The following is a 144,179-nucleotide window of genomic DNA, read 5'->3' on the forward strand; positions in this document are numbered from 1 at the left end:
GCCACTTTAATCCTTGCTATACCACTTAAAGACTCATATATTCAGATAGAAATGTACAGTAAAGACAGATCCCAATGGAATAAACCTCTAAATGGTTTGCAATGTGTTTAACAGTATACATAGGCTTGGGAGAAAAAAAGAAAAAGCCCTTAAGCAAAGAAATAGAACAATAAAAGTCATGTAAAGACAGAAAATACACAGAGAATCTAGATGCTGCATGTTATTTTGTTGCCTTTGAAGTGTTTCTCTGCTGAGGAAGGAGCAACAGCTGCTAAAAGATTTTGATTATAAATGCTGCTGGATTAAACCAACCTATATATTTTAAAAATACCTTGACTTCAAAATTAAAGTCAAAATATATGTTACTTTGGGGGAGAGGTTTTACTGTTGTTTCCACAGAAAATGAGAGGCTGTGGATTAATTCTAGGTTAAGAAAAACCAAGTTTGATTGAGAAGGACCCCCCTGAAAAATCTCTGATCGGAGTGAATGGCATAGATAATCCAACAACACAGAGCACCTCTGTTATAATTTCTTCTGAGTTCTACAACCAGGACAGCTTCAAGGTGACTGGTTGAGAAGATCTGATCTCACTCAGTATTTGACCATAATCCTAAATTTTCTCAGGGTCCCTCCCAAAGATCACAAACACCCCCAATTATCAGGAAGTAGTCTAGAAAATGAAAACTATGCCCATGTCCCCAAAATATGGATTATGGATGTCTGTCTTTGTTAAAGTGTTGGTTATAAGTTTTTTATGGATAATGGTCAAGAAAAAAAAAACTAAACAAAGGAAATTGGATTTCAGGTTCTGGTTTTGAAAAATGGGGGAAATGCTTTGAGATAATGCTCTTGCACTCTGTAAAAATTTGTTACTTGTATTAATTTTATGAAATACTAATTGTCCAGTAGCTATACAGGAAATATAGGTGGAGTAACCAGGCTAGGAGAATTCTGGGAAGAGGAAGGGCAGAGATGGAGTTACAAGCCAGACACTGACGAAACAAGATTAGAATGACTTACTGAGAAAAGGTACTAAGCCACTTGGCTAAATATAGATAAGAATTATGGGTTAATTTAAGATATAAGAGCTGGTTAGTAATAAATATGAGCAATAGACCAAATAGTTTATAATTAATATAAACCTCTGTGTGCTTATTTGGAACTCAATGGCTATGGGACTAGGCCGGCCAAAAACTTCCATCAATAGGTATCAGGGTGACTGTGGATTCATAGTGCTTTGGACTTCCTCTTAGAACACCTTCATTGTGTCCCATGTGTTTAGGTATATTGTACATTCATTTTCATTGAATTCTAGAAAATATTTAATTTCTTTCTATATTTTTCTTGACACAGTAGTCATTCAGTAGAGAGTTGCTTAGTTTCCATCATTTTGTAGGCTTCCTGTTGCTCCTGTTTTTGTTGTAATACAATTTTAATCATTGTAATCTGATAGGGTGCAGGGAGTTATTTCAATTTTCTTGTATTTGTGGAGACTTTCTTTGTCACTGAGCATGTGGTCAATTTTGAAGAATGTTTCATGAGGTGCTGGGAAGGCAATGCATTCCTGCTTGGGTGAAATGTTCTGTTGGATCAATTTGGTCTTTAACTTCTGTTAGCTCCTGTATTTCTCTGCTTAGTTTTTACCTGGATGATCTATCTATTGATTATATTGGGTATTGAAGTCTCTCACTATTTGTGAGTGAGGGTCAATGTGTGATTTAATCTTTAGTGGTGTTTGGGGGGCATAGGAGTTGAGAATGGAGAATTCATCATGATAGATTTTTCTTTTGGTGAGTATGAAGTATCCGTATCCATCCCTTTTGATTAACTTTGGTTGCAAGTCTATTTTGTTAAATATTAGAATGGCCACACCAGCTTGCTTCTTGGGGCCATTTGCTGGAAAGTATTTTTCCAATTCTTTACTCTGAGATAATATCTATCTTTGATATTGAGGTTTGTTTCTTATATGCAACAGAAGCATGGATCTTGGTTTTGAACACATTATTTTAGTCTGCATCTTACTATTGGTGAACTGAGTCCAATGATCAAGGATTTTTAATTCCTCTTACTTTGTTGTAGCTTGTGGTAGTGGTAATGTGTTTGTATGTGTGTGGGTTTTCCTTCTTTGGATTATGCTGTTATGAGGTTATATACTGTCTGTGCTTTGTGGGTATAATTAATGTCCTTGGGTTGGAGTTTTCCTTCAAGTACTTTCTGTAGGGCTGGACTTGTAGATAAATACTGTTTAACTTTGATTTTATCATAGAATATGTTGTTTTCTCCATCTATGGTGACTGAAAAATTTTCTGGTATAGTAATCTGGGTTGGCACCTATGGTCCCTTTGACTCTGCAGCACATCTGTCCATGCCTTTCTAGCTTTTAGAATCTCCATTGAAAAGTTGGGTGTAATTGTCATAAGTCTAGCTTTATATGTCACTTAGGCATTTCTCTTGCAGCTTTTAATAGTCTTTCTTTGTTCTCTGTGATTAGTGCTTTATTATGTGATGAGGCATCTTTCTTTTCTAAATACTATTTTGGCTTAAATTATATCTATACCTAGGAGTAATACAGCTATCTCTATGGTATTTTCATTTTATATATTTTTTGAGAATTTACATATTGATTTCCAAAGTCCAAAAACAAATCAGACTAAATTTCCTGGGCTGTCTTATGTAGCAGGGAAAGGCTACTTTTTCATCCCAGCTGCCCAGCTGGCTTACACTCAAAATAACCACACAGAAATTGTATTCATTAAAACACTTCTTGGCCCATTAGCTCTACTTTCTTATTGGCTAACTTTTACATCTGAATTTAACCCATTTCTATGAATCTGTATATCACCACAGGGCAGTGGCTTACCAGGTAAGATTCTAACTGGCGTCCATCTCAGGTGGAGGATCCAGTGCTTCTCCCCCTCTGTTTTCTTTTTCCTAGAATTTAGTTCTGTCTTACCTGCTTACCTAAGTTCTGCCCCTATCAGGCCAGGGTAGTTTCTTTATTCATTAACCAATACAAGCAACACATAGAAAGAAAAACCTCCTACAACAGTTTTATTCTGATACCTATGGATATTCTACCTATTTGTCAAAGATGATTATTTCTTAAATCTAACTTTAGAAACAAATAACTTTAACATTTACTTGAAATCTCATACTATTTTTCATTAAAATATAAGACAAATTTACCAAACCGCTCTTGAAGAAATTCCTGAGTTTATGTTGTAGTCTTTACAATAATAAATAAATAAATAAATAAATAAATAAATAAATAAATGAATAAATAAATTTGAGAGCCAAACAGGCATGGGTTTATATTCCAGCACTGTCTCAAACTAGAACGTTATTTGACTGTTACCTAGCATTCTTGGTGAAATCAATACTTATCCTCAAACTAATATATTTCTGAGAATTTATATAAGGAATAAATTAAATAATATTATTTTAATGATAAGTATTATATCTTGATAATCATGGCATAAATTCTATTTTCTTGTTTTGTTTTTTATTTAAAAAAATCAGTTTTACATCCTAGCTCTTCCTTTCCTTTCTCCCACTCCCACTTTTCCCCATTCTATCTCCCATCCACTCCTCAGTAGAGGTAAGGTCTCCCTTGGGTAGTTAAAAATGTTTGGTATGCCAAGTTGAGGCAGGACCAAGCCCCTTCCCTCACCACTGTATCAAGGCTGAGCAAAATATACCAACATAGCAAATAGGCTCCAAAAAATGTTAGTTCATGTACCCAGGATAAGTCCTGGTCACACTGCCAGGGGAAGTAAACCATCCCTGCATCTCTGGGATGAAAGCCAACTTGATCATGATGTATGATTTTTTTTGATGTGCCCTTGGATTCTGTTTGCCAGGATTTTATTACTTTTGTGTAAATGTTTATAAGGGAGATTTGTTTGTAATTCTCTTTCTTATTTATGTCTTTGTGTGGTTCAGGTATCAAGGTAACTGTAGCCTCGAGAAAAAAGTTTGGCAATGCTTCTTCTGATTTTTTACTGTGCATAACAATTTGAGGAATAATAGTACTAGATCTTTTTTGAAATTCTGCTAAAATTTCACACTGAAACCATCTTGCCCTAGGCTTTTTTTCTGGTTGGGAGACTTTTGAAGATTATTTCTGTTTCCTTAGGGGCTATGGATCTATTTAAATTGTTTATCTAATCTTGATTAAATTTTAGTATGTGGTACCTATCCATAAAATTGTCCATTACTTTTAGATTTTCCAATTTTGTAAAGTACAGGCTTTTGAAGTATGATCTGATGACTCTCTGGATTTCCTCGGTGTCTGTTGTTAAGCCCCCCTTTTCATTTCTCATGTTGTTAATTTGGAAATTCTCTCTCTGCCTTTCGATTAGTTTGGATAAGGGTTTGTCTATCTCATTGAATTTTTCAAAGAACCAACTCTTTGTCTTATTGATTCTTTGTATTGCTCTCTTTGTTTTTGTTTTATAGATTTCAGCCTTCAGCTGGCATCTACTCCTGCGTGAGTTTGTTTATTTTTGTTCTAGAGCTTTCAGGTGTATTGTTAAGTCACTAGTGTGAACTTTCTCCACATTCTTTATGCAGGCACTTAGTGCTATGAACTTACCTCTTAGCACTGTTTTCATATTATCCAATGAGTTTGGGTATAATGTGCTTTCATTTTCATTGAATACTAGGAGATCTTTCATTTATTTCTTCCTTGATTTAGTGATGATTCATTTCAGCATTGTTTAATTTTCATGAGTTTTTAGACTTTCTGTAATTAGTATTGTTGTTGAATTCTAACTTTAAGCCGTGGTGATCTGTAAGATACTGGGGGTTATTATAATTTTTTGTATTTGTTCAGGTTTGCTTTGTTACCAGGAATGTGGTCAGTTTTAGAAAAGATTCTATGAGGTGCTGAGAAAAAGATATATTCTTTTGTGTTCGGGTGGAATGTTCTATAGATACCTGTTAAGTCCGTTTGTGTCATATCATCTGTTAGTTCTCTTATTTTTCTGTTACGTTTCTGTCAGGCTTACCTTCATTAATGAGAGTGGGATGGTGAAGTTTTCTACTATTAGTATGTGGGGTTTGATGTGTGATTTAAACTTTAGTAATGTTTCTTCTACAAATGTAGGTGCCTTTATATTTGGTGCATACATGTTCAGAATTAAGTCTTCATCTTGATGGATTTTTCCTGTGATGAATATGTAATGTCCCTCTCCATCTCCTTTGATTAATTTTATTTTGAAGATTTTTTGTTAGATATTAATATATCTATACCAGCTTGCTTCTTAGATTCATTGGATTGGAAATCTTTCCCCAATCCTTTACTCTGAGGTAATGTATGTCTTTGAGATTGAGGTGTGTTTCTTGAATGCAGCAGAATGCTTGGCCAGCAAGGAGACCTGATTGTCTACCAGAGGATCCATCATTCATTGGGGTGAGTGAGTGCCTGAACCGCGGCAGCCACCTGGAGAGGGACCACAGACATTCCCCAACCACCCCCTACACTTCCTGGTCTTCCTGCAGGGGCTATTCTCCCCGGATACTGCTTCTCTCTTCCTATCCCTTCCCACCTTGCACCCAGAAACCCGCCCTTCATCCTCCTGTCTTCGGGGACATAAAATCTCACAGCTCAGCCTGTTTGGGTGCTGGGACCGGGAATTGGGTGCACCCAGGTGGGTGGGAGGTCCTCTGTTTCAATAGCCTGCCTGTAGCAATGTAGGCCTTTTGCCTGCGAGCTGCCTGGCCAGCAAGGAGAACTGAACTTCTAAAAGAAGACCCATAGTGGGTTATTCAGAGGAAGAAATGGGCAGGCGCCAATGCAAGAATTCCTCCAACAATTTGAAAAACAACATGAAAGCACCAGAACCCAGCGAACTTACAACAGGAGGACTTGAATGCAGCAGAATGTTTCTTGTTTTCATACCTCATTAGCCTGTGTTTTTTCAGAGGTGTATTGATTCCATTAATATTAAGAGAGATTAATGACCACTTATTGTTAATTTCTGTTATTTTTGGTTTTGTTGGTAGTGGTAGTAATGTTCATGTATTTCCTTTCCTTGGGGTTTGTTGATGTGAGGTTATCTATTTCCTGTGTTTTTATGGGTGCAGCTAACTTCCTTGTGTTGGAATTTTCCATCTAGTACTTTCTATATAGCTGGATTTATAGATAAATTTGGTTAAATCTAGTTTCGCCATGGAATATCTTGTTATCTCTGTCTTTTAATGTCTGTATAACATCTGTCCAGGACCTTCTGGCTTTCAGAATCTCCATTGAGAAGTCAAGTGTTATTGGGAAGGGTTGCCTTTATATATTACTTGGCCTTTTTCCTTTACAGCTCTTAATATTCTTTCTTTATTCTGTATGTTTAGTGTTTTAATTATTATGTGTTGAGAAGACTTTTGTTTCTAGTCCAGTTTATTGGGTGTTCTATAAGCTTCTTTACCTTCTTATTTTGGGAAGTTTTCTTCTATGATTTTATTAAATATATTTTCTGTGACTTGAAGATGAAATTTTTCTATCCCTATTATTCTTAGGGATAGTCTTTTTACAGTGCCCAGATTACCTGGATGTTTGTGTATTTAACAGTTTCTTTGATTGATTAATCTATTTCCTCCATCATACTTTCAGCACCTGAGATTCTCTCTTCCATTTCTTAATTCTGTTGGTTATGCTTGTATCTGTAGTTTCTGTTCATTTACTCAGATTTTCCATTCCAGAATTCCCTTGTTTTGTGTTTTCCTTATTGCCTCTACTTGAGTTTTCAAGTCTTGGACTGTTTTCTTCACTCATTGCTAGTTTTTTCTTGGTTTTCTTGGCTTTTTAAGGGATTCATTGCTTTCTTTCAATTTTCTGTTTGTTTTTCTTTCATTTTTTTAAGGGATTTTTTTTATTTCTTCTTTAAGGACCTCTATAATCTTCATAAAGTTGTTTTTAAGTTCATTTTATTCTGTGTGATCTGCATTGGGGTGTTCAGTTCTTCTTGTTTTGGAACCACTAGTTTCTGGTGCTACTATATTGTTCTATATGTTGTTGAATGTATTCTTACACTGCTGTCTACTCATTTCTTCCCCCAATCATTGCAGGTGGGGCCTGTGGCTCTGGTAGTCACTCTTGTTCCAGGTGTACATGAAGCCTGTGTCTCTGGTGGTAGGTGATGCAGCAGGGGATGATGGGGTTGAGCAGGAAGGGTGTTGCTGCCTGGTTACTTGGGGGTACAGTAGGTGGGGTGGGGCACAGGATGTACCCCTGATGGGCTAAGGCAGAAAGAACAAGGCTTTCCAGCTGGTAGCTCAGACACTCACATCTTCCTCCAGGTGTAGGCAGGGCTGTATACTATATTTTAAAAAAACAGATTATCCTCAACTCCCTAATCTTTCTGGCCATTCTGCAGGGTTTTCTCTCCCTGGCTACTGCCTCTCTTTCCCTACCCCACCCCAGCTTTGGCCCAGGCACTGCTTCCCTTCCTCAGGAACATAAGACCCCCAGCTCAGCCTGTATTGGGGCTGGGACTGGGTGGTGAGTGCAACCAGGTGGGAGTTCCTTTGTCTCACTAAGCTTCCAAGCACCAAGTTAGAGCTTTTGTCTGCGAGGTACCTGGCTAGCAAGGGGCCCTAATCTTGTACCAGAAGAGCCTTTGGAGAGCATTTGAAAGAAGAAACAGGCAGGTGCCAAAGCAAGAATTCCTCCAACAATCTGAAAAACAACATGATAACACCGGAACCCAGTGAACTTACAACAGGAGGACTTGAACACATTAATCAAGAAGAAGTGGAAAAAATTGACATTATGAAAGCAATAGAATCCCTTAAACAGGATGTGAAAACTCCCTTAAAGAAATGGATGAGAAGAATAACAAAAAGTTTGAAGAAATAAGTAAATCCATAAAAGATATCCTAGAAAACCAAGAAAAAAAAGTCAAACAGATCATGGAAAGAGTTCAAGACTTGAAAACTGAAATGGAGACAATGAAGAAAACAAACCAAGGGCCAGCTGGATATGGAAAAACTAGGTAAACAAACAGAGATGACAGAGACAAACATAAACAACAGAATACAAGAGATAGAAGAAAGAATCTCAGATTCTGAAGACGCTGTAGAGAAAATAAATGCACTGATCAAGGAAAACAGCAAATCCAACAAATTATCATCACAAAATATCCAGGAAATCTAGGACACAATAAAAAGACCAAACCTAAGAATAATAGGGGTAGAAGAAGGAGAAGAAGTACAGCTTAACGGCCCAGGAAATATATTCAACAAAATTATAGAAGAACAATTTACCAACCTAAAGAAGGATATTCCTATGAAGGTTCAAGAAGCATACAGAACACCAAATAGACTGGATCAAAAAAGAACATCCCCTCGCCATATAATAATCAAAACACAAAACATACAGAATAAAGAAAGAATATTAAGTGCTGCAAAGGAAAAAGGTCAAATAACTTATAAAGGTAAACTGATCAGACTTACATCTGACTTCTGGATGGAAACCCTGAAAGCCACAAGGTCTTGGATAGATGTACTGTAGAAATCAAGAGACCATGGATGCAAGCCCGGACTACTATACCCAGCTAAGCTATCATTCACTCTCAATGGAGAAAACCAAATATTCCAGGATAAAAACAAATTTAAACAATACGTAGCCACAAATCCAGCCTTATAGAAAGTAATAGAAGGAAAATCACAATCCAAGGAATCCAACAATGCCCACAATAACTCAGACATCTTGTGACCCTTCAGCAGCACAACTCAAAGGGAAACACACAAACCAATAATAATAATAATAATAATAATAATAATAATAATAACCAGAGTTAACAACCACTGGCCATTAATATCACTTAATATCAATGGACTCAATTCACCTATATAAAGGCACAGGCTAAGAGATTGGATATGAAAACAGGATCCAACATTCTGCTGTTTACAAGAAACACACCTCAACCACAAAGACAAATATCTACTTAGAGTAAAGGGTTGGGAAAAGGTTTTTCAAGCAAATGGACCTAAGAAACAAGCAGATGTGGTCATACTAATTTCTAACAAAATTGACTTCAAACTAAAATCAATCAGAAGCTATGGACACTTTTTACTCATAACAGGAACAATCCATGATGATGAAGTCTCAATCCTGAATATCTATACCCCTAATATAAAAGTACACACTTATGTAAAAGAAACATTATTAGACTTGACCCTGTCCTGCCCCCACATCTGCCCTGTGTCTGAGGTGGCCTTGGAATACCAGGTATCCTTGTTTCAGTGCTGAGGAGTTTCATCCAGATGGGGGAGTGTGTGCTATACTGGGGCAGGCTGTCCCGGAAGAGAGCACAACCTCCCTACCCCAGCTCCTGCTGCAGGGTTTCTGTGTTCCACTTGACACTGCCCTGCCGCCACATCCACCCTTGTGTCTGAGCTGGCCTTGGAATACCAGGTATCCCTGATTCAGTGTTGAGGAGTTTCATCCAGACAGGTATCCCTGTTTCAGTTCTGAGGAGTTTCATCCAGATGGTGCTGAGGAGTTTCATCCAGACAGACAGAAACAGTTCCTGCTCCTGCACTGAGGAGATCCACCCAGAGAGTCAGTCACAGCAGACTGGACCAAGACATCAAGACTCTCCTGGCTCCATTTGAAGGAAGAGATGGGCAGGTGCCAATGCAAGAATTTTTCCAACAACCTAAAAGGCAACATGACATCACCAGAAACCAAGGATCACGAAACAAGAAGAATTGAACACCCTGCTCCAGAAGAAATAGAAGAAATCGACTTTAAACAGAACATTATGAAAATATTAGAGGACCTTAAACAGGAAGTGAAAAACTGCCATAAAGAAATAGAGATGACAAACAAAAAGGTTGAGGAAATAGATAAATCTGTCAAAGATACCCAAGAAAAACAAGAAAAATCAATCAAACAGGTAAGGGAAACAATTCAAGACTTGAAAAATTATAGTGATGAGCTGCGGGCAGGCCTGCTTTTTATCCCACCCGGCTCCCACCCGCCTGGCTAGCTTATGCCCCAAAATAATTACTCGGAAACTGTATTCATTTAAATACTGCCTGGCCCATTAGTTCTAGCCTCTCATTGACCAATTCTCACATCTTGCTTTAACCCATATTTAGTAATCTGTATAGCACCATGAGGAGTGGCTTACCAGGAGAGATCTTAACTTGCATCTGTCTCAGAGAGGAGAGGCATGGAAATTCCCTGAAGCATCTGCTTCACTCTGCTTTCTCTCTCTCACAATTCTGTTCTGTTTACTCTGCCTACCTAACTTTCTGTCCTATTAAAGGCCAAGGCAGTTTCTTTATTAACCAATGAAAGTAACACATACACAGATGACCATCATCCATCATTTCCCCTTTTTCTGTTTAAACAAAAGGGAAGGCTTTAACTTTAACATAAGATTACATATAACGAAACAGTTATCTAGCAAGAATTATAATTACAATATTGAAATCTATTTTATCTTTTACCATAACAAAGGAAAACTATAACTATAATTAACCAATCTTCAACTCCATCAAAGACTCCAGAAGGATATAATATTACCTAAGTAAACAAGAAGTAAACAACTTCCAAAACTCTAGAAATGACAGAGTCATCTTGTTGCCTGGACAGTCACCCAAAGTTCCTTTGTATCGTTGGGGCTTCCATCTTTGGCCTACAGGCCCATAGTTTTCAGCAGACATTTCCATGTAGCAGGAAATTTTAAAGACAGTTTAGTTACTTTTTCTGTGTCCTGTAGAATGTCTCGTAGACTCTTTAATGAATCAGGAAACCCGAAAGACCATCTCATCTTTAGCTAAGTTTAGAAGCCCTCTCTCTGTGGGTTCTCTGTGTCTAGTTTGTGTAACAGTCCAGGCAAGAGCAGTTTCTTGTCCAAATGGTTAACCAACTCCATAAGGAGCCTTTTCAATGCCCATCTTCCTCTTGAAGTAGATTGGTGCTGCAAGGAGCAGACGTGTCTCATTGTCATGAAAAACCCTAAGTTATTAAAACATTTAAAATGCCATATTCTGTAGCCTTTGAAAGATATGAAGAATGCCTATCTAACTGAAATATATCTCTATATATCTAGAAAATCTAATTAACATAACTACAAGCCTTATTATTATTGATGATTATCCAGTAACAACCTATATCTTTTAATTATACATTACAGTTTTTAAAGTGAACTACATAATCAAAATACCTTAATCAATATCAGAAATACATATACATATAACAAAATTGACGTTAAAATCCATACCAATGCAAATTATTTATATCTATATCATATCCCCCTTTAAATGTAAAAGAACAGTTATAAACAATATTTGGGAATATGGACGCAGTTATTTTTCTCCAAACTGCTTCTTGCTGTATGGGGGTGCTCTTAATCAGATCTTTTATGGTGTAACCTGTGTGCCAGGGTCATCTCAGTCAGCAGTTGAGTGAAGTAATTTTTTGAGGGTGTTCACAGCAATCTTTTAGGAGGGTGTGGTTTATCATACCATATTGGGATAGAAGCAATCCATAGAGTTTCATCCTCTGTAAAAACAAAAGAAGAAACTCTTTTCTAAAACATCATGTTTTTAGGACCAAATTCTGAAGTCATACCATGAAGATGTCCATTCTGGTCTAGCCTGGCAGCCCATATAATGAAATGTCTCTCTGTATTTAGTTTCTTTATAGTCAAAAATTTTAAAGAAAACATAATAAAATACATAATCCAGACTCTCTGAATTTTTTATTTTTATGTGGCTTATTTTCATTCTATCATTTTACTTTATTTTGTCTCTTTAAAGACTTTACCCTTTTTTAAATGCATTAACTTTATTCTTTCTATTTTTTCTCTCTCTTAAGCCTACATACATTCATCCAACATTGTGACCTATTTAAAGGTCTTTAATGTCTGAATCTGTCCTATTGTGAATCTGTAATTTTTTTAATTGTCAAGGAACATGTTTGATTTGTGTTTTTATATCGCTAAGCACATAAGACTCTAAGTTGTGGCATTCCTAGGTCAAAAACAGGTAGTGTGTGCTTATCCATGCCCAGACCAACATGGTGGAGCCACTTGTGCCTCTGAGCCTTGCACATTGCACCATTAGCATGGCGGAGCTGTTTGTGCTTCTGAGCTACGACATGCAATGTCCCCCTTTTAGGCACACAGCAAGTCCACATTGGAGCTGCACTCAGCAGTTTAATTCTGAGACTAAGTGTGCAGCACAGAAACTCTTTTCATCCAAGTTACAACCAAATCTGACGCGCACAGTACTGCACAGCCTGGGAACATCTCTATGGTGGCAGAAATCTGCCATGCTCTCCCTCTTGCCTAAGTTTGATTCTGCCATCTGCCCAAGTGCAGGCGGGGAGCGTTGAGCCATTGGCATGATCTCAGAGTACTTTCTTCCAAATCCCAGTGGGCACATAAACCTCCAGTCCCATAAAAGCCACGGAAATGACTTAAAGCCAGAGTTCACACTGGCAACACAACACCAGGAAGCCATGTTTTAAAATGACAATGGCTTTTTTTTCTGCCGCTATTGCTGAAACAGGAAATCTATCTACAGCAAGTTCGAGCAAACAGCAAAAAGCTGTGTTAAACTATCTCTCTCTTTTTTAAGCCCTCTAAGGTTTTTAAGTGGATTTAGTCCATCATTTTGGGTGCCAGTCTGTAGATGGAATGGCAGGGCTGCATCCTACCACAAAGCTAGCTTTACACCAGAAATAATTACACAGAAACTGTATTCATTTAAACACTGCTTGGCCCATTAGTTTCAGCCTCATATTGGCTAATTCTCACATCTTGCCTAACCCATATTTAGTAATCTGTGTAGCACCACGAGGTGGTGACTTACCAGGAGAGATCTTAACCTGTGTCTGACTCAGAGAGGAGAAGCATGTCAACTGCCTATCGCGACTGCCTGAAGCATCTGCATTCTTTCTCCCACAATTCTGTTCTGTCTACTCTGCCTACCTAATTTTCTGTCCTATTAAAGGGCCAAGGCAGTTTCTTTATTAACCAATAAAAGTAACTTATAGACAGATGACCCTCCTCCATCAAAAAAATAAATAAATAAAATTGAGGTAATGAAGAAAACACAAACCAAGGGAAGGTTTTCCTTGAATTCAATGAAAACAAAAACACAACATACCCAAACATATGGGACACAATGAAAGCAGTGCTAAGAGGAAAGTTCATGGCACTAATTGCCCACATAAAGAAAACAGAGAAAGCAAATATTAGAGACTTAACAGCACACCTAAAAGCTCTAGAAAAACAAAAGAAGCAGATTCACCCAGGAGGATTAGAAGACTGGAAATAATCAAACTGAGGGCTGAAATCAACAAAATAGAAGCAGAAAACAATCCAAAGAATCAATGAAACAAAAAGCTGGTTCCTGGAGAAAATCAACAAGATTGACAAACCCCTGTCCAAATAAATCAAATGGCAGAGAGAGAGAGAACATGCAAATTAATAAGATCAGAAATGAAATGGGGGATATAACCACAGACACAGATGAAATTCAGAGAATCATTAGATCTTACTCCAAAAGTCTCTGTGCCACACAATTGGAAAATGTGAAAGAAATGGACCCTTTTTAAGATAAGTACCATATACCAAAATTAAATCAAGAAAAGGTGAACAATTTAAATAGACCTGTAAGTTGCAAGGAATTAGAAGCAGTCATTAGAAACCTCCCTACAAAAAAGAAGCCCAGGACTGGATGGTTTCAATGCAGAATTCTCCAAGAACTTCCAAGGGGAGCTAATACCTATACTCCTTAATGTGTTTCACAAAGTAGAAACAGAAGAGTCATTGCCAAACTCCTTTTATGAAGCTACAGTCACCCTGATACCAAAACCACACAAAGACTCAACCAAGAAAGAGAATTACAGACCAATCTCACTAATGAATATCGATGCAAAAATCCTCAATAAAATACTGGCAAACCGAATCCAAGAACACATCCAAAAAATCATACATTATGATCAAGTAGGCTTCATCCCAGAGAGGCAGAGCTGTTTCACCATATGAAAATCTATCAATATAACCTATCATATAAATAAACTGAAGGAAAAAACCATATGATCATTTCGTTAGATGCTGAAAAAAACATTTGACAAAATTCAACATCCCTTTATGATAAAGGTCTTGGAGAGATTGGGGATACAAGGGTCATTCCAAAATATAATATAAGCAATATACAACAAGCCAATAGCTAACATCATATTAAATGGAGAGAAACTCAAAGCCATCCCACTAAAATCAGAAACAAGACAAGGCTGTCCACTCTCTCCATACCCCTTCAATATAATGCTTGAAGTTCCAGAAATAGCAATAAGACAGCATAAGGAGATCAAGGGGATTCGAATTGCAAAGGAAGAAGTCAAACTTTCGTTATTTGCAGATGACATGATGGTGTACATAAGCGACACCAAAAACTCTACCAAAGAACTCCTACAGCTGATAAACCCCTTTAGCAATGTGGCAGGATACAAGATCAACTCCAAAAAATAAGTTGCCCTCTTATACAAAAAGGATAAAGAAGCAGAGAGAGAAATCAGAGAAGCATCACCTTTCACAATAGCCACAAATGGTATAAAGTATCTTGGGGTAACTCTAACCAAGAAAGTGAAAGATCTATTTGACAAGAACTTTAAGTCTTTGAAGAAAGAATTTGAAAAGGATACCAGAAAATGGAAGGATCTCCCTTGCTCTTGGATTGGGAGGATCAACATAGTAAAAATAGCAATTCTAACAAAGGCAATCTATAGATTCAGTGCAATCCCCTTAAAGGTCCCAACAAATTTCTTCACAGATCTTGAGAGGACAATAATCAACTTTATATGGAAAAACAAAAAAACCCAGGACAGCCAAAAAAATCCTATACAATAAAAGTACTTCCAGAGGCATTACTATCCCTGACTTCAAACACTATTACAGAGCTACAGTAGTTAAAACAGGAATTTGGCAATGACTCTTCTGTTTCTATATTGTGAAATACATTAAGGTGATGTGGGAGAGTCTTCTGTTTGAGTTGATTTCATTGGCTAATAAAGAAACTGCCTGGCCCATTTGATAGACCGCCCCTTAGGTGGGTGGAGTAGACAGAACAGGAAGAGGAAGTGAGGTAGAAGGATCAGTAAGATGCCACGCCTCTCCTAAGTTAGGCAGACTGCCGTGCCTCTCCTCAGAGAGAGAGGCCAGACGCGATGAAGCTCCAGCCCAAGATGGACGTAAACTAGAATCTACCTGGTAAGGCACCACTTTGTGGTGCTACACAGATTATTAGATATGGGTTAGTCAAGATGTGAGTAAGAGGCTGAAAATAATGGGCCAGGCAGTCTTTAAAAGAATACAATTTGTGTGTTGTTATTTCGGGGCATAAGCTAGCAGGCAGCCAGGAGCAGGGCAGGGCGAAAAGCAGGCTTGCCCAAAGCCCTTACTACAGAATGGCACCCAACGTGGATAACTGAATCCACAGAAAGCCTGAGAAAGCTTGGGAAAGAATAGAGTAAAGCATGATTTCTCGGTAGCACCAATTTCTCAGGTTTGGCTTTGCTTGCTAGAGCAAGCACTCTCATCTAAGAGAGGCTTCCTGACCCAGCTTCAGCTGCAAAACATTGCAGCTCTTTTAAGAGGTTCGGCTACGAAACACTTGATGAAAATTAACTGCATGCTTTTCGGTTTTCAGCCATAGCAGGAAAAAAACTGTGCTATTTTAAAATGCCAGCTTTCTGGGCCGTCCTGCCAGGGCAAACTCTTACTCTTTCAAGCAGGAGGTCCTGACTCTGGAGCTTTTGATTGTTGTTTAACACTGTTGCAGCTTGCTTGCTGGCAGGGACCTTGAACCGCCACAGAGTTGTGGTGATAAACATGGCTCTGGTCGGTACCTCAGCCACAAGGCTGGAATCGCATGAAAGCTAAGGAATAGGCTGGATCCAGCCACCAAAGTCACGGCTTTAGTCCTACTGATATTGTTTCGTAAATTAAAGTCTCATGTGGTCACAAAAGAGAGATATACAGTAAAAGAAAGATTCAAAGTCGAAGAAAATGTCTAAATGGTTTACTATGTGTTAAAAATACATGCAAGCTAAAGGTTAAAGTTCTTAAAAGTAAAAAAGAAAAAGAAAAAAAGGAAGTAGTTTGTTGTGGTGGTACACACCTTTAATCCCAACACGTGGGAGGCAGAGGTGGATTGACCTCTGTGACTTCAAGGTGTGGTAGCACACACCTTTAATCCAAATGCCTGGGAGGCAGAGACAGACAGATCTTTGTGAGTTCAAGGTGTTGTAGCACACACCTTTAATCCCAGCACTTGAGAAGCAGAGACTATGGATCTCTGTGAGTTCAAGGACAGCCTGGTCTAAGGAGTTATTCCAGGACAAAGATATACAGAGAACCTGTCTCAAAAAATAAAAGTAAAAATAAACGAAATAGAGGTTAAAATAAAGTCATATAAGATGGAAAATAGACAGAGAATCTTGATACTGTATGCTATTATGCTCTCTTTGAATTGTTTGAATGCTGAGGAAGGAGCAACAGCTGCTAAAAGATATTTGTTTATAAATGCTGCTGAACTAATCCAAGATAGATATTTTGAAAATACCTTGACTTCAGAATTTGGATCTAAGGATATGATACTTTGGAAAAGAGATTCTTCTTTTATTTTTACAGAAAATGAGACCCTATGATTGCTTCTATCCCAATATGGTATGATAGACCACGCCCTCCTGAAAGGTTGCTGTGAACACCCTCAAAAAATTACTTCACCCAACTGATGACTGAGATGAACCTGGCACACAGGTTACACCATGAAAGATCTAATTAACAGCGCCCCCATTCAGCATGAAGCAGTTTGGAGAGAAATAACTGTGCCCATATTCCCAAATATTGTTTATAAGTGTTCTTTTACATTTAAAGGGGGATATGATATAGATATGAATAATTTACATTGATATGGACTTTGCTTTAGTGATTTAAATTTAAGGTCAATTTTGTTTTATGTATATGTATTTCTGATACTGATTAAGGTATTGTGATTGTGTAGTTCATTTTAAAAATGTAATGTATATAGGTTGTTAATGGATAGTCAATAATAGTAAAGCTTATAGTCATGTTAGTTAGATTTTCTAGATATATAGAGATATATTTAAGTTACATAGGAATTCTTCATATCTTCCAAAGACTACAGAATATAGCATTTAAATGTTTTAATAACTTAGGGCTTTTCATGACAATGAGACTTGTCTGCTCCTGGCAGCACCATCTATTTCAAGAAGATGATGGGCATCAAAGAGGCTCCTTATGGAGTTTGATAGCCATTGGGCAAGAAACTGCTCTTGCTTGGACTGTTGCATAAAGTGGACACAGAGAACCCACAGAGAGGACTGCTGAACTTGCCTAAATGTGAGATGATTCTTTGGGGTTCCTGACTCATGAAAGAGTCTGTGAGACATTCTGCAGGACACAGTAGATACTGACTGAACTGCCTTTGAAATTTCCTGCTTCATGGAAATGTCTCTGGATACTATGGGCCTGAAGGCTGAAGATGGATGCCCCAACAGTACAAAGGAACTTTGGGTGACTGTCCAGGCAGCGAGATGTCTCTGTCATTTCCAGAGTTTTGTAAGTTGCTTAGTTCTTATTTACTTAGGTAATATTATATCCTTCTGGAGTCTTTGATGGAGTTGAAGAATGGATAGATAGTTAAAGTTTTCCTTTGTTATGATAAAAGATAAAATGGATATAATATTGTAACTAATTCTTACTTGATAACTATTTTGTTATATGTAATTTTACTATGTTAAGTTAAAGCCTTTCTTTTATTGTTTAAACAGAAAAAGGGGAAATGATGTGGGAGAGTCTTCTGTTTGAGTTGATTTCATTGGCTAATAAAGAAACTGCCTGGCCCATTTGATAGACCACCCCTTAGGTGGGTGGAGTAGACAGAACAGGAAGAGGAAGTGAGGTAGAAGGATCAGTAAGATGCCACGCCTCTCCTAAGTTAGGCAGACTGCCGTGCCTCTCCTCAGAGAGAGAGGCCAGACGCGATGAAGCTCCAGCCCAAGATGGACGTATGCTAGAATCTACCTGGAAAGGCACCACTTTGTGGTGCTACACAGATTATTAGATATGGGTTAGTCAAGATGTGAGTAAGAGGCTGAAAATAATGGGCCAGGCAGTATTTAAAAGAATACAGTTTCCATGTAATTATTTTGGGGTAAAGCTAGCCGGGTGACCAGGAGCCGAGTGGCTGGACATTAAGGACATTACTACATTAAGGAGTATAGGTATTAGCTCTTCTTGGAAGTTCTGGTAGAATTCTGCATTGAAACCATCTGGTCCTGGGCTGTTTTTGGTAGGGAGGTTTTTGATAACAGCTTCTAATTCTTCGTGACTAACAGGACTATTTAGATTGTTCACCTGGTCTTGGTTCAGCATTGGTATATGGTACTTATCGAAAAAAAATGTCCGTTTCTTTTACATTTTCCTATTTTGTGGCACAGAGACTTTTGGAGTAAGATCTAATGATTCTCTGAATTTCATCTGTGTCTGTGGTTATGTCCCCCATTTCATTTCTGATCTTATTAATTTGCATGGTCTCTCTCTGCTGTTTCATTAGTTTGGATAGGGGTTGGTCAATCTTGTTGATTTTCTCCAGGAACCAGCTTTTTGTTTCATTGATTCTTTGGATTGTTTTCTGCTTCTATTTTGTTGATTTCAGCCCTCAGTTTGATTATTTCCAGTCTTCTACTCCTCCTGGGTGAATCTAGAGCTTTCAGGTGTGCTATTAAGTGTCTAATGTATGTTTTCTCCGTTTTCCTTATGTGGGCACTTAGTGCTATGAACTTTCCTCTTAGCACTGCTTTCATTGTGTCTCATAGGTTTGGGTATGTTGTGTTTTTGTTTTCATTGAATTCAAGTAAAACTTTAATTTCTTTCTTTATTTCTTCCTTGACCCAGGTGTGGTTCAGTAGTTGACTGTTCAGTTTCTATGAGTTTGTAGGCTTCCTGGGGGTAACATTGTTGTTGAATTCTAGCTTTAATCCATGGTGATCTGACAAGACACAGGTGGTTACTACAATTTCTTTGTATATATGGAAGTTTTCTTTGTTACCGAGTATATGGTCAATTTTGGAGAAGGTTCCATAAGCTACAGAGAAGAAGGTATATTCTTTCCTATTTGGGTGCAGTGTTCTATAGATGTCTGTTAAGTCCATTTGATTCATTACCTCCATTAATTCTCTTATTTCTCTGTTAGTTTTCTGTCTGATTGACCTTTCCATTGGTGAGAGAGGTGTGTTGAAGTCTCTTACTATTAGTGTGTGTGTGGTTTGTTGACTGCCTTTAGTTCTAGAAGTGTTTCTTTTACATAAGTGGGCTCTTTTATATTAGGGGCATAGATATTCAGGATTGAGACTTTATCCTGATGAATTACTCCTGTTATGAGTATAAAATGTCCCTTTCTATCTCTTCTGATTGATTTTAGTTTGAAGTCAATTTTGTTAGAAATGAGTATGGCCACACCTGCTTGTTTCTTAGGTCCATTTGCTTGAAAAACCTTTTCCAAACCCTTTACTCTGAGTAGATGTCTGTCTTTGTGGTTGAGGTGTGTTTCTTGTAAACAGCAGAATGTTGGATCCTGTTTTCGTATCCAATCTCTTAGCCTGTGCCCTTTTATAGATGAATTGAGTACATTGATATTAAGTGATATTAATTACCAGTGGTTGTTGACTCTGGCTATTTTTTTTTTTTTTACTTTTTGGGCGGGCATGGTAGAGTTTGTGTGTGTCCCTTCTTTGAGTTGTGCTTGTGAAGGGTCACTAGATGTCAGAATTATTGTAGGCAGTGTTGGCAATCTTGGATTCCTTGGGTTGTGATTTTTCTTCTATTACTTTCTGTAAGGCTGGATTTGTGGCTACATATTGTTTAAATTTGTTTTTATCCTGGAATATTTGGTTTTCTCCATTGATAGTGAATGATAGCTTGGCTGGGTATAGTAGTCTGGGCTTGCATCCGTGGTCTCTTAGTTTCTGCAGCACATCTATCCAGGACCTTCTGGCTTTTATAGTTTCCATAGAGAAGTCCGGTGTAAATCTGAGAAGTTTACCTTTATAAGTTACTTGACTTTTTCCTTTGCAGCACTTAATATTCTTTCTTTATTCTGTATGCTTTGTGTTTTGATTATTATATGGTGAGGGGATTTTTTTTGATCCAGTCTATTTGGTGTTCTGTATCCTTCTTGAACCTTCATAGGAATATCTTTCTTTAGGTTGGGAAAGTTTTCTTCTATAATTTTGTTGAATATATTTTCTGGGCCTTTGAGTTGTACTTCTCCTTCTTCCTCCCGTATTATTCTTAGGTTTGGTCTTTTTATTGTGTCCCAGATTTCCTGGATATTTTGTGATGAGAATTTGTTGGATTTGCTGTTTTCTTTGAATAGTGCATTTATTTTCTCTATGGTGTCTTCAGAATCTGAGATTCTTCCTTCTATCTCTTGTATTCTTTTGGTTATACTTGTTTCTGTAGTCTCTGTTCATTTACCTAGATTTTCCATACCCAGCCGGCCCTCGGTTTGTGTTTTCTTCATTGTCTCCATTTCAGTTTTCAAGTCTTGAACTGTTTCCATTACCTCTTTGGTTGTTTTTTCTTGGTTTCCCAGGGTATCATTTACGGATTTACTCATTTCTTCTAACTTTTTGTTATACTTCTCATCCATTTCTTTAGGGGAGTTTTTCATATCCTATTTAAGGAACTCTATCACTTTCATAATGTCAATTTTTTCCACTTCTTCTGGATTAGGGTGTTCAAGTCCTTCTGTTATAAGATCGCTGGGTTCTGGTGTTTTCATGTTGTTTTTCAGATTGTTGGAGGAATTCTTGCCTTGGTGCCTGCCCAATCCTTCCTTCAAATGCTCTCCAGTAGTTCTTCTGGTACAGTATCAGGGTCCCTTGTTGGCCAGGGATCCCTCTGATGGGTCTTCTGTTATAGGATATGGGCTCTTTGCTGGTCAGATACCTTGCAGACAAAAGGCCTAATTGCCTCCAGCAAGCTGAGTGAAACAAAGGAACTCCCATGAAAGGGAACCTCAGCCAATCACCTTGTTTGTGTGGTGTGTTCCTCTGATGCTAAGATTTACTTATAAAACTTGCGGGTGTGCTTCCCGTTTCCTATTTGTTTTCCTTCGCTCCTCACTGGAACCTTGGCTTTTGTAAGTTCCCTTTTCTTTCCTTTATTAAAGCTGAATATTAGATATTAAATCTAGTCTGGTTAATCATAACTGTCAATCAACCATGCCCCTTCATGTGGCACCCAACGTGGTAGCTAAGTCCACTTAAAAACCTGAGAGGTTTTTAAAAAGGGTTTTTAAAAAGAGGTTTTTAAAAAGGGAGAGAGCATTAAACAAAGATTTTTGCTGTTTGTTGCTGGCATGCAGCAGAGAAATTTCCCTGACTCAGCAGATGTAGCAGGAAAAAAAACATGCCTGGTTTTAAAACGCAGCTTCCCACGCTATGCTGCCAGCTCGAACTCTGTCTGTAAAGCATTTCAATGGCTTTTATGGTACTGGGTTTTTGTGTGCCCGCTCGGGATCGGGAAGAAAGTACACTGAGACCATGCCAATGGCTCAGTGTTCCCCGCCTGCACCTGCACCTGGACAGACAGCCGGATCAGGTTTACTAGGCGGGCATGCACAAGCTGGAGAGCATGGCGGACTCCTGCCACATACACAGAGATGTTTCCAGGCTGTGCAGTGGTCTTCCTGGCAGATTAGGTTGTAATTGAGATAAAAAGCTCATTCTCAAGAGTTAAAGTGCTGAGTGTGGCTCCTACCTGGCAGCCCCAGAGCTAGTAGGAAATAGTAAGTCCTCCATTTTGAAACTGGAGAGAGGTTGAGCCAACATCCAGAACAGCCTACTACTCTACAGCCCAGAGCCGCAACTGATTCATTCACAAGTGGCTCAGCTCCACCATGTTGAACTGTGCTGACCTCAGGTGGGAACTATCGTAATTATCATAATAACAGCATAGTTAAGGTTTAGACTGGGCAGGAAACAGGTGGTACCAGTACATATTACCTCTACATGGCGCAACTTAAATTTTTAAGAAGTGCTTAGTATTTTAAGAAATGATCCTGGATAGTAAAGAATTACAAATTCACAATAGGACAGATTCAGACATAAAAGACCTTTAATGGGTCACATTGTTGGATGAGTGTACATAGGCTTGAGAGAGAGAAAAAATATAAAGAATAAAGTTAATGTCTTAAAAAAGAGTAAAGTCTTTAAAGAGACAGAGTAAACAAAAATAAGCCACATAAAAATGAAAATTCACAGAGTGTCTGGATTCTTTGTATTATTATGTTTTCTTTAAATTTTTTGACTGTAAAGGAGTTAAGTACAGAGAGACATATCATTACATAAGCTGCCAGCTAGACCAGAATGGATATCATAAGGGTATGACTTCAGAATTTGGATCTAAAAACATGATGCTTTGGAAAGGAGGTTCTTCTTTTGTTTTCACAGAGGATGAGACCTTGTGGATTGCTTCTATCCCAATGTGGTATGATAGACCACGCCTTCCTGAAAGGTTGCTGTGAACACCCTCAAAAAATTACTTCACTGAGGTGAATCTAGCACACAGGTTATGCTATGAAAGACCTAATTAACAGTGCCCCTATACAGTAGAAAGAAGTTTTGAGGGAAATAACTACATCCATATTCCCAAATATTGTTTATAACTGTTTTTACATTTAAAGGGGGATATGATATAGATATGAATAATTTGCATTGGTATAGATTTTGCTTTATTGATAGAGATTTAAGGTCAATTTTCTGATTAATTAAGGTATCGTGATTGTATAGTTCATTTAAAAATGTAATATATAACTAGGAAACATAGGTTGTTAATGGATAATCATCAATAATAGTCAAACTTATAGTCATGTTACTTAGATTTTCTAGATATATAGAGGTATATTTCAGTTAGATAGGCATTCTTCATATCTTTCAAAGACTACAGAATATGGCATTTAATGTTTTAATAACTTAGGGCTTTTCATGACAATGAGACACATCTGCTCCTGGCAGCACCAATCTACTTCAAGAGGATGATGGGCATCGAAGAGGCTCCTTATGGAGTTTGATAGCCATTTGGACAAGAAACTGCTCTTGCCTGGACTGTTGCATAAACTGAACACAAAGAACCTGCAGAAAGAGGACTGCTGAACTTGCCTAAAGGTAAGATGGTCTTTCGGGTTCCTGCAAGAGTCTGTGAGACATTCTGCAGGACACAGCAGATAGTGACTGAACTGTCTTTGAAATTTTCTGCTTCATGGAAAAATTTACTGGATAGTATGGGCCTGTAGGCCAAAGATGGATGCCCCAATGGTACAGAGGAACTTTGGGTGACTGTCCAGGTAGCAAGATGTCTCTGTCATTTCTAGAGTTTTCGAAGTTGCTTACTTCTTGTTTACTTAGGTAATATTATATTCTTCTGGAGTCTTTGATGGAGTTGAAAAATGGTTAGTTATATAGTGTTCCTTTGTTATGATAAAAGATAAAGTAGATCTAAATATTATAACTGTCATTCTTGCTTAATAACTGTTTTGTTATATTAATTTTACTATGTTAAAGTGAAAACTTTTCTTTTTTGTTTAAACAGATAAAGGGCAAGTGATGTGGGAGTGTTTTCTATCTATCTGCTGCTTTCATTGGTTAATTAATAAAGAAAGCTGCTTGGCCTGATAGGTCAGAACATAGGTAGGTGGAGTAGACAGAACAGAATTGTGGGAGAAAGAAAGCAGAATCAGGCAGACACTTCAGGCAGTCACCATAGGCAGTCTCCATGCCTCTCCTCTCTGAGTAGGACAGAGGTTAAGATATTTCCTGGTAAGCCACCACCTCGTGGTACTACACAGATTACTAAAAATGGGTTAATCAAGATGTGAGAATTAGTCATTAAGTGGCTGAAGCTAATGGGCCAAGCAGTGTTTAAATGAATACAGTTTCCGTGTAATTATTTCGGGTGTAAAACTAGCTGGATAGCGGGATGCAGCCCCACCACTCCATCTACACTCCTGCCACTCACCACTGGGTCCCAGACCCAGTACGGGTTGAGCTGGGGGGTCTTGTGTCCCCGAAGGAGGGGAGGGGTGCCTTAGGGAAGCTGGGATGGGATAGGAAGAGAAGGGCAGTGACTGTGGGAAGAAGCTGCTTCAGAATGTCCAGAAAGATTAGAGGGTTGAGGAATGTCTGTGCTCTGTGACCAGGGATTCTGCAGCCCGCCGGTCAGAAACACACTCACCCATCTGATGGATCTTTTGTTACTAACCTGATGTTTTTAAATGAAGAATTTTATCAGAACTTCCAAGAAGAGCTGATGCCTATACTCCTTAATGTGTTTCACATAATAGAACCAGAAGAGTCATTGCCAAACTCTTGTTATGAAGCTACAGTTACGCTGATTCAAAAACCACAAAAAGACCCAACCAAGAAAGAGAATTACAGACCAATCTCACTCATGAACATCGATGCAAAAATTCTCAATAAAATTCTGGCAAACAGAATCCAAGAACACATTAAAAAAATTATCCATTATGATCAAGTAGGCTTCATCCCGGAGATGCAGGGATGGTTCAACAGACAAAAATCTATCAATGTAATCCATCACATAAATAAACTGAATGGAAAAAAAACATATGATCATTTCATTAGATGCAGAAAAAGCATTTGACAAAATTCAACACCCCTGTATGATAAAAGTTTTGGAGAGGTTAGGGATAGAAGGATCATACCTAAATGAAATAAAAGCAATATATAGTAAGCCAACAGCTAATATCAAATTAAATGGAGAGAAACTCAAAGCCATTCCACTAAAATCAGGAACAAGACAAGGCTGTCCACTCTCACCATATCTCTTCAACATAGTTCTTGAAGTACTAACAGGATAAGAAGATCAAGGGGATTCAAATTGGAAAGGAAGAAATCAAACTTTTTCATTACCTCCATTAATTCGTTATTTACAGATGATATTATACTGTACATTAGTGACCCCAAAAACTCTACCAAAGAACTCCTACAGCTGATAAATACCTTCAGTGAAGTAACAGATTATAAGATAAATTAAAAAAAAATCAGTAGCCCTCCTATACACAAAGGATAGTAAAGCAGAGAGAGAATTCAGAGAAACTTCACCTTTTATGATAGCCACAAATAGCATGAAGTATCTTGGAGTAACTCTAACCAAGGAAGTGAAAGATCTATTTGACAAGAACTTTAAGGCATTGAAGAGAGAAATTGAAGAGGACACCAGAAAATGGAAGGATCTCCCATGCTCTTGGATTGGGGGGATCAATATAGTAAAAATGGAAATTCTACCAAAGGCAATCTATAAATTCAATGCAATCCCCATCAAAATCCCAACAAAATTCTTCACAGACCTTGAGAGAACAATAATCAACTTTATATAGAAAAACAAAAAAACCCAGAATAGCCAAAACAATCTTATATAATAAAGGAACTTCTGGAGGCATTACCATCCCTGACTTCAAATACTATTACAGAGCTACAGTATTGAAAACAGCTTGGTATTGGCATAAAAACAGAGAAGTCAACCAATGGAACTGAATAGAAGATCTGGATATTAACCCATAAACCTGTGAACACATGATTTTTGACAAAGGAACTAAAAGTATACAATGGAAGAACAAAAGCATTTTCGACAAATGGCGCTGGCAGAACTGGATGTTAACCTGTAGAAGAATGAAAATAGATCCATATCTATCACCATGCACAAAACTCAAGTCCAAATGGATTAAAGACCTCAATATTAATCTGAACACACTGAACCTGATAGGAGAGAAAGTGGGAAGTAGTCTACAACACATGGGCACAGGAGACCACTTCCTATGTATAACCCCAGTAGCACAGGCATTAAGGGCAACATTGAATAAATAAGACCTCCTGAAACTGAGAAGCTTCTGTAAAGCAAAGGATACTGTCATTAAGACAAAAAGGCTATCTACTGATTGGGAGAAGATCTTCACCAACCCTGCAACAGACAAAGGTCTGATCTCCAAAATATATAAAGAACTCAAGAAACTTGACTATAAAATGCTAATTAACCCAATTAAAAAATCGGGCACCGAACTGAACAAAGAATTCTCAACAGAAGAAGTTCAAGTGACCAAAAGACACTTAAGGACATGTTCAACCACCTTAGTGATCAGGGAAATGCAAATCAAAACAACATTAAGATACCATCTTATACCTGACAGAATGGCTAAAATCCAAAACACCAATGATAGCCTTTGCTGGAGAGAATGTGGAGTAAGGGGAACACTCATCTATTGCTGCTGGGAATGCAAACTTGTGAAACCACTTTGGAAAGCAGTGTGGCGGGTTCTCAGAAAATTTGGGATCAACCTACCCCAGGATCCAGCAATACCACTCTTGGGAATATACCCAAGAGATGCCCTATCATACTACAAGAGCATTTGTTCAACTATGTTCATAGCAGCATTATTTGTAATAGCCAGATCCTCGAAACAACCTAGATACCCCTCAATGGAAGGATGGATAAAGAAAGTGTGAAATATATACACATTAGATTACTACTCAGTGGTAAAAAACAATGACATCTTGAATTTTGCATGCAAATGGATGGAAATAGAAAACACTATCTTGAATGAGGTAACCCAGACCCAAAAAGATGAATATGGTATGTACTCACTCATAAGTGGTTTCTAGCCATAAAGGACATTGAGCTTATAATTCGTGATCCTAGAGAATCTAAATAAGAAGGTGAACCCAAAGAAAGCATGTAGTTATCTTCCTGGATATTGGAAGTAGACAAGATTTCCAGGCAAAATTTGGGAGCTTGGGGTGGGGGTGGGTTGGGGATAAGGGTAGATGGGGAGAGAAAAGTGAGAAAGGGAGGATGGGGAGAGCTTGTGAGAACGGGTTGGTTGGGATGGAGGAAGGATGGATATGGGAACAGGGAAGTATATATCTTAAGTAACTGAGCCATTTTAGGGTTGGCAAGAGACTTGTCTCTAGAAGTGTTCCCAGGTGTCCATGGAGATATCCCCAGTTAGTTCCTTGGACAGCTGAGGAGAGGAAGCCTGAAATGGCCCTTTCCTATAGCCATACTGATGAATATCTTGCATATTACCATAGAACCTTCATCTTTTGATGGATGGAGATAGAGACAGAGACCCACATTGGAGACCTGGACTGAGCTACCAAGGTCCAAATAAGGAACAGAAGGAGGGAGAACATGAGCAAGGAAGTCAGGACCACGAGGGATGTGCCCACCCACTGAGACAGTGGAACTGATCTAATGGGAATTCACCAAGGCCAGCTGGACGGGGACTGATGGAGCATGTAATCAAACCAGACTCTCTGAACAGGGCAGACAATGAGGGCTGAATGAGAAGCCAAGGATAATGGCACTGGGTTTTGATCTTTCTGCATGTACTGGCTTTGTGGGAGCCTAGTCTGTTAGGATGCTTACCTTCCTAGACCTGGATGGAAGGGGGAGGACCTTGGACTTCCCACAGGGCAGGGAACCCTGACTGCTCTTTGTACTAAAGAGAGATGGAGAGGGAGGGGATATAAGAGAGGGGGAGGGAAATGGGATGAGGTGGAAATTTTTAATAAAAAAATTCAAACAAAAAAAACAGAACAAATAAAAAATGGTATTAAACATAAAATAATCAAATTATTATTTAATCAACTTGCCATCATCCTTACTTTTAAGACAAAATGAAACAGGTTAAATACATAATTTCTAAATAGGTTTGGGCTACTGATCCAGCTTTAAGTCATTTTCACAATACCATGATTATAATAAACATAATTCCACTCTTCAACCATGTTAATCAAGATTTGCTTGTCAACATCCTCTTTTTTCAGTTTTTGCTTTAATATATTATAAGTAGAATTAAGTATGTTTTTATACTAGAAATGCACACAAGTATATTTGAAACTCCTGATCATTTTATGTTATAATGAACAATCTCTCTAAAGTTATGGTATTCTGTAAGTGTTCACTAACAATTTATATAAGTATCATATCAAACCTTTAAATATTTCAAAATTTTCACCTTCTTAGAAACACATTGAAATCTATTTTGTTGCAGTCACCTCATATAACTATCTTTTTTCCTATAAAATATTATTATAAGAATTGTTACCTTAGAAAAATTATAATTGAAATCTAATAAAAATATTATCCATGTTATACAATGCCCTACTTGCATGTTCTTTTTAAAAAATTTAAGTCAATCAAATTGGATGGTTTTTTTTGCTTTGAAATGTCAGAGACTGACTTACTACTATTGTCAATTTTCAAAGAAGACACTAGTTCTGTTAGTGCCAAATAAGAGATTTAAAAAATTATTAAAGAGACGCACCATTGATATACTAAAACTAGTAACAAGATAATCACATAACCATTTTATTTTTTCTAATTGCTGTCTACCCAATTTTTACAATATGTTCTGATATAATTTTTTAACTTTCAAATTTCCCTTCATTATTATTAGTTGATAATTTTATACAGTTATTTTTTACCATATTCACTCCCTCAGCTTCTTCTAAATCCACTCCACCTTCCTTATTCACCCTACATTGTATCCTTTTCTTCTGTCACCCATCAAGTCAAATTTGTGCTGACCCTGTGGTCATGGATTTATTACTTATTGACTGGAGCATATTGACCTACTTGTGACAACACTCTTTAAGAATACTGACTCTCCCTCTCCTGGCAGCTATCAATTAACAGTAGCTGCCAGGCTATGGCTAGGAGTTCATGTTCACTTTTCCTCTCCATGCTCAGATTTGGTTTTATTTGAGCTTGTATGGTGTTTGTGCATGCTGTAATGACAACAAAACTTTATATGTACAGTTGTCATGCTGTGACTTGAGGACACTCCTTTCTTGTATTCATTCAGCTCTTCCCATTCTTAGTCTTTTAACCCACTATTCCATTATAATTCCCAAGCACTGGGAGTTGAGAGTGCAGTGTTCCATTTATAACTGAGAATTCTGCATGCACGTATTCTCTATGAACCAGTTTCTGATTGCTTTGTTAATCACTATCTACTGCAGATAGAAGTTTCTCTGTAATGGTTGAAAAAATACATTTACACATGAGAATAACAATAAATCCTTAGACGTCAGTTTAATATAATGTCCATTTAGCTGAATGATTGTTGCAGGTTCTCCCTTAAAACCCATTAACTGTCTAGTTACTGGTTCTTGGCACCATTGTTAGGCTTTTTGTTGTTAATATTTTATGTGTAGGAGTGCTTTGCCTAAATGTGTATATGTGCACTGTGTGCTTGATAGATATCCAGGTAAGTCAGAATAGGGCATTGTATTCCCTGGAACTGGAATTACAGACAATTGTGAGGTGTAGTATGGGTGCTAGGCACTGAAACCAGGTCCTCTAGAAGAACAATAGGTGCTCTTCACCACAGAGCCGTTGTTCCAGCCCCAAAAGTTCAGTAGAGCTCAAATCCAATCATAAAGTAATTGGTTACTACCATGATGTTTGTTCAACTATTACACCAGTGAGTACATCTTACCAGGCAAGTTATTATAGCTCAAAGAGTTTCGGGCTGCATGAGACTGATGATTTCTTGTCTCTTCTGGCAGTGTGCATAGCAACTTCCATCACTATGAAAGCTTGAGAACAGGGCTTTCAGAGTCAAACCAGCTTAATAAAAGAAAATTTGATGGCTCACATAAGAGGAACCAGTAACATTGCCAATAGTCTGAATGCAGTGTTTAAAAGTCTATGGGATGTCTCAGTGGGTGAGACAGTGTGCCTGATCTAATGGGAGCACAATGCCAGCTGGACTGAGAATGAACGAGCATGGGATCAAACTGGACCCTCTGAATGTGGCTGACAACGGGGACAGACTGAAAAGCCAATGATAATGGCACTGGGATTTGTCTCTACTGCATGTACTGGCTTTTGGGGATCCTAGTCTATTTGGATGCATACCTTCCTAAGCCTGGATGGAGGGGGGCGGGTACCCACAGGGAAGGGTACCCTGCCCTCTCTTAGAACTGGAGGGGAAGAGGAGAGGGTGAGTGAGGGAGAGTTGGAAAACAGGAGGAGGGGAGGAAGTGGAAATTTTGAATGGTATTATTTATAAAGCAATAAAAAATAAATTAAAAATGAAATAAAATAAATAAAATAAAATAAGAAACAAACAAAAAGTCTATGGGATGTCACTGATCAACAACTTCAAAAGTGTCTTTTCACTGGGATTTTTATTTGATAACCTGTTGTATCTAGTACAGGCATTGTTGACCTGTTACAGGGTAGCTGCTTATTTGAGGTAAAAGCCAGTCCGTGAATTTAAAATGCTATCATCTATATATCTGACAGAGGGTTACTATCTATAGTATAAAGAGAACTAAAAAACCTTAAACATCAGATTAATCACCCAATTAAAATAAATTTAAACAGAAAGTTCTCAAAGGATTAAATCCAAATGACTAAGAAATATATTTTTAAGTGTTCAACATTCTTAGCCATCAGAAACATAAAAATTAAAACTACTTTGAGACTTCATTTTACTCTTAGATTTTTTTAAAAAGATTGTGACAAATGTGGGAATAGATCTTGGGAAATGGAAGAACTTGTTTGTGGCTGATAAGAGTGCAAATTGCTGCAGTTACAATGAAAATAAATGTGGAATTCCTCAAAAATCCAAATATAGATTTACACATAGTCCAGCTATATCACTCGTGGGCATTCCATAGTTATGTTTTTGAAGATGTGAGAAAAACACTATGACAAAGAAACTTACACAATATTTTATGTGGGTTTACAGTTTCAAAAGGAAGAGTAAATCATGTTGGGAGGCATGGCAACAAGCAAACTGTAGCAAAAAGGTAAGAGCTCACACCTTGAACCACAGCATACAGAAGAGAGAACAAGCTGGAAACAGCATGAGTTTTTAAATTCCCCAAGCCCACCTCCAGTGACATACTTCCTCCAACATGAACACATCTCCTAAACTTCTCCTAAACCATACTACCAACTGGAGACCAGGGGTTGAAATAAATGTGATTATGGGGGATATTTCTCATTCAAACTAACACAAGCATTTATGAAAGAGACTTGATACCCTATTGTAGACAACATGCTCATCCAGGTTCAGAGTTGATTAATTCACAGCAGCCAAGGAATGCAAATAGTCTAGTTCAAGTTCATTATAGTTTCATCAAGTGATGAACATATAATCAAGATGGGGTTTATCTGCACAGTAAAATATTATTCAGCTATTAAGAAAAGTGAAACTATGACATTCTCAGACAAATGGATGTAGCTAGGAATTCATAGGTAACCGAGACACAGAGAGATCAAACAGTTGCAGACTTTCTCTTCTTTGTGGTTGCTAGCTTTAAATTTTTAGATATGCTTCATTTGGAATACCCCATAGAGGTCAAGAAATTAGTAAGGGGCTAAGAATGTGACTTTCAAGAGATAAGAGATAGAAAGCAGGGGTATAAAATTTTTAAAAAGGGTAATGGAACAAGAAGGGTTGAATCAGGGTGGCAGATTTAAAGGCAGGTAAGAGGTTTCATTTTTAAGACTTTAAGAAAAATAAAGAATGTTTTCCTTTCTTCTAAAAGTTTACTTTAAAAGATGAAGTCATGGTCCAGTTAAATGATTGAGTGAGTAAGGGCACATGTCAGATCTGCTGTCCTGAATTTGATCTCAGGGATCCACATGGTAGAAGGAAGAAATAGTATACACCCCCATACACAAACAAAAATAAATCTAGTTTTTTAAAAAAATTAAGATTAGGTTGTGTCCCGAGAAACTGTCAGAAACACATAATTTTATGATATCATGAAAATATTGCTAAAGTTAACATTTCTAAATGCAGTACTTGAACCTTAAGGGTAAAAAGCTGTAACCAAGTAAACTGTAGGAGTTATATGGTATTTTTTGCTTATTATGTTCTTTTCTTATGATACATTATCACTGGTGAACTAGAGAAAATTTTCATGAATATATTTTCCTAAGTAGTTGGGGAAATCACATGGATATGCAACTAAATAAATAAAATCAATGAAAAACATTGAGAGGAGCAGAAACAAGTTTCCCTTTACTTTCACTTTGAGGTGAAAAACAACTCTCACTAACCAGGCACACATTCATGTTTCAATGAGATGTTTTAAAAAGTGAATTCAAAACTTTATCCAATGTCAAACTCTCCAAGAGACTTTTTGAATTATGAATGAAAGATAATCATTTCAATTATTTCACTTAAAATAGAATGGAACAGAAAAAAAAAGTTTTGTTTTTCTCTTTTCCCAAGACATTCAAATTGTTTGGCTAATAAAAATGACAAGCCTAAACTTATGAATGAGAATCCTCATGAAAAGGCCATTTTAAATACTTATTATTCAGAGGTTAGAACTAAGTATGCCCCCTTCTTTGTGAACACAGACCAATGTTTTTGAAAATGCACGTTGGGAATAATCTCTAAGACACAGTTTCACAATATTTTGCATTCATTTAAAAGTGAAGTGTATTTTATTTGTCTCCTTGCCAACAGTTTGAAGTCTCCCTCCCAGGCTCCTGTCCTTTTTTAAAGAGCCCCTTAGGATTGCTTTTGATGCTCCTCAAATGAAGGATTCTACACCCCAGAACACAGGAGAGTGTTAGAATTGGACTCTTTCCCAGAATGAAGAGAATTGTTGGAGGAGAAACAATTTAAATAGAACTATATCCTCCCCATCCTGAGCTGGCATTTCCTATCATCAATATTTTTTTAAATGCTGGCAACGACAATATTTGCAGTACTGAAGCTGAATTACTAAAGCAAGCATCGTAACTTTCACTAATAAATATTCAACCCTTTCTTTTTAAACAAACAGTACTTCCTATTATCCTACTTTGCTCCAAAAATGCTTGGGTAAATATGCAGCGTTCTATGTTATAAATAGAGAACAAAAGAATCTGAATATGTAACTGAAATTCTACCTTTATCTATTCCTTTGGTTTTATTAATAAGAACAAAAATACCTCCTAGATTTTTTATTTGTGCAAATTTCTCAGGTTTCAGAAAATATTCAAATAATTTGACTAAAGATATAAAACAAAATTGTTGATTTTATTTTCTGTCAGATAGTACTGGTTATCTTTATCTCTGAGGGTGCAAATAGTTAAATAAAATAATTAAACTATTTTAGGAGGTTTCCAAAGTGATAGAAAGTGCTACATTTTAATAAACAAAGGAATTGGTGAGCATAATACTGTAGATAAGAAACTAAACAGTATTAATTCTAGCTTCTAATTTAGTCTAAGGTTTAAAACACCACCTTTAAAACTTTGGGTAAGAAACTCATTCTAGCTGAATTTCAGTCTACCAATCTGTAAAATGCTAATACTGACATGTATTATCTGTCATATTTATTTTCTATAAGGATTAAATCTTAAAGCATTTAAGTGTATGCAAATAATTATTATTCACAGAAGAAAAATTGGATAAACTTTCATTGAAATACAGTTTGTGTTCAAATGCTGTGGCAAAGCCAAATGAAATGGAGCAAATGTCATTTCTGCCTTTGAAATCAAATGACAGGTTTCAGTAAAATCAGTTGTTTTTTGTATCCTGTCTTTGTCTCAATGTATAATTGTCATTTTCCCACTTACTCACTGTCCATCTATTTCCTCACCCAAACAATAAGATTAGTATTTAGCATCTTACGTACTGTAAAACAACACTTTGCAGTAGATCGTGTGTGACTGAGGAATCAATCTGAAAAGTAAAACTTTAAGCCAGTTAACTAGAATTTTTGTCAAAATGTCGCCAGTAAAACAGGTTTTTTTGATTGTCTGACAAAATCAATCACCTCACTGGTAATCTGTGTATAAACACCATGTGTGTGTATGTGTGTGTGTGTGTGTGTGTGTGAGAGAGAGAGAGAGAGAGAGAGAGAGAGAGAGAGAGAGAGAGAGAGAGAGAGAGAGAGAATAAATACATTTTTAGTTTCTGGTCCTAAGTAGAACAGTAGAAAGTGTCAGACTGCCCCCTGCAGTCTCCAGAGAAGGATCACATTTGCTTACGTTAGGTAGTTGCTGAAAAACCTCTTCTAAACTGACATACTAGGAAATTTCTCCTTATTATTTTCCTTTTGCTTTTCATTTTAAAGTTTAATTTTTAAAACTGTTTCTTCAGAAACTGTAAAATCTTTGGCATCTAATTGTTCTCATCATTTTCTGTTGTCTGTTTATTCTATTTCTTTTGTCTTCAGCTCACTCCTCACTGGCTGATCCTAGTTCTAAATCAATCCATTCCCACTCATTTCGACCTTCACATTCTCTATTGCATCCTAAAAGATTTTTTTCTAGTCACTTGTATATTTATTTTCTAAAATTCAAAAGACTTTTAAAACCATTTTTTAACATTTATTCTTGTTTGGCTTACATTATTTATATATATAAAACTTGCCTCCTCCCACTAAACTATAAGCCTCTAGATGTAAGAGAAAGTGACACATGAATTTCTGAAACTTGCAAAGTGATTAATATAATAAGAAGCTAATAAAAGAGTTGTTATATTGGTGATTAGAATAAGAACCTGGTAAATTTCCATATCATTTTTGTTTAAACAGAAGCCTGTTTTATTTTTCTGTTGTATAACCCAGTGTTACATGTGAATATTATGGCCTCATCCTTTGTCTTTAACTACTTTATTTCCACATCTCTGAAAACAAAATAGCCAGAAGCTTTGACTAGGTTTTTTCTGAGTGCTTAAATTTATCAAATTAATTGTCTTAATACCCATCACTTAGGTAACAAAGTAACATTTTTATTTTCTTAAATTTCATTAATTAGATATAATTATAGTTTTCCTGACTACACTATAATAATTTTAAATCATTTAAAATAAATTACTACAGAAAACTTCATAAAATAAAATATAATTAAGCTTTATAAATCAGCTTGGTTATGCTAATATATTATAACTCCATATTTATCCTATAAAATTAAACAAAAATATTTTCAAATGTGTCCAAACTGAGAAGTGAAACATTTTAGCATAAATCTAGTGAAGATGGATGTACCCATAGGCCAGATCCATGTGGCAATTCACAGATTAATAGAAATAGGTTAATTAAAGATATAAGAGCTAGTCAATAAGAATTGTGAGCTAATAAGCCAAGCAGTGATATAGTAATAGTTTCTGTGTGATTATTTTGGGTCTCAGTGGCCAGGAATGAACAAGCAGCCATGGCCTACAAATTGGTTTGCCAACATGTGCCAGATAAATCCACGTAAAACCTGGGAGAGTTTAGTATGGAATTCTAGGCACACACACAAAAACAAAGTTTAGCTGCATTTTTTTTTTGGATGGCTCTGTTTGTTGGCGTCAAGCAGGAGCTCCGTGGCTCCTTTAAGAGAGGTCTTCCTAATTCAGTGGTAGCAGAAAAAAAATTCATTTGGTTTCTAAATGGCAGCTTCCTGGTTCATGCTAGTTGCAGTAAAAATTCTGGCTCTTTCAGGAGGCCAAGCAATTAGGTGGGGTTTATGAGCAGCATGTTACAAATTGCTTAAAGGTGACATAGATCCACTGTGACCTTGGAATTGGGGCAATGTGCATGAGCTCTCCAAGGCAGTGAACATGCCTCCACCATGTTGGACTGGGGGAAGCCAACAAGTAGTGCCACAGATTTGGTCCTAACCATGTCCACTTAGCTTTTTAAAAAAGTGTTCCTGGTCAAAAAAATAATTACAGATACACATGCAATAAGACAAATACAGATGGAAAAGACCACTAAATGGGTCACGGTATTGGATAAATGTATGTAGGCTTGGGAGAGAGAAGAAATAGTTATAAAAAGAAGTAAATGGTTTAAAAACAAATGAAGTCTTTAAGGAGAAAGAGTACAGACAGTAATAGATTAAAGAAGTAAAGAAAAATAAGTCATGTAAAGATGGAAAATACACAAAGAACCTAGATTATGTGTATTACTGTGGTTTCTTTGAATTTTTTGAGAGATATTTGATTCTGGAGGCTGCTAAGCATAGCCAACATATATATTTTCAAGGTATCTTGAATTCAAAATATGGGTCTAAGGATATGTTGCTTTGTAAAAAATGTTCTGCTTTTGTTTCCACAGAGGATGAGAACCTGTGGATTCTTTCCAGACTAAATGTGGTTTGATGGATCAAGACCCTCCAAGAGGTATTCGTTAAGGCCCCATCCCCCAAAAAATATTTTACCCAACAAACAGCAGGAAGCAGTTTGGAGAGAACTATGCCCAAATTCCCTAAATTATTATTTATAAATGTTTGTTTTCATTTAAAGTGGGAAATGATATAAAGATGAATGCTTTGCATTGGTATAGATCTTGGTTTATTGATACAAATTTAAGGTCAATTTTGTTATATGTATATTTCTGCTCTTGATTGTGTTTACGCAGCTCATTCAAAAATGTAATATATAATTAAGAAATACAAGTTAATAGATAGTCATATGTAATAGTCAAGCTTGTAGTCATGTTAATTAGCTTTTCTAGATGTACAGAGATATATTTCAGATGGATAGGTATTTTTCAAATCCTCTAAAGACTTACAGAATATGGTATTTAAAGTGTCTTAAGAACTTAGAATTTTTCTTGACAATGAGACCCATCTGTTCCTGGCAGCACCAATCTACTTCAAGAGGATTATGAGCATTGAAGAGGCTCCTTATGGAGTTTGATAGTCATTTGGGCAAGAAACTGTTCTTGCCTGGACATCTTGATGTAATGTTGTATGAACTGGACATGCATGCAAGACACATGGAGAGATGACTGCTGAACTTGCCTAAAATGAGACAGTCTTTCAGAGTTCCTGTTTCATGAAAGAGTCTGATAGGCATTCTGCAGGACACAGAAGAAAGTGACTGACAAATTACTAATATAGGCAGAACTGTCTTTGAAATTTTCTGCTTCATGGGAAAGGCTGCCAGATACTATGGGCCTGTGGGATGGATATGGATGCTCCAATGATACAGACGAACTCTGGGTGACTGTCCAGGCATCAAAGCCATCTGAGGGTTGTCAAGAGACTTGACGCTATAGGGGTTCCCGGGTTTCTAGGGAGACGCCCCCACTTAGTTCCTTGGGCAACTGAGGAGAGGGAGCCTGAAAAGGCCAGTTCCTATAGCCATACTGATGAATTTCTTGCATATCACCATAGAACCTCCACCTGGCGAGATATGAAGAAAATGACTGAGCCCCACATTGGAGCACCAGACTGAGCTCCCAAGGTCCTGATGAGGAGCAGAAAAAGAGAGAGAACATGAGAAAGAAAGTCAAGACCGTGAGGGAACCTCCACCTGGCGATAGATGAAGAAAATGATTGAGCCCCACATTGGAGCACTGAACTGAGCTCCCAAGGTCCTGATGAGGAGCAGAAGGAGAGAGAACATGAGAAAGAAAGTCAGGACCGTGAGGGGTGCGTTCACCCATGGAGACGGTGGGACAGAACTAATGGGAGATCACCAACTCCAGTTGGAATGGGACTGATGGAACATGCGACCAAACCAGACTCTCTGAATGTGGCCAACAGTGGGGGCTGACTGAGAAGCAAAGGACAATGGCGCTGGGCTCTGATTCTTCTGCATGGACGTGCTCTGTAGGAGCCTTCTCAGCTTGGTCGATCACCTTCCTGGACCTGGGGGGAGTTGGAAGGACCTTGGTCTTAACATAGAGTAGGGAACCCTGATGGCTACTTGGCCTGGAGAGGGAGGGAGGGCGGGTATGGGTGGAGGGAGGGGAGGGAAAAAAAAGAAAAAGTAAATAGAATATTATAAAAAAAATCTGTGCCAGGAATGTAAACCAAGCAATATTTTTTATATTAATAAATTGCAATTCACATACAAAAAAAAGTCTCTGTCAATTCTAGAGTTTTGAAAGTTACTTACAATGAACTTCTTGTTTACTTAGGTAATATTATATCCTTCTGTAGTCATTGATAGAAAAGAATAGATAGTTGTAGTTTTCCTTAGTTATGATAAAAGATAAAGTAGATATAAATATTGTAACTATAATTCTTGTTTGATAACTGATTTGTTATGTGAATTTAAAACCTTCCTTTTTATTTAGAAAGAAAAGGAGAGGTGATGTGGATATACTCTGGATACTGTGAATATTTTTTATTACCATTGGTGAATAAAGAAGCTACTTGGGCCTAGGATAGAGCAGAATATAGTCAGACTGGAAGAGATATAGCGAGAGAGTAGGCAGAGTCTGGGAGAAGCCATGTACCTGCTGCAGTAGACAGATACTGGAAGCTGGACAGAACCTTATCAGTAGGCCACAACCACAGGGCGATACACAGATTAATAAAAATGGGTCATTTTAAGATATAAAAACTAGCCAAAATGAGGTGTGAGATAATAGGCCAAGCAGTGTTGTAATAATACAGTTTCTGTGTGATTATTTCAGGTCTGGCAATCCAAGAACAAACAAGCAGTCTCCATCTACAATCTAGCATATGTATTTTAAAATTTCATTGCTAGGAACTTTAAGATTCTTTTAACCATGACTATAATTACATTAAAACCTTCAATGTAGAACATGAAGAAATCTAGTTTCTACTCGCCATGAAAGTTTCATTCCTACTGCCTAGTATATTCTTAAAATGTGTTATGTATACTATCGGAGGAGAAAATAATCATAAGTCATACTCAGCTGTGAACCCTGCAAGATACAATAATGACTGGTGTGAAAAGATAGGTTTGCTGGTATAATAGTGACAAGAATATCATGTAAGTAACCAATTTGTCAGCTTTTCAGACTACCTGTGCAAACCTTGTCCTCTGGACATGGGATCTGAGGTCCCAAAAGAATAGGGTAGACTACAGTCTAATGTTGCAGACAACCTTACTTCAGTTTCAGTGTACTTATTTATATGAATGTAACAAAGAAAGCAGTGATTCAAGGAAAGTTGCTTGAGTTCAGAAAAATATGTAAATAAATGCCAATAGCACATACTAAATATTAACAGAGTAGCCTTTTCCCAAAACTTTCTTAAGGCAAGCCAATTTTAATACAATTAACCTGCATGTAAATTATGTCTGGGAAAGCAAGACAGAAGGCAATATCCAGATTAGGGGCACACTGATCAGATTTGGTTCTATAATTATGTTCTGACTTTCACCAATAATATAAACTTATCTTGTAAACTGAATGTAAAAGTTTAACACAGTAGGCACATCCAAGATTAATCCAGGGAACAAAATACACCTGAGGTAAAAGGCCATCTGCCTTTCTTCCTAGAGTCTTTCTCACAGTTCCCTGTCATTCTTCACCATACATCATTATTTTGACCACATTCCAATTTATTATACCTTCTTGTTTTTTTAAATTTTAGGGGTTTTTGTTCCTATTGGGAGCCATTGAAATCCTAAGAGAAGTATAAAAAGACATATAAGTGCAATACTAGGTGAAAGAGCATTATGCATGATGTTTTGTCATCTGGAACAAGGATCCATGTGTTCTAAGGTATCAGCAATCACTTATGTTATTCTTTGTCCTAAGAACTGCTTAGAAAATTTCTATTTCTTATAAATAAAGTAATAGTGAGCGTATCTTGGGGAGTAGTTCCTCCTTATATTTTTAAGAGTTGTTTTTTAAGAATTGGATGTGACACCCACACTCAGAGGGACTAGTTTGAACCTATGCTGTTTCCATCCTTGTCTGGCTGTAGTTGGTATTAGCTCAGGCAAATTGTTTCAGTGGGCATTCCCATCATGGTCTTTACCTCTTTGCACATATTCTCACTCCTCCCACTCCTCAGCTGGGCTCTTGGAGCTCAGTTCAGTGCTCTGATGCAGGTCTCTGCCTCTGTTTCCGTCAGTTGCTGGATGAAAGTAGTTGTATGGCTGAGGAGACTGCTAGGCCACTGGCAATGACACCAGGATTTATTGTTACTGCTAGTATTGATTTTTGGAACCTATTCTCTTTGGATTGATACCTTGCTCTGCCTGGATATAATAGGGAGGGTCTTGGACCTTCCCCAAAACAATGTGACTTATCCTCTCTGAGGAGTGGTTGATGGTGGTGTAGGGAGCTTAGGTGGAGGGAATGGGAAGGCAGGAGGTACTGGAAACTGAAACTGGTATGTAAAATGAAAAAAAAGATTGTTTTCTTTTTTAAAAACAGTAAAAAAAGAATGGGATGTGTTCATTTTATAAATGTTTGACTTTTTGTATTATAAGGGATTCTATTAATGTGTTGAACTTGCCATTCATACAGACTTTCTTGAAATTCCTACTAGTAAAAGTTGGACTATGATTAGTTTTTAACTGCATAAGAATACTCAAAACTGTATTCCAAAAATCAAACACTTTCTTACTGGTAATAAGTCTTGATCCACAAGATGAAATTTATACATGGCTCCATAGTCAGGTCAAAGATGTGTGGCTAGATATATCATGGCTTCCAGAGGAGAATGTGCTACTATAACCCTGCTAAAATAACATAGAATTAAACTAACTCTTAATGAGTTACCATTATACTTAGACCAATGTATCTTACAACCATCATCTGAGAAGTTTCTATTTACAGTAGGTAGTAAATATCATAGAGATCCCAAACTGGTCAAGGTAAAGAGAATGAAAGACTATGGAATGCTCAGCCCTAAATAGAACATATATGCCATACTTCTTCTTCTCAGGGGGTATTATGGAACAGAGAACAGAAAGAGTATAAGAGCCACTAGTTGTGGGTAATGTTAAGGAAGTCATGTCTTCTAGACACAATGGAACAGCTACACATAAAGAACTCACAGTGTTTATGGCATCATGCACAAAACTTATGCAAGGTCAGTCACACCAAATATTACATGGAGATTGGAGTTGGCCACAAGATCCTATCCCAAGCAGTGAGCTATTTTGGAAATTGGTAAATGCTGAGGGTAAAGAAAACAGTTTTTCTTTAACATGTAATTCCTCGCAAGTCAATCACAACTCTAGTTGATGACCACATACACTATACTATTTGAAGAGTACAAATTGGTCTTTATACATTAAGAAAAGAAGGATACAAAATTGGTGTAGGTAGGAAAAAGGGTGTAAATCAGGGGAAAATTGGGTCGAATATGATTAAACACATTTTTTAAAATTGAGAAATAATTAATTAAAATAAATGTAAAGTACAAAACATGTCATTACCTGTGTTTCTTATCCCATAGCTTGTGTCAGAATAAATCTGATAATTCTGAAATCTGAACCCATGGTTTTCCAACCAAAACCTTTGGAGAAAAAACAAACTGTTCCTTGGCATACCATTTTGCACAAGATGTAATATATCAAGTTCTATGTTTTAGCTTTCTATATAATGTGACCAACTGATCACCAAATACAAAAAGTTGCTAGGAATCAAGTTTATGAGTTTGTTTACCAAGAACCTTGCAACAGTGCTGCCCTGAGTTCCTGTCCTGAATTTCTTCAATGATGAAGAACAATATGGAAGTACATGTCAAATAAACCCTTTCCTCCCCAACTTGTTCTTTGATCATGGTGTTCTATTGCATCAATAGAAACCTGACCCAAGACAAAGAAAAAAGATGTCATAGCAAAGCAATATGAAAAAAGGCTACAAATACCGTTTAGTTCATTTTTTTGTTGGCTATCTACTGCTAGAAATAGAGACTGCCCTTAAGTGTGGTTTGTACAGCCAGTGAGACTGCTTTGCAGAAACCAATTTTCCTTTGAAAATGGTTGTTAATTGGAGATAGTTTCTTGGTTCTGGAAGAGGACTCATGTCTATATTTACCCATCTCAGCATTAGGATCACTTCTTGTTTGGACCTGTGCAGACACTATGCAAAGTCTCTGTGACTACATATGTGAGTCATTGCTATTGTATATGGAAGATACTGTTTCCTTGTTATCATCTGCCCCTGGTGACTACAAATATTTGTACTTTCTCTTCCTCATAGTTCCCTGAACCCTGAGGGGAGGGATATGATGAAGACATCCCATTTAAGACTGAGTGTTCAATGGTTTCTCACTCTCTATTCATTATCCAGGTGTGGGTCTCCATATTAGTTCCTGTCTCCTCCAGAAAGAAGCTTCCCTTATGACGTTTGAGTGAGATATTGATCTATGAGTATAGCAGGATGTCATTAAGAGCTTATTTATTGCTATGTCCTTCAGTAGAACAATAGTATTTGGTTTTCACATAGAAAACCTGAGGCCTATTTAGTGTCAGGTTCTTGGCCACCTGAAAAGTATCAGGCATGGTTCTATCTCATGGAGTAGATCTTAAATACAAACAGATGGTGGTTGGTAATTCCCACATGTTTGTGTCATTATAGCACCAATAAATCATGCAGGCAGGTCATTATTGTAAATCAGAAGGTTTGTAGATGGGTTGTTTTCCTTTTTCCTCTGGTAGCATACAGACTACCTTCCAGTACCATGAAAAATAGTCAGTAGGTGTGAAAGCTCTTGGTATGCAGCAGCTTAACTTCATGTTCAATGAGTTACTAAACTGTTGTCTTTAGAAATAGAGACTTCCCATCAGTTTGTGAATAGCAAGCAATAGCCTTGACAACATCCTGTGTTCTATGGAGGTAACCATGGGACCCCTTTGGGTAATAACTCAGGTTTATGTGACCCATTCCTGGTACTGGAGGTTTCACTTAGTGGCAAGGCATATATAGTTGGGAGCATTTTCTCCTGTTATTTGGTGCCTCTATTTATATGTTTTCATATATGTATATATTTTGGGGGTTCTTTTGAGATAGGGTTTCTTGGTGTAGCTTTGGTGCTTATCCTGGAACTAGCTCTTGTATACCAGCTGGCCTCAAAATCACAGAGAGATCTGGCTGTCTGTGGCTTCTGAGCGCTGGTATTAAAGGCATGTGCTACCACTGCCTGGCTTCATATATGCATATATTTTAAGAAGCTTCTACCATAGTAGGTTTCCATATTCTTAATGACAACTATTTTGACAAATGAAGAACCAGCTAGTGAAGACACAAAAGGTAAGTGATAAAGTACTGATTGGCTGCATAAAATCAGTGACTTAAAGGAGCATATCTGTGCTTCAGAAGGAATCAATCAAATTCTATGGGAATAAAACTGCCATACCATTCTTGAAGTTGGTTCAGCTGAATATTGGTTTTGCTATCTGTTTCTCTCCTAGTACAGTTATTGGATTGTTTACCTTTTAAAATATTTTCAACAGGCAGTCCTTTTATAACTCAACAGAAATGTAAGTAAATTAACTCTGATTTCTTTTCATTGCTAATTCAGTAAAATATAACTGGAAAATGGAAAGCTTTAAAGGTTGGTGGGAAGTTTGTTAATAATTTAAGTAAGTATTTATTAAATTCTAAAATATAATGAAAAATACCATTCTAATAAGATTTCTCAGTGATCCTAGCTACTAATATTATGGCAAGAAAATTAATTCTGTAATCTATACATTTCAAATAGTATCTGAATTGTAGCTGGGGTACTTTGTTTCCTGGCACTTTAAATTAAATATTTAAATAAATTAAATATTCCTTTGCCACATGTTCCTGTCTACAATATGTATTTTACTATAGGCCTAGAATCAAAAAAATCTAAGTAGACATGAGATGAGATCTCTGTATTAGTAAGGAAAAGAAAATTTTCCGAATTTAAACTGGTTTTCTAAAGTATCTCAGTAAACAGTAGAAAGATGACTGACGTGAAAAGGTGTTTTAATTGTGACTTATACTTTACACTTTCATAGCTATGCAAAAACCGAGAGACAGTTTTTTCTGTGTACCAGGTTGTTGCCAAGTTCTGGATATTACAAGTAAAGCTGCTATGAATATAGTTGAGAAAATATCTGTGTGATATGAATGTGCATCCCTTGATTATATGCCCAAGAGTAGTATTGTAGAGTCTTGAGGTAGACTGAGTCCCAATCTTCTGAGAAACCACTATACTAATTTCTAAAGTGGCTGTAAAAGTTTGCACTCCCTCCAGCAATGGAGGAGTGTCCCCTTTATTCTACAAACTATGCGCATATGCTGTCATCAGTGTTTTTGACCTTAACCATTATGAGAAGTGTAAGATTGTATTCTGGAGCTGTATTGATTTGCATTTCCCTAATGATTAAGGATGTTGAGCAATTCTTTAAGGGTATTTCAGTCATTTGAGATTCTTCTGTTGAGAATTATCTGTTTAGATCTGTATGCCAATTTTGTTTGCATTATTTGGTGTTTTGATATCTATTTTCTTCAGTTCTTTATATATTTTGGAGATCAGCTTCCTGTCAGAAGTGAGGTTGGTGAAAATCTTTTGAGTGCATTTCAAAACATCCATTATTTAAAATAGACCATTTTGATCAACTGTCCACAGACAAAATGAGGAGAAAGTTCAGATATTGTTTCCTATTTCCATGTATGCAAATCCTCCAACATTGTGGACAAGTCTCAAGAAATGTTAACTAAATTATCAGAAATGCTAATTTTAATTGTTACTTACAATTAGTAAACTAGTATTTACATATTATTTTAACCTAAATTACATACTATGTCTCAGCTTTAGAAAATCTATGATTTGGGGCAATTACACAATAAAATGTATTTTCTATTTCAACATTATGCATCCTTAGATTTCCATTTCCCAATATCCTCTATTCTCACACTCATCTTTTTCCTGGCAACCACTGATTTTTTTATGCTATCTTCATCAATTTGCCCTTTTGAGAATGTCATATACTTTGAAACATATGTACAATTCATAACACCTTAAGATTGTCTCTTTTTACTCAGGAATATGAATTAAGATTTCTGTTTTTCTGTATATAGCAAAATACCTCTTTTTTATATAATAGTCTTTGTCTGGATGTTCCTGCTTGATGAATCGTTTTGATTCCTTTTCTTCAGCTATGCTAGTCAAGAACTTCAGTACTCTTCAGTTTTCTGTTGTTAATTGACAGAAACACACAATATAACATATTTTTACTTTCAGAGTCAGTTTTTAAGATAATACATTGTCTCCATCCCTTCTGCCTCATAGTGCTCTCTATTAAATCCTGTCTTCTCGATGGATGTATTAAAAGTTTCCCAACAGGCTATGATTTTATGTAACCCATTTGTTATCTACAATGGAATCTTTTTAAACAGTTTTCTTAATCCAATAAAAAACTTATTTAAAACCAAACAATATCTCTTCTATAATCCACATATCCAAATCCAAACTTGCACACACAAAAAAATTTCAAGGTACCCTGTGATTAGAACTCAACATATTAAATTATCACTATTATTTATTGTACATGACATTTCCACTTTCAGTGTGGTAAAATAAAATTCTTTGCCAAATTGTGACATCTATCTAAGTATTGGTTTTACATTATTCATGGTTTCCTTTTTGTTGAAATATTTATTGTTTTTAAAGTTTCTGAAACCTCATTTATTCTTTTGTATTTAATTTTCAAATTGGCACCCAAAGAACTTTAATTATTTCTTTCATTTTTTGAAATTATATTATAATTATATCACTTCTCCCTTCAATTTTCTCCCTCTAAACCTACCCATAAATACCCTTCCTTGTTCTCTTTCAGATTCATGGCCTCAAATATAATATATTACTAAATACACAGATGCAACCACCTCAGCCTATATAATGTTACTTGTTTGCATATGTTTTCAGGATTGACCATTGTTGCTGAATGGTCAATTGGTGTTTTCTTCCCTGGGGAAGAGGAGCACCATGCCTGATACTAGAAATCTTGTCAATTTCTTAGAGAAAGTGAAGTCATGACTCAGAAGAGAACCAACAACCACCATTTTATCAAGGCAGCATAATCCATAAATACACTGTAAACATTTGTTTTTATACCCACAGATAAACGTGTTTCTCATGCTTCAAGAAAATGGTTCTCTGCAATAGAGACCATTACAGATCAAAACCACAATATAAATTACATTAAATTACAAAACACCCTAACAGATCAAAATGCAGAGCTCTAGAAACACAGTCCCAACTGATACATCTACAATATAACTCCCATACCTAGGATGTTCATATCATTGCAGCCAAGGGGATGGAAAGATCATTAGAACCAGAAGATTAAGAAATTGCTGTTAGAGTACATCTCTTAGGGATATTAGAAACTACTTACTTCCATCAAGTCTCAGCAACATAATTGTCTAAATATAAGCTGAACAAAAGATAACATAGGCAAGTTATCATGGACAGGGGAAAGCCTGCAACACCTCAAAACAACAACAAAAAAAACAAAAAAAGTGTTTTAAAATCAGTGCATTAGTATAATGTTTATTATTTATTTACATATTTTGTGAATGTTTTTATTTTATGTGTACTTTGTTATCTCTACTTGAGGGAACTTTTGTTCATTTTATCTGTAATCCTTCTGCAATGCCTAGTATATTAGAGATTTCAGATTATACCTAAATTGAATTTAAAAGTGACAGTTTTTGTCTTGTTAAAATATATGAATAAATAACCAAAATGAAACATAAGAAAATTACATTGAGAAATTATTATAGCATTTACGGTTTCATATTAGAAGTAAGGGGTAGAGTTTTATTTAAATCTATGGTTTGGTCAATAAATAAATGAAATATTATTTTAACCATCATGAAAAAGTATGACACGACAAAAAATAGCAAAATATAAATATGAAAAATAGAAAATTGCAATTTTTTATGTTAACATGATACAAATGAAAGTTTAGGGGAAACTGAAATATGTTGATGGACAGTGAGTCTGATACCATCATGAACTGAAGAAGAACACAGGTTCCACAATTTGGAGAAAACTCACAGTCTCAGGAATCATGTTTTTCAAAACAATTGACAAGGAGGTCTCTCATTTATCTGGGGGAATGAGATGGTTGGGATGGAGAAGGGTGGATAGGGTGTGCAGGGAAGAAGATATCTTAATTAAGGGAGCCATTTTAGGGTTAGCAAGAGACTTCACTCTAGAGGGGTTCCCAGGTATGCATGGAGATGTCCCCAGCTAGTTCCTTGGGCAGCTGAGGAGAGGGAGCCTGAAATGGCCCTTTCCTATAGCCATTCTGATGAATATCCTGCATATCACCATAAACCTTCATCTGGGCAATGGATGGAGATAGAGGGACAGAGGACCCAACTTAGAGCGCTGGGACTAAGCTCCCAAGGCCCAAATGAGGAGCTGAAGGAGGGAGAACATGAGCAAAGGAAGATCAGGACTGGGAGGGGTGTGCCTACCACTGAGATGGTTGGGGCTGATCTATGGGATCTCACCAAGGCCACGCAACTGGGACTGAAAAAGCATGGGAATCAAACGGACTCTTTGGACGTGGCGGACACTTTCTTACTCTTTTAAAGTAAAGCTGCCTCAGCAACAAGTATATGAAAAAATTAAAACATTCATATGAAACAAAAATACTGTTTTATTTCTGTTTACTTATAGATATTCTGTCGAGGAGTGGACTACTATTTCATATAAGTTTTATTGCACGTAAAATATTTTAAGTAACAACTTTTGAACTTCTATTTAGAAATAAGTATACATAAGGGCATCTTTTTAAATGTGATATAAAAGTATTTGTTTGTCAGTTCTGTAAAGGTGTTTGAGGCCAAGAACTATGTATTAGGACTTTGTATTTCTAGAAAATACAATACTGTAACTTTTATATATTCAATATGTATCCAGTGAATATAATCATGTCTGTGCTAGTTCAGCAAGTTTTCAAAATTCTCACTCATTTGAGGACAAGAGTTCTAATCCCCTTATATTAAAGTGGCTGATGTAGGTGGGTCTTCTATCAATCTGTTGATTCATTGGTTAATTAATAAGAAAACTGCTTGGCCTAATAGGTTAGAAAATAGCTAGGTGGAGTAGACAGAACAGGAAAAAGGATGTGAGGTAGATGGCTCAGTCAGATGCCACGCCTCTCCTAAGTTAGGCAGTCTGCCATGCCTCTCCTGAGAGAGAGAGATGCCATGAAGCCACCCACCAGGTCAGACATGCTGAATCTTTCCTGGTAAGACACCTTAGTGGTGGTTACAAAGATTATTAGATATGGGTTAGTCAAGATGTGAGTAAGAGGCTGAAAATAATGGGCCAAGCAGTATTTAAAAGAATACTATTTGTGTGTCATTATTGGGGGGGGCACAAGCTAGCCGGTGGCCGGGAGCTGGGTGGCAGGAACGTGGCCCGAAGCTCCTCACTACCAGTGGCCTCAAAATGAACTCATTTGGAGATACTTAATAAAACATTCCTTTCTAGAAAGGAATCTGATAGGTGTTTCTTAGTAACCAAAATGGGAGGAATTATGGATGGACAGGGTAGAGTAAATAAATGCAAAAAATAAATCCAACAAACCAATCACTGAAATTTAAAGTAGAAAAAAACAAAAAATTGAAAATCACAATTGCATTGCATTATGGTATGGTAATGCTTTTCACTTCTAATATTTGCATCTCTTTTCAAAAAAGACACTTTAAATCACTACACTTAAGAAAATTGTTCAAGAACTAAGAAACCATGAAAATGCTAAACTATATGTAAAATCTAAAAAAAAACAAATATTCCAGCATTTTTGTTTGTTTTTAACCTTTCAATCTAGAGTACTAGTAATGAAATATCTAAAAGTAAGTACTAATTTTTGTCACAAAAGGTTTCCCTGTAACTATATTTATAAATACATAAATTTTAACTAATCCTATCACTTAAAGTTTAGCCTTAAATTTCTTCACATCCTATTTTTTTCTAGATCATAAGATTGATAATTTGACTAAAAATCATATGTAAATAGATTCTGAGGCTACATATGACATCATAGAAAGGAATGATAAGGTGAAATTTTCTAATGCCTGGGAACTCTAGAAGGGCCACCTATCAAAATTTCCTAAAGAGCCTCTTCCATTTTATGTGGGTCATATAGAATGTTTGTCATTGCAAATTCATATACTATAAGACAAATGTAAACTAAAGACTATTTCCTCATCGTTTTCTCATATCAAACAACTTAATATCTTTAATGTTCTTAGAGATATTTACATTTATTTTTACCTAGTAAACTGTGAAAGGAAATGACAGTCAAATTTTGTTAGGTCTTTTATGGATTTAATACTAAATTTGGAGTTAAATTCTAGAACTGGAACTTAGCTCACAGGTTGAACTAAATGACACTGGTATGTAATGCGCGAAAACAATCCCACACCAGTTAGTATTTAAAAGGTATTTATTTTGGGGGGCAAAACTCACGAAACACCAACCGTCAGGAAGGAGCAGGAGCCGGAACCAAGCGCCGGGACCAAGAGAGCGGGCTTGCTGCTCTTTTTTTTTTTTCTCTTTTTTTTTCTCAATTTTTTTATTAAAGATTTCCATCTCCTCCCCGCAGCCTCCCCCTTCCCTCCCCTCCTTTCCCCCCATACCCCCCACTCCACCCCTCTCCAAGACAAAGAGCCATCAGGGTTCCCTTCACTATGTTAAGTCCAAGGTCCTCCCAGCTCCCCCTAAGTCCAGGAAGGTGAGCAACCAAACTGACATGGCTCACAGTGAGCCCGTCCATGCTGTAGAGTTCATGTTCATTGCGTTGTCCTTGGTTTCTCAGTCCTCCTCCACCGTCAGCCACATTCAGAGAGTCCGGTTTGGTCCCCTGTTCCATCAGTCCCATTCCAACTGGACTTGGTGGTCTCCCTTTAGATCTGTCCCACCGTCTCAATGGGTAAACGCACTCCTCACGGTCCTGACTTCCTTGCTCATGATCTCCCTCCTTTTGCTCCTCATCAGGACCTTGGGAGGTCAGTCCGGTGCTCCTATGTGGGGCTCTGTCATTTTCTCCATCCAATGCCCAATCATATTACAAAAGCATTTGTTCAACTATGTTTATAGCAGCATTATTTGTAATAGCCAGAACCTGGAAACAACCTAGATGCCCTTCAGTGGAAGAATGGATGAAGAAAGTGTGGAATATATACATATTAGAGTACTACTCGGCGATAAAAAACAATGACATCTTGAATTTTGCATGCAAATGGATGGAAATAGAAAACACCATCCTGAGTGAGGTAACCCAGGCCCAAAAAGATGAACATGGGATGTACTCACTCATAATTGGTTTCTAGCCATAAATAAAGGACATCAAGCCTATAATCCGTAAAAAATCCTAGAGAAGCTATATAAGAAGGTGAACCCAAAGAAAAACATATAGTTATCCTCCTGGATACTGGAAGTAGACAAGATTGCCGGACAAAAAATGGGAACATGAGGGTGGGGTGGGATGGGGGGAGGGGGGGATTGGGGAGAGAAAAGTGTGAAGTGGAGGATGGGAAGAGCTTGGGGGAATAGGATGGTTGGGATATAGGAAGGGTGGATATGGGAACAAGGAATTATATATCTTAGTTAGGGAGCCATTCTAGGGTTGGCAGAGACTTGACTCTAGAGGGGTTCCCAGGTGTCCAGGAAGACGCCCCCAGCTAGGTCCTTGGGCAGCTGAGGAGAGGGTGCCAGAAATGTCCAGATCCTATTGCCATACTCATGAATATCTTGCTGCTCTTTTTTAAAGATAAATAGACAACGCCCTAGTGGGCTGGTATTTTAGCAGCTATTGGCTGAAGGAACAGAAGGCACTCCAGGAGCACAATGGGCTCGTACTTCAGCCGCTATTGGCTGAAGAAGTGGAAGGTCCTACCGCAGCCAGTATGTTGTTACCCTTTCCTAAAATCTATAGTACTGGGAAGTGTCAAAAATTTCAAAATTATTAATTATTCACCTTTTATTATTTCTCATTTGTAATAATCTGGGGAAAGTTGGGTGATTAAAATATATAAAAATACAATCTTTGATCTTTCATAATTTCATAAATACATCTATGAAGGGAAGTATATGAATCCCAATTCTACAGGAAGATATTTCCAATATTTTCTCCCCTGGAATAAGACATGCTTTTTGTTTGAAATATTTCAGTCATACATTTCTATGTGTAGAGGTAGTTCTTCTACTGAACACCAACAAACAATATTTGTAAGAGGTTGAAGTGATGGCTTAGGGAATAAGAGTCATCATCCCTCTTGCAAAGGATTAGATTTTTGTTTCCAGCTCCCCCCACATTGAGCAGACAATAACCTCTTGTAACTTCATCTGCAACAAATCTGATACCTTATTCATACCTCTGAGGATACTTGTACACACTCATATACAAAGACAAGTGTACACATGCATTTATGAAAAGACAAGTATGTATGCACATACAATAAAGTGATCCATTTAAAAGTAAGTTGAAATTTCAAAAAAATGGAGATTCATTTTATTGCACTTTATATAAAATTTCAGAAAATTAAAAAATCATAATGAATAAAACAGAAACAAGTAAAACTTCATAACAAAATTAAAGCTTACAACAAATTCATATAATTGTATAAATATATGAATCTACATATTTTAATAACAATAATGGTATTGATAAATATACATCTGGGGGGAAATAGCTACAAAAGCAAGGAATTTTAAAACTCCTAACTCAGGTGGGACTTATTAAAATTAAGCATCGATATAAGGAGAAAATATAAGGCATATGGTATTAAAAATCCAAAGCTATGGGTTGTATATCAGAAAATCTACTTCCAACATTTTACATTTTCATTGGTTTGTTGTGTTCTACAGAGCAAACCATTTCTTGTTTCATAGCTTAAGGTCTTTTCTGATCAATGAAAAATCAATACTGAAAACAATCTAAAGTCCTTCTTAATACAGAGATTCTACTAAATCAACAGCAAGTATACAATGTTTCAAGAAGAGCTTAGATAAATTAATAGATTCATTGTAAAGAATTTTCTGAAAATTCATGGTTGTTTGGATAACATCCTTAATTTTGAAATACAGCTTCATCACAAAAGATTTATGAGTTTATTTGTAATAAAGAAGATTTCTGGTTACCCAGAGAAAATATAGACAAAAAAGTCAATGTAATAAAACACCATGAACAGACTTAAGTTCTCCCAATATTTATTTCTCAAACTTAAGATCATTTAATTGATGTGGATAAAAATTGTGTAATTTATTTTTATTTGTATAAAAGTCAATGTCAATTGTTTGTTAGAAAAATAAACAACTCTCTAAATCTTAAATTTTAGATAAAACTATTTCTATATATTAAACTCTTTATGCCAAAATAAACAGATGTTTTAAATGTACTTTTCTAGCTATGTATTTTAATGTTACTGCAAATATCTTTAACTAATATTATCAATATTTATTTTATTTATAAATATTAGTGTTCAGTAAATTGTATGTTTTAGAAAGAAAAATATTTTCGTGACTATATCTACACAATTTAAAAGATTGTTGTGACTGTTATCTGTTTTAGATCTAAACAAATTTTGGTAAATTGCCTTTAAAAGTAATCATTAAAACAACACTCATCTTTGCAAAGTCTCTTTATACCTATAAAAATTCATCCAATTATTTTAGCATTATGCAAATTCATTTATTATTTAACTATATTTATACACCATAGAATCTTCTTCATAGTTTTATTAGCATTATAGCTGACAAAAGCTGACAAAAGTCAATATAGTAGGTCTCAACTTATCCTCCTATCAGTCTTAGAAAGGTTTGTAATTGTTAAATCATGCTTTGCTTCTAATTTTTTAAAGATCTGTTGCTATACAAGGAAGAAAACTTAAATATAAAAAACGCAATGATAAATTCTAATTTTTATTTGTGTATGTTGCCTCCATACAAGGCACTATGTGTTTAAAATCTCCCACTCAACTGAAAGTGTAAATCATGAACAACAGTTTACATCATCATATTCAAATTCATATCTCATATTTAAAATCACAGTGTCAAAATATGCTAGACTGATATTTATCTCTTTGTAAATTTTCTCTAGCTCTAAACATTGATTTAACAATGACTTGTGAAACTTCATTTAATGACCTGGTTCATACAAGTACCAAAAATCATTGCAGTTAGAAAAGTTTATTAATTTTACCTAAATTATATAGAGTTCATATCATTTATTATTTCATTAAAACTGATTTTATAAAACATTTGAAATGAGCTATATTCTGTATATTTTCTTTGGATTCTGTAAGCTGTGCCATGCTGGAAGTAACTACCCTAGCATTTAAGTGAGACAAAGATATTACAGGAAGGAAGTGAAGCATATCAACTGCCATATCTTAGCTCTTGCCACATTATTTAGTTTAATTACCTGTTTTTAAAATCCTGATGGAACTGTATCATAAAATTCTTAAAGCTTACACATAATGTCTTCAAATACCATTTGTATTTTTTAGGACCACTCCTAAACCAGCCTTTTTAGTACTGTCATAATATTGACCCATTGCAGATATTCTATTTCTTACTCTATATATTTTTTAAGATCTAAACAAAAAAGTATAAATGTCCATATAGAACACTTCTTTTAATCTAGACATCATTTACAGAATGTATTGATTAGTCTTTGGAAACAGTAATGGAAAGTGTGAAAACAAACATGACATATTACTGAATTATGGACAGCATAAAAACTCCTTTATGATAGACAGACACAAAACAGTCATTGAAGGATAGAAACTAATCTGCTATAATAAAATCAGAACACAAAATTCCACATCCATCTCTGGTCTTGAGAAAATACCCTGTGTTCTTGTATCTTTATTTTTTTTATTTGGGAATTAGGATAAGAGAGTTTCCTAAACATCCCTTGTTTACAACATCTTAAATAAAATGTTTAGTAAGTTTTTAGCCCAAAAGAAGCAACAGACATCCCAAATTTTTGAGTAGATCAAAAAAATTTAATATGTATCTAGGTGCTCACAACTTCATCATTAGTTGAGTAAATGATATACATGAAAGGAAAGAAAATTATTTTTATTGATTTTCTATTTTTATATTACCTATTACCATAGTACCTTTATAAAATGATACATATGTATGACAAACAATAAACAAATTCTCATACTCTGCAGTCATACACAATTTCATTACTGAACCCATCTTTATTTTTACATTATGCTTTTTTATTAAAATGACTAAATATCCTATTTCTAAGAATATGAATTCATGCTTGGTAGTAGTGGTACATGCCTTTAATTCCAGTATTCAATAGGCAGAAGCAGGGAGATCTCTGTGAGTTTGAGGCCATCCAAGGATATACAGTGAAACCCTTCCTTGAATGACAAAAAGAAAGAAAGAAAGAAAGGAAGGAAGGAAGGAAGGAAGGAGAAAGAAAGGAAGAAAGAAAGAAAGAAAGAAAGAAAGAAAGAAAGAAAGAAAGAAGAAAGAAAGAAAGAAAGAAAGAAGAAAGAAAGAATATAAAGTTATCAAACAGAAATGTAAGGTTGTTTACCATTCCATATCATTCTGAAGATCTTTTGAAAAATATACAGGGAAACCTATTACCCTTAAAGCTACTTTATACATACTTACACATGTATAAAGTGTTAAAAATGTAGTTATACTACAATATAGTGACAATACCCATACTAGACACCAGAATTTAATAAATAAAAAATCCAGAGCAATTAAAGGATTACTTCCTTTGGAGCTGTTGTCAAAACAACCCTCAAATATTACAGGAAATTATCATTGCTCTTGGTTCCTCTCAAGAACTTGACAGAAAGACCCTATTCTTGAGGACACCACATACTTGATTTATAGAACATGAAAAAAACAAGCTAGCACTCCCTATTAACTAGCTTCCATAGTACTAGAAGGTGTTACACAAAAGGAAAGAAGCAATCTATAATCTCTACCACCACCACTGTGAATCCTGTGGACTATGATAATGACTGACCTGGAAAACAAGCCCACTGCTGAGTTATGTCATATGACTAACCAACCTCTTTGTGATTGGATTTAAATCATGTTCTAGAATTGAAACCCATATCTGGTCTCATTGTCAGGCCAGGACCCTGTGGCTAGGCAGGTCATAAATGCTAGGGGAGAAACAAATATTGTTATTCTGCTAACTGGGCATAAGATTAAACTGATGTCTAATGACTTATCATCATACGCACATATCAATGGAACACTCAACATTCATTATGGGGTTAGCAAAAAACGTGGCACTAGAGAAATTCTTAATAATCCACAAGGATGACCCTAACTAAGATCCGAAGCAATAGTGGAGAGGGTGCCTGAACTCGCCTTGCCCTGTAGTCAGACTGATGACTATCTAACGTGTCATCGTAGAATCTACATCCCACAACTGATGGAAGCAGATACAGAGATGCACAGTAAAGCACTGGGCTGAGCTCCCAAAATCCAATTGAAGAGGAGGAGGAGTGAGAATATGAGCAAAGAGGTCAAGACCATTATGGAGATACCCACTGAAACAACTTACCGGGGCTATTGGAAGCCTTCCAACTCTAACAGCAAGGGAACCAGCATAGGACAAAACTAGGCCCTCTAAATGTGGGTCACAGTTATATGGCTGGGGAAGACTGTGGGGCTACTGGCAGTGAGATAAGAATTCATCCCTACTGCTTGTTCTGGCTTTTTGGATCCCATTCTCTCTGGAGGGATACCAGATTGTTGCAGCCTAGTTGCACGGAGTAGTAGTGACTTGATTCTGCCTCAAACAATATATCGGACATTGTTTGACACCACATGGGATGTCTTTATACATCCTCTTAGGTGTAGATGGGGGGGGGTGGGATGTGGGGTTGGGGAAGTTGGAGGGAGCAGAGGAAGAAGGGAAATTATTTGCATGTAAAAAATGAAAAGATAGGTTTTTTAATTAATTAAAAAAAATACATTGCTGTGGGACAATGGTCCTATACACCTCGTCAACTGTATTTTAATAAGTGCTAGATTGGCTAGTAGCCCGGCAGGAAGTACACCAGCACACACACACACACAAACACAAACACAAACACACACACATATACATGCACATAACCAACAATTAATGTAAAAGGAGGTGATCAATTTCAAAAGAAAAAGGAAAGCATATGGGAGGAATGGAACAAGGAAAGAGAAGAGAGAAATATGTAATTATATTAAAACTTCAAAAAACAAATTAAAAATATTTTAAAAGTGAGAATAAAAATGCCAGTGAATAACTACAAATAACAAAATTTATTATTTATGAGTTCTCATTAAAATATCAGAACAGGCTACAGCACACAATGGAGCAGATTGGATATATTTGAGCAAAATGGAATTTGATTCCCTTTATATAAATTTTTGATTACTTAATTGTTATAATCAAAGTCAAAAGGAGAAAACATAGATGATCCATGTATGTCTCTGTTTGAAAGTCATGTGAATATCCATACTATCTGTGAATGTGTATAAAAGACTAAAAGTTAAATTGTAGCTTCCATGAGAACTATCTTATTAATCACAGGTTGGGAAAATTTTGTCACTATATGTGGGGTGTTTTCTTTATATTTACTTCCATTACATCAATATTCCAAATGCAAATTTAAACTTTATGAATTGGGAAACAACCTGGTGACCTTGAAATTTTTGTCCTAAGAACACTAAAGACATCAAAAATCTTCATCAATATTAACTACCAAGTATATTAGATATCCTATCAACACTTGAAAATACTGTGAAAAATGAAAACTTTAAATATAAAAGTTCTCTTTTGTTGGTTGTGAAAAAAGTTCATTATAAGTATGTTCCAATGGGCATGACCTTCGAAATCAAAACTGTTGATTCACTTCCATAGACCAGTGTTATGTGAAAATATCACAATAGTATTATCAAAAGGTTGTAAATGGTAAATATATGTGTAAGCTAATACCATTCAGTAGAGGGCTATAAGGGTTTAAAACATTTAGAAATATAATGGGGATAGAAATTTTCTCCAACATAAAAAGTTCTTGTGGCAGTGGAGTTCCATCTGGACTGGTGAGTGAGTGCGACCCTGGGGCAACCTGCCCTGGAAGAGAGCACAGACCCCCCCTCCCTCAGCTCCCCTCTGCAGGCTTGTCTTGTTTCTCACTTCCCTGCCTCTCCCAAGCCTTCCCAAGTGTTTTCAGGTGTCCTGCTCCCATACTAAGGACATCCACCCAAAGGGGTCAGGACTCTGGCCTCCAGGCAGGTTCTGAGGATTCCCTGCAAGAGAGTGCAGGCTCCTTCAGATTGTGCTGGCAGGATAGCTGTGTGATATTCCATCCCGCCCAGCCCCCACCTTGGCCCTTTGTCAGGGCAGCATCCCTGGGCTGCCCAGAATCCCTGATCCTGTGCAGTTGAGTTCCATCTGGAATGGTGAGTGAGTGCAACCCTGGGGCAACCTGCCCTAGAAGAGAGCTCCTGCTGCAGGCTTGTCTTTGTTTCTCACTTCCCTGCCTCTCCCAAGCCTTCCCTAGTGTTTTCAGGTGTCCTGCTCCCATACTAAGGACATCCACCCAAAGGGGTCAGACTCTGGCCTCCAGGCAGGTCTGAGGATTCCTGCAAGGGAGTGCGGGCTTCTTCAGATTGTGCTGCAAGGAATAGCTCCTGCTCTGGCACTGAGGAGATCCAACCAGATTCAGTCACAGCAAAGATTGGACTAAGACACCAAGTCTCTCCTGGTTCCATTTGAAGGAAGAGATGGGCAGGCGCCAATGCAAGAACTCCCCCAACAACATGAAAGGCAACATGACATCACCAGAATTCAGACATCCCGAAACAACAAGAATTGAACACCCTACTCCAGAAGATACAGAAGGAACCGACCTTAAATAGTACTTTATGAAAATAATAGAGGACCTTAAACAGGAGGTAAAAAACTGCCATAAAGAAATGGAGATGACAAACAAAAAGGTAGACGAAATATATAAATCTCTCAAAGATACCCAAGGAAAACAAGAAAAAGCAATCAAACAGGTAAGGGTAACAGTACAAGACCTGATAAATGAAATGGAGGTAATGAAGAAAACACAATCCAAGGGAAGACTGGAATATGGAAATTCTGAGTAAATGACAGAAACTACAGAGACAAGTATTTCCAACCGAATACAAGAGATAGAAGAAAGAATCTCAGACTCTGAAGATACTATACAGGAATTAAATTCACGTATTAAAGAACAAAAAATTTAACAAATTCTTAACACAAAACATCCAGGAAATCTGGGACACCATGAAAAGACCAAACATAAGAATAATTGGGGTAGAAGAAGGAGAAGAATTACAACTCAAAGGCCCAGAAAACATATTCAACAAAATTATAGAAGAACACTCCCCAACCTAAAGAAGGATGTTCCTATGAAGGTACAGTAGCCTACAGAACACCAATAGACTGGATCAAAAGAAAGCATCCCCATGCCATATAATAATCAAAACAAAAAACATACAGAATAAAGAACAGATATTAAGAAGCTGCAAAGGAAAAAGGTCAAGTAAACATATAAAGGGAAACCTATCAGAATTACACCTGATTCTCAATGGAAACCATGAAAGCCAGAAGTGCTTGGATAGATGTGCTACAGACACTAAGGGAACATGGATGCAAGCCCAGACTACTATACTCAGCAAAGCTTGATTCACCATCGATGGAGAAAACAAGATATTCCAGGACAAAAACAAATTTAAAACAATACGTAGCCACAAATCCAGCCTTGTAGAAAGTAATAGACGGAAAATCACAAACCAAGGAGTCCAAAAATGCCCACAATAACTCAGGCATCTAGCGACCCTTCACCAGCACAACTAGAAGAAAGGAAACACTCAAACTCTGCTACAAAAAGAATGACCAGAGTTTGGTCATTTATATCATTTAATATCAATGGACTCAATTCACCTATAAAAAGGCACAGGCTAAGAGATTGGATAGAAAACAGGATCCAACATTCTGCTGTTTACAAGAAACACACCTCAACCACAAAGACAGACACCTACTCAGAGAAAGGGTTAGGAAAAGGTTTATCAAGCAAATGGACCTAAGAAACAAGAGGGTGTGGCCATACTAATTTCTCACAAGTTGACTTCAAACTAAAATCAATCAGAAGAGATGGTCAGGGACATTTTATTCTCAAAACAAGAACAATTCATCAAGATAAAGTCTCAATCCTGAATGTCTATGCCGCTAATATAAAAACACCAACTTATGTAAAAAAAAAACTTCTAGAACTCAAGGCAGCCATCAAACCACACACACTAATAGTTGGAGACTTCAACACTCATCTCTCACAAATGGACAGGTCAATCAGACAGAAACCTAACAGAGAATTGAAAGACTTGTTAATGGAGGTAATAAACCAAATGGACTTACAGTCATCTATAGAACATTCCACTCAAATAGGAAAGAATATACCTTCTTCTCTGCGGCTCATGGAATGTTTTCGAAAATTGACCATATACTTGGTAACAAAGCAAACTTCCACAGTTACAAAAAAAAATTAGTAACCACCTGTGTCTTATCGGATCACCATGGATTAAAATTAGAAATCAACAACAAATGCCACACCCAGAAAGCCCACAAACTCATGGAAACTGAACAGTCAACTACTGAATCACACCTGGGTCAGGGAAGAAATAAAGAAAGAAATTAAAGTCTTTCTTGAATTTAATGAAAACCAAAACACAACATACTCAAACTTATGGGACACAATGAAAGCAGTGCTAAGAGGAAGTTCATAGAACTAACTGCCCCACTTAAAGAAAACAGAGAAAGCACTCATTGGTGACTTAACAGCACACCTGAAAGCTCCGGAAAAAAAGAAGCAGACTCACCTAGGAGAAGTAGAAGACTGGAGATAATCAAACTGAGGGCATAAATCAACAAAATAGAAACACAGAAAACAACCCAAAGAATCAATGAAACAAAAAGCTGGTTCTTGAAGAAAATCAACAAGATTGACAAACCCTTAGCGAAACTAATCAAATGGCAGAGGGAGAACACGCAAATTAATAAGATCAGAAATGAAAAGGGGGACATAACCACAGACACAGAGGACATTCAGAGAATCATTAGATCTTACTACAAAAGCTTGTATGCCACAAAATTGGAAAATGTAAAAGAAATGGACAGTTTTTTAGATAAATACCATATACCAAAGTTAAACCAGGACCAGGTAAATGCTCTAAATAGTCCTGCTAGTTGCGAAGAATTAGAAACTGTTATCGAAAACCTCCCTACCAAAAAGTGCCCAGGACCAGATGGTTTCAATGAGGAATTCTACCAGAACTTCCAAGAAGACCTAATACCTATACTCCTTAAGGTATTTCATAATATAGAAACACAAGAGTCACTGCAAAATTCCTTCTATGAAGCTACAGTTACCCTGATACCTAAACCACACAAAGACTCAACCAAGAAAGAGAATTACAGGCCAATCTCACTAATGAACATTGACGCAAAAATTATCAATAAAATACTGGCAAACCGAATCCAAGAACACATTAGAAAAATTATCCACTATGATCAAGTAGGCTTCATCCAAGAGATGCAGGGCTTGGTTCAACATAGGAAAATCTATCAATGTAATCCATCATATAAATAAACTGAAGGAAAAAATACCATATGGTCATCTCATTAGATGCAGAAAAGCATTTGACAAAAATTCAGCACCCCTTTATGATAAAGGTCTTAGAGAAATTAGGGATACAAGGGTCATTCCTAAATATAATAAAGGCTATTTACAGCAGCCGACAGCTAACATCAAATTAAATGGAGAGAAAACTCAAGGCCATCCCACTAAATTCAGGAACACGACAAGGCTGTCCAATCTCTTCTTATCTCTTCAATATAGTGCTTGAAGTTCTAGCAATAGCAATAAGACAACATAAGGGAATCAAGGGGATTCGATTGAAAGGAAGAAGCTAAACTTTCATTATTTGCAGATGATATGATAGTGTACATAAGCGACCCCAAAAACTCCAGCAAAGAACTCCTACAGCTGATAAACTCCTTCAGTAACGTGGCAGGATACAAGATCAACTCCAAAAAATCAGTTGCCCTCCTATACACAGAGGATAAGGAAGCAGAGAGGGAAATCAGAGAAGCATGACCTTTTAAAGGTAGCCACAAATAGCTTAAAATACCTTGGGGTAATTCTTACCAAGGAAGTGATAGATATATTTGACAAGAACTTTAAGACTTTGAAGAAAGAAATTGAAGAGGATACCAGAAAATGGAAGGATCTCCCTTGCTCTTGGATTAAGAGGATCAGCATAGAAAAAATGGCAATTCTACCAAAGGCAATCTATAGATTCAATGCAATCCCCAATCAAGGTCCCATCAAAATTCTTCACAGATCTGAGAGGACAATAATCAACTTTATATGGAAAAACAAGAAACCCAGGATAGCCAAAACAAACTTATACAATAAAGGTACTTCTGGAGGCATTACCATCCCTGACTTCAAACTCTATTACAAAGCTACAGTATTGAAACACCTTGGTATTGGCATATAAAACAGAGAAGTGACCAATGGAATCATATAGAAGACCCGGATCTTAAACCACAACCTATGAACACCTGATTTTTGATAAAGGACCCAAAAGTACACAATGGAAGAAAGAGGGCATCTTCAACAAATGGTCGTGGCATAACTGGATGTCAACCTGTAGAAGAATGAAAGGAGATCCATATCTATCACCATGCACAAAACTCAAGTCCAAATAGATGAAAGACATCAATATTAATCTGAACACACTGAGCTTGATAGAGGAGAAAGTGGGAAGTACTCTACAACAAATGGGCACAGGAGACCATTTTCTATGTTTAACCCCAGCTGCAAGACATTAAGGACAACATTGAATAAATGGGAACTCCTGAAGCTGAGCAGCTTCTGTAAAGCAAAGGACACTGTCACTAAGACACAAAGGCAGCCTACTGTCTGGGAAAAAATCTTCACCAACCGTGTAACTGACAAAGGTCTGATCTCTAAAATATGTAAGGAACTCAAGAGACTAGACTTTAAAAAGCAAATTAACCCAAATAAAAAATGGGGCGCTGAACTGCACAGAGAATTCTCAACAGAAGAAGTTCAAATGGCCAAAACACAATTAAGGTCATGCTCAACCTCCTTAGCTATCAGGGAAATGCAAATGAAAACAACTTTGAGATACCATCTTACACCTGTCTGAATGGCTAAAATCCAAAACACCAACGATAACCTTTGCTGGAGAGGCTGTGGGGTAAGGGGTACACTCATCCATTGCTGGTGGGAATGCACACTTGTGTAACCACTTTGGAAAGCAGTATGGCGGTTTCTCAGGAAATTCGGGATCAACCTACCCCAGGACCCAGCAATTTCACTCTTGGGAATCTACCCAAGAGATGCCCAATCATACTACAAAAGCATTGCTAACTATGTTCATAGCAGCATTATTTGTAATAGCCAGATCCTGGAAACAACCTAGATGCCCTTCAGTGGAAGAATGGATGAAGAAACTGTGGAATATATACATGTTAGAATACTACTCAGCGGTTAAAAACAATGACATCTTGAATTTTGCATGCAAATGGATGGAAATAGAAAACACTATTCTGAGTGAGGTAACCCAGACCCAAAAAGATGAACATGGGATGTACTCACTCATAATTGGTTTCTAGCCATAATTAAAGGACATCGAGCCTATAGTTCGGGATCCTTGAGAAGATAATAAGAAGGTGAACCCAAAGAAAAACATATAGTAATCCTCCTGGATATTGGAAGTAGACACGATCACCGGGCAAAAATTGGGAACTTGAGGGTGGGGTGAGATGGAGCCAAGTGAAGATGGGGAGAGAAAAGCGTGAAGGGGAGAATGGGGATAGCGCTCGGAGGAATGGGATGCTTGGGATACAGGAAGGGTGGATATGGGAGCAGGGAAGCATATATCTTAATTTAGGGAGCCATCTGAGGGTTGTCAAGAGACTTGACTCTAGAGGGGTTCCCGAGTTTCCAGGGAGATGCCCCCCAGCTAGTTCCTTGGGCCAGCTGAGGAGAGGGAGCCTGAAAAGGCCAGTTCCTATAGCCATACTGATGAATTTCTTGCATATCACCATAGAAGCTCCACCTGGCGATAGATGAAGAAAATGACTGAGCCCCACACTGGAGCACCAGACTGAGCTCCCAAGGTCCTGATGAGGAGCAGAAGGAGAGAGAACATGAGAAAGAAAGTCAGGACCGTGAGGGGTGCGTTCACCCATGGAGATGGTGGGACAGAACTAACGGGAGATACACCAACTCAGTTGGAATGGTACTGATGGAACATGAGAACCAAACCAGACTCTCTGAATGTGGCTGATGGTGGAGGCTGACTGAGAAGCCAAGGACAAAGGTGCTGGCCTTTTGATTCTTCTGTATGGACGGGGCTCTGTGGGAGCCTTCTAAGCTTGGTTGATCACCTTCCTGGACCTGGGGGGGTAGTGGGAGGACCTTGGTCTTAACATAGAGTAGGGAACCCGGATGGCTCCTGGGCCTGGGAAAAGGGAGGGAGGGGGTAGGTTGGAGGGGAGGGGAGGGAAGGGGGTAGGAGAAGGGGAAAGAGATAGAAATTTTAATTATAAAAATACAACCATAAAATAACCAAAAAAAACCCCAAAAAAAACAAACTTTAAAAAAAAAAGTTCTTTTGGTACCTTTGCACAATGGAGTACTACACAACAGAAAAAATAATGACAGCTTGAATTTTGCAGGAAAATGGATGGAATTAAAAAACATTATTTTGAGTGAGGTAACCCAGATACAGAAAGACAATTATCACATGTACTCACACATAGGTGGTTTTTAAACATAAAGCAAAGAAAGCCAGCCTACAAACCACAATCCCAGAGAACCTAGACAACAATATGAACACTAAGAAAGACTTACATAGATCTAATCTACATGGGAAGTAGAAAGTATAAAAAGACAAGATCTCCTGAGTAAATTGGGATCATGGGGATCTTGGGGAGGATTGAATGGGGGAGGGGATAGGCAGGGAGAAGAGCAGAGAAAAATGTAGAGCTCAATAAATATCATGGAAATTTTTTTAAAAAAATAAGTTGTTGGAGGCTGTGGACTCCCAGACCCTGAGCAAAACAACTTGTTTTCCTGTGTTTGCAGCTGCTCTGAGCATGAGACCCTCAGGAGTTCCTGATGACAGGGTGTGGTTTCCGATGGGTTTGGCTGGGGCATGGCTATCAGTTAAAGACTCCTATATAAGCTGCCCTGATACACAATAAAGGGGGCATTCTTGGGGAATTCAAGGATTACACATGTCTCTGTCTCTGTGTGTATGTGTGTGTTTCAAACTCTAGCCCTTTGCCAGGCTCACAAATGGTCCCATAATGCAGGGCATATGTTGTAGGCACAGTACCATACTACACGTAGTACAGGCACTACAGGATCATAGTCCATGTAGTGGTAGAGATGGCACAAAAAGTGGTATTCATTCTATATAAGATAGACTATTCTCGGCATATTAAATGTAAAGAAATCAAACAGCCAGTTATCTCAAGAGATTAATGCTTAAATTTAAAAGAAAATCACAGTCTAGAAAATATTTTCATATAATTAATCCTAGTCTATCTCAGGACCACAACGTCGTTTAAGATGGAGCAGTTATTAAGAGGAAAGTTCATAGCACTAAGAGCCCACATTAAAAAAATGGAGAAAACACACATCAGAGACTTAACTTCACAGCTGAAAACTCTAAAAAAAGAAGAAGCAGACTTACACAGGAAGAGTAGAAGACTGGAAATAATAAAACTGAGGGCTGAAACGAACAAAATAGAAACACAGAAAACAATCCAAAGAATCAATGAAACAAAGAGCTGGTTCTTTGAGAAAGAAAACAAGATTGACAAGCCCCTATCCAAACTAATCAAAAGGTGGAGAGAGAATGTGCAAATTAACAAGATCAGAAATGAAAAGGAGGACATAACAACAGACACAGGAAATTCAGAGAATCATTAGGTCTTACTACAAAGGCCTATATGCCACAAAGTTGGAAAATGTAAAAGAAATGGACTTGTTTTTAGATAAGTATCATTTACAGAAATTAAATCAAGACCAGGTGAGCAATTCAAATAGACCTATAAGTTGTGAGGAAATAGAAGCTGTCATAAAAAACCTCCCAACCAAAAAAAGCCCACGACCAGATGGTTTTAATGCAAAATTTTACCAGAAATCCCAAGAAGAGTTGATACTCCTTAAAGTGTTTCACATAATAGAAACAAAAGAGTCATTGTCAAACTCTTTTTATAAAGCTACAGTTACCCTGATTCCAAAACCACAAAAAGACTGAACCAAGAAAGGAAATTACAGACCAATCTCACTCATGAACATCGATGCAAAAATTCTCAATAAAATACTGGCAAACAGAATCCTAGAACACATGAAGAAAATAATCCATTATGATCAAGTAGGCTTCATCCCAGAGATGCAGGGCTGGTTCAACATATGAAAATCTGTCAATGTAATACATCATATAAATAAACTGAAAGAAAAAACATATGATCATTTAATTAGCTGCTAAAAAAGCATTTGACAAATTCATCACCCCTTTATGATAAAGGTCTTGGAGAGGGTAGGGATACAAGGATAATATCTAATTATAATAAACGCAATATACAGCAAACCAACATCTAATATCAAATTAAATGAGAGAAACTCAAAGCTATTCCTCTAAAATCAGGAACAAGACAAGGCTGTCCACTCTCACCATATCTCTTCAACATAGGTCTTGAAGTTCTACCAATAGCAGTAAGACAGCATAAGGAGATCAAGGGGATTCAAATGGGAAAGGAAAAAGTCAAATTTTCATTATTTGCAGATAATATGATTGTGTACATCAGTGACACCAAAAACTCTTCCAAAGAACTCCTACAGCTGATAAACACCTTCAGTGAAGTGGCAGGATACAAGATCAACTAAAAAAAAATTAGTAGTCCTTTTATATACAAAGGATAGAGAAGCAGAGAGGGAAATCAGAGAGCATCACCTTTCATGATAGCAACAAATAGCATAAAGTATCTTGGGGTAACTCTAACCAAGGAAGTGAAAGATTTATTTGACAAGAACTTTAAGGCATTGAAGAATGAAATCAAAGAGGACACCAGAAAATGGAAGAATCTCCCTTGCTCTTTGATTGGGAGGATCAATAGAGTAAAAATGGCAATTCTACCTAAAGCAATCTATAGATTCAATGCAATCCCCATCAAAATTCTTCACAGACCTTGAGAGAACAATAATAAACTTTATATGGAAAAACAAAAAACCCAGGATAGCCAAAAAATCTTATACAATAAAAGTACTTCCGAAGGCATTACCATCCCTGATTTCAAACTCTATAGCTCTGTAGCTACAGTAATGAAAACAGCTTGGTATTGGCATAAAAACAGAGATGTTGATCAATGGAATCAAATTGAAGACCCAGATATTAACCCACAAACCTATGAACACCTGATTTTTGACAAAGGAGCTAAATGTATACAATGGAAGAAAGAAAGGATCTTCAACAAACAGTGCTGGCATATCTGGATGTCAACCTGTAGAAGAATGAAAATAGATCCGTATCTATCACCTGCACAAAACTCAAGTCCAAATGGAATAAAGGCCTCAATATAAATCCAACCATACTGAACCTGAGAGAAAAGAAAGTGGGAAGTAGACTGCAACACTTGAGCACAGGAGACCACCTACTATGTATAACCCCAGTAGAACAGACAACAAGAGCAACATTGAATAAATGAGACCTCCTGAAACTGAGAAGCTTCTGTAAAGTAAAGGGCACTGTCATTAAGACAAAAAGGCTACCTACTGAATGGGAGAAGATCTTCAGCAACCCCGCATCAGACAAAGGTCTAATCTCCAAAATATTTAAAGAACTCAAGAAACTGGACATGAAAATTCTAATTAACCCAATTTTAAAATGAGGTACTGATTGGGCTGGGACCCGGTGGTGAGGGGTGGAAGATCCTTTGTTTCACTCAGCTTGTCGGTGGAAAGCTGTGCCTTTTGTCTGAGATACCTGGCCAGCAAGGAGCCATTAGCCTGAAACAGAAGAACGAGCGGAGGCATCCCTCGGCTACCAGGAATCCCTGATTCAGTGCTGTGGAGTTCCATCTAGATGGGTCATCCACCCAGTGGTGTGAGAGGCTGCCCTCCAGGCAGGTCTGAGGATTCCGGCAAGGAAGTGCTGGCTCCTTCAGATTGTGCTGCAAGGAATAGCTCCAGCTCTGGCACTGAGGAGATCCAACCAGATTCAGTCACAGCAAAGATTGGACTAAGACACCAAGTCTCTCCTGGTTCCATTTGAAGGAAGAGATGGGTAGGCGCCAATGCAAGAACTCCCCCAACAACAAGAAAGGCAACATGACATCAAAAGAATCCAGAAACCCCTAAACAACAAGAATTGAACACCCCACTCAAGAAGAAATAGAAGAAATCGACCTTAAACAGTACTTTATGAAAATAATAGAGGACCTTAAACAGGAGGTAAAAAGCTGCCATAAAGAAATGGAGATGACAAACAAAAAGGTAGACGAAATAAATAAATCTCTCAAAGATACCCAAGAAAAACAAGAAAAAGCAATCAAACAGGTAAGGGAAACAGTACAAGACTTGAAAAATGAAATGGAGGTAATGAAGAAAACACAATCCAAGGGAAGACTGAAAATGGAAATTCTGAGTAAACGAACAGAAACTACAGAGACAAGTATTTCCAACCGAATACAAGAGATGGAAGAAAGAATCTCAGACTCTGAAGATACTATAGAGGAAATAAACTCACAGATTAAAGAACAAAACAAATCCAACAAATTATTAACACAAAACATCCAGGAAATCTGGGACACCATGAAAAGGCCAAACCTAAGAATAATTGGTGGAGAAGGAGAAGAATTACAACTCAAAGGCCCAGAAAACATATTCAACAAAATTATAGAAGAAAACTTCCCCAACCTAAAGAAGGATATTCCTATGAAGGTACAAGAAGCCTACAGAACACCAAATAGACTGGATCAAAAGAAAGCATCCCCATGCCATATAATAATCAAACACAAACATACAGAATAAAGAACAGATATTAAGAGCTGCAAAGGTTAAAAGGTCAAGTAACATATAAAGGGAAACCTATCAGAATTACACCTGACTTCTCAATGGAAACCATGAAAGCCAGAAGTGCTTGGATAGATGTGCTACAGACACTAAGGGAACAGGATGCAAGCCCAGACTACTATACCCAGCAAAGCTTGCATTCACCATTGATGGAGAAAACAAGATATTCCAGGACAAAAACAGATTTAAACAATACGCAGCCACAAATCCAGCCTTGCAGAAAGTAATAGAAGGAAAATCACAAAACCAAGGAGTCCAACACTGCCCACAATAACTCAGACATCTTAGCGACCCTTCACCAGAACAACTAGAAGAAGGGAAACACGAAAAACTCTACTACAAAAAAAATTACCGGAGTTAAAATGAGGTACTGAACTGAAAAAAGAATTCTCACCAGACAAAGTTCAATGGCCCAAAGACACTTAAGGTCATGTTCAACCCTCCTTAGCCATCAGGGAAATGCAAATAAAAACAATTTGAAATACCATCTTACACCTGTCTGAATGGCTAAAATAGAAAACACCAATGATAGCCTATGCTTGAGAGGATGTGGAGTAATGGGAACACTCTTCCATTGCTGGAGGGAATGCAAACTTGTGCAACTACTTTAGAAATCAGTGTGGCGGTTTCTCAGGAAATTGGGAATCAACCTACCCCAGGATCCAGCAATACCACTCTTGGGAATATACCCAAGAGATGCCCAATCATACTACAAAAGCATTTGTCCAACTATGTTCATAGCAGCATTATTTGTAATCGCCAGAACCTGGAAACAACCTAGATGCCCCTCAATGGAAGAATGGATAAAGAAAGTGTGGAATATGTACGCATTAGAATACTACTCAGTGGTAAAAAAAAAATACTGACATCTTGAATTTTGCATCAAATGGATGGAGATAGAAAGCACTATCCTGAGTGAGATAACCCAGACCCAAAAAGATGTATATGGTATGTACTCACTCATTAGTGGACTTTAGCCATAAACAACCGACATTAAGCCTAGAGAAGCCAAATAACAAGGTAAACACAAAGAAAAACATATATAGATCCTCTTGGAAATTGGAAGCAAACAAGATTGCTAGGCAAAAGTTGGGAGCATGGGGGTAGGAGTATAGGGCTAGGGTGGGCTTGGAGGAAGGGGAATGGGGGAGAGAGAAGGGTGAAGGGAAAGAGTGTAGAGAGCTTGGGAAGTAGAAGGGTGGAGATGAGGGACGGACGAATATAGGAGCAGGGAAGAAGTTATCTACATTAAGGGAGTCATTTTAGGGTTGCCAAGAGACTTGGCTCTAGAGCGGATCCTAGGTGTCCACCGGGATGTCCCCAGCTAGGTCCTTAGGCAGCAGAGTAGAGGGTGCCTGAATTGGCCTTGCCCCACTAACACACTGATGATTATCTCAAATATCACCGTAGAATCTTCGTTCGGTGATGGATGGAGATAGAGACAAAGTCCCTCATCAGAGCAACAGGCTGAGCTCCTAAGGTCCAATTGAAGATCAGAAGGAGGGAAAAGATGAGCAAGGAAGTCTGGACCATGACGGGTTGGTCCACCCACTGAGACAGTGTGCCTGTTCTCATGGGAGCTCACTAAATCCAGCTGGACCGGGACTGAATGAGCATGCGACCAAACCAGACTCTCTGAATGTGGCTGAAATGGGAGGCTGATTGAGAAGCCATTGATTAAGAACCTTCATCTGGTGATGTACAGAGATAGAGACAGAGACCCACATTGGAGCACTGGACTGAGCCCCCAAGGCCCAGATGAAGAGCAGAAGGAGATGGTGGGACTGATCTAATGGGAGCTCACTAAGGCCAGCTGGAATGGGACTGAATGATCATGTGATCAAAGCGGACTCTCTAAAAGTAGCTGACAATGAGGGAGGACTGAGATGCCAATGATAATGACACCAGATTTGGATTCTACTGCATGTTCTGGCTTTTTAGGAGCCTAATCTCGTTGGATGCGCACCTTCTTGGACCTGGATGGAGGGGGGAGGACCTTGAACGTTCCACAGGGCAGGGCACCCTGACTTCTCTTAAGACTGGAGAGCAAGGGGGGGGGGAAAAGGGGGGCTGGGAGGGTGGGAGGAGGTGGAAATTTTTTATAAATAAATAAATTAATTAATTAAAAAAAGATGGAGCAGTTAACTTTCAGATATTCATGTAGTTACCAGAATAATGATATTGTGTCAAATTTGATACTAATGAAAAATGAACATGTCCTCCAGAAAATTGGTTAGTAGTATATCTTTGATGTGCATATGATTTGTGAGGATAAGTTTCAGTGATTTATTTTTATGTTCAAGAATAGACAATCTAGTTATTCTTGAACTGATATATTTTTATTAACTGATGCAAAGATATTTTCATCCAGTGTTTCTTTGCCATTTCCCTATATATCCTCAGATTATGTATTGATGTGGGAATCCCTTCTGTATGCTGTGAATGCCATTGATTAATAAAGAATCTGCTTTGGGGCTATTGCAGCACAGAGTAGGGCAAAGTGGGAGTTCCAAGCAGATAGAGGAAGAGAGAGTAGGAAGAGTCAATGAGAAGCCATGTAACCACCTCAGGAGACAGACACTGGACAGTAGACAGAACCTTAACAGTAGGTCATAAACACATGACAATATACAGATAGAAATGGATTAATTTAAGATAAAAGAATTAGCCAATAAGTAGTGTGAGCTAATAAGCCAAACAGTGCTGTAATAATACAATTTCTGTGTGATCATTTCAGGTCTTGGTGGCCAGAAAATGAATGAGCAACTTCTACCAACAAATTGGCACCCAACGTGGGGTTAACTATGTCCACATAAAAACCTAAAGAAAAAAAAATTAAAAAGAAATTTTAGACACAAAGAACAGAGTTTAGCACAGTTTCTTGGGATCTATATTTTTTTTGGATGGGCTCTGTTTTCTGAGCAACAAATGGGGGTGCTATGGCTCCTTTAAGGACTTGATGTTTAAGACCCTACAGCTGATGTGAATCATAAAAGCTAGAAGTCTAGTTTGTACTCACCTGGAAGCTTCACCCCTTCTGATCAGGTTTCACAAAGCTGAAGGTCACTATGCTTACTAGTAAGAGAGAAAATTGATCAGCAGTCTTACCTACTTTGTGAACCCTGTGAGCTATAATTAAAACTGGCTTAGAAAGATATGCCCACTGTTTCCATAGTGAAACAAATGTTTTCGGAGTCAATTGGATGTAAGACACATTCTACAGATTGTACTCACTCTTTGTACTTTTAAATTGACCAAGAACATATGGCTTAAAAGGCCATAGTCCCTTTTAGGAGCCTACTACTGTTACTATGCTAAGTGGCATTAAAAATAGTATTAAAGAGCACCCAAGATGTTTATATACCCATGGAATTAGTACAGCTCTAAACTGTCATCAGAGTAGGTTCTTTTTGTAGATTAATGTGAAGAGAATACTTGGAGGTCTAAGCCTTAAATGGAATGCGTATTATATCCGTATCTCTCAAGGTTCTCTGGAATTATTGTGAAAGATTAAAAAGAACAAGAGATAATGTAAGATAATGTAAGACTGCTTCTACACAAAGATGAAACCACAGCACCTTTGACTTAATGGCCAAGAACTCCACAAGAAGAAGCCAGACAAAATTTTAGCACAAAAAGGGGAGGTTATGAAATCTCACACCTACCTGGGAAGTTATTGCCAATTGATGGATATTTGGAAGAAGTGTCAGTTTCCTTCAGGGATGTCATTTCCTGATAGAATGTTTATGCTTTAGTGGTTGACCCTATATCTGTGCACATACTAACAGCATTGAATAAACTAGGTGTGTGTTGTAGGAGTCTGCTTGTTCATTCTTGGCCACCCAGACTCAAAATAACCACACAGAAACTATATTAATTGAAATATTGTTGGCCAATACCTTAAGCATATTTCTGGATAACTCATATATCTTAAATTAACCCATTTCCATTATTTTATATTTTACTATGAGGCTTGTGGTTTACCAGCAATGTTCCAGCACATCTGTCTCCTGCAGTGGCTACATAGTGTCCTATTGACTCTGCCTTCTTTCTTCCAGCATTTATTTAAGTTTTCCAGCCTAGCTCTATTTTGCTAAGCCAATGGCTGAAACAGCTTTATTCATTAACCAATAAAAGCAAAACATATACAGAATGATATCTCACACCACTTCCCCATTTCTGTCTAAATGAAAAGGAAGCTTTTAACTTTTATACAGCAAGATTACACACTAGAAAATAGTTATCAAGTAACAATTACAGATATAATATTTAGTCCATTTACATTTGGCTAATTAAGAAAAATACTCTATCATCTATTCTATCTTTGTGAGTCTAAAGTTCTATATCCAACCTATCTTTTATAACTATAACTATCTTTCTTCAACCCCATCAAAGACTCTAGGAAAATAAAATATTACTTTAATAAACAGGAAGTGCATTGTAAGCAACTTCCAAAATTCTAGAATTGACAGAGACATCTCACTGCCTAGACAATCATGAAAAATTCTTCTGTATCATTGAAGCATTCATCTTCTGCCTACATGCCCAAAGTATCTGGCTGTCAATTTCTTCTGTGTCCTGAAGAATGTCTAGCAGACTCTTTCATGAAGCAGGAACTCTGAAGAACTGTCTCACTTTTAGGCAACTTCAGCAGTCATTTTTCTGTGCATCCTGCATGTCCAGTTCATACAACATAATATCAAGCAGTCCAGGCAAGAGCAGTTTCTTGCCTAAATGGCTTACCAACTCCATAAGGAGGCTCTTTAATGCCCATCATCCTCTTGAAGTAGATTGGTGCTGTAAGGAGAAAATGTGTCTCTTTGTCCTGAAAAGTCTTAAGTTTTAAAACATTTAAATGCCATATTCTGTAAGCTTTTGAAAGGTTTGAGGATTATCTAACTGAAATATATTTTATATATCTAGAAAACCTAACAACTATGACTACAAACTTAACTATTATAGAGGACTATTAACCTGTATTTCTTAATTATACATTACATTTTAAAATGAACTACACAAACACAATACCTTAATCAAGAGCAGAAATATACATATAACAAAATTTACCTAAAATTTGTATCAATAGACCAAGAGCCATACCAATGCAAAGTATTTATATCTATAGCATATTCCCTTTAAATGTAAATAAACTTATATATAATCATTTAGGGGTTAGGGCATTGTTGTCTAGACTACTTTCTGCTGATTGGGGGTACAATTAATTAGGTCTGCCATGGGGCATCCTGTATAGTAGGTTGATCTCAGCCAGCAGTCCTGAAACCATCTTGAAGTTGGATCATCTGAGCCATTGTTTCAGGGAGTCTTGTCTGATCAAACCACATTAATCTGGAAGGAATCTACAGGATCTCATTCTCTGTGGAAACAAAAGTAGAACCTCTTTTCCAAAGCAATATATCCTTATACCCAAATTTTGAAGTCAAGATACCTTTAAAATATATATGTTGGTTTAGCTTAACAACCTGTACAATGAAATATCTCTCTGTACTTAGCTCAAACAGTCCAAAAATTCAAAGAAAACACCATACTATACATAATCCAGATTCTCTATGCATGTTCCATCTTTACTTATTTTTACTCTATTACTTTTCTACACATTAAATATTTATTTTATTATCTTTACTCCTTTAACCTATGACTGTCTGTACTCTTTTTATACTATAACTGTCAATGTCCCCCCCCTTTCTCAAGCCCATGCATATTTATCCAACTCTGTTACCCATCTAGAGGTCTTTTTCATGTTAATCTATCTTTATTGCCTATCTGTAATTCTTTTCTGACCAGGACCACTTTTTTTTAAATGGTAAGCAAGCATGACTAGGACATCTTCTTGGTACTTCCTGTTTGCTCTTTCCAGTCCAAAATAGTGGAGGAATGTTTTCTGCCTCTGAGAAACATGCACATTGCCCCATTTTCAGGCATGCAGTGGGTCTATGTTGCCATTAAGCAAGTTATAGCACTCTACTTACAAATCCCATTTAAATGCTCCATAGATGGAGCTCCTAAAAGAGTCAGGGCCATTCCATGCTGGTGAACAAGGAATCTGCCATTTTTAAAGAAATCATGCAATTTTTTGCCACTAAAGCTGAATCAGAAAACCTCTTTAAGGAGCCTTATCTCTGCTTGCTGCCAGCAAACAGAGCAAAAAAGCTGGGTTAAACTCTGTTTTGGTCTTTTGTTGTTGTTGTTTTGTTTTTGTCTAGAATTACTTCCCAAACTTTCTCAGGTTTTAAGTGAATTTAGCTGGCACACATTGGTGCACCAGTCTGTTGGTATGTATTTAAACAGAAAAGGGGAAATGATGTGGAAAGTCCTTTTGTATATGTAAATTTACAACACAGCTCCTGCACCTAAGGCTCAGAGATCATTTCAAAACTGGGGAGGGTGATGTGGGATTCCCCTCTGTATGCTGTCAATATCACTGGTTAGTAAAGAAACTGTCTTAGGCCTGTTCAGGGCAGAATAGAGGTAGGCAGGGGAAAACTAAACTGAATGCTGGGAGAAAGAAGGCAGAGTCGAGAGAAGCCATGTAGACCTGCCAGAGACAGAAGCTAGAACTTTACCTGGTAAGCCACAGTCTTGTGGTGATACATACATTAATAAAGATGGGTTAGTTTAAGATATGAGTTAGAAATACGCTTAATCTATTGGCCAAACAGTATTGGAAATAATATGGTTTCTGTGTGATTATTTTGGGGCTGAGCAGCCAGGAATGAACAAGCAACCTCCTTCCTACAACAAATTGGTGCTCCAACATGACTAGCTAAATCCACATAAAATTTGAGAGGGCTTGGAAAGGAATTCTAGACACTAAAAAACAAAGTTTAGCTGCATATTTTTCCAGATTGGCTCTGTGTTGCTGGCAGCATGCTGTAGCTACTTTAAGAGAGATCTTCTTGATTCAGTGGTAGCAGAAAAAATGCATTGTTTTAAACAGCAGCTTCCTGGGCTGTGTTGCCAGCATGAACTCTACCTCTCTTGGTAGGTCCAGCTATGGAACATTTGAATAGCATTTGAGGGTTCGACTGCTTGTGTGCCCACTCAGGTTCGGGATGAATGTAGCTGAGACCTCAACCATAGCTCAGCGCTCCCCACCTTGGCAGGCAGTGGAATCAGGACTACTAGGTGTGCATAAGCATGAGAGTATGACGGATTCCTGCCACCATACACAGAGATATTTCCAGGCCATGCAGATTTAGCTTTTACTCAGATCAAAAGGGTTAATATTGCTGCAGAGAGCCCCCTAGAGTTGAGGTGGTGAGAATGACTCTCATGGGGCAGTCTCAGAGGCAGTAAACATGCTTCCTCTATGTTGGACTGGGTAGAGAAAGCAGGCAGGGCCATGTTGGCCCTAGCCACACCCATTTAACATTAAAAAGGAGGGCACTTCTGTTCAGAAAATAATTACATATAAAAAATAAAGACAGATTCAGATAACTGGGTTACAGTGTTGGATAAATGTATATAGGGTTGGGAGAGAGAAGAAAGAGTATAGAGAGTTATAAAAAGATGTAAATCTTTTTAAAAAAATGAGAGACAGAGTACAGACAGTTATAGATTAAAGAAATAAAAAAATAAGCCACAAAAGATGGAATATACATAGAGAGTGTGGATCATGTATATTATTGTTTTTTTTTAATTTATTGACTGTGAAGGAGCTAGGTACAAAGAGACATTTCATTGTATGGACTACTAAGATAAACAAGAATATATATTTTAAGGATATATTGATTCCAAAATTTGTGTCTAAGGAGTTGTTACTTTGGAAAAGAGGTCCTTCTTTTTTTCCCACAGAGTATTAGACCCCATTCAATCCTTCTATACTAATGTGGTTTGATGGAACAAGACCAAAGGTCACTGTGAACACCCCCTAAAATATTTTGCCCAACAAAAAACAAGAAGCAGTTTGGAGAGAACTATGCTCAAATTCCCTAAATGAGCCGGGCGGTGGTGGCGCACGCCTTTAATCCCAGCACTTGGGAGGCAGAGGCAGGCGGATCTCTGTGAGTTCGAGACCAGCCTGGTCTACAAGAGCTAATTCCAGGACAGGCTCCAAAGCCACAGAGAAACCCTGTCTTGAAAAACCAAAAAAAAAAATTCCCTAAATGATTTTTATATTACTTTTTACATTTAAAAGGGATATGTTATAGAGATTTGCATTGGTATCAATCTTGGGCTACTGATACAAACTTTTGGTCCATTTTGTTACACTGTGTATATATTTCTGCTCTTGTTTGAGGTATTGTATTTGTGTAGCTAATTTAAAGATATAATATATAATTAAGAAATATAGGTTAATGGATAATTATCTATAATAGTCAAGCTTCTACACATGTTAGGTTTTCTAGATATATAGAGATATATTTCACTTCAAATCTTTCAGAGACCTTAAAAAATGGCATTTAAGATATTTATAAAATTAGAACTTTTCATGACAATGAGATACATCTGCTCCTGACAGCACCAATCTACTTCAAGAGGATGCTGGGCATCAAAGAGGCTCCTCATGGAATTTGTTAGCCATTTTGGCAAGAGACTGCTTTTGCCTGGACTGCTTGATGCTATGCTGTATAAACTGGACATGTAGGACCCACAGAAAATGACAGCTGAAATTGCCTAAAGGTGAGATGTTCCTTTGGGGTCCCTGCTTCATGAAAAAGTCTTCTAGACATTCTGCAGTTCACAGAAAAATGTGACTGACAAACTTCCAATATAAGTGGAACTGTCTTTGAAATATCCTGCTTCATGGAAATGTCTGATAGATACTTTGGGCCAGTAGGCTGAAGATGGGTGCCCGCAACATTACAAAAGAACTTTAGGTGACTGTCCAGGTAGCAAGATGTCTTTGTCAATTCTAGAGTTTTGGAAGCTGCTTTCAATGCACTTCCTGTTTACTTAGGTGATGCTTCTGGAATCTTTAATAGAGTTGAAGAATAGACAGTTATAATTAAAGTTTTCCTTAGTTATAATAAAATATAAAGTATATATAAATATTATAGCTATATTTTTCCTTGATACCTGTTTTATTATATGTAATTTTACTATGTTAAAGTTAAAACCTTCCTTTTTATTTAAACAGAAGAGAGGAGGTGATGTGGGATTCCCCTCTGTGAATACTATTGGTTAATAAGGAAACTGTCTGAGACCTGAGCATGGCAGAATAGAGGTAGGCAAAGGAAAACTAAACTGAATGCTCAGAGAAGGAAGGCAGAGTTGAGAGAAGCCCTTTAGTCCCACTGGAAACAGATGACAGAACTTTACCTGGTAATCCACAGCCTCATGGCAATACACAGATTAATGGAGATGGGTTAATTTAAGATATGAGTTAGCCAGAAATATGCTTAATCTATTAGCCAAACAGTATTGCAAATATTATGGTTTCTGTGAGATTATTTGGGGGCTCAGCAACTTAGAATGAACAAACAGCTTCCTTCCTACAACAGGAGGGGGCCAAAAAGATTGTGAAACCCATAGAAACAGGCAGATTGCTGTGGGTTTGTTTCTTCTAAAGTGTCAGAAGCAATATTCATAAAGTCTGATGAACATGACTGCCTAAGCATGACTTGTAAATGATACCAATAGAAATACCAACAAGAATGGAGGAAAGTTCTTGAGGATTCAACCACAACGAACTACAGGCAAAGAAGAACTGCAGAGAGAGGAGAAAGGATCTTCCCCAGGGAAGAGTCCATCAACTGTTTATACAATATCAAAGGTCAGTTTGAAAAATATATAAAAGTAACATTATATGGACTGAGTGGGTTGCATTTTTGTATTTAAAAATGTATATGTGAGAATATATTAAGAATACATATATTGAGGTTGCTTTCCAGGTTCTGGCTATGACAAACAATGCTGCTATGAACATAGTTGAGCACCTATCCTTGTGACACGATTAAGCATCCTATACCCAAAAGTGGTATTGCTGGATCTTCAGGAAGGTTGTTTCATAATTTTCTGAGAAATTGCCACACTGACATCCAAAGGATCTGTACCAGCTTGCATTCCCACCAGCAAAAGTGTTCCCTTTCCCCACAACCTTTCCAGCATAAGTTGTCATCAGTGTTTTTGAACTTGGCCATTCTTACAGGTGTAAGATGGAATCTCAGAGTTGTTTTGATTTGCATTTCTCTGATGACTAAGGATGTTGAACATTTCCTTAAGTGTCTTCCAGCCATTTTAGATTCCTCTGTAGAGAGTTCTCTGTTTAGGTCTGTACTCCATTTTTTGGATTATTTGTTCTTTTGATGACCAATTTCTTGAGTTCTTTGTATATTTGGAGATCAGACCTCTGTCTGATGTGGGATTAGTGAATATATTTTCCCATTCTGTAGGCTGTAAATGCCCCTCAACCAAAAAATGGATAAGAAAAAATGTGGTACATTTACACAATAGAGTACTACACAGCAGAATAAAAAAAAATAATGACATCTTGAATTTTGCAGGAAAATGGATGGAGCTAGAAAACATTATTTTGAGTGAGGTAACCTAGACACAGAAAGACAATTATCACATGTACTCACTCATAAGTGGTTTTTAAACATAAAACAAAAAAAAATCAGCCTACAAATCACAATCAAAGAGAATTTAGACAACATTGAGGACCCTAAGAGAGACACACATAAATCTAATCTACATGGGAAGTAGAAAGTATAAAAAAACAAGATCTCCTGAGTAAATTGGGATCATGGGGACCTTAAGGGAGGGTTGAAGGAGAGGAGAGAGGCAGGGAAGGGAGCAGAGAAAAATGCAGAACTCAATAAAAATCAATAATAAAAAGAAAAAAACATGGTTCACTAAAAAAATTATATATATTGAAAAGGAGAGCAAGGGAGATACAGGGGAGAGTTTGGAGGGAAGAAACGGAAGGGTAAATTATGTAATAACATTATAATCTCAAAAATACTAAAACTTTTAAAAGAGATTATCCTCTTGCTTTCAATCTTTTAAAAATGTGGCTATATGTATGATAATTCAAATATTGTCTAGAATGAGAAATGCCCTGTTACATTATTTTCTGATCGGTAGAGATTTCATTAATAGAGTGCAGCACTAGAACATATCTGTTTATTGATACAAAACAACAAGGAGGCTACTATACCTGCACCAGAGGTACAACATTAGGATTTTGAGCACAAGTATTCCCACAAACTCAACAATCTTAGATGTAGTGGCAATTCACTTGTGTTTTAATAAATAAAATTTGCCTGAGGATCAGAAAAGTAAACAGCATGCTGGCCAACTTTAAAGAACACACAGTCATAGCATACACCTTTAGTCCCAGCGGTGGCACTAGCTTGCCATAGAAACCAGGAGGTAGTGGTGCACGCCTTTAATCCAGGCATAGAGAGGGATATAAAACAGGAGAAGACACCTTTAAGACTCAGTCTCATTCTGAGATTCCTGGAGGCAAGATCATCATTTCAGATTGAGGTCAGATCTTCAGGTAGAACCACAATTTCTCTGTCTGAGTTTTTATTAATCTTGCTTCACTTATTTTAAGCAAGTCAGAGAGAAACTGTAAAACAATAAATGAGGTAAATAAAGTCTGCTGTTTCTTCATCAACACCTTTGGGCTGTTGAGAAAAATTACAGATAATATCCAGTTATAGGATAGATTCTCAAAACCGCTGATCTCAAAGATTACTGCTGGGCCAGCTATTCACCTCATCATGTGACTGGTGTAGCTGTGGCAACCTTCCCTCATCCCACAACTAAGATTCCTTATTTTTAACTGCAAGTTTTTTGGACCTAACTTCACTAAGCTTCTAAATAAAGTTGTTTCATCTTGCCTTCAGGTAACTAAGCTGCAGACTCCCTAACACTGATAGTAATTGACCCCTTTTTATCAGGATGCTGACAACTCTGCCTTGGATCAAGCAGGAAAAGATTTCTGGGATTCCCTTCCTCATGACTAATGCCTTGATTCCCTAGCATTAGTTAGCTAAGAAGATAAATTAAAACTCTTTCTGTTAAGCAAGAGCCCTGCACTCTGAAGTTAACAATACGACATTACAGTAAGAACTAATTGTCAGAACATCTCAATACCCTTGCCATGAAATATATCAGGGTCTCAAATATTTAAAGAAGAAATGCTGGAATAATAACTAGACACTCATGAGCAGAAAAAAAAGAATATTGATGTAGGATATCCCTTTGTAGACTGAAAATATGTGTTGCTTTTTATTGGCTGATGAATAAAGCTACTTTGGCCTATGACAGGGCAGAATATAGCTAGGCAAGAAAACCAAAATGAATACAGGGAGAAAGAAGGTTTAATCGAGAGAGATGCCAGCAGTCAACAGAGAAGTAAGATGCCAGAGCATTACAGGTAAGCCATAGGGCATATGGAGGTACACAGACTATTAGATATGTGTCACCAAGTCCAGTTGGAATGGGACTGATGGAACAGGCGACCAAACCAGACTCTCTGAATGGGGCTGACAGTGGAGGAGGACTGAGAAACCAAGGACAACGGTGATGGGCTTGGACTCTTCAGCATGGACAGGCTCACTGTGAGCCTTGTCAGCTTGGTTGCTCACCTTCCTGGACTTAGGGGGAGTTGGGAGGACCTTGGTCTTAACATAGTGAAGGGAACCCTGATGGCTCTTTGACCTGGAGAGGGAGGGAGCGGGGTATGGGTGGAAGGGAGGGGAGGGAAGGGGCAGAAGGAGGGGAGGAGATATAAATCTTTAATAAAAAAATGAGAAAAAAATTTGTAGAACTAGCCAGTAAGAAGCCTAAGCCATTGGTCAAACAGTTTGTAATTAATATTAATCCTTAGAGTAGTTATTTCATGAGCAGCTTTGGGAACAATTGATCAGAGAGGGGGACCAGTGGGACAGAGAATACTTCTAGCTACATTTTGGAAAATATCATGTACAAGCTTCACTTTTGTGTTAGATATACTATGACTAGATATGCAGCAAATCAGTTGTGACATAATCAAAGAAACTACAACCATATCTTTGTAACTCTTCCATTTTGGTTCAAATGCTCCTTTACAGTTAAACATTCTTAAAGGTACACTTTCATTTTTTTCCAATTAAATCAAAAAAAGCTCCTGAACATTTTCCCCATAAGCATACATATTTACTAATCAATGTCATAAGAAGCAGAAAACAAACAAATCACATGGACATATTGACCCAAGCACATTCAACATTTAAGTATTGTGAAATGAAAGTGTTTCAAAAAGGGTTAAGACATAATAAAGATACCCAAAGTGGGCAAGGACTATAAAAAAACTTCATAGCACAGAACCTAATAGCCTTCCATTCTCATTTAGGATCATACTGCCTCAATTTTTCTACTTTGAACTGTACATTGCCTTGCTTTGCATTTGTTTCACTGAATAAACATGTCTGTGTCAACTGGCTCAAGTATATTATTCCTCCTTCCTCTTATTCTTTTCTTAGACAGCATTTCTTCATATAGCCCTGGCTGTCACAGAACTCACTATGCAGACCAGGCTAGCCTCAAACTTAGAGATAAATCTGCCTCTTCCACCTAAGTGCTGACACTAAATGCATGTACCACCACCTCCTGGTTATATTCTTGAGAAGTTAAGAACTGAAGTAAAACTATAATTCAGTAACAAATTGTATCTTCTTTTATCTCAAGGGAGTGAAAATAAAAATTAACATTAAGAAAAATAGAAATCATAAAATATGTGGAAATTAAAGTGTTCTCATGAATGAGAATGATAAAAGTAAAAATCATATTAAAAGGTTCCTTGAAGCCAAGGAACATGACAGCAAAATATAACAAATCAATGGGACATAGTAAAAGCAGTATTGGTTGGGATGGTCATAACAATTAATTCCTGCAGTAAAGAAGCAATGATTTCAAATAAACAACTAATAGATAACTTAAAATGCCGAGAATATCAAAAGCAACCCAAATCAAAAATGAGTAGAAAGAATAAAGGTTAGGCACAGAAATCAACATTTTACATAGGCAATTCAGAATACTAATAAAACTCAATTGGACTTTTAAAAATACACAAAATTCAAAAAACTTTGAATAAGATAGCAAAGAAAACTATAGAAGCCTCAAATGCCTAATATTAGAAAACATAAGTGAAAATTTTTGGCTGATATAAAAAATGAATTAGAACTTATTTTAAGCTATATATTAAAAAGATTTTAAGAGCTAGAAGACACAGATGAATTACTAGGCACAAACAAAATAAATATAGAATCTGAACAGACAAGAATGAATAAAAGATCTAAAGTGTTTCCACAAACAGAAGTCTAAGACATAATGGCTTAACTGATTAATTATACAATACCTCTGAAGAATGACAATATAATCCTTCTTAATATTTCAAAAAAAAATTAAAAGTAAGGAACTCTGCCAAATTTACTCTACATGGACAATATTATCTGATACCAAAAGTAGACAAATTCAAACAATGCAGGACAACATGCATAGTAAGTAAAACACAAATTATTGTCAAACACTAGCAAATCAAATGCAAAATCAAGGTTGGCGAGCTCCTGGCCAGCAAGGAGACCTGAGTCTCTACCAGAAGATCCATTAGTGGGGTGAGTGAGTGCCTGACCCACGACAGTAGCCAGGAGTAGAACCACAGATATTCCTCAACCCCCTATACTTCCTGGTCTTCCTGCAGGAGCTTTTCTCCCCAGCTACTGCCTCTCTCTTCCTATCCCATCCCTGCTTGCACCCAGAAAATCCCTCCCTTCTTCCTCCCTTCTTCTGGGCCTTAAAATCCCCAAGCTCAACCTGTTTGTTCACTGGAACCAGGGAGTGAGCCCAACCAGGCTGGTGGGAGTTCCTTTGTTTCAATAGCCTGCCTGCAGCAAGTTAGGCCTTTTGTCTGCAAGCTCCCTGGCCAGCAAGGAGAACTGAACCTATAAAAGAAGATCTATAGGGAAGTAGTTGGAGGGAGAGATGAGCAGGAGCCAATACAAGAATTCCTCCATTAATTTGAAAAACAACATGAAAGCACCAGAACCCAGCGAACTTAACAACAGGAGGACTTGAACACCTTAATCAAGAAAAAGTAGAAAAAATTAACTTTATGAAAGTGATAGAGGCCCTTAAACAGGAGATGAAAAACTCCCTTAAAGAAATGGATGAGAAGAATAACAAAAAATTTGAAGAATTGAGTAAATCAGTAAATGATATCCTAGGAAACCAAGGAAAAACAATCAAACGGATAATGGAAACAGTTCAAGACTTGAAAACTGAAATGGAGGTAATAAAGAAAACACAAACCAAGAATGGGCAGGATATGGAAAATCTAAATAAATGAATAAAGACTACAGAAACAAACATAACCAACAGAATACAAGAGATAGAAGAAAGAATCTCAGATTCTGAAGATACCATAGAGAAAATAAACGCACTGATTAAAGAAAACAGGAAATCCAACAAATTCTCATCACAAAACCTTCAGGAAATCTGGGACACAATGAAAAGACCAAACCTAAGAATAATAGGGGTAGAAGAAGGAGAAGAATTACAGCTCAATGGTCCAGAAAATATATTTAATAAAATTATAGAAGAAAACTTTCCCAACCTAAAGAAAGATATTCCTATGAAGGTTCAAGAAGCATACAGAACACTGAATAGACTGGTTAAAAAAAATCCCCTTGCCATATAATAATCAAAACATAAAACATACAGAATAAAGAAAGAATATTAAGTGCTGCAAAGGAAAAACATCAAGTAACTTATAAAGGTAAACCTATCAAACTTACATCTGACTTCTCTATGAAAACCACGAAAGCCAGAAGGTCTTGGATAGACGTACTACAGAAACAAAGAGACCATGGATGCAAGCTCAGGCTACTATACCCAGCCAAGCTTTCATTCACTATAAATGGAAAAAAACAAAATATTCCAGGATAAAAACAAATTTAAACAATACATAGCCACAAATCCAGCCTTACAGAAAGTAATAGAAGGAAAATCACAAACCAAAAAGTCTAACAATACCCACAATAACTCAGACATCTAGCAACCCTTCACCAGCACAACTCAAAGAAGGAAAACACACAAACTCTACTACCAAAAAAATTAATAACCAGAGTTAACAACCACTGGTCATTAATATCACTTAATGTCAATGGACTCAATTCACCTATAAAAAGGCACAGGCTAAGAGATTGGATACGAAAACAGGATCCAACATTCTGCTGTTTACAAGAAACACACCTCAACCACAAAGACAGACATCTACTAAGAGTAAAGGGTTGGGAAAAAGTTTATCAAGCAAATGGACCTCAGAAACAAGTAGGTGTGGCCATACCAGTTTCTAACCAAGTTGACTTCAAACCAAAATCAATCAGAAGAGATGGACAGGGATATTTTATACTTATAACAGGAACAATTCACCGGGATGAAGTCTAATTACTGAATATAAAAGCATCCACTTATGTAAAAGAAACATTACTAGAACTCAAGGCAGCCATCAAACCACACACACATTAATAGTAGGAGACTTCAACAGTCCTCTTTCTCCAATGGACGGGTCACTCAGACAAAAACCTAACAGAGAAATAAGAGAATTAATGGAGGTTATGAATCAAATGGACTTAACAGACATCTATAGACATTCCACCCAAATAGGAAAGAATATACCTTCTTCTCTGCAGCTCATGGAACCTTTTCGAAAATTGACAACATACTCAGTAACAAAGCAAACTTCCACAGATACAAAAAATATTAGTAATCACCTGTGTCTTGTAGGATCACCAGGGAATAAAGTTAGAATTTAACAATAATTCTACCCCCAGAAAGCCTACAAACTCTTGTAAATTGAACAGTAAACTACTGAACCACCCCTGGGTCAGGGAAGATATAAAGAAATTAAAGTCTTTCTTGAATTCAACAAAAATAAAGACACAACATACCAAAACCTATGGGACACAATAAAAGCAGTGCTAAGAGGAAAGTTCATAGCTCTAAGTGCCCACATTAAAAAAATGGAGAAAGCTCACATTAGAGACTTAACAGCACAGCTGAAAGTTCTAGAAAAAAAGCAGACTCACCCAGTAGGAGTAGAAGATTGGAAATAATCAAACTGAGGGCTGAAATCAATGAAATAGAAATACAGAAAACAATCCAAAGAATCAATGAAACGAAGAGCTTGTTCTTTGAGAAAGTCAACAAAATTGACAAACCTTCATCCAAATTAATCAAAAAGCAGAGAGAAAACATGCAAATTAACAAGATCAGAAATGAAAAGGGGAATATAACAACAGACACTGAGTAAATTCAGAGAGTCATTAGGTCTTACTACAATACCTTATATGCCAAAAGTTGGAAAATGTAAAGGAAATGGACTTGTTTTTAGATAAGTACCACTTACCAAAATTAAATCAAGACCAGATGAACAATTTAAACAGACCTATAAGTCATGAGGAAATAGAAGCTGTCATAAAAAAAACTCCCAACCAAAAAAGCCCAGGACCTGATGGTTTTAATGCAGAATTTTATCAGAACTTCCAAGAAGAGCTGATACCTATTCTCCTTAATGTGTTTCACATAATAGAAACAGAAGAGTCATTGCCAAACTCTTTACAAAGCTACAGTCACCCTGATTCCAAAACCACACAAAGACCCAATCAGGAAAGAGGATTACAGACCAATCTCACTCATGAACATCGATGCAAAAATTCTCAATAAAATTCTGGCAAACAGAATCCAAGAATACATTAAAAATTATCCATTACAATCAAGTAGGCTTCATCCATGAGATGCAGGGCTGGTTCAACATATGAAAATCTAGCAATGTAATCCATAATATAAATAAACTGAAAGAAAAAAACATATGATCATTTCATTAGATGCAGAAAAAGCATTTGACAAAATTCAACACCCCTTTATGGTAAAGGTTTTGGAGAGGTTAGGGATAGAAGGATCATACCTAAATATAATAAAAGCAATATATAGCAAGCCAACAGCTAATATCAAATTAAATGGAGAGAAACTCAAAGCCATTCCACTAAAATCAGGAACAAGACAAGGCTGTCCACTCTCACCATATCTCTTCAACATAGTTCTTGAAGTTCTAGCAATAGCAATAAGACAATACCATGAGATCAACGGGATTCAAATCGGAAAGGAAGAAGTCAAACTTTCGTTATTTGCAGATGATATGATAGTGTACATAAGTGACCCCAAAAACTCTACCAAAGAACTCCTACAGCTGATAAATAACTTCAGTGAAGTGGCAGGTTACAAGATCAACTCAAAAAAATCAGTAGCACTCCTATACACAAAGCACAGAGAAATAGAGAGGGAATTCAGAGAAACTTCACCTTTTATGATAGCCACAAATAGCATAAAGTATCTTCTGGTAACTCTAACCAAGGAAGTGAAAGATCTATTTTACAAGAACTTTAAGTCTTTGAAGAAAGAAACTGAAGAGGACACCAGAAAATGGAAGGACCTCCCGTGCTCTTGGATGGGTAGATTCAACATAGTAAAAATGGCAATTCTACCAAAGGCAATCTATAAATTCAACACAATCCCCATTAATATCCCACTAAATGGGACCTCCTGAAACTGAGAAGCTTCTGTAAAGCAAAGGACACTGTCACTAAGACAAAAAGGCAACTACTGACAGGTAGAAGATCTTCACCAACCCCGCAACTGACAAAGGTCTGATCTCCAAAATATATACAGACCTCAATAAACTAGACTATAAAATGCTAATTAACCTATTTAAAAAATGGGGTACTGATCTGAACAGAGAATTCTCAACAGAAGAAGTTCAAATGGCCAAAAGACACTTAAGGTCATGCTTAACCTCTTTAGCGATCAGAGAAATGCAAATCAAAACAAAATTGAGATAACACCTTACACCTGTCAGAATGGCTAAAATCAAAAACACCAATGATAGTCTCTGCTGGAGAGGATGTGGAGTTGGGGCAATGCTCATCCATTGCTGGTGGGGTTGCAAACTTGTGCAACCAATTTGGAAATCAGTGTGGCGGTTTCTCAGGAAATTTGGGATCAACCTTCCCTAGGATCCAGCAATACCACTCCTGGGAATATGCCTGAGAAATGCCCTATCATACTACAAAAGCATTTGTTCAATTATGTTCATAGCAGCATTATTAGTAATAGCCAGATCCTGGAAACAACCTAGATGCCCCTCAATGGAAGAATGGATAAAGAAAGTGTGGAATATATACACATCAGAGCAATACTCAGAGGTAAAAAACAACGACATCTTGAATTTTGCATGCAAATGGATGGAAATAGAAAACACCATCCTGAGTGAGGTAACCCAGACCCAAAAATATGAATATGGTATGTACTCACTCATTAGTGGAGTCTAGCCATAGAATTGAGCCTATATTTCACGATCCTAGAGAAGCTAGATAAGAAGGTGAACCTAAAGAAAAACATGTAGTTATCCTCCTTGATATTGGAGGTAGACAAGATTGCCAGGCAAGGGTTGAGGGCTTGGGAATGAGGGTGGGGTGGGGGTGGGGGGAGATGGGGGAGAGAGGTGAGAAGGGGAGGATGGGGAGAACTTGGGGGAGTGGGACGGTTGGGATGGAGGAGGAGTGGATGTGGAATTGGGGAAGTGTATGTCTTGATTGAGGGAGCCATTTGAGTTTGGGTGGGAGATTGTACTCTGGAGGAGTTCCCAGGTGTCCAAGGAGATGTTCCCAGCTTGTTCCTTGAGCAGCTGAGGAGAGGGGTCCTGAGCTGGCCCTTTACTGTAGCCACACTGATGATTATCTTGCGTATCACTACAGAGCCTTCATCTGGCGTTGGATTGAGATAGAGACGGAGATCCACATTGGCACACTGGACTGGGCTCCCAAGGTACAAATGAGGAGCAGAAAGAGGGAGAACATGATCAAAGAAGTCAGGACCATGAGGGGTGCGTCCATTCACCGAGACAATGGGATTGATCTAATGGGAGCTCATCAAGGCCAACTGGACTGGGAGTGATGGAGTATGTGACCAAACCAGACTCTCTGAATGTGGCTGACAAGGAGGGCTAACTGAGAAGCCAAGGACAATGATATTAGGTTTTGATTCTACTGTATGTACTGGCTTTGTGGGAACCTAGTCTGTTTGGATCCTCACCTTCCTGGACCTGGGTGGATGAGGAAGGAACTTGGACTTCCCACAGGGCAGGGAACCCTGACTGCTCCTTGGACTAGAGAGGGAGGGGTAGGGGGTGGGGGGAGGGGAAGGAGAGTAGGAAGAGGGGAGGAGGGGAAAATTTGTAAAATTATATAGTTTAATAAAAAAATTCAGAAGGAAAAAAAAGCAAATGCAAAATCAATCAGAAAATTCAAAGTCCACTAGATATAAAGATGAAATTGTCACAGAACAGAAATTTCTCAAAAGTATATATATATATATATATATATATATATATATATATATATATAATTATGTTAAAAATATGATCTCCAAAGTATATAAAGAACTCAAGAAATTAGACATCAAAATATCAAACAATTAAATGAAAAATGGGGTACAGATTTAAACAGAATTCTCAACAAAAGGATTTCAAATGGTTGAAAGACACTCAAGGCAATGTTCAACATTCTTAGCCATCAGGGAAATGAAAATCAAAACGACTCTGAGATGCCATCTTACACCGGTCAGGATGACTAAGATCAAAAATGCCAATAATAGCTTGTGTTGGAGAGGATGCGGATTAAGAGGAACACTCCACCACTCCACCACTGCTGGTAGGAATGTAAACATTTACAACCACTATGGTAATCAGTTTGGTGGTTTCTCCAAAAACTAGGAATCAACCTACTGCAAGACTCACCAATGCCACTCTTGGGAATATACCCAAAGGATGCTCAACCATACTACAAGGACTTTTGTTCAATTATGTTTATAGCAGTATTATTCATAATAGCCAGAACTGGAAACAACCTAGATACCTCTCAGCTGATGATAGACAAAGAAAATGTGGTACATTTACACAATGGAGTACTACTCAGCAGTAAAAAGGAATGACATCTTGAAATTTGTGTGCAAATAAATGGAACTAGAAAAACCCATCCTGGGTGAGATAATCCAGACCCAGAAAGATGAGGTGGTATGTACTCACTCACAAGTGATTACTAGCTACAAAGCAAAAGATAAGAAGCTTATAGTCCATGACCCCAGAAAAGCTAAGTAACAAAACTTATATATAACCTTACAGATGGGTATATTGTTAAGTGCTTTTTTTCTTTAATAGAATTAAAAACAACTTTGGATGCTATGAGACCCAGTCCTCAAGGAGGAGACTTCTAAGTAGGTAACAATTCAATTCCTTCATATCTTATGTTTAAAGACATTCCTCAGAGAAGAAGCTTGCAGGTCAAGTCTAGTTCAATCCCTCCATGCCCTGTTTTCAAAAGTTCAAAAGATCCTTTCCTTCAAGTTCTAGATGGCATCCAAGATCGACAGCAATAGCCAATATTGCTTTGGGAGCCTATCAAGTTCCTCTAAACAACTCAAAAGGAGGTTTTCTATACCTGTAACTCAGACAATTGTTAGAAATGGCTCTTTGTGGGAGTCCTGTCACACCACATGACATAACTACTATATCTATCTATCTATCTATCTATCTATCTATCTATCTATCTATCTATCTATCTATCTATCTATCATCTATCTGATGTGGGATTCCCCTCTGTATGCTGTGAATACAATTGATTAATGAATAAAGAATCTGCCTTGGCCTGTGATAGGATAGAACTTAGCTAGGTGGGGAAAACTAAACTGAATGCAGGTAGAAAGATGGCAGAGTCAGGGAGAAGCCATGGAGCTGCCACCAGAGACGGACACACCAGAATCTTGCTGGTAGGCCATGAGCCTCGGTGTAAAATATAAACTAATAAAAATGGGTTAAATTAAGATGTAAGAGTTATCCAATAAGAAGCTGGAGCTAATGGGCCAAGCAGTTTATAATTAATGTAGACATCTGTGTGTTTCTTTAGGACTGAACAGCTGTGGGATTGGGTGGGACGGAAACCTTATACCATATCTATCTCTCTATCTTCATTATTTATTTTATAACCCTACAACAGTTCACCCTCCCTCCTCTTCTCCCAGTAGCTCTCCCCAACCTACCCTTTACTCCTTCTTTTTCTCATTCAGAAAAAAGAATAGGGCTCTACTGAATATCAACCCAACATGACATATCAAGCTGAACTAAGACTAAGCACACCCCCTTGTATTAAGACTGGGCATGGCAACCTAATATGAGGAGTAGGGTCCCAAAAGCCAAGAAAAAAAGTCAGAGGTAACTCCCTTTCCCACTGTTAGGAGTCCAGCAAAAAGGGCAAGCTACACAACTGTCACAAATAAGCAAAAGGCCTAAGTCAATGCCATGCAGGCTCCCTGGTTGTTGGTTCAGTCTCTGTGAACCCCTTTGAGCCAAAGGTTATTTGATTCTTTGGGTTTTCTTGTGATACCCTGACCTCTCTGGCTTGTACAATCATTCATCCCTCTCTCCAGCACAATTCCCTTGAGTTCTGCCTAAAGTTTGGCTCTGGATATCTGTATCTGTTTCTATCAGTTGATGACAACTGAGCTTGGTACCAACCCCAGAACATTCTATAGGCAGAACAGACTATAGGTTGAAGGTTGTGTGTCTTGGTTAGTGTCCCAATATCTCCACTGGAAGTCTTGTCTCAGAAAAAAAAAAATTGGCTAGTTAAATCTATGTATGCCCTTTTGCTATGAGTCTTAGCTGGAATTATCCTTATAGGTTCTTGGAATTTTGCCCTCTAGGTTTTTACCTGACCCAGAAATGCACCTCCCTTTCCAGTCATCCCTTTCAATACTCTCTCCCTCCATCCCCCACATGATCCCTCATGTTTTGATCCTCACCAGCCTTCAGATCACTCAGGAAATCTATTTCCTCTCCTCAGGGAGAGCCAAGTGTCACTCCTTGAGCCCTCCTTTTACCTAACCTCTCTGAGTATTTTACACACTTTAAGTTTTCTTTCATTTATTTTACATGACAACCATAGTTTCCACTCTGTCCTCTCTTACTGTTCTATCCCACCACTTCCTGTCTAACACCTATCCACTCCTCTATTCAGAAAGAGGCAGGCCTCCCATGGGAGCCAACAAAGTATGGCATATAAAGTTGAGGCAATCCTAAACTTCTCCCCCTGTATTGAGGCTTGGCTAGGCATCACAGCATGGCGAATAGATTCTAAAATGGCAGCTCATGGGCTAGGGACAGGTCCTGATCCCACTCCTAAGGTCCCTACAATCAGACTAAGCTACACAATTGTCACCCACATGTAGGGAACTAAGTCAGTCCCATGCAGGTTCCCTAGCTGTCTTGCACACTCAAGGCTCAAAGGAAATCATGAAAGAGGGAATAGAAAAATTTTAAGAGCCAAACAGCCCAGTTGCCTGCTACTAGATATTGTCACCTAGACAGGAAAAATGTACCCATGAAATCTCAACAATTTTCTTGCCTGAACAAGAAAAGCATATATAACAGTTAAAATGTCATCACAAGGAGTGAGAATATAAGCAAAGAGGTCAAGACCATGATGGAGTCTCTCACTGAAACAGTTTACCTGAGCTAATGGGAGCTCAGCAGCTCCAACTAGACAGGGAAGGAACCACAATAGGAACAAACTAGGCACTCTTCATGTGGGTGGCAGTTGTATGGCTGGGGCAGACTGCAAGCCCACTGACAGTGGCACCAGGATTTATCCCTACCGCTTGTACTGGCTTCTGGGAACTCATTCTCTTTGGATGGAGACCTTGCTCAGACTAGACATAGTAGGGAGGGCCTTGGACCTTCCTGAAAGCAATGTACCTTACATTCTCTGTGGAGTGGATGGGGCATGGTGGGTACGGAAGAGTGAATGGAAGGAGGGGAGGGGAGGGAGGGAGATTGCTTCTTTAATGACTCCTTAATATAAGCAAAAGTAATTACTTTCTAGAAATAATGGGTAGGGTCATGGTTATTAGAGGCTATTACTTAGCAATATAGGTTGGACTTAGAGAACTGTTAGAAGTAGTGAGCTGCTTGTTGGTTCCTGGCTGCCCAGCTAGCTTAAACCAAAATAGTCACACAGAAACTGTATTAATTAAATCACTGCTTGGCCCATTACCTCTAGCTTCTTATTAGGTAACTCATATATTAATTTAACTTATGTCCATTAATATGTGTATTACCATGTGGCAGTGGCTTACTGGCAAATTTTCAGCATGGCTGACTCTGGTGGAGGCTCCATGGCTTCTCCTTCACTCTTCCCTTCTTTCTCCCAGCATTCAGCCTACCTTACCCTACCTACCTAAGTTCTACCTTGCTATAGGTCCAAAGCAGTTTCTTTATTCATTAATGGTAATCACAGCACAAAGAGGGGGCTCCCACATCAGAGAATGACTATAAAAATGCTATAGATAAGAGGAATTAGTTCTATTTTAATATTTTCTGGTAACAGAAATAGTCTACAAAAGGTCACTGTATGCTTCAAAATTTCTAGAAGAGAAGAGCTTCAATATTACTAGCACATTATAGCAATAAATGCTTGAGGAATGGAAATGTGAATTACCCTGGTTTATTACAAACTATACATGGGTATAAAGATATAATATATCCCACCAATGTATATATATATATATATATATGTATATATGTATATGTATATATCAATAAGATGTTTAAAATAAAACAAAAATGATGAAAATTCTTCATTAAAAAATAATTGCAGAACTTTAACACATAATAAAGTATATCCAACAAAAGATTCACTTCTGAATGAATAGTAGGCAGGAGGTATTAAAAAGATGGCTAGGAGTACATCAAATGCGTTAGAAATTTTCTCTACTTCTGTTTAAAATTCTTCATTATAATGTTATAAATAATTTCATGATTTTCCAAGATAATAGGGTTTTTTTGAGCCATTTTCCTTATAAATAAAAATTTCCTTCTTGGTTTTTAGAATGTTGACAAAGGGAGTTTTGGGAAATTAACTAAAAAAGAAATGATAATTTACTAATTTCCAGAAACTTATTAGAAATTTATATGTCAATTCAATGTGTGTGTTATTTACATTAATTTTATGTTAGTACACATATGAAGTTCATAAAAATATAATATACACTTATAAGAAATAAGATGGTAATATATTAAAAGACAGTTTTTCTGCACATATCATTAAACTACCCTAAGAGGTTTTGTTTCTATGATAGGAAAAATAATATTAATAATTGCCACACCAAGTAGTAGCTGATAATTTTGTACAACTTTGTAAAATGCAACATATTCTTTCAGATTGCAAAGGTCTATGATTACTATCAATTTAATAGACATTTTACCTTTTAGAATTGAAAATGTATGAAATAAACAAAATTCCCCCTTTTGGAAAAATACCATTTTAATCGTACAAAACATTTTCAAAGAGTACAAATTGAATTTGAAATAATTGTAGTTGATTATAGCTGCTCTATTTAAGAGAAATTTTATATTCTATTTTCTTTCCATTTTAACACACATATATGCACATGAATGGGCACAGAAGTCCACTCGAAATTAGTGCTGATCAAATTCCCATAAAATAATTACCTATTTATTTAATAATCAAGTAAAATCAACTAATGAATAACTGACTGAGACTCTCGCTTAATGTTTTTAAAATATGGGGACACATTAATACTTTTAAAATATTTAGTTATATGTATACAGCATAAAATATGGTGTGTTTCTCTTTAAATTTTTGTAGCTCAGAGAGACTCTTTATGATGTCATGGCTCAACTTTACCAGTTTGACCATACAAATGCTGAGGTCCTGGCAGAAGATAGGCAAAGAAAATGTCTCTGTCGAAAGTGTAAGCCCTCTTTTTACTACTTTTTAGTATTCTTAATGACTAACATGTTCAATGAACTTACACAGTTATGTGTAAAGACAGCTAGTCCCTATTCAGGTTAAAGTTTGAATGTTAAACAAATTTCCCATCCTGCTTTGTGTACTTTCCTTTTAAACATATCTAGTTCAGCCTCTTTAGAAAATGTTTAAATGTCCATGTCCTTTTGAGGTTGTTTTTTATAACCACATCTTGTTTTTGGCAGAATAGAAATAAGTAATGTGTGTGTGTGTGTGTGGTTTATTTAAGATGTAAACTTAGATATAAGGTAAGATTGTGTTGTATTTAACAACTGGTAAGCTTTAGTTTCTTTAGTTTATGAGTAAGAACTTACTTGTGCCTTCAAGACCTGCTTGTGCCAATCTCTCTCTTTCCTCTCTCTCTCTCTCTCTCTCTCTCTCCCCCCTCTCTCTCTCTCCTCTCTCTCTCTCTCTTCCTCTCTCTCTCTCTCTTCCTCTCTCTCTCTCTCTCTCTCTCTCTCTCTCTCTCTCTCTCTCTCTCTCTCTCTCTCTCTCCCCCTGTCTCTCTCTCCCACACACACACACACACACACACACACACACACACACACGTGCGCGCACACACATAAATTTGATAATGATTCCTGCTGTTTATATCCTACTTTATAGCTTGGTGGGTCAGATAATACCCAGCTCAGGATAGGCAGCTCAGGTTGCATGGTACTTTGGTAGCTCACTGTTTCTTTTATGACCTAATAGTAGGCCAAGATGGGGAGTAGTCACCAGTAGATGATGGTAAAGACTTAAGCAAAAATCCCAAATCTCCTCTGTGATTCACCTATAGGGGCCTGCCAAAGGCTCCAAACAACAACCGAATCTGCTACTGATACCTCAAATACTATCAGGTTTACTGTATCATATCATTCAAGTGGTACAGCATCCTTTACCATGGCCTATACCTGTTGAAGAACTGTCTACTCCAGTCCCAATACAAAGCAAGCAGCTTTCTGAGTTACTTGGCTGGAATAATACAACTGGCAGAGGAATGTACTGTCTCCAGACCTGAAATAGGCTTTATAAGCATTCTGTTTCTTTCTTAGTGGTGGGAGTAGGGGCAGGTACAATAAGTAAGCCTTCACCTGAGAAGGAATATCTCTGCATGACCCATACCACTGGACACCTAGAAATTTCACTGAGGTAAAAAGCCCTGTAATTTTGGTTGCTTTTTTTCCCCATCCTCTGACACACATATGCGTGACCAATAGTTCAAAGTTGTTACTACCACCTGCTCACTTTGTCCAATAAGCATAATTTCATCAATATAGTGGACCAGTATGATAGTTTTTGGAAGAGACAGATGATCAAGATCCCTCAGAACTAACTTATGACACAGAACTGGAGAGTTAATATACTCTTAAGCTAACTGTAAAAGTATATTTTGGCCATCCCAACTGAAAACAAATCACTTCTGATGGTCCTTATGGGCAGGTACTTAGAAAAATGCATTTGCTAGATCAACAGCTGCATACCATGTACCAGGAGATGTGTTAATATGCTCAAGTAAAGACACCATATCTGACATATCAGCTTCAATCAGTCACTACCTAATTGGATTTTTATTATCAACTGTAATACTTCACAATTATCAAACTCATCACATTTAATTCATCCAACTGAGCTGCAGCAACTCCAACTCTAAGGTTTGGCACAAGGAAAAGGGCAACAACAATGCTCTTCAAATGTCTTAGTGCCTTTCTCATCATTTTGTGTCTTATAGGAAAAATGTCTTCAGAACTTTCCTATTGTGGAGGATTGAGTTTGGTACAGTCTACCCACTCTAGCATTGCAATTTCCCTGAGCATTAAAATCTCTTCATTAACACTATACCAAGCAATATCAGGCATCTCCAGTTCCGTTTTAGTAGGCTATCTTTTGACAAATGCTTCAGCCAAACAAACAAACATTTTATACCACATTTAACTGTTCAAGCTTCCAAATTAAACTAAGAATCTCTATCCACATAAATAAACTCACCCTACCTTAGTTATATATCTCTCTCTCCATTATTCTACATGCTTAAAGTCCATTTCCACACATATTCTGTAGATTTCTGTTGAATGAATTAACAAACTCATTAAGTTCTTTAGGGATATAGCATATATCCTCATGGATTAACATTCTACCACTCCCTAGTGTTATTATTCTTAAGTCTGGTTATTGATATAGAGATGACTTTTTGGAGGGCCCTGAGGGACTTCAGTATTATCTTGCTTGGTGACTCCTTCAGGGAAGGTTACTGCTAATTTGTGAAACAATGAATTGAAGACTGATTTCCATATGTCCTGCGACCAAAATGTGTGGTATCTTCAGCAACAAGATGAGACCATCTAGTTGTGATGGAAAACCAAGAGTAATGGCAATAGCCTATATATGATTTTGAGTGCCTAAGGAACCTTCCTGACCAGTAAGGAGGTAACCTGTGCCTGAAACTGAGACTGTCATTTATAATGTGTATGTTCCAGGAGCAACATTGTTCATCCATGTAGGATGTATGTGTTCAAACTCGTTAAAAAAGTTTTTAATCAATATACAAACCAGTAGATTGTCTTGAGACTCCCTAGTTTGGCTTAACCTGTACCCTAACCCCTTCTCTCCCATGGCCATCCCTTCATCCACATGTAAGCTTTTAGCCTCATTATTGCATCACCCTGTCACATCACATATGGTTTACTGTTGCCTCTCATATTTTTAACTTAAGTTACAATATTGTTGGTTTATATATACCTTCTTCACACTTTAATTAAGACTTCTCCTGCTCCCTCATTTTCATATTCCCATCACTCTACTACTTGCCTGAATCATTCGGCCTCCAGTACCACCTCTCTACTCTTGTATTTTACTTATAATCTACTATATCCTTTCCCTAAATATAGCTCCAATGTCCTAATTCTACTTTTCTGACATTCACATGTATTCCAAGTTGAAAACACATAACCAAACATTTCAAGCTAGGACCCAGATATGAAAGAAACCATGTAGTGTTTGTGTTTGGGACAGGGACCTCAACAATTACAACTTTTGCCAATTCTATCCATTTACCTGATAATTCCATGCTTTTGTTTTCTTTCCAGTTAAGTGTTATTACCTTGTGTAAATCTACTAAATTGTACATATGTGCTATGATGGGCAACCAAGATCAATGGTAATAGGCCATATTCTTTGAGTTTTTATCAGAACTTCCTGATGTAGTTATCTGTTGATGGGCATCTAGATAGATTAGATTTCCCAATACTGTGAGTAGAACAGCAATGAATATGGATATGCAAGTATCTCTGTAAAAGTTACAAAGTCCTTTGGTTATATAATTTGGAGTGGAACAGCTGGGTTCACCTAGTAAGTCTATTTTAAGTCATCTATTTTTTTTCATGAAAAATTAATAGAATAATCTCCATAGTGATTGCAGCAGTTTACATTCCCAAGAACAGTGCATAGGGGTTTGATTTTAACCACATCTATATCAGCATTTGTTGCCATTTATATTCCTGTTGGTGGCCACTCTAACTAGGATGAGATTAAATCTTACGATTTTATCTGGTGGCTAAGAATGCTAAACAATTTTGAAGTGTTTACTGCCTATTTGTATTGTTTATATTGAAAACTTTATGTTCAGTTCCATAAACCATTTTTACTGGGTTGTTTGCTTCTTTGATATTTAAAGCTTTTAATTCCTTGTGTATTCTATATACTAATCCTTTGTCAGATGTATAGCTAGCAAAAAATTGTCTCACATTCTGTTTGCTGCCTACACTCAATTGACAATTTTTCTGTTCTGTATAGAGGCTTTTTCTGTTATGGTGTTACATTTGTCAGTTATTGATATTATTTCATGAGTTACTGGAGTCCTATTCAGAAAGTCCTATAAGCAGTGTGCCATTTACCTGTTCTACTAGCAGTTACAGAGTATTGGCTCTTGTGTTGAGGTCACTGATTCGATTGCAGGTGATTTTATGCAGGCCAAGAGGGAAGGAGCTACCTTTTCTATTTCTTGAAGAGTTTGTAATTATTATTTCTTCTTAATCAGGTATAAGGAGAAATTGACCAACGAAGATGCTGAGACCTCAAGCTCTACATGTCGGTTAGTTTTTAAATAATGACTGTGAGAATGATAACTCATTTTCTGTTTGCCATTTCAGTTTTTGTGTGCTTAGTTTTAAGGAATTGTCCATTTCACCTAAACTTTCAAAATAATTAGTACAAAACTTTTGTATTTCATTTGTCCTATCACATGTTTTATCTTATTTTCCTCATTCATGTTGTGGCTTTAATCTGCTGTCTAAAATATAGTTACTTCCTTTTATTCATTTTGTCTAAATTTTTTAATTGACAATCTCTAACATCACAAAAATTACTAAGAATGGTTATTTTTGGTATTTAAGACATGATGTAGTGGTAAAGTACTTGCTACATAACCCCAATGACCTGAGTTCAGACTGCCAGAATATGTAAAACCTGGATGCTGGAGCACAGACATTAGCAATCTAATACATCTGTTTCAGTATTAGAGGAAGAAATAGGATAATTCTCAGAAGCTTTAGGGCCAACTAACCTGGTATATGAAGTGGTGACCAACAAGAGATGTCCTGTGTCAAATAAAATCAAAAACAAGGACTAACAGCTGCAATACACTGTGGCATTCAAGTGGGCCTACACAGTAACATGCACACATATGCATGCACACTAAAAGAAAATGATTATTTTAATATATATAGTCATAATATTAAGTAGTGTAGTTTATGTATTCATTTTGTACTACAGTAACAAATTACAATAAAATGACCTAAAACAACACTAAAACCTTGTCTCAAATAAAAAGAACAGCCCTTTTTCTTCATCTAAAATTTAAAGTTTATAGATTGATCTCCAAAAGGGTTTTGCATCCTACTGGTATTTATATGAAATTGTTACCTTTTGGATACCAAAAATATCACTCAAAATATTTTCTAATTTTCTTTTGAAAGACATGCCCTCAGTTTTGGTTGCTTTGAAATAGGGTCTGACTATGTAATACTATCCAGCCTAGAGTTTGCTATATAGACCAGTTCAACAAGCCTCTTCCTGCTACTTCCTGACTACTAGTAATGCATTCTTGCTTATATCTGAAAATTCATTATTTTCATAATCAATGGATTATGAAAATCCATTCATAATTCCAAAGATGAGTTATTTTTATTTGGATGCTTTCTGCTTTTCCCTTGTCTTTAACCTTTGATAATTCAACTGACAATATGTTTGTAAAGTTAACTATGTTAAAGATCTTTGATGTTGTTTGCTCTCTAGAACCTTGGTATTAGTTTCCCTCTATCTCCAGGTAGGGCAAGTTTTTCATCATTATCTCTTTAAATAAGTTCTTGGCCCTTTCCTTTCTCTGTTCTTCATGATGTGTACTTTAATTTACTTGATGATATTCCACAATTATTATAGACTGATTTACTTTTTTCTTTTTGTTTCTTTGATTACTAATTTCAAATGATCTTCCTTCACCAATCAGTTAATTGATTCTTCTGCTTGACTATGGATTATGTCTGCTATTGAAATGTACCCTGAAATTCATGCATGTTGGCTTGCAGCCTGGGAATGTGGATGCTACCTAAAACCCCTAGTCCACATGGATAACTCTTGTACCTAACACTGAAATGTGTGCAGATTAACCTAGACCTTGGGTCTGCTGAAGTGTGGATTTGTGGGGTTTGACTTATAGACTGAAGTTTCAGAGCTCTCTCTAGGACTGAGTAACCCTTGAAATCATATTTTGGGTAGCTTCTATGGAAGGTGGATCTGTAGATGCTAGTCTAAGGCCTAAGGTGACTTATGTTTGCCCACAATTGATATCTATTACTCAGAACCTAGTAATATCTATTACTCAGAAGATAGCTAGGCCCATTGGTTCTAGCCTAAAATCTTAATACTAATGTCTATGTGAGATTGAAATATGGGATCCTGCCAGACTGGTAGTATATCAACCTTTATGGGCCCTCAGAGGTTGTCCTTACTTTGGGTGGCCAAGATCTTGTACATGAAGGGGCTTGTCTGAAGGCTGGATTTGCAGCCCCTGTACTAGTCTGTGAAGCTTCATGAGTCATTCCAGATCTCAGTTTGTGGAAGCCAGTCTGAGACCTCAGCAAATTTAAAAAGTGAGTGTAGATGCCTCAGACCAGTATAGAGAGCTATCTGGTGTCTGGAGAATGACTATTGCCTTGCACTGTGGTCTTCAAATGCACCTGGTACCTAGAATTGTCAAGAACAGGATGCCAATGAATCCTGCCTGGAATCTGAGGCTGTGGTGGTTATCTGGTACTGGGACAGATGCGAATACTGTTGTCAGGCTACTGGGGTTAGATGGGTTGTGGAGCAGGTCTATAACCTGTGTCTCTGGGGCTTACTTTAACATATACATTCTAAAATGACTCTTACAGTAGTGTGTGTGTGTGTGTGTGTGAGTGTGTGTGTGTGTGTGTGTGTGTGTGTGTGTGTACACACATGTATGTGTATGCAGGCAATGCATACTAAGTGGATGTTCTTAGAATGGGTTTTCTGATAAAAATATTTGGAAAAGAGACTTTAGAAAACATAGATTATATGAAGGAATTAAAAATCAATGCACATACTCAAGCAGAAGAAAATTTTCATCAAATATTCTAGATACTCCATTCAATTAATGTGCTCTAACCACAAACACCTAGGCCATCTTTCAATTTCATGTGAAAAAGAAAAATGTGAAAATGTGAACTATTTAAGCAATCTATACTGCTTTTTTTCCCAAAACGTTCAGAGCAATGGCTGTGGAACAGAGATAAGTAACTAAATTTTAGCTGTAGACTTGATTAATAAAATTCCGAGATTACTACTCAGGCTTATGTTTTTAAAATATAAAAATTAAATCTGATATTTATTTACAAATTAAAGCCTATAAATTATGTATAACTTTTAATAATTTATTTTTAAATATCATATATGAGTACTGTATTTACATTATTTCCCCTGTACTGTACTGCTTTATGTCAGCTTGACCCAATTTTCAGAGTCATCTGGGGAGAGGCATTCTCAATTGAGAATATATTTTCATAAAATTTGTCTGTAGCAATGTTTGTAGTGCATTTTCTTGAATGGTATTGATGTGTGTGATCACAACTCACTGGGGCAATGCCATCACTGGGCTTGAGATGTCTAAGAAAGCATGTTGAGCAAACAATGCTGAGCAAGCAATAAGCAGCATTCTTTCATGATCTTATTTCCTGTCTCCTGGATCCTGACTTGAATTTCTGCACTGACTTTCCTATATGATGAACTATAAATTGTAAGATGAAATAAAATCTTACATTCCCCCAAGTTTCTATATATTCAATCATACCACAAGGACACTTGCTCAAATATGTTCACAGAAGCTTTATTAATAACAAACAGAACATGGAAGTAATCTAGATGTTCCTCAATGGATGAATGGTTAAAGAAAATGTGCTACATTTACACAATGGAGCATGACTCAACTGTTGAAAATAATGACATCAAAAAAATTACAGGCAAATAGATAAAATTCGAAAAAAAGATCATCCTGAGTGAGGTAACCCAATCCAGAAAGACAAATATGGAACATACTCAATTTTAAGTGGATATTAGCTGGAAAATAAAGAATATCCATGCTATAATCTACAGACCCAGATAGGCTAGGAAAAAGTAGGGGCTCAAGAGTGGACACTAGGATCTCCCTGGGAAGAAATAGAATAGATTTCATGGGTGTACTGTGGATGGATGCAAATGGGAACATGAGGGATTTGGTAGGGGATGGTGGAGGGGGAGGGTACTGAAAGTGATGACTGGAGAAGAAGGGCATTTAGGGGAGAGTCAGAAACCTAGTACAAGGGAAACCCCCACAAATCCACAAGGATGACTCCAATTGAGACTCCTAGCAATAAGGCATATATAGCCTGAACAGGCCATTTCTTCTGTCTGGGAAAGACTTCCAGTGGATGGGATTGGGACACCATCCAGATGCATAACCTTCAGCCTACAGTCTGTCCTGCCTATTGGATGATCTGGGTGTAAGGGTGATGTAGAGATTGTGGAAGTAGCCAACCAGTGACTGGTCCAGCCTGAGATCCATGCCATAAGAGTGAGTTCACTGCTGACACTGCTTGCAGCACCAGGTCACAGAAGCTGTATGACCAAAAGACATAGGATATAACCAAACATGTGTGGAGATAAAAAAAAAATGTCAATGGGCCGGGCGGTGGTGGCGCACGCCTTTAATCCCAGCACTCGGGAGGCAGAGGCAGGCGGATCTCTGAGTTCGAGGCCAGCCTGGTCTACAAGAGCTAGCTCCAGGACATGCTCTAGAAACTACAGGGAAACCCTGTCTCGAAAAACCAAAAAAAATGTCAATGTAATGATGCCTAATGAAATTATGCTATATTCATAGATTGGTGCCTATCCTAATTGTAATCAGATATGCTTCATTCAGCAACTGATAGAAATAGATGTAGAGACCCACAGATAAACATCAGGTAGAAGTCAAAAAATCCTGCTGAAGATGGGGAGAAAAGACTGTGGGAGACAAAGAAGTCAAGGTCATCACAAGAAACCCACAGAAACTGGGATCATAGGATCTTGCAGAGACTAAACTAACAACCAAGGTTTCTGCATAGTTCCTGCATGGAACTGACCTAAGCCCTCTGCATATATAATACAGTTGTGTAGCTTAGTCTTCCTGTGGAACTTCTAACAGAGGAAATGGCCTGAGTGACTTTTTGCTGGCTTTTGGAACCCTATTCCTCATTCTGGATTGCTTTGTCCAGTCTTACTACAAGGGGAGGTGCTTAGTCTTACTGAACTTACTATGCTATGCTTTGTTGACACCAATGGGAAGCTTACACTTTTATGAAGAGGAAGGACGAGAGAAAGAGGAGCAGATGGGAATAGGGAAGACTGGGAGCTGAGGATGGAGAAGAAACTGGTCAGAATGAAAAACAAATAATAAATTCATGAATTAAATAATAAATACATAGATAGTAGCTATTTAATGATGACTATGTAATGGGCCTTTTCTGGGTATTAGACCCTTTTTAAGGAAGTGTAAATAATTTGGGTTCAAATTTAAATACATCTCATAATTCTAGTTTTTTTATTCTATATTGAAGAATTCAGTGATGAGAAAGTGCATTAGACATATTCAAGTGTAGGTATTGAAGGAAAATACATAATGATGATGATAATTACCCACAGTACAAATTCACTTCAAACTTTTTTTATCTTTTACAGGCTGGAAATAAATACCACAACACATGATGATCACATTTTGAGTAAGAATTTATTCTATGAAATTTGTTTTTGCTTATATTTCTAAGCACTGTAGCAACAAATGGATAGTACTCCCTAGTAAATGTGGTAAGATATAAACTTTCCTGAATTTGCTGCAATTTTGACACATGCTTGTACACACACACACACACACACACACACACACACACACACACACATACATATGAATGTGCAGAATACTTCTGTCTTTGGAGCATGTACTTAGTTGACTTCAAATAAGAGATTGATTTAGTTTGTTCTTCCTTCTCATATATGAATCATGCTTACTCTCATAAACTTTCCCTGTGCTCAAACTTCATAATTACAAAACTTAAAGTTGAAAAAGGCAAGCAAAGTTAGAGACAAGAGAACTTAAGAAATAGTCCATTTGTTGAGAAGCTGCAAGCTTACCTACAGCAGCATAATTTTTTTATTAGTTCCAGTCCTACACTCAGTAAATGTACAAAGAACATTGTAACACTTCAGTTAAGGTATTGTGTCTAGGGCCAAATTGCCTTTGAATCTTAATTCAGCTATTTAGTAGTTTTGTGATTTGGAATAAGAGATTTAACACAAGATACTGTGTTATTTTTATATATTTGTATAATATGCAATGGCATTATCTAATTCAAAAAGAATTTACAAGGATTGAGTTTACAACTATGAAGTTTTAGAACATAATGTGACATATAAAGAATTAGCTATTAGGGGGCTAGAGAGATGGATCAGTGGTTAAGAGCATTGCCTGCTCTTCCAAAGGTCCTGAGTTCAATTCCCAGCAACCACATGGTGGCACACAACCATCTGCAATGAGGTCTGGTGCCCTTTTCTGGCCTTCAGGCATACACAAAGACAATATTGTATACATAATAAATAAATAAATATTTTTTAAAAATTAGCTATTAGTATCAGCTACACTGTAGTTATTACTTTGACTACCTTCACATATAGCAGCTCTTCAAATATTTCTAAAAAGTCATCACATCTCTCATTAACCTCCCCCTCTCTAGGAACACTATCCTGAATCTTGTTCCCAGTTCCTCTTTTGTCATAGTTTTCAGACAGTTTGATATTCCTAAATTTTCTGAATAACCTCTAATATGCATCTGTCCTTAAAGTGTTTATAGAGTGGACAAGAATATTTGAATTTCTTGGTCTAATTCTTGTGGTTTGAGGTAACACTAAATTCAGATTGGTAAATCTGAGACATCTCTGAAAATTAAGGTATTCACTGGTTACTTTATTCTTAGTGTTATGCTATTTATTACAGAAATCGTGAAAGAATTAATCATAATATATTATCTCCCACTTAACCAAAATGGCATTAAGAAATCAAGACAGAGGAGACAATGTAGGCATTTGAAAGTAAAGAGTTGGAATTTGTATATATTTCATTCCTATCACTTTATAACAAGTTTAGTATTTTTTTTCTTTTTTTTTTCTTTTTTTGGTTTTTCGAGACAGGGTTTCTCTGCAGCTTTTTAAGAGCCTGTCCTGGAACTAGCTCTTGTAGACCAGGCTGGCCTCGAACTCACAGAGATCCGCCTGCCTCTGCCTCCGGAGTGCTGGGATTAAAGGCGTGCACCACCACCGCCCAGCTCAAGTTTAGTATAATTATTTAGGCAAATATCTGTGGAAATTGGTTTTACATAAAAAATTGTCATGTGAAACATAATCCAATAACAAATAGAAAAATAGTTTGATGTTTCCTAATTGCTATTCAGATAAACTGCAAGAGGAAGAGCTATACAAATTACTTTTACTTAAATAGTATAATTCACATAACAATGTTTTTCAAGGCATGAGTCTGGCTATTAACTCCATTTTTTTATTTTGTCTTTCTTTTTTCAGTCGGTCAAAAGACTGAAAAATGGAATCAAGAAAATACCAAAATACCTCTGCCAGGTATAAAGAAGAGATCAGGATCTTCAGAATTACAAATTGCAGTTCCTGTAAGTATAGAAAAAAGTCACTTTAAAACTAAATTTGTACTAATATCAGCATATATAAACATGAATAAGACATAATTTGAGTTACAATATTCAGAAGCAGAATTTTAAATTTATAAATCTATAGAACAAATTGTTCCCCTATGTTTTAAAAATAAGCTTTTTCTTTCATTTTTGAGATTATAATTACATCATATGAATATTTTGAAGACAATAATCTCTATAGGTACTCATCTTTCATAAATATTCCATTGCTTTGGTATTATCTTTTGAAACAGTATTCTTTTGTGTTATATTTATATACTATTTACATTTCAATCTTATAATAACTGTTCTCTTCTATAAGATCATTTAATATTATTTGATTTATTATTAGTGGCTCTGAGTATGCATAATGTGTGTTTATATGAGTGCAAACATGAGTGTACATAGATTTAGAGTATAGCTTTCAGAAGGTGCTTGTCTACTTCCACTCTGGAATCCAATTAATTCAGGTCACCCAATTTGTATAGTAAGTACTATTTTATACTGAATTATCTTACAAGCCCTACCAATTTGGTTTTAACTAAAGCATAAAACTGTAAAAGCTATGTTTAAGAAAACCAGCCTACAAATCACAATCCCAGAGAACTTAGACAACAATGAGGACACTGAGAGAGACTTACATAGATCTAATCTACAAGGGAAGTAGAAAGTAGAAAAAGACAAGATCTCCTGAGTGAATTGGGAACATGGGGACCTTGGGGAGGTTTAAAAGGGAAAGGGGACAGGCAGGGAGGAGAGCAGAGAAAAATGCAGAGATCAATAAAAATCAACAAAAGGGGGAAAAGGCTATGATTATGTCATTTCTCCCTTCCCTTTCCTCTCTTCAAAACTTTCCATATATACCTCCTTGCTCTCTTTTGAATACATGTAATTGTTGTTACACACACACACACACACACTTATACATTCCTAATTTGTACATGGTTCTCAACACTAGCATTATTAAGTTTAAAAAAAAAATGAACAGCCTAAATCTACAAGTGATGGATCAAATAGATCAAAAATTTAAATCTTGAAATGATAATCTAATTTTAAAGATGTAGAACATTTCTGTTTTCTTAAAACAGGAATTCATGATACTTGATAGTGGGAGATTCAAGTTTTCTATTACTTCTTTAAAGTGGAGTTATTATAAATTGGATCTTTCATTAGCAAAATGGAAACCTCGTATCCATGAATAATCCATTGTGATTTTAAAAAGATTTTAAAGTGTTTCCCAAAGCTCAGTTACAACCAATGTATTTATTCTATGATTGTGCATTATTTGTTTTTTTAAACTTTATTTAACTTTTATTTCATGCACATTGGTGTAACAATATCAGATTCTCTGGAACTGGAGTTACGGACAACTGCAAGCTGCCATGTGGGTGCTGGGAATTGAACTCGGGTCCTCTGGAAGAGCAGTCAGAGCTTTTAACCACTGAGCCATCTCACCAGCCCTGTTTGTATAATAATATACTCTTCATGCTTTCCTACATAATCATCGTTTAATTTCATATAACCATTTTACTGCTGGACCTTCTGCTGAATATTTGAAACAACATAACAACTAAAGGTTTGCAAGATAAATCTGTTAGTAAAGGTACTTGTCACCAAACCTGATGACCTGATCTTGATCTTTAGACCCAGTTGATGGAAGGAGAGAACTTGCCACCTTGAGGTTGTCCTCTAAACTCCACACATACACCACACTGTACACACATACAAACACACACACATACACACACATCTTGAAATAGAAAAAAAATTGAGAGATGTTTAATTAAAAATAAATTTTTATGCTGTAAATAAAAGTATATAGCTCATTCACAAATGTTTATCATTATTTTCCCAAAACTTTTCAGAGGCAAGAGAGAAGAAAAATTGAAAAAGGTCAGAAAACATCTAATATATGGATAAACCAATGTTTCCAAGAATTTTTCCTAAGGCCACCCTTTTCCCTAGCTTTTATTATGCAGGGTCCATTCAATTATCTTTATAATCCTCAAAACCATTATATAATGGCTGAAACTAGAAAATCCAAAGATGATAAAAGAACAACTTTGAAGAAAAAATCCAAGGAAAAATTAACCTCATCTGCAATAAATCTGCAACCCAAGAAAATGATAACCGATGGCAAACCTGAAATTAACAATGCAGAAAAAAATTCATCAAAATTGTCACACAAAAGTGAACTATTCAAGAAGCCAAATGACACATCAGAACCAAATCTAGAATTCAACAATTCCCAAATAACCATGGAAATGGATTCAAGAATTGATGACAAAGATTTAATGAATTCCAAGGAGACCAACAATGAAGCTACATTTTGGAAGGACAATCCAAATACAGACTCCAAAATGAGATCTAAGGAATTTTCTGATAACACATCACCATGCATAAACACCTCAAACATGGACTTAATGTTATTTCTAAATAACTTCAAAGATGGATCCAACAAAGATGAATGGTCAACAAATTGCTCACAGAACAATGCAAAAAAGCCTGTGAAGAAGGGTGGAAAGAAGGGAAAGGACTCTGATCTTGATTCTGGAGACTCAAAAGATGCAAAAAAAGAAGGAAAGAAAAGAGAGAAAAAAGAACCCAGGAAAAAGAAGGATACAGAGTCTACTGGTGGTGAATCTGGTGACTCCAAGGATGCAAAGAAAGAATCAAAAAAAGATAAAAAAGAAAAAAAGGAAGTCAAGAAAAAGAAGGACACAGATTCTATTGATGCTGAATCTGGTGACTCACAGGATTCAAAGAAAGATAAGAAAGAAAAGAATGCAGACAAAAAGGGCTCAGAATCTACTGATGTTGAATCTGTAGACTCAAAGGGTGCAAAGAAGGAGAAGAGACGTTCAAAGAAAGATGACATGAAGGATGCCTTCTATACTGATTCCGAATCCGATGCAGAGACAAAGAAGGACAAGAGAGATGAAATGAAGGAAAATAAAGGGAACAGGAACAAGCTTATCAAGGATACATTGTCTACTGATGCTGATTCTGAATCTGAAAGTGACCCAACAATAAAGAAAGGTGAGAAGAAAGATAAAAAAATTACAAAGAAAGGAGAAAAGAAGGATGCACAAAAAACTGTAGATTCTACTGCAAGTGAGTCTGAAATTGAAGTAAAGGAAAAGAAAGAGGTCATGAAAGACTCAGCGAAGGACATAGGTAGTTATACTGATTCAGCTTCTGATGGATCTTCCAAGGCAGGCATAAGGAGAGGTGTAAGGCTCTCAGGTACTGAATCTGAAGGGTCATTGGTGTTTAAGGTTATAAAGACCACTGATGATTCAGATGGCACATCCACAGACTCAAAGAAGTTAACATCAGAACAAAAGAGAGGATTCAGAGCATCATCCAAAAAGACTACTTTCAGAGAAAGGGGGGAAAGAGATATGGGTGGCAGAATTCCTTCATCAAGAGAAAGGCTGCCATTCCCTCCTTGTGAACCTCTGCAAACATCACCTAAGCCCAAACGTGTCTGTCAGTGCAAGGTTCCTCCTCCACCTCCAAAACCAAGATATGCTCCTTTGGTAAGTTTACTACTATTTAGTAATTTAGGCCAAGTTGGATTTTGAAAGTTTAAAGGTCTGAATATATAATGTAGGCAATAATTCTCTATTAATTCTATGTTTAACAGTATTCGATATTTAACAGTATTCAAATTTGGAACATGGGGCCAAGGAAGATGAAAAGTCCATTGAAACAACTAAGTTGCCAAACAGATGCTTAAATTTCAATAGAGAAACACTTATTTTGACTAGAGTAGTTTGTGACTTAAACATTTTACTTAAATGTGTAACTATAAAACAATTGAAAAAAAAACAAAATTAAAAACTGATTAAAACACTGAGGGAACATTTAAATGAAGCATAAAGACATTTCCTTAGAAATTGCTCAATGTGGTAAGTCTCAATTAACAAAATGCACACAACAGGTAAAAAGAAAACCAAGATTCAGGAATGCACAAAACTTCCTTATTCTATCCAAGTGGAAACAAAAGGTTATAATGAGTCCTGATTCTTAAAACAGAAAACACTTCTTTCCAGAAGTGACATAATCTCCCCTGGTTTCTAAGCATCTTTTTCAGATTAACTCCCTCTTCTTGGGGATAAATGCTCTGTTTGTTTATAATTTCAACTTTTCATAACCAAAAGATTGTTCCTTCCATTCCCCTTTTCCAAATAGCTCGTGGTTTTCAGTGGGGGGGAGTACATGAATATACAAATCACTTTGGAATGTGCTGCATGTATATAGTATCATATATTTCTAGATATCTGTAATCATTGGTTGAAGTATTATGCAGTTACATAGTCTTGGGACATGCACAACAAGTATATTTGCTCTGCTTTTACCTTGTTCATTGTCCATTCATATCTTGGTAGAGCTGAGACCTACTGTCATGCTAAGTGCAAGGCAATCCAAATTACTCTTAGGTATTGAAGTTATTCTTTTCATTTTCATTCATTATTGCCTTTCTCATCTTCCCTGTTACCATCTTAATTTTTATCTAGGCTCAAGTTAGGATATGTAGGAACAGTGTGATAATACATGGAATAATACTATTTAAGAAATTTCCAAAAATGTAAAAACTTTGATAGAAAAATTCAAACCATACACATTAAGACGATTACAATACTGTCTATTATAGAAAAACTCTGGAATTAATTTTATAAAATTCTGTTTTATCAAAATATAAAATACTATGTGCATAAATACATTTATACATACACAGATGTGATATCTATGAAGTTAAGAGAGAGAAACAGAAAAAATAATATGACATTGAAGCTAGGAGAAAAACCTATATACATGTAGAAAGACTACATAGCAATACACACATATGAAAGTATTTGTGTTGTACAATCTGAAGTTACTGTTACTTTACATTTTTATATTTTCAAATTCAAAGATAGACTAATAATGTGACTCTTAAAAGGTTTTAGTTTCTCTACAAAGAATGAAACTAGCCTAGTATTTGGTACTTCTTAACCCTGAGTATCATTAGCTGCACTCCAGGGGTTAATATGTACATTCCTGGACAAAATCTTCAAAGATTTGGAATTAGAGATCTGGAGTCCAGGGAGGGACAGCATTTAGAAATATTCCAAGTTCTTCTCAATCTACAATACTGTGTGTTTAATTATAATCTTTAACATATCAGGCATTCTCTATAACTAATTATACTTTCTTTTATTTTCATCTTTTAACTTTATCCTACAGCCTGAAGCGAAATGGATCCATAAGCTTCTCTGAAGAATAGGTGAGCCCTAGGGTTCGCAGACTGGTCTTATGGAAGCAAACTACTTTCAAAGCACCTCTCTGCTTCAGTGGAACTGTAGTAAATAAAAGTAGCAACAGCAGCATCAAAATATCAAATGTAGTTTATGAGTAATTTAGTAAGTGTGTGGTGTTGTGTGTGTGTTCAGTCATATATGTGTGTTTATGTGTGTGTTTGTGTGTTCATGTGTCTGCGTGTGTCTTTTATATGATTTTAAAGATGATTTATAGAGATGTGTTCTCTATTTTTCAAATATTTGAACTACTAAAACCAAAATGTTGTAACATTTCACTCCATGTACTGGGGCTTCATTCTGGAACAAATTCTGATATGTATGAAAATGTAGCTACCTGATGGAAAACCTTGCCACATTTTGTTAATTCCTATTATATTTAGAATATGGAAAAGAAAACAGACAATAAAATATGTCAGATCCTTCATCATTGTTAAAAAGGAGGGAGAACCTAGGACTCTGATATCTTCTCAATGAAATTGTAATAAATGGAAGGTCTCCCATTACATCACAATCTTAATGTTCTCACTACATTCCTATAATGCCAAACTTCAGATTAACATTTAATGTGTGTGCTTTTTAGGGAAACTGAATATCCGACCTATAGTTTGGTCCCCAAATTCTCATGTGCATCTCAAAATGTAAAACATTTTTAGTTAATTTCTATGAATGTCCACAGTCTTATTCCAGTATTGCTCAAAAGGACAAGTGTAAAGTTCTATTGATACTAAAGACAAACTCTTAGCTGAAACACCCTGAAAGAAACAAAATACAAAATCCAGTACTGCCAAGATAAAATGACAGAAGGTAAAAATTATAATTCCAAAGCTGAACATAAGAAAAGAGAAAAAATATTCAAAGATTATTATCTAGCCCAATTGTCATCAGAGAGGCTCCATCTAGCAACTGATAAAAACAGCCAAACATTAGGCAGATCTTGAGGAATCATGTGAAAGAGGAGGATGAAGAACTATGGAGTCAGAGGAATCAAGTACACCACAAGAAATCCCACCTAATCAACTAACTTGGACACATATGAGCTCATAGATATTGAGCCACCAACCAGAGAGCTTTGCATGAGACTGACCTAGGCACTCTGAACATATATTACAGTTGTGTAGCTTGCTCTTCTTGTGAAACTCCTAACAGTAGGAACAGGGGCATTCTCTGACTCTGTTCCTTGCTTTTGGGACCCTTTCTTCCTACTGGGTTACCTTGTCCAGCTTTAATAGGAGAGAAGGTGCCTAGCCTAACTTCAATTTGAAATTCTGTGACTGGCTGATGTACATGGGAAACCTCCTCTTTCTGAAAAGAATGGGTGAAAAGTGGATGTGGAGGGAAGGTGGGGGAACAGACTAGGAGGGGAGAAAGAAGATGTGAGAAGATGTGAAAGCACCAGGAAAAATTAAAAACATTTTAAAAGAAAGAAAATAAAGGAATTGCCAGATGAAAATAAGGAGTAGGAAGAAGAAAAGCAAAAGAAGAAGCCTCCACATAATGACAGTCTATTGCATCTTGATCTGCTCACGACCATGGAAGAGGGAGAACAAAATCTTGGGATTGAAAACATAGTACTTTTATGTCTAGTGTTTATATTAAAGGCAATAAAAATAGAAGAAAGAAAGAGAGATAGAGAGAGAAAGAAGGAAGGAAGGCAAAAGAAAGAAAAAGAAAGAAAGAAGGAAGGAATGAAGGAAGGAACGAAGGAAGGAACGAAGGAAGAAAGAAAGAAAGAGGAAGGAAGGAAAGAAAGAGCAAAAAAGTAATTAAATCGAAGCAATATTTCAAGCTACCAGGAGAGTTTCATGTCCAGTGTCCAGAAAATATTATAGCAGGAAGTAGGCTCCTGAGAATTTAGGTGGCCCTTGCTGTGGGAACACCTTCAGCCAATAGCTTTTAAGATACAGGCATACTCTGGATGTGGCCACATGTACTATATAAATAGATGTAGAAAGGTTTGTAGCCTTTTGGCTGTTGGATTCGGTTCCTGTTTCCCCACTTGTGCAGAGGACTATGATCTGTGAGTCTACCCCTAAATAAAGAACCCTTTATTATACTCCATTCTGAGTTAGTATAGGACTACTTTATTGTAATTGTCTACATCTAACACCCAAGGTGGAGAAGGAGAAGAGTGGAGCACCAACCACGTGGGGTGGAGCAGGTACCCCTGTTATGGGCACTCCTTCAGCCAATAGCCTTTAAGGTACCAGCCCACTTGGGCATGGTCTCTTATACTATAAATGTGGCCATAAAGTTTATGTGCACTCTCTCTCTTGGCTGTTGGATTTGGTTCCTGTTTCTTGTTCGTGCAGAGGACTGTTATCTGTGAGTCTACTCATAAATAACCCTTTATTATACTCAATTCTGAGCTACTGTGGGATTATTTTATAGCATCCATCTTCATCTGGTGCCCACATAAATCCCAACTCCATGCCTACTGGGTGGACTGGTCAAAAAGGCCCCAAATTCCTTGGGCCAAAAGGTCTCCCACCTCCACCTGCTTGGCTTGATTTCACATACTAAGGGTTTTTTTGTTTGGTTGGTTGTTTGGTTGGTTTTCTGTTGCCAAAACCCTGCCACAGTGGTGCTACTGCATGGCAATTTGGCGATTTTCCAGTCTCATGCATACTCCCCCCCACCCTATCGCTTTCCCTGTTGCACAGTGACTTGCACAGCTTCCGGTTGTGTTCCCAGTTTGCAAGCTCTGGGCTCCTTGCTTGATCTATGGAATTGATTTAATTGCTCTTAATTTGTCAAGCAAAGCATTTAACCAGGCACCAATACACAGAACCAAAGCAGCACAGTACTGTTCTTGTGCCAGTTGTGTCTCTCCACCATGTGGCTGCAACTGCAACACCTGCTAGCCAATAAAAATTATTACACCTGCAACAATTTACTGAGACCTCATAATAAATCAATAAACTTGAAAGTTATAATTGCAGACAATATTATAATAAAGGAATTTAATAACTTTCTTGTTTATGCTATGGATGATATTCTATAAGGCTTATATGGTTTTTATGATACAACCATTTATTGTATTTTGGGATGTTCCTTTTTTTCATATTATATCCTTAAGAAAATGGTTTCATCCAGGTCTAGGAAGGTGTGCATCCAAATAGACTAGGCTCCCGAAAGGCCAGTACATGCAGTAGAATCAAAATCCGGTGTCATTATCATTAACTTCTCAGTCTGCCCTCATTGTCAGCCACATTCAGAGAGTCCAGTTTGATCACATACTCATTCGGTCCCGGTGGGGCCTTGGACTTCCCATAGGGCAGAGCACCCTGACTTCTCTTAGGACTGGAGAGCAAGGGGGAGGGGAAGTGGGGGGAGTGGGAGGGAAATTGGATAGGAGGAGGTGGAAATTTTTAATAAATAAAGAAAAGAAAAGAAAGAAAATGGTTTCATAACAGAGCCAAGATTTGTGCACTTTTAGAAATGATACAGATTTTACAGACTAATAGTGAACAGCTAGTTGACAGGATTAATGCCATTGAAGAGCAAAACTAGCTGAAAAAATAAATACCATTGAAAAGGATAATATTTACTTTACAGACAAAATTCAATCCGTGTCAAAGGGTACTAAAAAATTATCTGAAAGAATTCATACTATTGAATTTGACAATCAAAATCTGTTTAAAAGTTATGATATGTTAGAAGACAAGAGTATCTCTTCAGGAAGGCAACCTGCATGCTATCCAAATGTCCAAGGATGAGATGCTATATTTAAAGAAAAAACATCATAACTTGGAATCACACGTGCAGAACGAGGACCAGAGGCTAGGTGTATCAATGAGATCACTAGAAGTATATTCAGGCCAAGAGATTCAGGCTTTACAAAAGACAGTAGTAACAATATTTGAAATGATTGATGAAGTTATCAGAGCTGATGAGCAGGGAGGGAAGGTACAAGGAAAGAATTTAGCATTGCCTGTACCTGTCAGAGTCAGAGATGACTTACCAAGGATTTTAGCTGCCTAATCTGTAATCACCTCTGACAAATGTAGTAGATGTGGCAAAGGCCGACACTGGATGACTGAAGGTAGATCAACAAAAGACAGTCCCGGGGAATTAATAGCTGAAGTTGAGAAAGAATTAACTTTGCTTGAAGAGAAATTACAGGAGGCACATGTGGATCAGGTAAACCCAAATCTTAATTGCATTCTAATCATATTGCCTTTCAGAATTTCACCTACAGAAATTTTAATGCAGAGGGAAGATATTGTCTTAGAATGGAACTTTTTACCACATAAGCCAAGTAAAAAAATTACAAACTTATGTGGAAAAGGTTTCTGAATTAATTTTTTAAAAGGAAAATTGAGACTTCATCGATTGACAGGAATAGACCCAGCAGAGATTATAAAGCCTTTACTACTGATGAAATTAAAAAAATATGGGAAGACAATGAACACTAGCAAAAAGCTTGTGCTAAAATTTTAGGAGAAATTAAAGGCTATTATTCCAAAAGCAATATGATTAACCTTATAAAGAGAACTACTTAGATGCTTCCCCACATTGTACATGATACACTAATAATTAGAGCCTGCATATTCTATACTGATGCAAATAAATTAGGAAAGGCAGGGTACAAATCAGAAGATTTAAGTAAGGTGGAACAAAGCCCTTATTATTCTGTCCAAAAGTCAAAATTATATGCTATTTTCATGGTACTACAAGATATTAAAGAACCTCTCAATATAGTTACTGATTCACAATATGCAAAAAGACTTGTTTTGCATATTGAAACTGCTGAACTTATACCAGATGATACAGAATTGACTTCATTATTGATTCAAGTTTAACATATAATCAAGAATTGACTTTGTCCCACATACATAACGCACATCAGATCCCATATGTAGTGAGAAGCTGCGGGCTGCAGTCCTGCCCGGCTCCCGGCCTCCTGGCTAGCGTATGCCCCAAAATAACAACACACAAACTGTATTTATTTAAGCACTGCCTGACCCATTAGTTTCAGCATCTCATTAGCCAGTTCTCATATCTTGCTTTAACCCATATTTAGTAATCTGAGTAGCACCAAGAGGTGGTGTCTTACCAGGAAGGGATTCAGCATGTCTGACCTGGTGGCTGGCTTCATGGCGACTGTCTCAGGTCAGAGAATCATGGAGACTGCTCAAGGAATCTGCCTCACTCCCAGCATCCTGTTCTGTCTTCTCCACCCACCTATGTTCTGACCTATCAGGCCAAGCAGGTTTTTATTAATTAACCAATGAAATCAAAACAAAGAGAAGACTCTCCCACATCACCCATATGTGTCTATCAGGTCCTCTAGCACAAGATAATGCAGAAATTGATCAATTATTGATTGGAAATGTGCTGAAGGTCTTAGAATTTCATTTAAAAATCATGTAAATAGCAAAGGTTTAAAGAAAGAGTTTTCTATTACATGGCAACAAGCTAAAGAGAGTATAAAGAAATGTCCATCTTGCTCTTTCTATATCCAAACACTGCTACTTGCATGGAGCAACCCAAAGGGTACTCAAAGGAATGAAAGCTGATAGATGGATGTGTTCCTCTTTGCAGAATTTGGAAAATTAAAATACATACATGAGCCATTGACAACTATTAAGGTTTACAATGGGCATAAGATTTGAGCTCAGAAAAGGCTGATTCAGTAATCTTGCATTTATTAGAAGTTATGGTCATCATGGTTACAACTGCACAAAGTCAGATAATTATCCAGCATATGTCTCTAAAAAATTAGTTTTTTGCTTATTATAATATAAAGCATATTCCAGGTATACTAAACAATCCTACAGGTCATGCAGTTATAGAAAGATGAAATCAAATTATAATATATTAAACAGATAGAAAGGGATGGAAAATACCTCCAGAAATAGATTGCATAATGCTTTATTAACCTTGAATTTTCTTAATGCTAATGAGAAAGGAACAACAGCAGCAGAGAGACATTGGATAATAGAAAAATCTTCTGAATTAAATCAGCCAATGTATTTCAAGGATGTGTTGACCTCAGAATGGAAACCAGGAGATGTGATATGTTGGGGAAGGGGTTTTGCTCTTGTTTCCACAGGAGAAGAAAGGCTATGGATACCATCAAAAGATTCAGTTGAGAAAGAAAAACGACACCTTATTCACAGAGGTGACAATCATGCAGGTGGTAAGGTAACCTCATAAGAGTTAGGACAAGGTTCTATTCTTGTCTTTGCATGAAAATACCCATCTTCAAAAACTGAGAAACCTTGGACATCTAGATGCCTAAAGAAGAAAAGCTAATTATCCAGAAATAAAGAACTTATGATGACATATCATCTGTAGGGTAAAATTATATATATATATATATGGCATTGTAATTGAACAATAGATATCCTTCTCTAAATCCAAGCATGTTGTTAAAAAAAATTCATAGTCTCTGTCCCATACCAGGAGCCATCTTATATGGAACAGAAAGAAGAAAGAATTTAGGAAAGATTTTATTTTTCCCCACAAATATTTTTGTCTCTATCACACATTTCATTGAATATATGTTTATATGAATAATGTTTAAGTTTTCTACAATGAACAATAAATTTTTCTGCAATAATCTTTGAAGCTTCCAGGAAGACGATGGGGCCGCACAACAATGATTCTACCTGGTTGATATGATGTCATAATGCTGATAGCACTACTTTAAGATCAGTTTGGGGTACCAGTTGCTCAAAATGATTCCAACTTCGTTAGCTGAAATGGTACACCTACTTACTATGTTCTGGCAAGAACTTTTAATAAGAACTTCAGAAAAACCCTATTGACTACTCAGAGACTATCTACAATTATATCAGAGAGAAATCTTGAAACTAAACCATCATTTTAGATTTACAGGATTCCATAGAAAGAAAAATGCCTCCATGACAACTGGAAGTAATTCTAGAAGATGGCATTCACTCTCCCAACAAAGTATGTCCTCAGGGTAAGGACATCAATTAGGGGTTGATTATAACGGATGTAGGGTTGAAAGTTGGGGTAGAAATTATATAGGCTCAGGGATATCTTTTGGAAAAAAGAGGAATTGTATGGGATAATAGGTAGATAATAGATTACTCACACTAATAATAATAGTGATTAATAGAGTAAATACTTGTGGACTATTTATAAACAATTTACATTGGTATAGATTCTTGCATATTGATACATATTCAAATTATTTTAGTTATATTGAATATGACCTATTTCTGCTTAAAATATTTGTATGCCTATGCAAAGTTATTTTGTCATAATATATGCAAGCATGCATGTTTCTACCTCTTTTTAAGACATTTTGTATATTGATACAATTTTAGGATATATTTGTCATATTTCACTATACAGTTCTATCTCTGATCATGATATGTATACATTTACATTTTGAGGTCATTGTACTCATTTGCTGAACAGTTGTTTAAAGATTGTCTAATATTCCAATATGAAGTCTTAGCCTTTAAGCTATATAGGTATTAAGAATTATAGGTCAATAGTTACCCATGTTTGTCATACTGATTAGTTAAACTAATCTGGTTCTTTAAATACATAGAGATTATATTCTTCATAAATAGGTAATCTTGAAACACTTCAAAGAACTGTAGAATATGGAATTTAAATACTTTAAGGCTCTGTTGACATGTTGACGTGAGACATGATTGCTCTTGGCAGCAGTGATCTGTTCCTGAAAGAATGTTGGGCCCCAAAGACAAAGACAGTCTTATGGAAGCTTCTTTTCTTCTTGGAAAAATTTGCCTTTGGGTAAAGAATTCCCCATGCCTCAAACACTGACAAAACGTACGGTGTCCGGACTGTACAAGCAGGATACAAGAAAAAAGACTGCCAAACCTTGCCAAGAGAGGATAATACAGTTTTGAAAATTTTCCTGCCTCTGAGAATAGTCTGTCAGTTACTCTAGACCTTAGCCAAAGTTGGCTACTCCAGCGTTGCAAATGAGACTTTGGGTGATTGAACAGGTAGCCAGTTGTTTCTGTCATTTATTGCACATTTTAGAAATTGCTTGATTGCACTTCCTCTTTACTCAAGTAATAGTATTTCCTTTATCAGGTCTTCAATGGGGCTGAAGACTATATACTTGTAGTTACTTTCTTTTTGTGACTTAGCCAAGCCATTTCAAATACAAGACTGAGACTCCTTAGAATAGGATAATTATTGAAATGTTTGGCATATGTTTCTTGCTTAATATTGTTTATGCTGGTTCTAACTCTAGTTTTTATACTTGATATTTGTTCTTATTTTATGTAGTTTTGTATTTGGCTCAGAACTCTCTTATTTAGACAAAAGGGGGAGGTATTGTAGGAATTTCTTCAGCCAATAGCCTTTAAAATACTGGCACACTCTGGGCATGGCTACATGTACTATATAAACAAATATAGAAACATGTACAACCTCTTGGGTGCTGGATTCGGTTCCTGTTCCCCACTAATGCATAAGACTGTGATCTGTGAATCTATAACTAAATTTAAAAACCCTTTATTATACTCCATTCTGAGCTAGTGTGGGACTACTTTATTGTAATAATCTACAAGCCTTGACCTGGAGGTTTTACTTATTGCCTCCCAAATAACCTCTGTCCTAAATGAGTTATACTTAATGCCTTGTATTCTTAATATCTCCACATTGCTTTCACTCATAGAACTTAAGACCTCATGCTGTCAGAGGATATTTGTAGGGACTCTAATCCCATTGATGAGAACAGAAAGTAGAAACTGATAAAATGGGACAGGTACCCCAAAGCAACAATTCTAAGGATGCCCTTTTTGGAAGCCAAGAATGCTAGAAGACATTTCTGGTACCTGTTTTCTTGTTGTTTGTCCATCTAATTGAGTACCTCTACCTAAAGTCTATATGTAAGGATATGACTAAGAGAAGGTACCTGGATACCTTGTAGTTTAACTAACTGAACTGCTGAGTTCTGCCCCTTTTCCATGTCTCATTCCAGTTTTTATATAGATTTTTCAAAGTTTATTGGTGTTAGTTATCACTCCCCATTACTCCTATTCTATGTCTGCCTTCCCATGCCACCATATTTAACGTTCTTTGCCTCAGTTGTCCCTTCTCCCTTTTATACCATCTGCATTTTATGGCCTTTCCCATGAAATTCCATACCATGACACCTTAGTAGTTTCCTGACTTCTATGAGTACTCCAGTTTAAACACATGTATGTATAATTTTAAAGCTAGTTGCTTTCATTAAATGTAACCATAAATATTGTCTTTCTGCATCCTTGGTTACCGTCCCTTTAGACTATTTATCAGCTCCATTCATTTATCTGCAAATTTCATAATTTTTTGTATCTGAATAAAATTCCACAGTTTATATATACCACATATTTAACATCAATTTATGAGTTGGTGGACATCTAAGCTGATCCCATTTTCTAGGTTTTATGAATACAATTTATGAATACAATTTATACAAACATGGATGTGATGTACAAGTGCCTCTATAATAGGATATAAATTATATAAATTCCTGTGGAGAGATATGGAAGAGTATAGAATAGATGTGTTTCTAGTTCTTTGAGGAAACCCCACATTGAAGTGTTCAAATTCTAGGGACTTGGGTCTACAAGAGATGAATATGCTTTATGAGACACACGAATATCTCAGTGCAGAGATGCTCATGTGGCAAAAGCTTAGGCTCTCCATTCTAATCTTAATATTAATTGGTTCTCAAAAAGACTATATTTCACATTCATTTTTAAAGAGGTCATTTATCTATGATGCTTATAGTTTCCCATGTGTAAATAGCACACATTATGAACATTTTTCTTACATCATTGCAAATTTTAAAATTTATAACAAATCCAATTAGCCACCAATAAATAATTAGGTAAATATATAACATTGTTAGAACATGATGTGATAAGGAAATGTGAAAAATATGGAAAAATATATAATATTGTACAAGTATCTCCAATACAGAAACTGAAAAATCAAGAAACAGAAGAAAATATATATTATTTTAGGTACATTTCTTTTCAAAGACTTGGAGAGTGTTGGTGATAGAGCTTAGGGGTAAAGTGTTTGCCCAAGGCCCCAGGTAAAAATAAAATGAGATGTATATATATATATTCACATGTATTTATATAAAAACTATGATAAAAAATGAGTGATCAAAAATAAAAATAAAAAAATAAGTGATCACCTTAAAAGTAAAAATGATATTTTGGAGGATAAGAGAAAGAGATGAAGTTTAAGCAAAGTATTCAGCCAGTGTACACTAAATGAATTGTTGATTACATCCTAAAATATTGCCAAAATACCTTATGTATATCTATTTTCTTTCTCTATTCCTTCCTTCCTCCCTCTCCCTCCCTCCTCTCTCTCTCATGTGTATCTATTTTTTTCTCTATTCCTTCCTCCCTCCCTCCCTCCCTCTCTCCCTCCCTCTCTCTCTCTCTCTCTCTCTCTCTCTCTCTCTCTCTGTGTATGTGTGTGTGTGTGTATGTGTAGACAGAGGGAACCTTGCAGGAGTTGGTTCTTTCCTTTTACCATATGTATCAAATTCAGGTTTTTAGGCTTGGTGAGAAATGTCTTTACCTGCTGAGTTCACTTTATTACCCACCAAAATAATCATTAAATGTTTTCTACACTACTCACCCCCTACATTAAATGCTGCCATAGCCTTCTTACCTGAAAAAAAATTCTTAAGGAATCAAATGTTGAAATATAATTGCAAGTATAAAAGTGTGCAGGCTAAAAAACAGGAATCAGGAATATTATAGAGGAGCAGTATAGTGCTTTAGTCTGTAACATCAGTCACACAACTGTAAATAGGAATCAGAAAAGAGGGGTTAATATAAAGAGCCTCCTCTGAGTTGCAGATCACAGAAAGTCTGAGCTAGGATAAGGAGGAGCCCAGTGACAGGGCTAATCTTTAGAGGAGCTGCTGTTAGAAGACTCTGCTCTTAGTGTTTATACAGTGCTCATTGATAGGAAGCAGTTTAGTATGGTCCCAGCTTGAGTGATGCTGGATCTAGAAGGAGCAGCAGTTAGAGGCTGACAACTGTATACACTCCTTAGAACAGGATCTCACTTGAAATGGGTGCCAAACACCAATTTTTTTCATGACCATAGCAGCACATATCCATTGATTTTCCATGTTGACTCTAGAATTCATAGGTTTATTCTTCTCATTGCAAGCTTAAACAAACAAAAATACAGAAGTGAAACAATATCAACCATCACTGTATGCTTCATCTCAGTGTCTTTTCCTATTCACCAATTGCTTCTGGTATATAGGCTCATTTCCACCTTAATGAGATCAATAAATTTCAAAATAAACCTAATTATCAGTCTGGCAACCAGGAAGTGAGGTGGGAAATCTGAAATAACATCAGTTTATTTATAGGACAGCAAACTAGTTCAATGTCTTCCTATGTAAGGGCAATTTTGGCTCTCACAGAGTGGTAGACCAGTTGTATTTGCCTACCACTTTCCAGGTTCTATAGGCTTAGCAACACTAGGATGTTCAACAGTAGCCATGTATGTTTCAGTTCTTTTAAGGTCCTAAGCTTTTCTAGCCAGGACTCAGAACTTAGAACAAGGAATTTATTTCTGGCTAAAAATTTTGTCTTCAGATTCTGTATGCACTGGTGTTTTCTCCTTAACTGAGTCAGTTAATACACAGCAGAATATAATAGCCTCCTTGTAAGCTATTAAGGAAGATCTTTAACTACAACAATCAGCACTTAACTGAGTATTAACTGCCTTCCACTAAATGCTAATACAAATGTGTGAAAAACAGCCATTGCCATGTCTGTGTTTACTACTCCCACAAGTATTTTAAATCTCTGAATAATTACATTCGCAAAAGATTTTCCTCATAATGGGAATTTTCCTAAATCACCAAAAGTGAATGTTTTATCATTTAGATAATATACACATGTCCATCTGAGCAGAGATTGCTCCAGCATCAAAATATTTCCATACAACCTGCTTTCTGAGACCTCATCAGAAGAAATATTATTATTATTATTATTACTAATGCCATATCTTAATTCTGATATTCTGAAATATATATATTTAATGTAAAATTCAAAGTATAAGATATTTATTAAAATAAATGTTTAAAGTAGAAAGTAGAAAGATAGCAAAAGAAGTCAGAGATTTTAAACAGTGATACTGGTTCAGAACCTGTGGAAAGGAAAGGAATAAAGACTTCAATAAGAAGAGCCTCTAACTACAGATCAATAGCCAATACTTCAAATTGAACATTCAAGGAGTTCCTTACAGAGCTGAAATGAACCAATCATATTATTGAATGACCCAGCGAAGTAATTAACTAAAAACAGTCGTGGGCGACCATGATTTCATCATGAATGATGTGATGGATTCTAGATACATATGATCCAGAAAAATGCCAGTCAACTACATATCCTCCTGCTTCATAGTCCAGAAACATAGTTAAGAAGGTGATTTTGCTAGGCACTCTTTTCTATAGCTAAGGTCTACTTCAGATTTTCTACTTTAATGGGATTTACTAAATATTTTAAGAACATCCATGTTCATTTTAGAGGAAGCTGTAGAAGGAACAGCAGGCTGTGTCCCGCCACCCGGCTAGCTTTACCCAAAATAATTACATGGAAACTGTATTCATTTAAACACTGTCTGGCCCATTTGTTTCAGCCTCTTATTATCTAATTTTTATACCTTGACTAACCCATATTTAGTAATCTGTGTAGCACCACGAGGTGGCCGCTTACAAGGAGAGATCTTAACCTGAAACTTCTCAGAGAGGAGAAGCATGGCGACTGTCTGTGGCATCTGCCTTTTCTATCCCAGCATCCTGTTCTGTCTACTCCACCCACCTATGTTCTGACCTATTGGACTAAGCAGTTTCTTTATTAATTAACCAATAAAAGTCCTCCATCATTTCCCCTTTTTCTGTTTAAACAAAAAAGGCTTTAACTTTAACATAGCAAAATTACATATAACAAAACAATTATCAAGCAAGAATTACAGTTACAATATTTAGATCTATTTTATCTTTTATCATAACTAAGGAAAGCTATAACTATCTATTTATTTTTCAACTCCATCAAAGACTCCAGAAGGATATAATACTACCTAAGTAAACAAGAAATATGTAACTTTCAAACTCTAGAAATGACAGAGACAACTCTCTGCCTGGACAGTTACCCAAAGTTCCTCTATACCGTTGGGGCATCCATCTTTGGCCTACAGGCCCATAATATCCAGGAGACATTCCCATGAAGCAGGAAATTCCAAAGACAGTTTAGTCACTTTCTGTTGTGTCCTGTAGAATGTCTCGCAGACTCTTTTATGAATCAGGTACCCTGAAAGACCATTTCACCTTTAGACAACTTTAGCAGTCCTCTCTCTGTGGGTTTTTTGTATCCAGTTTATGCAACAGTCCAGGCAAGAGCAGTTTCTTGCCCAAATGGCTAATAAAGTCCATAAGGAGCCTCTTCGATGCCCATCTTCCTCTTGAAGTAGATTGGTGCTGCCAGGAGCAGAAGTGTTTCATTGTCATGAAAAGCCCTAAGCTATTAAAAATCTTAAATGCCATGTTTTGTAATCTTTGAAAGATATGAAGAATGCCTATCTGAAATATATCTATGTACATCTAGAAAATCTAACTAACATGACTACAAGTTTGACTATTGAAAGATATGAAGAATGCCTATTTAACTAAAGTATATCTCTATATATCTAGAAAATCTAACTAACATGATTACAAGCTTGACTATTATCGATGATTATCCATTAACAACCTAAATTTGCTAATTATACATTACATTTTAAAATGAACTACACAATCACAATAGCTTAATGAAGATCAGAAATACATATACATATAACAAAATTGACCTTAAAATCCACACCAATGCAAATTATTCATATCTATATCATATCCCCCTTTAAATGTAAAAGAACATTTATAAACAATATTTGGGAATATGGGCACAGTTATTTCTCTTCAAACTGCTTCATGCTGATTTGGGACACTGTTAATCAGATCTTTCATGGTGTAACCTGTGTGCTAGAAATAAGTGAAACAAGCAATGTGCTTTAGGTACAAAATTTAATTAGATACCTGTTCTCAGGTTTATAGAAGTGCTCAATATCTGGGTGTAAAGTCAACAAAATAACTGATTATACATGCCTAGAGCACAGACCTCCACAAAAGAAGTCTGAAACACCTCTGCTATTCTGATGGGTATATTTGGTATAGAATGCAATACTACAGTACATATATGGCAAAGAAATGAAAGGTGGAAATACATGATGGACTTATAAATTGTTTTATTTATAAGTTACTTGTTTTATTAACTAATTAAACACCATCTATCATTACTTCTCTTAATTTGAGATCAAAGCTAAGCAAACAAAACTTTGCATGGTAGAGAAAGGGTAAATAAAGAGATTTCCAGAACTCTTCATTAATGACTTGAACACCTAAAATAGTTTCTGTTAGATAATACTGAAGTCCTCATATATCCTGGGGCTACATTGGGGACCTTAGGTATCCAGATTATTGCATTCCCCAAAAAGGAACTTTAGTCTATGTTTTTTTCAACTCTCAGGCTCCTACTCCATAGTGCCACCATAAAATCTGTTCATCTATGGTCTTGTGAAGGTACCAAATAACTAAGAACTTAGTATGTATAGCCTTGAAACCCAACTGCATTGCCCTGCTATATCGCCCTTGACCCTGACAGTCTGCAATGAGAGATGAAGCATTCTAATACTCAAGTAATTAAATGGTCAAGTTGTATTTGCCAGCCTCAGTGAAGCCCACAAATAGATGAGGCAGCACACAATAATTAACCTCACAAACCCAACCCAACCCTTCATAATACTAAGAAACTTTTAAGTAGCACAGAATGAAAAGATAGACACCCACTGACTCTCAAAAGACATCTGTGTGCCCCCTTGGATATTAATGGGTATTATTTCGAGGTCTATAGATACCCATGTCCCTGTGCATGCTTCAGAACATTGGCAAATACTCTACTCCACTAATGGTCACAGTGCAAAATATAGATCTCAACCTAAAGAAATAGCCCTGTCCCAGCACTGACCACATAATCAAATAACCACTTATTTTATCTGCTGAACTAAACAGAAGTAATCTATGTGGATGCATCAGAAAGTCAAAGTCCTACGAATTCAGAAAAAAAATGGAGCAGTATAGCCCTCAACATTTGATGACAAATATGCTAATCCCAGTGTTGCTAATAAGTTTAACTCATCTAAAATAATGACACATAGACATTAAAAGAATCCTATAAAGGAAAAACTAGTTTTCTCCAATGGAGTCTCACTGGATATATTAACCAGACTCAAGATTAGGCCCCATGTTCAGCAATAGATGGCCCACAAGCATAAACTCAATAATAGTATTTTTAGACATTTGTCTCATATTGCTATGTTTGGGAATTTTTGTCTTATTTGTCTTTTGCATGTATATTATGTTTTCCAATTTTGTGTTTTTATGTACTTTTTTGTAAGCATGTCTTATGTTTTTTCTTAATTTTTTAAATATAAATCTGGTTTGTTTGGGATTTTGTTTACCTTTTTGTTTCATAAATGTAGAAAGTAATGATGTGAAGTTGGGTGAATAAAATGTATGGAGAATTGAGGGAGAAGAAACCATGATCATAATGTAGTGTGTGATTTTTTTCAATTAAAAAAGTCACACAAGTGAGTAGGAGCAAAGCAGTAGATAAGTTTTTACAGCAAGTCTTACATCCTCATTTTCACAGCAACTCAACATGCATCACAACATTCTCTGCTATCACCAAGAAAATTAGATAAGGAAAAAGGCCTGCCTTCAGTACAATAAAATGGGGAAAAAGCACTGAAGTTGGAGGGAAATAATTAATCATGTCATCCTTTCCACAACTATAAATAATCCAGGAGCTAGAGAGATGCCTCCATTGAAGATGGATAGGAAATTAAATCCAGAGCTTACATTTGAAATCCTGTACCAGGTCTGGCACAGTGAAACCCAATAGTAAGAATGGTTCTACTGTTCTGGTCTAAGTGTGGCATGTCCCCCCAAGGCTAGTATGTCTAAATACTTAGTCTCCTTGATGGCATACATTTTTGGAAATTGTAGAAATAAACCACCTAGAGTGGGCTTTTGAACACTATTTCCACCCCCAGTTCTTATCTAGTCCTCAAGTTCCTGGTCAGTGATGATATGACAGGCAGTAGTCAAATGCTTTTGCCAATATAGATGAAGCAACTTTTATAACCCTGCTTTCAGGAAGTAAGGCTTAGGTATCAAACTTCAAGGCTTACTTCCAGTGGCTTACTTTCTCCAGCAAAACTCTAACTCCTGGAGGTTCAACAAGCATCTAAATCAATGTCACCATTTGGGGACCAAGTGTTCAAACACACAATCCCATAGGAGATATTTCACATTCAAACCACAAGAAATAATTCCACCAAAGTCCCAATAAAAACCCCAAAGAAGCGAGGAAATGTGCAGTAGGTTCAGATTCCTTGTCTTGAACTATTAGTAATTTGTGTCAGATCATGTAGAAGTGAAACTTTCGTGGTGATGCCAGAATATTGGAAATACCAGTAATGTATGATGTCAAAGCAAAAGGCATTAAATAAAAATAACTGATGAGGCCATGTGTCCTGAGAAATAAAAGGACATAGAGGCATGGCTGCACAAACCCAGAGTCCTGATAATGACATTATGTGTGTCAGATAACTAACTATGCAAGATTGAGTATTTGATCTTAGAATTTGGTTTTCCTTTTGTCTGATCTTTCTTTGCTATTTTTCTAGTCCTTCTTTGTGGAATAGGAAAGTTACTCTGTGAATTTGTACATTACAAATATATAATTTGTATTTTTATTTTAATGTAAGCTCACAGACAAGAAATTTATCTAAATCTCTGTGAAGAATTTGGATTTTTGAATTTTTGACAGTATTAGGTCTATCAGAGAACATGGAAACTCTTGAAGGTATATTCGATATTTTTTTGCATTATGAGATAATCATAGCCTATAGATCCAGAAGCAAATGATTTCTGTTTCTATATATGAGTTTTATTTACTCATAAAGAAGAATGAGATTATGCCATTTGCAGGAAAATACATATAACAAAAGATAATCACATATGTGAAAAATATGTGAATAGCTCTACATTTTTCTCTCCTTCCCTTCCCACCTCTCCCCTCCCCTTCAAGCCTTTCCCAAGGTCCCCAAACTCCCAATTTACTTATCAGGAAGATTCTTAACCTGTGTCCATCTCAGAGAGGAGAGCTATGGCAACTGACTGTCTCAGTTTTCTCTCTCCCACAATTTTGTTGTTTTCCCTGCCTACCTATGTTCTGACCTATCAAAGGGCCAAGGCAGTTTATTTTTTTATTTTTGTTTTTAATTTTTATTAAAAACTTTCTGCCTCCTCCCCACCTCCCATTTCCCTCGCACTCTCCCTCCCCTGCCCCTCCCTCCACAGTCCAAACAGCAGTCAAGGTTCCCTGCCCTATTGGGATTCCAGGGTCCTCCCAACTCCATCAAGGTCTAGGAAGATGAGCATCCAAACAGGCTAGGCTCCCACAAAGCCAGTACATGCAGTAGAATCAAAACGCAGTGCCATTGTCCTTGGCTTCTCAGCAGTCCTCATTATCTGCCTTGTTCAGGGAGACTGGTTTTATCCCATGCTTTTTCAGACCTAGTCCAGCAGGCCTTGGTGAGCTCATGTAAAATTCATTAGATCAGCCCCATCATCTCAGTGGGTGGGTGCACCACTCACAGTCCTGACTTCCTTGTTCATGTTCTCCCTCCTTCTGCTCCTCATTAGGACCTTGGGAGCTCAATCCAGTGCTCCAATGTGGGTCTCTGTCTCTATCTCCATCCATCGCCAGATGAAGGTTCTATAGTGATATGCAAGATATTCATCAGTACGGCTATTGGATCAGGCCATTTCAAATTCACTCTCATCAGCTGTCCAAGGAACTAGCTGGGGACATCTGCCTGGACACCTGGGAATCCTTCTACTGTCAAGTTTCTTGCCAACCCTAAAATGTCTCCCTTAATTAAGATATAAACTTCCCTGCTCCCATATCCACCCTTCCTTTATCCCAATCATCTCATTCGCCCAAGCTTTCCTCATTCTCCCCTTCTCACTTTCCTCTCCCCATCTCCCCTTACCCCCATTCCACCCCACCCCCAAGTTCCCAATTTTTGCCTGTCAATATTGTCTACTTCCAATATCCAGGAGGATAACTATATGTTTTTCTTTGAGTTCACCTTCTTAATTAGCCTCTCTAGGATCACGAATGATAGGCTCAATGTCATTTATTTAGGTCTAGTAAACAATTGTGAGTGAGTACATCCCATGTTCATCTTTTTGGGTCTGGATTACCTCACTGAGGATAGGGTTTTCCATTTACATCCATTTGCATGTAAAATTCAATATGTCATTGTTTTTTAGCGCTGAGTAGAACTCTAATATGTATATATTCCACACTTTCTTCATCCATTCTTTAATTGAAGGGCATCAAGGTTGTTTCCAGGTTCTGGCTATTACAAATAATGCCACTATGAACATAGTTCAAAAAATGCTTTTGTAGTATGATAGGGCATCTCTTGGGTATATTCCCAAGAGTGGAATTGCTGGGTCCTGGGGTAGGTTGATCCCGAATTTCCTGACAAACTGTCACACTGCTTCCCAAAGTGGTTGCACAAGTTTGCATTCCCACAAGGATGGATAAGTGTACCCCTTACACCACATCCACTCCAGCAAAGGCTATCATTGGTGTTTTTGATTTTAGCCATTCTAACAGGTGTAAGATGTTTGGATTTGCATTTCCCTGATCGCTAAGGAGGTTGAGCATGACCTTAAGTGTCTTTTGGCCATTTGGACTTCATCTGATGAGAATTCTCTGTTCAGTTCATTGCCCCATTTTTTAATTGGGTTAATTAGCACTTTATAGTCTAGTCTCTTGAGTTCCTTATATATATTTGAGATCAGACCTTTGTCAGTTGTGGGATTGGTAAAGATCTTCTCCCAGTCAGTAGGTTGCCTTTTTGTCTTAGTGTCAGTGTGTTTTGCTTTACAGAAGCTTCTCAGTTTCAGGAGGTCCCATTTATTCAATGTTGCCCTTAATATCTGTGCTGCTGGGGTTATACATAGGAAATGGTCTCCTGTGCCCATATGTTGTAGAGTACTTCCCACATTCTCTTCTATCAGGCTCACTTTGTTCAGATTGATATTGAGGTCTTTAATCCATTTGGACTTGAGTTTTGTGCATGGTGATAGATATGGATCTATTTTATTCTTCTACGGGTTGAAATTCAGTTATGCCAACACCAGTTGTTGAAGATGCTTTCTTTCTTCCCTTTTGTGCTTTTAGTTCCTTTATCGAAAATCAGATGTTCGTAGGTTTGTGAGTTAAAATCCGAGTCTTCTATTCGATTCAAAGGGTCGAATTCTATGTTTTTATGCCAATACCAAGCTGTTTCCAATACTGTAGCTCTGTAATAGAGTTTGAAGTCAGGGATGGTAATGCCTCCAGAAGTTCCTTTATTGTATAAAATTGTTGGGGCTATCCTTGGTTTGTTGGCTTTTCCATATAAAGTTGATTATTGTCCTCTCAAAATCTGTGATGAATTTTGTTGGGACCTTGATGGGGATTGCATTGAATCTATAGATTGCCTTTGGTAGAATTGCCATTTTTACTATGTTGATACTCCCAATCCAAGAGCAAGGGAGATCCTTCCATTTTCTGGTATCCTCTTCAATTTCTTTCTTCAAAGACTTAAAGTTCTTGTCAAATAAATATTTCACTTCCTTGGTTAGAATTACCCCAAGGTATTTTAAGCTATTTGTGGCTATCTTAAAAAGGTCATGCTTCTCTGATTTCCCTCTCTGCTTCCTTATCCTTTGTGTATAGGGGGGCAAATGATTTTTTGGAGTTGATCTTATATCCTGCCACATTACTAAAGGAGTTTATCAGCTGTAGGGGTTCTTTGGTAGAGTTTTTGGGGTCGCTTATGTACACTATCATATCATCTACAAATAACAAAAGTTTAACTTCTTCCTTTCCAATTTGAATCCCCTTCATCCCCTTATGTTGTCTTATTGCTATTGCTAGAACTTCACGCACTTTATTGAAGAGATAAGGAGAGAGTAGACAGCCTTGTCGTGTTCCTTATTTTAGTGGAATAGATTTGAGTTTCTCTATGATTGATTTGATGTTAGCTGTTGGCTTGCTGTAAATAGCCTTTATTACATTTAGGTATGACCCTTGTATCCCTAATCTCCCCAGGACATTTATCATAAAGGGGTGTTGAATTTTTTCAAATGCTTTTTCAGCATCTAATGAAATGATCATCTGTTTTTTTTCTTTCAGTTTATTTATATTATGGATTACATTCATAGATTTTCGTATGTTGAACCAGCCCTGCATTTCTAGGATGAAGCCTACTTGATTGTAGTAGATAATTTTTCTAATGTGTTCTTGGATTTGATTTGTCAATATTTTATTGAGAATATTTGCATCAATGTTCATGAGTGAGATTGGTCTATAATTCTCTTTCTTGGTTGAGTCTTTGTGTGGTTTTGGTATCAGAGTGACTGTAGCTTCATAAAAGGAATTTGGCAGTGACTCTTCTGTTTCTGTATTGTGAAATACCTTAAGGAGTATAGGTATTAGGTCTTCTTGGAAGTTCTGGTAAAATTCTTCATTGAAACCATCTGGTCCTGAGCTTTTTTTCTTGGTAGGAAGGTTTTTGATAAAAGCTTCTAATTCTTTGCGACTTACAGGTCTATTTAGATTGTTCACCTGGTCCTGGTTTATCTTCGGTATATGGTACTTATGTAAAAAAATGTCCATTTCTTTTACATTTTCCAATTTTGTGGCATACAGGCTTTGTAGTAAGATCTAAAGATTCTCTGAATTTCCTCTGTGTCTGTGGTTATGTCCCCCTTTTCATTTATGATCTTATTAATTTTCGTGTTCTCTCTCTGCCATTTGATTAGTTTGGATAGGGGTTTGTCTATCTTGTTGAATTTCTCCAGGAACCAGCTTTTTGTTTCTTTGATTCTTGGGATTGTTTTCTGTGTTTCTATTTTGTTGATTTCCACCCTCATTTTGATTATTTCCAGTCTTCTACTCATTCTAGGTGAGTCTGCTACTTTTTTTTCAAGAACTTTCGGGTGTGCTGTTAAGTCTTCAATGTGTGCTTTCTGCATTTCCTTTAAGTGGGCACTTGGAGCTATGAACTTTCCTCTTAGCACTGCTTTCATTGTGTCCCATAGGTTTGAATATGTTGTTTCTTTATTTTCATTAAATTCAAGGAAGACTTTAATTTCTTTCTTTATTTCTTCCTTGACCCAGGTGTGATTCAGTAGTTGACTGTTCAGTTTCCATGAGTTTGTAGGCTTTCTGGGGGTAGCATTGTTGTTGAATTCTAGCTTTAATCCATGGTGATCCAATGAGACACAGGTGCTTACTAATATGTTTTCGTAACTGTGGAAGTTTGCTTTGTTACCAAGTATGTGGTCAATTTTCGAAAAGGTTCCATGAGCTGCAGAGAGGAATGTATATTCTTTCCTATTTGAGTGGAATGTTCTATAGATGACTGTTAAGACCATATGGTTCATTACCACCATTAAGTCTCTTATTTCTCTTTAGGTCTCTGTCTGATTGTCCTGTCCATTGGTGAGAGAGGAGTGTTGAAGTCTCCTACTATTAGTGTGTGTGGTTTGATGACTTCCTTGAGTTCTAGTCATGTTTCTTTTACATAAGTTGGTGCTTTTATATTAGGGGCATAGATATTCAGGATTGAGACTTCATCTTGATGAATTATTCCTGTTGTGAGAATAAAATGTCCCTGTCCATCTCTTCTGATTAATTTTAGTTTGAAGTCAACTTCGTTAGAAATTAGTATGGCCACAACCTCTTCTTTCTTAGGTCAATTTGCTTGATAAACCTTTTCCCAACCCTTTAATCTGAGTAGATGTCTGTCTTTGTGGTTGAGGTGTGTTTCTTGTAAACAGCAGAATGTTGGATCCTGTTTTCATATCCAATCTCTTAGCCTGTGCCTTTTTATAGATGAGTTGAGTCCATTGATATTAAGTGATATTAATGACCAATGGTTGTTAACTCCAGTCATCATTTTTTTTTTTTTTGGTAGTAGAGATTGCGTGTCTCCCTTCTTTGAGATGTGCTGGTGAAGGGTCGCTAAATGTCTGAGTTATTGTGGGCATTGTTCGACTCCTTGGTTTGTGATTTAGCTTCTCTTACTTTCTGTAAGGCTGGATTTGTGGCTACATATTGTTTCAAATTGTTTTTATGCTGGAAAATTTTGTTTTCTCCATTTATAGCGAATGAAAGCTTGGCTGGGTATAGTAGTCTGGCCTTGCATCCATGGTCTCTTAGTTTCTGCAGTACATCTATCCAGGAACTTCTGGCTTTCATGGTTTCCATAGAGAAGTCAGGTGTTAGTCGGATAGGTTTACCTTTATAAGTTACTTGACATTTTTCCTTTGCAGCTCTCAATATTCGTTCTTTATTCTGTATGTTTTTTGTTTTGATTATTTATGGCAAGGGGATGTTTTTTTGATTCAGTCTATTTGGTGTTCTGTATTCTTCTTTTTATTTATTTATTTTTTTCTGTATGCTTCTTGAACCTTCATAGGAATATCTTTCTTTAAATTGGGAAAGTTTTCTTCTATAATTTTATTAAATATATTTTCTGGACCATTGACCTGTACTTCTTCTCCTTCTTCTACCCCTAATAGTCATAGGTTTGGTCTTTTTATTGTGTCCCAGATTTCCTGAAGGTTTTGTGATGAAAATTTGTTGGATTTGCTGTTTTCTTTGATCAGTGCGTTTTTTTTCTCTATGGTATCTTCAGAATCTGAGATTCTTTCTTCTATTTCTTGTATTCTGTTGGTTATGCTTGTTACTGTAGTCTCTATTTGTTTACCTGATTTTCCATATCTAGCCAGCCCTTGGTTTTTGTTTTCTTCCTTGCCTCCATTTCGGTTTTCAAGTCTTGAACTGTTTCCATTATCTGTTTTATTGTTTTTCCTTGGTTTCCTAGGATATCATTTACGGATTTACTCAATTCTTCAAACTTTTTGTCATTCTTCTCATCCATTTCTTTAAGGGAGTTTTTCATCTGTTTAAGGGCCTCTATCACTTTCATAGAGTCAATTTTTTCTACTTCTTCTTGATTGAGGTGTTCAAATACTCCTGTTATAAGATTGCTGGGTTCTGGTGATTTCATATTATTTTTCAGATTGTTGGAGGGATTCTTGCATTGGCGCCTGCCCATCTCTTCTTCTGAATGCTCCTCTATGGATCTTCTTTTACGGGATCAGGTGTCCTTGCTTGCCAAGCAGCTTGCAGACAAAGGGACTACCTTGTTTCAGGCAAGCGATTGAAACAAATAAATTCCCGCCTGCCTTGTTGCACTAGCTATCCAACCCAGTGCACCTATCAGGCTGAGCTGGGGATGTTATGAGCCCAAAGAGGAGAGCAAGAAGGGAGGGTTGTTCTGGATGCAAGCTGGGTGGGGTAGGAAGTGAGAGGCAGTAGCCAGGAAGAATAGCCCCATCTGGAAGATCAGGAAGTATAGGGGGTTGAGGAGTGTTTGTGCTCTGTCTCGGCAGTTGTTTTTTTTTTTTATTATCCAATGACATTAACACATAGACAGAAGACCAACCTACATCATCTGTGGGCTGGTTTTCTTTGCTTTATGTTTACCAACCACCCATGAGTGAGTACATGTGATAATTATCTTTCTGTATCTGGGTTACCTCACTCAAAATAATGTTTTCTAGCTCCATTCATTACCTGCAAAATTCAAGATGTCGTTATTTTTTCTGCCGTGCACTACTCCATTGTGTAAATGTACCACATTTTTTCTTATCCATTCTTCAATAGAGGGGCATTTAGGTTGTTTTCAGGTTCTGGCTATGACAAACAATGCTGCTATGAACATAGTTGAGCACACGATTTTGTGGCACAATTGAGCATCCTTTGGATATATACCCAAGAGCGGTATTACTGGGTCTTGAGGAAGGTTGTTCCCTAATTTTCTGAGAAATCGCCACACTGACATCCAAAGCTGCTGTACCAGTGTGCATTCCCACCAGCAATGCAGAAGTGTTCCCTTTCTACACAACCTCTCCAGCATAAGTTGTCATCAGTGTTTTTGACCTTGGCCATTCTTACAGGTGTAAGATGGAATCTCAGAGTTGTTTTGATTTGCATTTCTCTGATGTCTAAGGATGTTGAACATTTCCTTAAGTGTCTTTCAGCCATTTTAGATTCCTCTGTTGAGAGTTCTCTGTTTAGATCTGTACTCCATTTTATATTGGATTGTTTGTTTTTTTTTTTTTTTTGATGACCAATTTATTAGGTTCTTTGTATATTTTGGAGATGAGACCTCTGTCTGATGTGGGGTTAGTGAAAAACTTTTCCCATTCTGTAGACTGTCATTTTGTCTGGTTGTCCTTTGCTTTACAGAAGCTTTTCATTTTCAGTATTTTTGCACCAATGTTCATGAGTGAGATTGGTCTGTAATTTTCTTTCTTAGTAATGTCTTTGTGTGGTTTTGGTATCAGGGTAATTTCAGCCTCATAGAAAGAGTTTGGCAATGTTTATTTTGTTTCTATTGTTTGAAATAATTTGAGGAGTATTGGTTTTAGTTCTTTAAAAATCTTGTAGAATTCTGAGCTGAAACCATCTGGCCGTGTTCTTCAGCAGTTATTGTTCTATTTAATTTGCTTCTCTGGTCTTGATTTAATTTTGGTAAGTGATATTTGTCCAGAAAGCTGTCCATTTGCTTTAAGTTTTCCAATTTTGTGGAGTACCGGTTTTCAAAATGTGACATGATAATTCTCTGAATTTAATTTAAAACAGTGTAAAAGGCTAGAGACATGGTTCAGTCGTTAAGAGTACTTGTTCTTGACTATCACCATGCACAAAATTCATGTCCAAAGACCTCAACATAAATCCAGCCACACTGAACCTTATAGAAGAAAAGGTGGGAAGTACACTTGCTGTTCTTACAGAGGACCTGCATTTATTTTCAACTCACCCACAATAGGTGACTGCTCACAGCCATTTGTATCTCAAATACTGGCCTGTGGCCTCTAATCACTACTGTACTCAAGTGCACAGCATACACTCCACACACAAACACATGCAAATAATTTTTTAATCTTTAAAGTTATATTCTCATGATATTTATAACAGGGCCAAAGGCCATACTGGACATGGGACTGGAAGATATTAATGTTACATTCTGCAAAATATTTTGTTTATATTTTTTCCATAATCTGAAACTTTGTAGGTGGCTTGGTTTAAAGGTAGTAGAATAATTAATTTGGTGGAGCAAATTTGAAGAGGTCATAGCATTTAGTCTTTGGCCTAGACATTGCTGACAGCTTTTCCAGTGATAAATAGAAACATAAATAGATGAGAATTTGAAAAATGTGTAGTATAGCTAGAAAAGAAGTAAGTTGTGTAGTTGTGAAAGAAATTAGCACTATTAGACAAAGCCAATGGCTCAGAACTTAAGGTAATTATTGTAATGAGACATATTTTCCACCCAGCAAGAGGTAAAGATTGTAAAATTTTAAAGATTTTTATCCTGATAAGGGAAAGCTCTTAGGGCAATTTACTCACACAGAGGCACTAAAGGAAGTGTTTTACAAGGTTCAGCCATTCGGGCACACAGAGAGCACCATGAAAATGGTCAAATAAAGCTAAAACTATATTAAGTAGGGTTCTCCAGACTATGAGAGGTAGTAGGATATATTTAGAGGAAGAAGAGACAAACAAAGGCAAAGGAGATTGATGCTGATGAATTGGCTAGTGCAATTGTAGAGACTGGATAGTAATAGTAGTAGTCCCATAATGCCCCAATTTGCTGTATGTAAGTTGAAAATAAGTACTATAATAAAACCCGAGTCTGAAAGCCTGAAAACAAGAAGGATCACTAATGAAAATCTCAGCTGAAGAAAAATAGACAATGAGTTGATTTTTTGTTATGTCATGGGATAGCAGAAACTTTGAAGTATGAGGCATCAATGTCCTTTAAATAATTTATCTTTGGACTTCCTAAACTGAAATGTGGCCCTACACATTCACTAACAAAACTCATTTTCTTTAATTTTATTTATTTATTTGGGGTATATGGTATTTGGTCGGCATGCAGTTCTATACAGCATATTTATGCCTGGTGCCTGAAGAAACCAGAAGAAGGCATCAGATCCCAGGGGACTAGAATTACAGGCAGTTGTAAGTTGCCATATGAATGATGGAAATCAAACCTAGGTTGATGAAAGAGTAACCAGTGTTCTTATTCAGTGATCTATGACTCCAGCCCCTAAAATTATACTTTAATAAGAAATTTTAGCTCAGAAAGTATCTGTGAAGGCAGATGTGACACTTTTTCACTTGGATCAAATAATTGTTATGAATGAGCAATGGTGTTGTTTAAAGTTTTCATCTTTAAACAACATTTGTCTATAGACACATACGTATAACTTGGAACTTCTTCAAAAGTTTATTATTCCATTTTCTGGTATTATAATCAATACCAGAGGCATAGTACTTTATAAAGCAAAGAGATTTGATACATGATTCCAGTGTGTGTATGGGAGCAAGGGAAGGGTGCTCAAAGAAGCATGGCACTAATACCCTAGAAATAGTTACATCCTAGCACAAGAGACAGGAAGCCATACAGTATAAAGCATATAACAAGACAGAATACTGAAGGAATTTATGAGTCATTTTTCCTCTTTTATAACAATCAATCTTTAGAAAAACTAGATTACTCCAAAGGACTCAAATTAATCTTTACTGAGAAGAATGCATCTATAATTTAATCGTCTCCTGGTAGTTCTTACCTATTAATTTTTCCAGTACTTCCAACACTGTCACACAAATAATGAATCCTTTAAGCCTTTAGACTCCAGGAAGACCACACATTCAAACAATATTTAAATTGTAGCAGCTAGATAACAATGTGGTCTATGTGGAAAGTATCAGAGACCTGTAAACCTTCACATTTCCCCTATATGTAACTTAAATTTTCGTGATGGAAAAATTTCCAAATTGAGGCCTATTTTTCTAACATCTAACATAAATAAACATGCACCTAAATGTTAATGATACATAAAATGAGAAAAGGCAGTTTTTTAAATAATTAAGTAAGAAATAATCACTGTTTATGGTGAGAAGGAGTTTCTCTATTAAGGACTGAGAGATGCATTAATCTCTGGGTATAATGATGTCATTAGAATTTCATCTAATACTGTGCCCATTTAGTACAATAGCAATATTATTTCTCTTCCTATGAGTTATGGCATATCAGAGCAGGGTTATGGCACTGATCATGGTGTCAGTTAGGGGATTATAGCTTGTTTAGCAAATATAAATGAAGTTAGAAAGTATCTGGTCACACTCCTGCCATATTTTAAATCTATTTAAAAATTTTATACACCAGCAAAAGTTTAATATTTTTATATCTTTTATTTGCTCTTTTGCCAAGAGTACAGAAATCGCTGGCAACGTTTTTAAGTTTTTGTCAAAATGTCTTTATTCTTCTTCAGGGATAAGGTCTTTCTCAGGCTCTTTTATAATTCAATACTGTCACATGAGTTCTTCTCACTAGTGCAATGCAAGAGAAATATGGTGTTGCAGGTTTCTTGAGAAGTGTGCTTCATCCACTATCTCCATGTAACAATCAAAGATCAGGACACAGACCAGAAAGAAATCTGAACTATTTCTCAGAAGAAAAGAGCCATTGACTAGTTCTCACCATTGAGTGTAGAAAAAGCAAACAATTAGTTGCAGCTCTGTTTGACCTACTACATGTATTTGGTTTTTTTGGTGTTTACCCAAAATAACACAGTATATTATTATAATATATTACTATTAGACAGTGCCTATGTAGCTTTAGTTTTCCTGGAACTCATATGTCACCTGGAAGTCAAACATCTGAATGTGTTTGTCTCTGCCTTCCAAGTATTAGATTTAAAAGCATATGCTACAGGCACAATGTATCAAATACCTATTAAAAAGTGGAGATAACTCTTGTTTTGACCCACAGTTGGTTTTCTTGACTCTGTTTTTTTAAGTTATTTGTATATTCTAAATATTAATCCTCAAAATCAGATGTATAGCTGATAAACATTATATTCCACTCTGTGGACCTCCTTTTCACTTGACTGATGATTTCTAATGGTGTACAGAAAAGTTTTTAGTTTTAAGAGGTCCCATTTGACAATTGTTGGACAGTAACTTTCACCTCTCATAAAATAATGCTTTTGTTGGAAGAGATGGAGACCATCACAAAAAACTACAAGTAAAAATACAGATAACAACTGGATTTAGGATGCCCATCCCCCAGTGGTACATCAACAACATAACACCTACACCTAAGGCTCAGGGAACATCAAGGAAAGGGGGGGAACAATTGTAAGATACAGAGAACCAGAAAGTCTATGAGAAGTTAATGTCTTCTATGTGTAACAGGGACTTACACCCATGAAATTGTAACAATAAAGTCACTGATCTACAAAATGGCATTAGCTGACATATCAATGTCACAAAATGAAAAGCTACAGGAAATTAATGGCTGTTAAGAGGATTAATTAGGCACTGGCCAGCAAGGACACCTGATCTTAGGACCAGAAGATACATCTGGGAGGTGAGTGAGTTCCTGACCCAGTGGCAGCAGCCTGGGAGACGGAGCCGAGACACTCCTCAACCCCCTATCCTTCATGGTCTTCAAGCTGGGGCTATTCTCCCCAGCTACTGCCTCTCTCTTCCTACCCCACCCAGTTTGCATACATAAAAACCCTCCATTCTTCATCGCCTCTTCAGACTCACAACACGCCAAGCTCAACCTAATAAGGGTGCTAGGATGGGGTAGGGAGGGCGACCAGGCAAGGGGAGTTTCTTTGTTTCAATAGCCTGCCTGCAGCAAGGTAGGCCCTTTGTCTGCAAAATCATTAGACAGCAAGGACACCTGATCTTAGGACCAGAAGATAATCCGGAAGGTGAGTGAGTTCCTGACCCCTCAGCAACAGCCCTGGAGACAGAGCCCACACACTCCTCAACCCCCTATCCTTCCTGGTCTGGTGGGCGGGATTTCTTTGATTCAATAGCCTGCCTGCAGCAAGGTAGGCCCTTTGTCTGCAAGCTGCTTGGCAAGCAAGGACACCTGATCCCGTAAAAGATCCATAGAGGAGAATTCAGAAGAAGAGATGGGCAGGCACCAATGCAAGAATTCCTTCAGTAATCTGAAAAACAACATAAAATCACCAGAACCCAGCAATCTTACAACAGGAGTATTTGAACACCTCAATCAAGAAGAAGTAGAAAAAATTGACTCTATGAAAGTGATAGAGGCCATTAAACAAGAGGTGGAAAAATGCCCTTAAAGAAATGGATGAGACATTCAGGAAATCTGGGACACCATGAAAAGACCAAACCTAAGAATAATTGGGGTAGAAGAAGGAGAAGAATTACAACTCAAAGGCCCAGAAAACATATTCAACAAAATTATAGAAGAAAACTTCCCCAACCTAAAGAAGGATGTTCCTATGAAGGTACAAGAAGCCTACAGAACACCAAATAGACTGGATCAAAAGAAAGCATCCCACGCCGTATAATAATCAAAACACAGAACATACAGAATAAAGAACAGATATTAAGAGCTGCAAAGGAAAAAGGTCAAGTAACATATAAAGGGAAACCTATCAGAATTACACCTGATTTCTCAATGGAAACCATGAAAGCCAGAAGAGCTTGGATAGATGTGCTACAGACACTAAGGGAACATGGATGCAAGCCTAGACTATTATACCCAGCAAAGCTTGCATTCACCATTGATGGAGAAAACAAGATATTCCAGGACAAAAACAGATTTAAACAATACGCAGCCACAAATCCAGCCTTGCAGAAAGTAATAGAAGGAAAATTACAAACCAAGGAGTCCAAGAACGCCCACAATAACTCAGGCATCTAGCGACCCTTCACCAGCACAACTAGAAGAAGGGAAACACACAAACTCTACTACTAAAAATGACTGAAGTTAACAAGCACTGGTCATTAATATCACTTAATATCAATGGACTCAATTCACCTATAAAAAGGCACAGGCTAAGAGACTGGATACGGAAACAGAATCCAACATTTTGCTGTTTACAAGAAACACACCTCAACCACAAAGACAGACACCTACTCAGAGTAAAGGGTTGGGAAAAGGTTTATCAAGCAAATGGCCCTAAGAAACAAGCGGGTGTGACCATACTAATTTCCAGCAAAGTTGACTTCAAACTAAAATCAATCAGAAGAGATGGAAAGGGACACTTTATACTCATAACAGGAAAAATCCATCAGAATGAAGTCTCAATCCTGAATATCTATGCCCCTAATATAAAAGCTCCCACTTATGTAAAAGAAACACTTCTAGAACTCAAGGCAGCCATCAAACCACACACACTAATAGTTGGAGACTTCAACACTCATCTCTCACAAATGGACAGGTCAATCAGACAGAAACCTAACAGAGAATTGAAAGACTTAATGGAGGTAATGAACCAAATGGACTTAACAGACATCTATAGAACATTCCACCCAAATAGGAAAGAATATACCTTCTTCTCTGTGGCTCATGGAACCTTTTCGAAAATTGACCATATACTTGGTAACAAAGCAAACTTCCACAATTACAAAAAAATATTAGTAACCACCTGTGTCTTATCGGATCACCATGGATTAAAATTAGAATTCAACAACAATGCTACCCCCAGAAAGCCCACAAACTCATGGAAACTGAACAGTCAACTACTGACCCACACCTGGGTCAAGGAAGAAATAAAGAACGAAATTAAAGTCTTTCTTGAATTTAATGAGAACAAAGAATCAATGAAACAAGAAGCTGGTTCTTGGAGAAAATCAACAAGATTGACAAACCCTTAGCCAAACTAATCAAACGGCAGAGGGAGAACACGCAAATTAATAAGATCAGAAATGAAAAGGGGGCCTCTGGGGACCTGGAATTGAGTGCACCCAGGCCGGTGGGAGGTCCCCTCCTTCATTTGACTGCCCAGAGCAAGGTAGGCCTTTGTCTGAGAGCTGCTTGGCCTGCAAGGGGACCTGACAGTCTGCAGGAGGATCCATCATTCTTTGGGGTGAGTGAGGAGTGAGTGCCCGAACCGCGGCAGCTGCCCAGAGAGGGACCTCCGACTCTCCACAACTCCCCCTGCCACCAGCACACTTCCTGCTCTTCCTGCAGGGGTTATTCTCCCCGGATACCGCCTATCTCTTCCTGTCCCTTCCCAGCTTGCACCCAGAATCCTCCCCCCCTCCCCCTGCCTCATCCTCCCTTCTTTGGGGCCACAAAATCCCACAGCTCAGCCTGTTTGGGCTCTGGGGACCTGGAATTGAGTGCACCCAGGCCGGTGGGAGGTCCCCTCCTTCATTTGACTGCCCGGAGCAAGGTAGGCCTTTGTCTGAGAGCTGCTTGGCCTGCAAGGGGACCTGACAGTCTGCAGGAGGATCCATCATTCTTTGGGGGGTTATTCTCCCCGTATATCGCCTCTCTCTCCCTGTCCCTTCGCAGCTTGCACCCAGAATCCTCCCCCCCTCCCCCTTCCTCATCCTCCCGTCTTTGGGGCCACAAAATCCCACAGCTCAGCCTGTTTGGGCTCTGGGGACCCGGAATTGAGTGCACCCAGGCCTGTGGGAGGTCCCCTCCTTCATTTGACTGCCTGGGGCAAGGTAGGCCTTTGTCTGAGAGCTGCTTGGCCTGCAAGGGGACCTGACAATCTGCAGGAGGATCCATCATTCTTTGGGGTGAGTGAGGAGTGAGTGCCCGAACCGCTGCAGCTGCCCGGAGAGGGACCACCTACTCTCCACAACTCCCCCTGCCACCAGCACACTTCCTGCTCTTCCTGCAGGGGTTATTCTCCCCGGATACCGCCTCTCTGTCCCTGTCCCTTCCCAGCTTGCAACCAGAATCCTCCCCCCCTCCCCCTGCCTCATCCTCCCGTCTTTGGGGCCACAAAATCCCACAGCTCAGCCTGTTTGGGCTCTGGGGACCTGGAATTGAGTGCACCCAGGCCGGTGGGAGGTCCCCTCCTTCATTTGACTGCCCGGAGCAAGGTAGGCCTTTGTCTGAGAGCTGCTTGGCCTGCAAGGGGACCTGACAGTCTGCAGGAGGATCCATCATTCTTTGGGGTGTCCTGCTTCAGTTCTAAGGCCATCCACCCAAAGGGGTCAGACTCTGGCCTCAAGGCAGAGTCTTGAGGGGCCCTTTTGTCTGGGCTGCGACCCTGGGCTGCCTGGAATCCCTGATCCTGTGCCCTGACATTCCATCTGAACTGGTGAGTGAATGCGTACCCTGGGGCAACCTGCCCTGGAAGAGAGCACAGACCCCCTACCCCCACTTCCCTCTGCAGGCTTGTGTCGGTTTCTCCCTTCCCTGTGTGTCTCCCAAGCTTTCCCTAGTGTTCTCAGGTGTCCTGCTCCTGTTCTAAGGCCATCCACCCAGAGGAGTCGGACCCTGGCCTCCAGGCAGGTCTGAGGATTCCTGCAAGGGAGTGTGGGCTTCTTCAGATTGTGACGCAAAGAATAGGTCCTCCTCTGGCACTGGGGAGATCCAAATAGTTTCAGTCACAGCAATTATTGGTCTAGGACACCAAACACCTCCGCGCTCCTTTTGAAGGAAGAGATGGGCAGGCGCCAATGCAAAAACTCCTCCAACAACATGAAAGGCAACATGACATCACCACAAGCCAGACATCCCGAAACAACAAGAATTGAACACCCTACCCCAGAAGGTATAGAAGAAACCGACATTAAACAGTACTTTATGAAAATAATAGAGGACCTTAAACAGGAGGTAAAAAACTGCCATAAAGAAATGGAGATGACAAACAAAAAGGTAGACGAAATAAATAAATCTCTCAAAGATACCCAAGAAAAACAAGAAGAACAAGAAAAAGCAATCAAACAGGTAAGGGAAACAGTACAAGACCTGATAAATGAAATGGAGGTATTGAAGAAAACACAATCTGAGGGACAACTGGAAATGGAAACTCTGAGTAAATAAATAGAAACTTCAGAGACAAGTATTTCCAACCGAATACAAGAGATGGAAGAAAGAATCTCGGACTCTGAAGATACTATAGAGGAAATAAACTCACAGATTAAAGAACTAAACAAATCTAACAAATTCTTAACAAAAAAACATTCAGGAAATCTGGGACACCATGAAAAGACCAAACCTAAGAATAATTGGGGTAGAAGAAGGAGAAGAATTACAACTCAAAGGCCCAGAAAACATATTCAACAAAATTATAGAAGAAAACTTCCCCAACCTAAAGAAGGATGTTCCTATCAAGGTACAAGAAGCCTACAGAACACCAAATAGACTGGATCAAAAGAAAGCATCCCCACGCCATATAATAATCAAAACACAAAACATACAGAATAAAGAACAAATATTAAGAGCTGCAAAGGAAAAAGGTCAAGTAACATATAAAGGGAAACCTATCAGAATTACACCTGATTTCTCAATGGAAACCATGAAAGCCAGAAGAGCTTGGATAGATGTGCTACAGACACTTAGGGAACATGGATGCAAGCCTAGACTATTATACCCAGCAAAGCTTGCATTCACCATTGATGGAGAAAACAAGATATTCCAGGACAAAAACAGATTTAAACAATACGCAGCCACAAATCCAGCCTTGCAGAAAGTAATAGAAGAAAAATCACAAACCAAGGAGTCCAACAACGCCGACAATAACTCAGG

The 144,179-nt window shown here is 37.2% G+C and overlaps 1 protein-coding gene across 1 annotated transcript; it reads left to right on the top strand.

Annotated features, from left to right (window-relative positions):
• The first annotated feature begins 31,525 nt into the window (after window positions 1-31,525).
• Cylc1 (cylicin 1) lies at window positions 31,526-110,346 on the top strand. Its single transcript, XM_042054335.1, has 6 exons — window positions 31,526-31,569; window positions 97,839-97,892; window positions 103,070-103,110; window positions 104,960-105,060; window positions 106,947-108,623; window positions 110,314-110,346. Exons 1-6 carry the CDS (start codon window positions 31,526-31,528, stop codon window positions 110,344-110,346), a joined length of 1,950 nt encoding a protein of 649 aa, XP_041910269.1.
• Window positions 110,347-144,179: the final 33,833 nt, after the last annotated feature.

This window comes from Arvicola amphibius, chromosome X (assembly GCF_903992535.2).
Source record: "Arvicola amphibius chromosome X, mArvAmp1.2, whole genome shotgun sequence".
Lineage (NCBI taxonomy): Eukaryota > Metazoa > Chordata > Mammalia > Rodentia > Cricetidae > Arvicola > Arvicola amphibius.

Coding starts and splice junctions, on each gene's coding strand:
- Cylc1 (XM_042054335.1), top strand. CDS start 31,526: ATGGAACAAGAAGGGTTGAATCAGGGTGGCAGATTTAAAGGCAG. Junction 103,111..104,959: donor ACATGATGATCACATTTTGA/GTAAGAATTTAT, acceptor TTCTTTTTTCAG/TCGGTCAAAAGACTGAAAAA. Junction 105,061..106,946: donor AATTACAAATTGCAGTTCCT/GTAAGTATAGAA, acceptor AAAACTTTTCAG/AGGCAAGAGAGAAGAAAAAT.